The sequence below is a fragment of the Castor canadensis genome, chromosome 8 (genome assembly GCF_047511655.1).
Source record: "Castor canadensis chromosome 8, mCasCan1.hap1v2, whole genome shotgun sequence".
NCBI lineage: Eukaryota > Metazoa > Chordata > Mammalia > Rodentia > Castoridae > Castor > Castor canadensis.
Genome location: NC_133393.1, coordinates 10513210 through 10657388, shown reverse-complemented (window position 1 = coordinate 10657388; position 144179 = coordinate 10513210). Strand labels below are relative to the sequence as shown.

The window sequence follows — 144179 nt, the reverse complement described above, 5'->3', positions numbered from 1 at the left end:
TGATAATCTAATTACCTGCATTGAAAGTTTTGCAAATTGTCCTGAAACGCTGTAAATCTCAAGAAACTTCCTCGTTTGGGCCAGTTAATAATGGAGTTAAAGAGATTACCAAGGAAATATTAAGCAAATTTGCAGAAACGCCTAAATATTGTGTAAAAGAGCAATGAATTATTTTTGTTGCATTTTTGGGAACCACCAGTCCTTTTATTCAAAATGACCAGAGCAAGATGCTCTGAATGGACTATGGAAATTGTGACCTCAGTGCCTAGGAGAGGATTGTATATCTGTGAAATCAAACTTTGTAAGAAATGAAAATTTCTGTATCTTATAGTATTTCAGCCTAAGTTTTCAATCCTATTGTTTTACTTGGTATTTCTCATAACTGCATCTACACATCTCCTATCTTAATATTCATTGAACTCAGGCCTACAAATTAAAAGAGAAAAGGTTGGAATCTACTGAACAGCAAAGAGACTGGCAACACTCAGGATGTTGGTTGTTCTGTCAACATGGGTCCCATAAAAAACCTCGGTAGTTGCAACTCACTGAGAGTTTAGAGTTACTGGTTATTGAAAAATAAATCTAGAGCATAAGACCCAATTCTCTCTAGGAGCTCAATAAGTGTTTTATTTTGTCTTCTTGAAGAAGATGCCAGAATTAAAACATTCACAATCCTTTTTTCATGAAACAGCTTTAGTAGTAATCCATGCATGACTCTCTTTTATTTTATTTATTCCCTTGAATTCAATTATTTTACAATGAACATCTATAAGTCTATCACCCAGCTCACGAATGCAAACAATATTAATAACTTCATTTCCACAGGCTCTTCCTTTGCTCCTTCCTCCCGCATTGAAATAACCTTCACCTTGAATTTTCTTTTTCTCATTTCCTTGCTTTAAAAATCAATTTTATCATATATACTTATATATGATATATATTTATATATGATATATATTTATATATGCTATCATTTTATCATATATATAATTGATAGATATCAATAAATTGCTTATCCCAAAACATTTTATTGCTTGGACTTTTGAACTTTATAAAAACTATGTTATAAGGTCTATATTCTCTTGGAGCTTGCATTGTTTTTCACTCAATCTTATTTTAGTTTTGTTTTGTTTTTTGCATTGCTGGGGATCAAACCCAAGACCTCCTACATGAAGACAAGCATTTCCAGCCCCACTTAGTCTTACTCATCCATGTTATAATCCATAACAGTAATTCCTTCATTTTCTGTGCTACATAATATTGCACTGTGTGAAAAACCCAATATCCTATCCATTCTCCTACCAATGAATATTTGAGTTATCTGCAGCTTTTTGCTATTGTGATGTATGACGCTATAAATATTCTTGGACATGTCTGCTAGCATGCATCTCTAAGAATGAGAGAAATACAAATGAAGACACAAGTAGGTATCAATGGTAAAAACATATGAAAGGCCTGAAATTTAAAAGTTGGTCAAGGTCAGGCATTGGAATGATAAGCGCCAATGTGATCTTGGATATGTTACTGATAGAAGTATAAGAGCATAGTTGGGATTGAGAAGAACTGAGCCACCATACCGATCATATGGGCCACTGAGCCAGTCTTTCATTTTTATCTACACCAGGCAGATAAAAGTCAGCTTCCAAGGTCTGGGAGAAGATTGCGTTTTGAGAAATTTGGATACATTGTTAATAGGCTTCTTTAAAAAAGCTTCTCTCAAACACCACACACACACACACACACACACACACACACACACACACACTCACACACACTCACACACACTCACACACACCAAAGAGCAGTCTCACAAAAGCACCTGAGTCTTGATTTCCTCATTCAGGAGCTATGGCATGAACAGGTCTGGGTCAAAAAGAGGACAGAAAAGGTAAGTGGATAAGTAAGGAGAGTGGGAGATCAGAATCAGATGACAGAGGCTGGAGAGGGTTCATGAGATCAGAATCAGATAACAGAGGTTGAAGAGGGTTCACCCACTAGAACATGCATGTTTTACAATCATCAAATTTCAGAACTGAATGTGACCTTAGAACCTAATTTAACCAACTCCTTTTGCAGGTAGAAAAACACAAGTCACAGAGGTAAATGGACTTGTCCAAGGTCATAGAGCTGTCAGGCAGGTGGAAACTCCTTTCCATTCAAAAGCGTTCTACTTCATTTGTTGTAAGGGAGTGAAGAAAGAAATAATCAAAATGGCAAACAAAAAATAGTATCAAAAAAGTGTTTTCTTTGTTAAGGAATAAGAGTAATGTGGAAATACAACTTGATCATAATAAAATGAAATTAACCAAAAATTATATTTCCATTATAATTACATATTTTTATAATGATTAAAAAAATAAATGGCTTGCCCTTTGACCTAGTTAGTCTTGTTGGTCCCCACTGAATTTCCCAAAAGGAAACAATAAGATGGTGCAAAGTAATCATGGCAATCTGTACTTTTTAGCTGTGACCCATCTAGGGTTCTAACCATTAGGAAGTAAAGAGATGACTGCTGGGGGTTCTTGAAAAACTGTTTCCTCCTTGATAAGAGATGTGTGGAGAAAATCCTCTTTAGTATTGCCACTCTGTCTCTCCCTTCTTCCTTCCTGCTTTGAGAAGCTGTCATATGAGAATGTATTGCATACAGTTGTTGAAGCCACCTTGTGTCTAAGAGGAAATGATGGAAAAAATACTGCAGAGATGTCAAGCTCATATACCATTAAGGTATTGCATGCGCTTTGGAACCAACTTCTTTCAGACTTCTTGCTAAATGAGATAACTGTTCATTCGCGGTTATAGAAACTGCTACTTGGTATTTCTGTTATTTGCAGCCCAAAGCATTCCTGACCAATACCATTGGCTCAGATTATACTTTAATAAAAGTATATCTGGGTCCAAAATCTCTTTCTAATATAATATACTATCTTTCCTTTCTCCCTAAACAATAATCAATTTTCTTGAAAAATATTTACATTTTTGAAAGGAAGAACCCAAGTCTTGAGGAATACCACCTTATTTCTAAAAATTATTCAATTAGTCCTAATCAATGTAAATTTTACTCTAGTCTTCCTGAATATAAAGCACATTATCAGATTTAATTAATACCATCTCCATTTTTCTTTATTAATAATTATAGAAAGTAGAATTATCTACGAGTCAATCTCAAAGAAACACCATGTGAGCTTGAACTTCTGTTCTGCCCATCACTGCATTCTGAGCAATCTTTCCCCTTAACCTAGCCTTGTACCTGGCTAGCATTAATATCAGCTATTCTTACCACCACCCTGCTGAAGCTGGCCATGACTAGAGACTCTAAAATACTTTCTTTTTGTTTTACTCAGGCTAGAAACTCTTCCACTTGTTCTACTGTTTGTCTTGGTTTTTACAAACCATTTTTAATATCCCACACAATACATATCCTTCCTAAGTGAAGACTAAACTATTCAGGTAAGTGGTTGTAATGTTATCACTCAAGAAAATTAGGTTAGAGAAGGTGCTCCAAAATAGTATTTTCTTCCATATCAATAGATTACTTTGATCACAAACAACAGAAATTGAGCCTGATTAACTTACGCAAAAAAAAAAAAAAAGTGAAAGGAAGGAAAGAAAGACAAAAAAATAGTATTGAACATTGAGAAGGATGTGAAGGCAAGCAGTTCTAAGATCTTAGTCGCCAGAACTAATGGACAGGCACTTGGGGCACTACCATTGGGATGAAACAAAGCCATAATGACCACTGATCTTAAGCAGATTACATGGAATGTGGGAAGAGTGTTTCCCAAGAAAACTCTTTTTAAGACAAAGGGAGAAACACGCAGTGCATTAGTACTATGGGTGTGCCTGTGTGTGTGTGTCGCAAGTGGGGAGAAAGAAAATGTATTGCCTAAACCTGTTTATGTGTCAGGCCCTAAGGAATTACAAGAGCAGTAATTGCACCAAAATAAAGGCAGTAAGAAGATCAGAGGAAGGAGTTAGTTCCCAGGCTTTACCACCTATTGGTTTCCATCAAGCCTGTGAAGGACTGATTAAAAGTTGGACAGTATGATTTTGGAGTGTTGGACTTCCTGGAGAAGGGGAACAGGGTTACATAAAGTTGCAATATGCTTTGAATACTGACTACAATCAGCTCGAAATCATCTTCTAAGAAAGTTCAGATATTTAAGTACCTTCTAGGTCTGACACTTAGAAGCACAGTTTGGAAATGCACAGCCCTACAACTGTAAAACCAGGCTCAGAATCTACTCCAAGCTCCACTCTGATGACCCTCTCTGCCAAAATGCACCTACTCACTGCCTATTGCCTGGGGGAGATCAAATTCTCTCTGCAAGGGAGGATGGTCTGAACAGACTATTCACATTACTTAAGTTCTTAGTCAGATCTGGGGATAGAGGTTTGTATTACAAAGGGTAGTGAGACAGACTGAGAGCCTGGAATGGGCCAGTACTTTTTTTCACTGGGAAGCTTCTTTAACTTTGTGTAATTAGCACTTTCCATCTTAATTTCACATAGCTGTTTAAAGCAGAAATTGCAGTCCCTAGTTCCTGAGGTTAATGGGGGAGGCATGTGAAGGAGTTTCGGGGGACACTCTCTAGGTCTTTATGTGACAACAGCTTCCCACCCCATTCACCAAAATTTCTCCAAGAGATACAACTGTACCTGTTCATTCAAGATTGACTATATCATTTGTGGGGACTAGTATAACATGCAAACGTTACACTCCTTGTCCAAAACTTACAAGAGGCTCAGGACTGCCCTACAAGAGCATTAAACACAGTGGGAACCCAAATGAGTGCAGGGCACTGTGTGAATGCACAGGTTGCATCCCATGAAGTAGGTCCTGTGCCCTTTACCTCCATCCCTCTCATCACTAAATCACCAACATTTGAACTACTCGTGGAGTCCAAGAGTTACTACTTCCTCATTCCTGGTTGTTTCTAAAGCCGTCTCTATCCACAATTTTCACATGGAGGTCTCAAAGTGAAGAGAAGGTGGTAGAGAGAAGATGCTCTTTGTAGAGTACTTAGGCTTCTTCAGAGAAGCAGAACCAATATGTTGGATGGAGATTAGCTAGAAAGGTATAGATAGATAGATGATAGATAGATAGATGATAGCTAGATGAGAGAGAGAGAAATGGTCTCTTATAAGTAACTGGCTCACATGGTGAGGAAGGCTGAGAAGTCCTTTGAGCTGCAGTTAACAAGCTTCAAATCCAGGAGAGCTGATGGTATAAATTCCAATCCAACTCCAAGAACCAGGAAAGCCTATAAGTCCCAGTCTTACTTTGAAGGCAGAAGATTCATGTCCCAGCTCAAGACAGGCAGGGAAAAGAAATTTTCCTTTTCTTCTTTCGCTCTATTCAGTCTTCCAATGAAGAGGCCCACCTCCACCGGGGACCATAATCTGCTTTACTCAGTTTATCAATTCAAATATCACTTTCCCTCAGAATCACCCTCGTGAACATACCCAGAATAATGCCTCACGAAATAGCCCAGGCAAGTTGGCAAAAATTAACTATCACGATGCTCTTCTCTCCTCCCTCTACCCACCACTAGAATTCCCATGGCAGCTTTGCTCCCTCTAGTAGTAAGTGAGATGCAGGCTGGCTTTCCAAAATAACCATGATGCCTAGGAATAAAATCTGTTGCCACTCCCTGGCCTCTAGCCTGCCCTCCCTACTCAAGATCTGCCACATTAATCCACTCTCTGTACCCCACAGGAACCTTCCTCCACTGGGCATTAACCCTCTGACTTCAAGGTTAGGCTCTCTTCACTTTCCTTAAGCCTAACTACTTGTCCTATGTAGCCCAGCAGACCACTCTACATCTCTCCATTCTCAACGTGCAACTATTTCCATAGCAACTTTTGGCTAACAGAATTTTTTTTGTCATTTTATCTATTTGTGATACTGCAGATAGAGCTGACCTCTCAGACAGGATGAGCCATGATTGGTCACTGGAGTCATTTGGGAGCAAATGGAGTTTCAAGGAAGCTGGGCTTAATTTTCAGTTTTTCTTCCTATTCTTGATCAAAGAGCAAGGCTGCTTCCTCCATGTGGCCATTGGCTGCAACTGGTGGTGAAGAAAGAGGTGGGTTTGGGAGTGACATCTCCCTAACTTCATTGCTAACTTGCTTTGCAGCCTTGGACACATCTCTTAATGCCTCTTTCTGGACCTCACATTCCTCAATTGCAAAATGGGAAGGCCGATATCTACTCTATGAGGTTGATGTGAAGATCATAGATAAATGTGTGAAGTCTTGGCATGTAATAGAGGCTGGGAAACTGATTGCTCATAACCCACCTCCTTGGTTTGCAATTCAGCCCTTGCTGACTTACTTAGAAAAACATGAGAAAGAAGAGCACATGTCTTCAATGGAGGCCTGGGACAGATTAGGTGTGTACTTCATGCTCAAAGGAGAACCCTGGGGCTTGGTTAGCCTCCCTCCTTCCTTTCTCCAAATCACTTCCCTGTTGTCTTTTACACCTTATACCAACCTAGAGCAATCGTTGAAGGTTGCTGCCACCATCCCCACCCATCCCTCACTCCTCCTGAAGGAAACATGTCAGCACTTGGTGCTCAGAAATAGTTTTGGGGACATCTTCTGTCATAAACAATGGTCACCAAAGGAGCACTTGTCCTTGATCCATATTTGACAATTAGAAAGTACCTACATGTGTGCAGCCAAGATACGTAATTCAGACAAAAGAAATTCCCGTTCTTCCTATCCCTCTTAATTTGCTCTTTGAAGAGTTCCATTCATGGTTGCATAGACTCGTATCTTTTTTTCCCCAGACCTCCCTACATTCACTCATTAAACACTCAAGGTTCAGGGGCAATTAAGATTTATTTCCCCGACCTCATAGAAATTAAGAAGCCAAGGCCTCTATTGATAATTTTAATTTTAATTCACAGAGATATAATGTGTTATTTACATAATGCTTTAAATTATATTTTATTTACTTTCAATGATTTTAAATTTGTAGCTGTCAAATAAATCAAGTCTCTTAATTTTTACTTATCCACCTGATGTCTTCTGTGTTGAACATATTAAACATGCTTAAATTTATTCCATAACCAATAATCAAATATCTGAAGTGCTTGTCTGTCTATATGTGTCATCTGTTGTTTCTGCTAGTTCTTTCTCATGGTACCTTGTTTCCTTGAGTGTGTTGTGATTTCTCATTCAAAGGGATTTTATATGTTGGATTTGTTTTGTGTTGTTTCTGGGATGGGGGCTCACTATGTAGCCTAGGCTGGCCTAGAACTCACAGCCTCCTGCCTCAGCTTCCCAAGTGCTGGGATTCCAGGTGTGAAACACCACACTTAGCTTATATCTGGTAATTGTATGTTAACAGTGGTTTCTTCATGAGGATTTTGTTGTTGTTTCTGAATGAAGATCACTCACTGCTCTGGGCCACATTAAAACAAATTATCAGACAAGGTTTTCCAAATTACACTAGGAGTGCGAATTTGCTAGCTTGCATAAAGCTGATCTATGGTTACAAATCCCGAGACTTTTGCTCCTTTCACTCACACAGAGTCAGTGTTGACAGGCAAGTTTCCTTTTTGTTTTTTGGAGCAGGGCAGGGAATTTCAGAAATTCTTTGGGGAAAAGGTGATTTATAAGAGGGACTCTGATCTAATTCCCCGGTGTCCCTCAACTGTCCCCCATTGACTCTGCAGTTACTCAAACCACTCCTCTGGGTCACCTGAGGACAGACAGATGTGCCCAAGGAACCCTGCAGCTTAACTGCCCATTTATCTCTCTGCATTTACACTTCCCTATTTGTTTGTCTTACCTTTTTCTTCCCTGTCAACATCATGATGAATTTTAGAACATTTAAAAAATATTTTATTCAACAGTTTTCAGTATGTTAAAGAAGAAATGTTTTTAGGATACCCAGTTTACTATATCATCTCTGACATTTGTCTTAAAAGCTTTATTCTTCCCCCAGAGTATGAGCTGAAAGTTAGCCATTCTTGGAGCTCATCCACAATGGTTCACTTCTCCTGGTGTACATTCCTACATTGAGTTGAGGATGGTCAAAATAACCAATAAAATACTTGGCAGCAGACTCTCCAGCCCTAGACAAACTGCAGATGACACAGCCTTGGCCAAGGTGGTTCGCAGTTTCAAGTGACCCTGAGCCAGACCCAGCCAGTTGAGTGACTCCTGAAATCCTGACCCTTGGAAACTGTGTAAGATCATAAATGTTTGTTATTTAGAGTTGCTAAGTTTGGGGAGAATTTGCACAGCAAAAGATATCAAAGATTAACTGTTTCTGCTCTAACATAATTCCAAAAATCTTAGACATGTTTATGATACGATGTGCAGAAGTTTCTCACTAAATTGTATGTCTGTCATGTAGGTGGGTTAACTTAACCCACATTCTCGTACTGACTACCACCCTGCAGACAGCAGGCCTTGGGTGAATAAAGCATGGAAAAGGGACATCCTACCAATGAGTGTTGTAAGTCTGCAGCAGAGTCTCCTTGACATCACTGTTTCTTCCCTCACAATGCTACCTCATCTTCTCTGGTTGTCTACCCCAGCCCATTCATCACACAACTCAAATATCACCATTTCTGATTGATTAGTCACACCTCACTGGGAGCTCCCTGACCCTCACTATCTGTAGTTCCCAAGCAGCACTGAGCATCTCTGCCAGCTCTAATACCAGGTTAGAAATGTCTAGGCATCTATGGAGCCTGGTTTCTGGCGGTGCCCTTTGTATGTAGTAGGTGCCTAGACATCTGTGTACAATGAAGGTCAACTCTGGGAATGGTTTGCCTCCTGAGAGAAGTCTGTTACCATATTTAGGTCATTGTCTTAGATAAGATGATTTAGACTTCTAAGACTTAACTTCCTCATTGGTAAAAGGGGAATACACACACAATATGTAGTTAAGAAGCTCTCGGGGACTACCTTGTCCAGTTATAAAATGTTTACACTAGATAAAGGCACCATCTGGGGGGGAGGGGCTGAAACTAGGCTACCATTCTCTTCCCCCAACATTGTGTCAGCCTAGAGGAAGGGGCACAGTTTTGTAACTCATCTACCTAAGAGCACCTTTTGTAACATAGACAGAGATATTATCTGGGTTAGAAGGGCCCTGAATACTTCACAGAATAAGTGCGACAGTCTTGCACCTACAACCCACCCTAAAGTCTGAGCACATGTCTTCTGCTTGAATGATCTTGAGATCATTGAGGAGCTGTCAAAAAAATCCCAGGAGGGAACTGATTCCACTTCTCAATCATACAGGAAAGAAGTGTGCTATTTTCTGTCTTCCCAATGTAACCTTGATTGAGGTACATTTTCCCTGGCCAGGATTCCTGTAGGTTGCCACATTCCTCTCTCCCCAGTCCCATGTATTTTTTTAGTTTTTTGTGTGTTTAATGTTCATTGTTTCCTGGCTAAACCAGTTTTCAGTGTTGATATTTAATATATCAGTTAAAAAAAAAAAACCCTGGAGGGTATTTCCATTTGTACAAACAGAAGAAAGAGTCAAATAAATGAGCCTTTTATAACTTGGATGAGCTAATTATAATAGCATGGCACTTTTGTGCAGTTTACAGCACTGTGTGTCATGCCCATCTTCTTTCTAAAGACTTCCTGCAGGGCTGGTGAAGTGGCTCAAGTGGTAGAGCACTCGCCTAGCAAGCATGAGGCCCTGAGTTCTAAACACTTCCTGCATGATGTTGGGAGCTCTCATGACCAACAGAAAATACTCATGTTGTCTTAGATTTCCAGGGTATGATCTTAATATTTACACGCACATAAATCTAAAACCTATACGCTGTAACTAAATTTGGTTTTTTTGGGGGGAAGGGGTGTTTTTGAGGATCAAGCACTCTACAACTGAGCTACACCTTCCACCCTACAGCCAAATTACTAAACCATTCCAACTTGTAAAAAAAATGACATGCATTTTTGAAATTATCAAATTCCTTCTTACCTTGACTTTCCAAAAGAAAAATCTGACATTACAAAATCACAAGTTAGCCTCATAATTTCACGAAGATGTGTCCAAAATTCTGCTTTGTTTATAATCCTCTATCAAACAGTCAGTTGTTAATAATAATTCCAGCCACATGGTTTGATACAAGGTCTAAAAACCAACGATCAGACTTTCACATTTCCTCTGCAGCTCTGAACCTCTACAACCTGAGTATCAGTTATTCCTAAAGTGTCTAGGGACAGCCTGCTTCTACCTGCCATTCTTCACATGTCTTTTTCATTGCTGTTTTTCCACCTCAGACCTGGTTTTTCTATATCCCAGGTTGGCATTATGAAGGGGCAGTGTTGGAGGTTTCTAAAAGACTATACCAGAGAACCAGGGAAGTTTTCTTAAAATATTGACACTAACAAGTACTGCAGGCCTACAATTCTGTGTGAATGAGCCATCTTTCGGCTTAGCCGTTGCCTTTCCTGAAGGTCCCCTACTTTCTTTTGCCTACTGCCATTTTATGATAAAAGTTTTCAAGCACACAGAAATGTTGAAAAGGTGTACAGTGGATACTTTGAACCTCTAGATTCTATGATGAGCATTTTTGCTATATTTGCTCTGTTATATACCTAAGCATTTATTCACTCATCCATGTATATTTCCGAAGCATTTTAGAATGAGTTGCAGACATCAGTACACTTCACTTCCCCAAACTTCAGAGTGCATATTATTATCTAGAGTTTAATATTTGTCCATAGTTTCTTTTTAAAGAAAATGTATTGTTTGCATACAGTGACATGCACAGCTCTTGACTGTAACAATGAGTCTTACTTCAGATCCTCTTTTAAAATAAAAATACTGGCTGTGCCATCTTTTCCCTGGCCAGCCTGGCAGTTTGGGCTTGCCATTAAACCTTGCTCTATGGACGTGAGTTTTCTCGTGAGCTTTCTTTGAGAGCGGCGTTTTTCCTAACATTTGGTGCCGAAACCGGGATCGGGTTGAGTTCTGGGCACTGACCTTGCTCTCCCAGCTTTCCTCCGGGATCTGAGCTGCTTTACCGGGACCACCCCCCACCCCCATCCTAGAAAGCGCCACTCTCTCACTAGCTCACGGGGAAGTTCCTACACCTCCAACCGCCGTCCACCACCGGCCAATCTTCCCTCAAGGTCCGCTCTCCCTCGGTGAGTCCTCCTCGCACGCTGAGCTGTGGTCTCTCTCTCATTTCCTCAAAAACCCTGGCGCTAGGTCGCAGCTCGCTCTCCTCCCGGGAAAAACTGGGTTCCCCACTTGGGACTGTGGACCCCCTGGTAGTGAAGACGTTCCTTCTGGGGGTTGTTTTCCACATTTCTCTCTCTCTCTCCTGAGGACCTGATATTTCGGGGACACCCGCCATATCTCTCCTTAGGTCAGGCCTTCACCATGGGAGTTGGACCATCCCAAATTCCTTTAGACTCCCCAGTGGGATATCTCCTGGCCAACCTTGGGCCCCTCTGCCTAACGCCTGATCTTAAGCCATGAAAGCTCATTTTTCTCTGTAATCAGGCCTGGCCCCAATTGGACAATGGCAAAAAAAAAAAAAAAAAAAAAAGGCCATTTTTCTCCTAGACAGTGGAGCCCGTTTCTCTTTTTACCTTTTTCTCCTGCTCCCCAGTCCAATGACAAAAGTTATCGTTTGGGGCAAATCTGGCCAGACCCTAGAGCACTAGTTTACCTGGCCTCTGGCCTGCTCTTGGGGAGACCTGCTCTTCTGTCACTCTTTCCTCATAATACCTAAAACTCCAGTGTCCCTGCTGGGACAGGATTTACTATCTCAATTAAGAGCTCAAATTCTCCTCCCCCCAGGCAGCTATCTCTGCTTCCCCCTCCTTCAGGAACAAATAGATCCCACAGTGTGGACTGATGAGATGAGTGTAGGGTGAGCCAGGATGGCCCTCCCTATTCAAATAAAACTCAAATTCCTCACAGTTTCCACACCTAAAACGGTATCCCCTCAAGCCTGAGGGATGTTGAGGCCTTATGCCAATTCCTAAAAACACCAAGGGCTACTAATTAGTTGCTCCAGCCCCCATAATAAATTTAAAATTCTTATAGAAGTTAATTTTAAAACACAAGTTACAAAGTAAACAACTGGAAAGGATATAGACAGGTAATAAATGTATTTTTTGGGAAGTTAAAGAGAAAAGGAATGGTTTTTTGGATGAGAAAGGATTTTGTAAAAAAGGGTTTATCCTAAAGATTGTTTCAAATAGGAGGGATAAAAACAAGCCATCAAAGGTTTTATATGTTATATAAAGATCTAAGTAAGTTTTAAAGGTGCATAATAAGAAACTTCAGTGTGTGATAAAGTTAAAGTTAAATATAACCTAAGAGTTGCCTAAAAGATTTTTAGGGTCAAACTAAAATCAAATCCTCTATGTCTATGAAATAACAAGGTTATCTTAATATTGTTCTGCTCTGAGTAACATCTACAAAAAAACATTACAGAGAGGATTTTATCAAAGAAATTATTTGTGTTTTCTGCTGATCTTGTCAAGCTTTAAGTACTACTAAATCAGAGTTCATTTACGTATTTGCTTATGTGACTAAAATGACCACCTTGTAACAGTGTTATGTTATACTTTATCTAAATATGGTACAAATATTTAAAAGTTTCAAAGTGTCAATTTATATAAAATAATGAGCTAAAGCTCTCTTTTATCCAAGAGTGTTACATTTAAATCCTGACAGCCCCTGCCTCCCACAGGTCACCTACCTAGGTGTGGCCTTAAAGGGACAGACTCACTCCCTGAGTCTTAAATGCATCAACCCAATCTTCCATTTCCCAACCCCCATACCATAAGACAGTTTACAGCTTTCCTGGCAGTTACAGGATTTTGCAGAATTTAGATTCCTAGGTATATAGTCCCTGAGCAGACACCTTTTTATGCTCCTCGTAATATTCCTATTTGGGTCTTAGATAATGTATGGCCACCCATTTCTATCTCTGTAGTTGGAGAACTCTTAAAATTGTCTAGGGAAGAACACTTCACAGTAGTTCTCCTGGCCAATGCCCATCCTAATGCCTACGTTTCTTGCTGTCCTACTCTTAAGCTTCCTCCCTTGTATCATACTACATGTCTGCTCTTGCTAATCAAAAATTTAACCAGTTGTACCTCCGGGGACACCAACCTCTCCAAAACCGCCCTGAAAACTACTGTGCAGGCCCCATCCAGGACGCCACAGGAGCCTGAGGATCCCGCCCCATACAATGCCCCCTGCCAGCAGGAAGCAGTTAAAGAGATCGATGCTTCGCCCCAATTCCTGATCCTCAGCCCCTACCCTCATCATTATTAAAGAAAAAATGGGGGAATGATAGAACAATAATGTCGCCATTTTGTGAATCAGCCAAAATGGCAGCCCCACCCTTAAACAAATTCCCATGCTCTAAGACAGCCCCACCCCTACCAGAGACTACTGCACCCGTACTAACTTCCTTCCCCTCCCCCTTCTATAAAAGCCACTGCTCTCCCAGGCTCTGGGCTGCGCCATCTTTTCCCTGGCCAGCCTGGCAGTTTGGGCTTGCCATTAAACCTTGCTCTATGGAAAATAAATAAATAAATAAATAAATAAATAAATAATAAAATAAAATAAAAATACTACCCCCTGAAATAATTCCTGAAGTCATGCATGCTTAAGCACAAATTGAATTTATCTATTTGTTTCTTTCTCTATAAAGAGAAATCTAGAACCGGAGAAAATGCACAGGAAAAGGCAAGTGAATAAGCACCTACTTCATTGCTTTGCCTCACTGGAGAGGAACGATAATTATTTTTTGAGGTTAGTAGCTCTTAATTATAGAATATATTTCTATTTCCCAACAGTTTTATTGTAAAAATCAATGTTTCTAAGAAACATCACCATTTTCCTTAGTGCTGATGAGGTTCTTCTCTGTGTCAGGCACTGAACCAATTTCTTAATCTTCACACAATCATATGAAGTGTATATTATCATCTCTATTCCACAAGCATAGAAATTAAGTTTCAAAGAAGATAAGCAGCTTGCTCAAGGTCACACAGCTCACAGGAAGTATAGAAGAAACTCAGAACCAGGCAAGAGTGATTCCTAAACCCATTCAATAGTGAACATTTTACCACTATTTACTGAACACCTGCTAAATCCCCATCATAATTTTAGGCACTAGATACACAGTAGTAACCAAAACATGATGGCTAGAAGAGATTACAGCTTAGTACAAGAGACACATTAAACAAATAAGACACAATTTTGTGTATTATATAAAGTTTTATGGAAATCACAAATGATAGATGCTATATACATGATTGCAATGTAAAAACTAGATTTATAAAAATGAAATTGGTCAAACACTGCAGACCTTATAAGTATACCAATGGTGTAGAAGTAAAATCAATTTAAAATGTAGATCATTAATAGCACGTGACAGTTTTGTTGTTGTTGTTGTTGTAGGCGAGACTTTCTGAGGCAAAAGAAGATGGAAAAGTGAATATAATCAGCAAAATCCTTAGGATGAAATGGAAGCATTAATAGATAAGTTCAATAGATCACAGCCTCAGCTTGTACCCATCTTGGCCAGAAGAAAGAGGAAATAGGCTATGAGAGCCAGGCATGGTGGTGTACACCTGTCATCCCAGCAATCAGGAGGCTGAAACAAGTGTATTATAAGGGCTGTAGAAGTGGCTCAAGTGGTAAAAGCACCTGTCTAGCAAGCGTGAGGCCCTGAGTTCGCACCCCAGTACTAAAAAAAAAAAGAGTATTATGAGTTTGAGGACAACCTGGGCAACATGGTGACTTCCAGGCCAGCCCGAGCTACATTGAGAAATTCTATCTTAAAAAACGCAAACAACCAGACCCTGGTGGCTCATACTTGTACTCAGGACACAGAGATCAGCAGGATTGTGATTCAAAGCCAGCCTGAGCAAATAGTTCTCAAGACCCTATCTTGAAAATACCCAACACAAAAAAGGACTGGTGGAGTAGCTCAAGTAATAGTACCTGCCTAGCAAGTGTGAGGTCCCATGTTTAAACCCCAGTACTGCCAAAAGAAAAAATATATACCTTTGGGTGAAGACCAACTGAAAGAAGTCTCTAAAAATTATATAACTTGCAGCAAAAAGTTCCCAAAGAAAGCAATGGAAAATAAACTCGGGGTGAAGGGGAGGATCATCAAAAAATACAGTTCTAAGGAGTCTTTTCATATAGGAGAAGAGTGGGGTATAATGGCTTTCACTTTGGTACTTCTGACTGGTTGTATGCACACTCTCAGTTTCACAGATCACGTATAGCCCTAGGGTCACTGTATAGCAACTGAGAGAAATAATCTTGAATACAAATCATCATTGCAAAATTTTAGGACCCAAGTTCCATAAGTGGGAACAATGGGACATCAAATTGGACTATATTGGCCCTTTTGTTCTCTTAGCAAAGAGGATAAGGAAACAGTAACAGAAGTACAAATATAAAAATAATTAAATCAGACTCTCTGGGGATTGGGTCCAGCACTAGATAAGCTTCCTGGCTTGATTCCAATGTGCAGTCTGAGTGAAGACTACTAGTTTTGGAGAAAGAGCCTGGCAACTGGACTCAGAGAACTGGATTTGAATTACACCTAGAAGTCACCAGCTTTGAAGTGTTAAAGCAAGTTGTTAATCTCTCTCATTTTGGTTCCTCTTCTATAAAGATGGGTAAAAACATAGCAATACATCCATGTCAGATTTGAGTGATTTTACTGATGACCACCCCTAGCCACTGTACCTGGATCATTAGGAGATGCACAAAGGACCAGTTCTTCTCTCATTATGTAAACATATATATTTCCTCACACAAAATGGCAATATTATCCAAAGAAAGACGCAAATCATTTCCAGCTAGAGAACTAAGCACTCAGGACCACTGGAAAATAAGCGCAGAAAAGTAAATATAGCCAGGAAGGGCTGAACAAAGAACCACAATGATATCTCAAGTTGCTGGAGGAGGTAGGCTTAAAATGAGAGTCATAACTGACATCTTAGAAAGTCTGACAAGGACACTGGCCTGAGGAAAGGACATATAACTTGGCTTAGGAAACTAATTACAGTTGGAGTAAGTTATTAGGTAAGTGACCTTGAATCTCAGTGTCTTCCTTCCTAGAGCAAGATTAGTAATACCTCCTCACTAATTTGTTATGAAAATTAATGTAATTGAATGTGATGATATGTATGCAATGACACAGTTTGTCATGATATCCAATAAAGATCGGCTGAGTCTCACTTTGAGTCTAGTTTATAATTAAGTATTGTTGATTAGTATTGGTTTGGATTTGCAGTATCTATTATATGCAAACTAAAAGAGAAACCTTTCAAATCATAGCATGTTGAAATTCAGCTTATCTAGAATTCGGGTAATGAAGGGCCTTCTTTGTACTTCAGCGATAAGTCAGAAAAGAAGCTGATGTTTACTCAAAAGCCAACATTAAGCAAGGAGTCAAAGGAAAGTTCAAACCAGTTACAAGCTCCTCAGCTTTTTATAATAAAACTGAAATCCCCAGAGAAACTCCCTTTTTGATTCTGTCTCAGAAGATTTTATCTGATTAAACCACAGTCCATAGATTCCAGAATTGTTTCCACCCTTGTTTAAGATCAAGGCCCTGCTCCTGAGCACAAACTGGAAATGGACTCTAAGTGGCTCTCCAAATTCAATTCAATAAGTATCAAGTTACTGAAAGACCAAGATCAACTGCTATTGAAGTGGGTGACTTATTTACCCAGGAGTACTCAGTCAGAGCTTGGAAGCTTTAGCTGCACATGGGAAGGATAGCAACATTGATGTGAGACATCGTGTCTGCCTTTCCTTCATCCTCCAGAGCTAAGGAGTGTTTTTTCTTGAAACTTTTCAGGATGAGACTTGAAATACGAATCAGATCTTGCTGCTCTAATAAGTCAAAGCCAGAAAGGAAACAACATCTGAGAAGGCTAATCCATCACTTTGAATCTTATCTACAGATTGGGACATGCCTTCTGTTTATTGCATCGTCGCCCTTCAGGGCACTAGTCCTTCTCTTTGTCAAACTTCAGTTTGGTCAAATAAAGTAGATGAGTTTCCATGGCTAACTCAATAAAAGTGAGAATGGCTCTCAGGCCTACCTGGTCTCAAACTCCATGATTTTCTCTTGTTCTTTTTTGTTGGTGGTGGTTGGTTTGTTGGTTTTCATTTTTGAGGGTCTCCTTCTATATCGCCAACACTGACCTTGAACTCATGACCCTACCTCACCTTCCTGAGTGTTGAGGTTACAGGTGTGTACCACCATGCCAACTTTATTTTCCTGTATTTTTCTTAGTAGCACAATTGGACAGCCATGTGTTCACTCCTCTTCCTCTACCACCCCCAATCCTATCTTCCATTTAATATGCCTTTAAGACTTATAATGGCTCCTATTTCATTTATTTCCTATCTGACTCCTCGTTTGCATTTCTAATACTCTCATTTCTCTACCACTGAATGACTACAATTTCCTTCTATTATTTTTGATTCCAATCAATCTTTAATATTCTTCTTAGAGTCATCTTTCTTAAGACTCAAACCTGTACATATTACTGCCTATCAAATTCTTTACTGGCCCTTACATAACCAGTAATGACCATTTCATGATAGTTACCATGTACTAGACATCGTTGTAAGCATTTATATACAAAGAAAATGCATCACTGTTTGTATACCTCTGTTTTACAGATGGAGAAATTAAATGTAGAGAATTTATGTTCCTTGCCCAAGAATACCAGCTCATAAGTAGCAGAAGGAGGATTTAAATCCTGTAAATACAGCTCTAGAATCTGTGCTTTTAACCCTGTACTGTATGTATAGCTTTTAATATGGTATAATCTAAATTTACCAGCTCTGATCTTTCTTCTTGGCCTATGCTCAGACATTGGGATTTCAGGATGCACTGTATCCTCAAACTCAGTGTCTTCCAGTCCCTTACCTGCCCCCTTTGCCTAAATCATACTCACTGTGTGTATGTAGTTAATTCTGACTCATTCTCTGCTGAGTTCAAGTGTCACAAGTTCTGGTAGGACTTCCTTAGGACCACAGATGCTCTCTGAAGTCCATGCTAAAGACACTGTACAGAAGGTCAGGGTCAGTTTACCAGTCTGTCATTGCCTTCCAAAGCAGTGACACACAGCAAGTGCTTAACAAGCTTCCTCAAATAAAAAATGAAAGCAGACAAGTAGCAAGTTATACGGAAAACAAGATAGTAAGAGCTATTTAAAAACTTTGACAGAAAGAGGAGATCACAGTGGGCTGAAACATCAACAATGTCCTAAGAGAAAACTGAGACACAGAGAGGTTATGTAAATTCCCCAAGTAAATGGTAAAATTGAAGTATAGATCCAGTTGTCGGTTATTAGATCCTATTCTCTACCTGTTCAAACTTTTGTATTTTAACACCTATGCATTTAATCTATACCATGCAAAAACAAAGAGTAAAACCAGTAATTTCATAGGTATTGTTTAGAATGAACATATGAAAACAAGATCTTTTAAAAGAAAATAGAAGAAAGGGGGGATAGTGGAGTGGCTCAAGTGGTAGAGCACCTGCCTGGCAAGCGTGAGGCCCTGAATTCAAACCGTAGTACTGCTCCCCCTCCCAAAAAAAAACCAACCCAAAAAGAAAATAGTGGAAAGAGAGTGGTTCTCAAAATTAACAGATCAGGATAATGGGATGTTAATGACCAATTAATAATTAACTTTCTCATTAACTATGAGAAAGTTAACAAACCCATAATGTATGTATATGCAGCAGATACAGCTGATGGAAATTACTTTACTCAATGAAAATTCACTGAGGGGTTAAACCTTTCCACTGTACCAAAGAACTCTCATTACATTGACAATAAATTCCTTATGCTTTGGACCTTTGCTCTGAACACTTTCACCCTTTCCTCCCCCTTCTACTCCCTCCACTCCTGAAGAATCTAACTTTCTCCTTAACTGAGCTTTTTTAACTTTGGAGGGTTTTTTTATTAGTGTAATTAATTAGTGTACAAGAAAAAGGGTTTCATTGTGACATTTTCGTAAGTGCATAAATTGTACTTTGATCATATTCACCTTCTCTGATCTCTCCCCCATCCTATTCCTCTTCCCTAATATCCCCCCTTCTAATTTCATGACTCTTTTCCCCCACATTCCATAAATGAGAGAAAATATGCAATACTTGTCAGAGTATAGCTTATTTCTCTTAACATAATAATCTCCAGTTCCATCCACTTTCCTACAAATTACATTATTTTTTTCTTCAAGATCCAGTAAGTACATGAAAAATCACTCAATATCATTAGCCATCAGGGGAATGAAAATCAAAACTACAGTGAGATTCATCTCACTCTAGTCAGAATGGCTACAATCAAGAAAACAACAGTACATGCTGGCAAGGATGAGGTGAGGAACTCTTCCTTATCCACTGTTGGTGGAAATGTAAATTAGTTCAGCCACTATGGAAATTAGCATGGCGTCTCCTGAAAACAGAACTGCATATGACCCAGCTATACCACTCCTGGGTATATACCTGGAGGAATCAACGTCAGCATATAAGAGATTCTTGCTCGCCCATGTTTATCACTGCACTATTGATATTAATCAAGCTCTTAACCCTCTCAGATAGTTTCCTTCCTCTGTTTCTCCTCTGTCTTGGAGTAAAGAAGACGGATGCATTCTCATTATCTTCTACCCTCTGTTGTTTTTGGATCATCTTCGTATTACCTAAATTCAACAACCTCTCTTCCCTGAAAGTCCCTCTCATATCATTGCTTTTTCTCTAACTTTGCCATTTTCACATTACCTTTCTATATTCCAAAGACTCTACAGTATTTGAGTGCAACAATTTTTCTTCTACTTGAAAAATCTCTTCTTTAGGCTGTGGGTTCCTCCATCTAAAAGGTGAGATTTCCCTGAGGTCCTACACCGAGCTCTCAGCAATTTTCCCTTTTTTACTCTATCTTCACTCTTCAACCACTATTTCTTTCCAAATTGGTCTCAAATACACACTTCTGGCTCAGACCTTCTCCTGAGCTACTGGCTGAAACCCCAAATGTCTCTTCACATTATCTCCAAAATATCTGGCCAGTTCAAACTATATCAATGGTCTCTCTCTCTCTTCTAAACCTGGCTCTCCCTCTGCACCACTTCTCCCAGTGGATGGTAATGATGTAACAGAGAATACTCAGAATTACTTTCAGAATCTGCCTTTCCTTCATCATCCCCAGCATTCCCTTGGTTACCATGTTTTTCCAATTCATCACCATTTTTCTGTTCCTATGAGGCCTACCCTCATAAGTGTTCAACCAAACCATCCCATGTGCCTCACTTGGTGGGTCATACTACACCAGTTAACAAAACAGATCACTAGACTAAGACTATAGTATGTCAATCTCTAGCATAGACCCCTACAAAGTATCAAATTTTACCTATAGAATGGGCCTGAAACGTTTTAGCTGCAAGTCAAGGTTCTCTCTGTCCTATTTTTTTCCTTCATCTCCTCCCATATAAATCCTGTTTAACCAACCCTAGTTTCTTGATGTTGCCTTAATAAGCTACTCATTCAATCAATCAATCAAGAAGTATTTATTGGCTACTCTGCCCACGGTGTATCCAGCTGTGTTGCTTTTCACAGCTGTTCTTTCTATGGTGTAGCCTGTCCTACTTCTTTTCTATAATACAATTTCACTTTTCTTTCTCTTCCATAAAAAGACGTATTTATTAAGTACCTTATATTAACCCAATACTATTCTCAGTGCTGGGAATATGATGGCGAACATGGCGTCTGTGTTTAGAATTTGATAGTATAAGCAAAGACAATAAAATGTGGCGAGCACTAATGATAGCTGGGTTCAACCAGCATTCATTTAGAGACTCCTAACTAGATAGGGGCAGGATTTGGGAAGTAAGAAGATAGAGAAATATTCCTGGGGGAAGCCATAATGGAGCTGAGACCTAAAGATTAAATAAGAGTTATTCAGGTATAAGTCAGTTACAGTGGTATACTTCTATAATCCCAGCACTTGGGGGGATAGGGCAGGTAGATCATGAGTTCTAGGCCAGCCTGGGCTATAGCAAGAACTTTTCAGGTATAGAGCGGTAGAGAGTATTCTATTAAAACAGAGGAAAACTTGAGGCAAGAAAGGATTGACAGAGAAAAGGAAACTGAGGATAGAGATCAGAAAATGGAGGAAAAGTAAGGTGTTGCAGCAGCCAAGGATGAGACTGTAAGAAGGTGAGGTGGACCACAATGTCAATGGAGCCAAGGTAGCAAGGAAGATAAGGACTAAAGACTATCCTTTGGATTCATCAGTGGAGAAATCAATAATGACCACAGCCTCTGAGAAAGTGATGTAGACCAAGACTGGATCATAGTGGAGAGAGAAATGAATGGACCATGGGGCACCAAAGATTGGAATTGTTGACAAACCCTTACCCTTATGGAAATTTAAAACAGTACATCTTATGCTATCTTCTCAATCTGGACCAGTTTCCTCTTTCCTTGTTCTTTTCCCTACATTGCCTACATCTTCACTCCCAATTTCTCTTCCTATTAAAGCCCTATCCATTCTTCAAGACCAAATCAAATAGCATCATCTCTTGAGCTTCCCTGCATTCCTGGTTGTTAAAATGTATTGTTCAGTATTTACCACATAAACCTTTGCTGAATTAGCAAGTTCCCATTTCACTGATCACATGGCATTTCCTTTGCCATGTGAAGCACTTGTTTCTTGCTACCTTGTAGTCTGTTTAGCTTTGCACAACTGTCTCCCTGACTACACAATTTGATGTTGATGAACAAGCTAAGTCATCATTGAACTTCTCATAGTGCCCAGCAAAGGGCATTAGGCCCTGTTGTCATCTGAACTGAATTCTACTGACTGTTCTCTGCCTTGTGTTGATTTAAGAACATGACATGTGTGACATGATTTTTGCCCCTGAAGACCATGATTTTTAATAGTATCTATAATAGAAATGGAAGATCTTAGGGTTTGCCACAGTTATCTTTATTTTTTTTATTGTTTTATTATTCATATGTGCATACAAGGCTTGGGTCATTTCTCCCCCATGCCCCCACCCCCTCCCTTACCACCCACTCCGCCCCCTCCCTCTCCCCCCCACCCCCTCAATACCCGGCAGAAAGTATTTTGCCCTTATCTCTAATTTTGTTGAAGAGAGAGTATAAGCAATAATAGGGAGGAACAAGGGTTTTTGCTGGTTGAGATAAGGATAGCTATACAGGGAGTTGACTCACATTGATTTCCTGTGCGTGTGTGTTACCTTCTAGGTTAATTCTTTTTGATCTAACCTTTTCTCTAGTACCTGTTCCCCTTTTCCTATTGGCCTCAGTTGCTTTTAAGGTATCTGCTTTAGTTTCTCTGCATTAAGGGCAACAAATGCTAACTAATTTTTTAGGTGTCTTACCTATCCTCACCCCTCCCTTGTGTGCTCTCGCTTTTATCATGTGCTCAAAGTCCAATCCCCTTGTTGTGTTTACCCTTGATCTAATGTCCACATATGAGGGAGAATATACGATTTTTGGTCTTTTGGACCAGGCTAACCTCACTCAGAATGATGTTCTCCAATTCCATCCATTTACCAGTGAATGATAACATTTCATTCTTCTTCATGGCTACATAAAATTCCATGCCAGTTATCTTTAATTTCTCAAAGTGTTTCTGTAACTTTTCACATGCCTTACTTATTCTAAATTCTGTATTTATCATATTGTTTTCTTCCATATATGTGAATTTTCACTCTATATACCAACTTTCTGATTCAAATGAAACAACTCCCTCATTTTTGCAGACTCCTCAAGTAGCAACTCATTAATGAAGTTTTTCCTTTATTGTTGTGCTGGGTGGGGTTACATTGTGTAACATTTACATTTACATTTATAAGGTTCTTACTCATCAATGAAGTTGAGTTAACTATTCACACATCTCTCTCTTTCCACAGAACAACCTAGGAATTGTTGCACCAAGTCAAACTAGAATGTGACATTGAACATTTGGGTTTTTAAGGAATGAAACCGGGCTGGCAGAGTGGCTCAAATGGTTAGAGCACCTGCTTAGCAAGCATGAGGCCCTGAGTTCAAACCCCAGTGCAGCCAAAAAAAAACCAGAAAACAAAGGAATGAAACCAAAGGAATAAGTCATATCCATAAATTCTAAGTGCCTGATGATCACTGGCATATGGTTCATTTGAAGAGGGTGAGGACAATAGTTAAAATCATACTTGAATTTATTATGTTGTGGGTGGAAAGACTTCTAGAAACTTCCCAAAAATAGAGAAATTATGATCCATTTAAGCTTTGCTTAATTAGTATACTTGATAAGCTCCAGTTTCTAACTATTTCAGAATTTCTCTTAAGCATATTTCACAACTTCTTTGCAACCGAATTTGTCACTTGTCTCCTAGCCAAGTCACTACATTTTAAACACGAAGCACAGAGATAGCCAACTCATTCCAAGCTCATATAATAATAGAATTGGTATTAAAGTACAAAGCCCCATTTCTTTAAAAAAAATTCTGAAGTAGCTATGCCTAAATGTGACTTTCTGATGAAACCAGGTAGTGGGTACCCAGGCAATTGATATATTACTCTGTTCCTTTCTCTAGACATAAACTGTGCCTCTAAGATCAGAGGAAAATATCCATGCAAACCAACTTTATTAGACAGAATAATGACTGAAAGACTTTCTTGCTCTGACTCTTAGTTATCCAAGTTTTCTACTTGCTCCATGTATACATACAGAGTAGATAATTCTTCAGTTTCACAGGAAGAAAAAAGCAAAAATAATTAAGAAAAACCAAGTGATTACATTGTAAGGACAAATCTAAGCTCAAGTCAGAGTTAGAATTCCTGGGGTATCAAAAGAAAGGAGGCTACCTCAAAAACTAATATAAAAGATAAAAGATATTCAGGGTTTGAACATTAGCTTAGTGGTTGGGCACTTGTCTAGCATGTGCAAGGCCCTAGGCTCAATCCCCAACACTGAAAAAAAAGCATTTAAAAACTTTTAAAAGTGGGGTGCAGATTGCATGCCTATAATCTGAGCACTCAGATTACAGGTTAAGAAGGAGGATCAAAAATTCAAAGCCAGCTTGGGCTAAACTTTGAGACCCTTTCTCAAACTCTCCCCCTCAACACCCAAAAATGGCATTTGTTTATTACTTCATTGATTGATTGGGTACTTAAAAGGAGTGAAACTCAGCTCTTTGGGGAAAATGGTGTATGTCACTTTCTGCTTATGACTGAGCACAGCAGTGCTAACCCAAACTCAGGAGACCTTTGGGTGACTCTTTCAGTAGTGGTGATAGTTTAATGTGAAACTACTTACACTCATAAGTAAAGTGGCTGATCTAGGGTTATGGATACTGTTGAAAGCAAAGACTAAGAAGAACCACACAGCCTAAGGGCAAGAAGAAGCAAAATGGTCCCCAGAGAAGTTGACTTCAAAACTGCTCCTTCATTCTGCCAGCATTGCTGCTATAAGGTGACCAGGTGCTACTGATGAGTTGGAAGGAAAGTCTGCCAAACAAAAAATGAAGTACATGGTGTTTCCAGTATAGCTCTTTAATTAATTCTTCCCTCTCCTGCAATTTATTACCACAGGATTTATTAAATACTGCACTAATATACATAACCAAGCACTAATAGTAAGACACTATACCATCCCTTCTTTCCTGTGTTCCCTCTCTTTTACCATCTCTTTGTCTCTCTCTCTCTCTCTTTCACACACACACACGCACACTAGAAATTTCATTGCTAGAAGTTTGTTCTGCTCACAAAAACCCATGTTTAAAGTCCACAAGGCATCACTTTAAGCAACTATAGTGAGTAGACTTGTGATAAAGGAAGTAAAACCTCAACTCTAAGGACAGCAAACTGATTTCCTATTGATGATCATTTTCTCAAAGCTTTGTCTAGATTCCTTGGCAGTATTAACTTATAACCCACTCATAATAATTGACTGATTCTGTGAGAACCACAACAGTTGTGCAAACTCCCTGGCTCTTCCTTTCCAGATGCTGGCTGTTCCATATATGTCTCCTTCCTGCCTTCCAGCCTCATCTCGCATTCCCCAGGAAATGTTAGCTGAAACTCGCAAGTCCCATCTTGTCCTAGACCTCCTCTTTCTCTCATGCACATTAGCTCATGTTCCTTTGGGAAATCACCCGTGTACACTCCACTTGCCCCTGAAGACCCTGCAAGTCTGTCCCTTCACTGGGTAGTTACCATATTCATTTTCCTGTAGGGTTTGGCTACCTTTCTTTCCTAACCAGACTTAGATCACCCTTCAACCTATAATCCTGGCCTATGCTTACATCATGGGCACCCTGGATATCCATCTCCTACAGAGTATTGATATTTGGCTCAGACTAGCAGAGAAAAATTCAAGGAAATGAGGCAGAGCACGAGGACCAGGAGAGGATGTGACTTTGGGATCACAGGAGCACATTAACATGTAGAGTTTCCCTTACCTTTGTCTCCACCAAGGGCCTTGAAAGTGTAGTAGGATTTTAGTGACAGGGTATACTGACAATCATTGAGGAAAATGTAAATCAAATCTATCCTCTCTGGAGCAAGAGGGTCATAAAGAGTCACAGGAAGCACAGGGGCGTGCATACATAGGGGTGTGCTCTTGTGTGAGCCTGACTTTTGTTAGCAGGAGTGGTTCCTCCACAGTTATTTCTTTTATCTCTTTTCTCTGGGAAGCTACAGCCATGGTTAGACCCAAGATTTCACCAAGACCAATGCCCTGAGACAGGGAAGTTCTCAGGGAAGGCAGGGGCTTGAAAGGACTCAAGAGAGCAAGAAGCCATGTCACCATTGTGCACATGATAAGTGGAGTCTGGAGGTGGTACAGAGTTTGGGCCATGAGATGGCTGAGCAAGAACTGTAGTTCAGGTCTAGCCCCTGATTAACCTGGGGATGGGGCACAAACACCTGCCAGGAGCTTTCTTTATTACTTACAAAACACCACAAAAGAAAGAAAGTAGGAGTAATTAATTTGCCTCCCTGGATTTGACAAACACATGGTTTCTTTCCAAATTTTGCTCCTTAACCTGAAAACAGAACTCTTCCGTAGAGGTTCTACATGAAGGAGCCAGAGAGGAGAAGGAAAACGTTTATGTAAATAGGAAAAGGGCTACACAAGAGCAGAGGGTGAGCCAAACAGAAGTCAAGATCAACCATGACCATATGACCACAAAGGCCCCTGGCCAAATTGAGCAATGCATTTTCTTTCACTGCAGGGGAGGAAAGCCAGAGCAGGCAGGTTCTGGGAGTTACCCCTGAAAACCCCTGCTTGGACCAAAATTACCTGGAAATGTTAGGCAAGCAGACAGCATAGAAGCAAAGCCGTTGGCGGAGTAAGACACAGAGACAAGCTGTTGAGTTCTCTAGAAAACTCCAGTTCTCCCAAGCAGGCTGTCAAAACTGCAGCCTGGAACCTGAAGCCTCAGAATACTGTAATTTCTTAGGGACTGCTTATCAACCTTTGGTCTGAACCTGCCCAAGAGTAGGACATCTTATGCCTCATGCCAGCCTAATCCTTTTGAAATATGCTTTCATCTCACCCCTCCCTGGAGCAGATCACTCCCCTGGCTCCACACTGCCTCCTGCTTCAAGCCTAAACTTGGCTGCTGCATTGCAAGGCCTCACAGTTCAGTCCCGCCTCACTCCCTCTCTTATATTCCCCCTTTCCACCACACACTGGTTTTACCCAGACTGCATCCCCACTGTTCTCAGCCTTTTCTGTGCTCATTCTTAGCTCTCTATTCTCTCCTCTTCTATTCAGAAAATATTGTCTTCTTCCTCTGTCTAAAAATAAGCTGCTTCTCCATCAAAGTGTGGCTTACTTCTTCCATGAATCCTTCTTTTTCAATCCACATTGGTTTCTGTCTCAAAATGTTTTAACCGTCCAATGGCTACATCAACACCAAAACTAATGCTAGTACTAACTCATCATGAACTTTATTGGGTGCTACAATATGCTAGACTAAATTTTTGGTAAATTTGTGTGCTAACTCATTTAATTGGCTAACAATCCTATTAGGCAGGTACTCTGATCATTCCCATTTTACATCTCTGAAAATAAGAAAGAGAATATTGCATGATCATGGTAAAGAGTCCTCATAGTTGGTGGATATTTAATATATAAGAAGTCCTCAGTGGTATCTGATGAGAGGAGAAGCTATACCCCTTTCTCAGCTGCAGGGCCATTTATGACCCTCACCTTCTCCCCACAAAACAAATCATTCCTGAACTGAGTCAGAGACCAGGACAACCATGATTCAGGCTGAGGAGGAAGCAAGGAGCATGAGCACAGAGAGAGTTACATTTATCATGATAAATATCTTGTGCCCTGTGAAGTATCAACAAGCATTACATCTTGTTGAAGGCATGTGTTAATGTTTAACGACCTCCACTGGAGAAGAACTCATAGTTCCTGATGGGGATTTATTTTTGTATTTTTATTATGAATAATTTTAACCACACACAAAAGTAGAAGAGTTTAATAAACCCCAGTTTATTAAACCCAGATTCAACAATAATCAACTCATCCAGGCTTTTTAAATCTGTATCACACTCACTTCCCACCAAACCCAAATTGTTCTGAAGAAAATCCAAGACACTGCATCATTTCATGATGGGGATATTTCAAAGAGAAAGAAAAGAAACATACATTTTACATAAATTTTACTTTTCCTTAAAAGGGAATGGAGGATGGGGCCTAGGAAAAAGCAAGATACCTAGTTCCCCCAGAATGGATCAAAGAGTAACTCATTCTACCCCATTTTAATTATTTCTCCACTTCACATTTTCTCAGTTTATTCTTTATCATTGTGGTTGTATATATTGTCCTGTGATTCATAGCTTTAAAGGTCTCACTCGTGTTTGCCTTGCCAGCTCCAATTGAATTGGAGATATCTGGTTAGCAAAATCTGTTTTCCTCTTACTGGACTTAATATTGTGTTTTCTAGTGCTCCATGTGGCATCTGGCTTAATCTCTTCCTGCTATTTCTTTCTGCTGTCTTGCCTTCCTTCCTGGTTTCCCACTAATGTCCTAACTTACTTCTGCTAATCCCATAAACATTTAGTGGGCACAGCTCTTGGCATACAGTAGGTGTGATAAAAATGAGATGGGAGCACATAGCAACCAGGTGGAAACTGACAGGCGGGAAGGCATCTCAGAGAAGGTGATAGTGCTGTGAGAATTGCAGAGAAAGAATGCATGGGCCAACAGAGGAGGAGATAAGAAGCAACTAGTGGAGCAAGGAGCATTAGAGGCAGAGGAAACAACTCTGGCAAGAATCTGTGGGAGAAATCTGGGCCTATTCAGGGAACTACAGAATACCACATGGCAGGACCAATACATTTGAACAGGTAGTGGGGGAAAATAGTGAGGGTTGAAAATGTAGTATTAAGCACCCAGACAGACCTTGGATGGCAATACTGATTGATGTTGGGGGAGATGGTTGGAATAGAGCTGGAGGGTAAGAAGAGGGAATCCTGCTATGATAAGAAATCCAGTTATGATGAATTCCCCAATCACCTGGATTCACTGAAGCACTTTTTAAGTTTGGACTTCATCCTTTATGAGAATATATTCTCCTAAGACTAGCATATGTCTTTTATAATTAACTAGAGATTGGTGCCTCCCTCAAAGATTTGTCCTTGATCCATGGCATGTATATTTAGTTAGCAAACATTTGCTTTCCTAGAAAATGTTTTCAAAACAGAAACTTAACATCTTTATATATTTGTATCACTTGGTACAACCAAACAAATGCAAAACAATTATGACATGGGAAGATGGTGATACAAAAAATTAGTGCAGTGATTGTTTTCACTTGGTTGACTTTATCTATAGTGCAGCTGTGGAAATATATTTGAAAATATTCATTTCATAGCATGAGGGGTGAGACTCTGAGCTGGATCTGTAGAACTCAAGATGGATCTCAAGGTTGCCAATAGCCTGATGAGTTGGGATTGTGTAGATATTGCCAGTGATCTCTTCTGGCTCTATCTCTGCCTCCATTTGTTTGGCAGTGGAAAGTTACACACTTTGCTCTAGAGTTGTTGCACTTGACTGGTTCCACATTTCAAGGGCTAGACAGGTAAGGTTTTTAGTTCTAGGGGTCATGAATTTGAATTGCAGTAAAGATGTACCAGAGAGTTCTGGGGTAAGAAGTATGGTTAAATGACCTCTAATGTACCTTCCCTTTACATGACACTCTAGTCTTGAGGTCACAGATATCTGGAACTACTAAATTTCTATTTTTTTCTGACTGAGATGACTCAATGATGAGTTTGGATGGTGGAGAAGGTGTGTGACCATATTGGATCTAGTTTTATACTTTATAAGACTTAGATTCCCATTCTCGTCTGGATTCATGAGATAGATTTGGGGTCCACCAAGAATCTTGTTCCAGCACAGGACAGTGTCTATTTCCCTACATCCAGATGTAACTTCACTTCTGCACATTTGTTCCTACATTTGAGTGAAGGGTTCTTTCACTTTTCTTCATCTGTGGCCTGTGGTTTTCCAGGTTCTCATTATATTGTCTTGCTTGACTGCTGTTCGCCTGTCTTTCATTCTCATCTGGACTCAGTTATGCCCTTCACTCAGGGATAGGTCTGTTCTTAGAAAGAGCTGTTTGGGGGTACTTAGAATCCCTGTCTTTAATCTCCTCCCTGCAGACTGTCACTAGTGGAGTTTTTCACCCCTATTTTCAGACTTTTAGGGGTAGCTGCCTGACACTTGCTACTAACCTTCTGTATGTTATCTCCCTGCTCTCTGAGCCTTGGTTGATCTGCCTTCTGCTCGATCCCCCTCTAGATTTTAAACTGTGAGACCTTGCAATGGTGCATGCAGCCTACAAGTTTTAGATCCCTGAGACACATATCCCCTGGAAACTTCCACTACATATATATGTACCTCCACCTGGGCTCCCACATGGATCTTTAGACTCTGTCTACTCTACAGCTCAGCTGGGCTCCCAATCCTTGTCCATCCCTGGTCCATCCAACCCCTGCCAGGCCTGAAGTTCACCTGTGACTCTGAATTTGTTTTATGCCCAAAGAGAAAGTGATCTCTGCCCAAGCATTGCTTCAGTTACCAGCACCACATTCTCACTGTCTAATTGCTTTTCACTTGTATCAGTTTTCTTTCTTCTGTGTCCAGACTCTGGTTTCTGACCTGGAGCTTGACCTGACCATGGTAATAGTGTCTGTCTTATGACTTAGTTTCAGGCATAGTCCCTTACTCTGATATTTGGCTTTAATTTAAAGCTTTAACAAACAGCCACTGTAGCCCAAGACTTTTGACTCTAAATCCAGCATTGTCCCCAGGGTGCTCGTGTTATTTATCTCAGTGTCTTCTGGATTCTGCTGTAAATAAAATAGCTGTTCAACAATAAGCATTTGTGTAAAGCAAGCAAGCAAAGTAATTTTAAAGTGTAGAGCTAAGGCTATAGCTCAGTGGCAAAAGTGCTTGCCTAGTATGCATTAGGTCCTGGGTTCAATTCCCAGCACAGAAAAAAAAAAGTATGTATATTACATCATCATGTGAATTTGGTAAGTTCTGTGTTAGCAATGTTCAACAAGTTACTATATTAGAGGATTTTTCAGGTCCTTTCATATGCTACTAATGAGCATTATTGTATTGGTAATAGGATGGTGAAGAGAGACAGAGTATGCTGCTTTTTTCTGTATTGGTTGACAGAAGTATCCCGCCCCTTTCCCACAGAGCACTGAACATTTCCCCAGACATTCTCCCAAATGCCATGTGGGAAATATCAAGTGATCTAAGTTCCATCCTTCGGTACTGATGGATAACTACTTGAGAAAATGTCCCCCTGACAGAACCTAAATGCGGCAGACTAATCAGGATTTCACTTAATATTAGGAAGAACTAGAACTTGCCTAGCATGTGTAAGACCATGGGTCCAATCTCTAACACTGCCATGAGAGAGAAATAAATTAGTCTCTTATCTCAAATATCAACTCAAAATGATTTAAAGATTCAAACATAAGACCTGAAACTACAAACCCTAGAAGACAATACCAGGGAAAAGCCTCTCATGTTGTTTTTGGCAATGATCTCATGAGTATGACACCAAAGTACAGGCACCAAATAAAAATAGACAAGCAGGACTACATCAACCTAAAAAGCTTCTACACAGCAAAGAAAGCAATCAACAGAGAGAAAAGACAACTTAAGGAAAGGGAGAACATATTTGCAAGTCATTTATCCAATAAAGGTTAATTTTTAAAATATATAAGGAACTCCTATAACTTAATAGAAATACTAACAGTTAATATCCTGACTTCAGCCAGGTGCCAGTGGCTCACCCCTATAATCCTAGTTACACAGGAGGCAGAGATCAGGAGGATTGCGGTTTGAAGCCAGCCCGGGCAAATAGTTCGAGAGACCCTATCTCAAAAAAAAACATTGCAAGAAAGGGCTGGTGGAGTGGCTCAAGGTGTTGGCCCTGAGTTCAAACCCCAATACTGCAAAAAAAAAAAAATCCTGATTTTAAAATGTGCTAAATAGACATTTCTCTAAAGATATATATAAATGTCCACAAGTATATAAAACAATGCTCAATGTCACGAATCATCTGGAAATCGCAAATCAAAACCATAATGAAATACCACTTCACATCTGTCAGGACAGCTGTTATCAACACAATAAGAACCAAATGTTGGTAAAGATGTAGAGAAATTGGAACCCTTTTACATTATTGATAGAAATGTAAAATGGGCAGCCACTAAGAAAACAGTGTGGAGGTGTTTCCAAAATTAAAACCAGAGGTACCATATGATGCAGTAATTCCATGTCTGCATCATTACCCAAAAGAACTGAAACCAGAATCTCAAAGAGGTATCTGTGCTGCCATGTTCCTTGTAGCACTCTTCACAATAGCCACGATGTGGAAACAGTGTAAATGTCCCTCGACAGATAAAGAGAATTTAGACAGATACAATGGAAGAGATTTCAGCCATAAAAGTTAAGAATAAAATTCTGCAATATGTCACCACATAGTTGAACTTGACATTAAGCTAAGTGAAATAAATCAGTCACAGAAGACAAATACTGCATCATTCATCTTATACAAGCTACCAAAATTAGTCAAATTCATAGCATCAAAGAATGGAAAGAGGGCTGATAGGGTGGCTCCAATGTTAGAGCACCTGCCTAGCAAGTGTGAGGCCCTATGTTAAACTCCAGTGCTGCCAAAAAAATTTTTTTAATTTTAAAAAAAGAATGGAATGATAGTATCTAGCAACTAGAGGTAAAGAGAAATGGGGACTCACTGGTTAAGCAAGAGGAAAAAGTTTTAACGATCTGTTCTACATGGTACCCAAAGTCAATAATACACATTATACACTTAAAAATTTGTTAAGGGCTTGACCTCATGTTAGGTGTTCTTATCACAGTAAAATAAAACATCTTAAGGAAAAAAAAGGATGAGGTTATTGCAATTAAATAGAAGTGAGCCTCCAGGGGGTTTAAAATTTAAAATTCAATTTTAAATTCTTTCTTAGTTCCATGTCTCCATAACTTTATAAATATGTTTGTACCACTCTACACATCTATCAGAATGACAATAATAAAAGCACTGACAACAATAAGAACTCAAGCAACTGAATCTTTTATATAGCGCAGGAATATACAGTAATGCCACCATTGTGAAATAATTTGACATTCTATTATAAAAATGTTGGTGGTGGGTTTTCATTTTGTTTTGTTTGCAGTACTGGGGTTTGAACTCATGGCTTTATACTTGCAGGCAGGTGCTCTACCACTTAAGTCACTTTGCTAGTAGGGACAGTCTCTTTATTTTTTTAAATTTATTTATTATTATTATTGGCAGGACTGGGGTTTGAACTTAGAGTTTCATACTTGCTAGGCAGATGCGCTACCACTTGAGCCACTCTGCCAGCCCCCTTTCTGTAGTATTTTCATAACTTATGTCTCTTAAATTATTTCAGTTTTTTTTTTAAGTCAATAGCTGAGTGTAGTGGTACACACTTGTAATCCCAACACTTGGGAAGTTAAGGCAAAAGGATTACAAGTTCAAGGCCAGCTTGAGCTATGTGACGAGACTCGGACTCAAAAACATTTTTTAATTAGTAAGGAGACCCCTTCTTCCCTAATTTAATTTTGGTTGCATCTAGGTGAGAAGGCTCCAGAAGGCAGGAGTCAAACATGCCTTATTTGTCATTCGTTGCCAGCATTTGCCACCGTAGCAGGCTCAGTCAGCTGTACACTAGCCTTCCTGCGTCCACCCTGTACTGGCTGTGTGCTATTGGGGAAGTCCCTGTCTATATGTCAGTTTCCTCCTCAGTGCAATGGAAATAGTAACCATTTCTAAGTCATAAGATTCAGATTAAGACTGATCTGTGAATAATATCAAACACTTTGAATACTTTCTGGCAGGAGGAGTTCTATGAGGGGTCACATGCATTCTCTCCACTGAGTGCATGTGATATGTGCAATCAGCCACATGACTGGAGCCCAGCATCATGACAGCAGTTAGCAGTAAGCCTGGGAAAAGATGGGACAACCACGCATAAAAGATATGAAATTCTTGCTTATATAGTAATGTCCAAAATATACCTACATTTTCCTCTTGATTTTCTTCCCCTTTTATCATTACTCTCCAAAGCTTTGAAAATGGATGGAACTGCACTTGTCAGCTCATTGCTTTTGGCAGTTTTTTTAGAAATAAAGAGGAAGGCTTACTCTAGGAAAACTTGCAAGCCTTTATCTTGATTTATGTTTGGTTTCTGGCTCTTCTAACACCCTCTTCACATTACTCTCACTATACTTGGAAGCATTTGATTATGTCCATTTCTCTTTATTACGACTATATGTCTCTTAGCTTTTCTTACTAAATTGTGACTTTCCTGAAGTTAGGAGCTTTCATCCATTCATTTATTCAGCATGTAGTGACTGAGCACTTGCCATGCTCCAGGCATGGATCTAGGTGTTCAGGGTAAAGCAAAGAACAGACTTCCCTCCCCCTGTTAGATTCTTCCTTGTAGTTCTGGCCCTCAGCATAGGGCCTGGTAGGTGTTCAAATGTTCCATGGATGGATGACTGTAGTGTGAAATGAATGTTTCTGTGGATGGGTGCACTGTATTTAAACCAAAACATGATATGGAATTAGCTGCTCTACATTTCTGGAAACAATAAGAAACAATTGTCATAGGACTCTTGAAAATGAGCTTTCTGCTTCTTCTTCCTTCCCCATGACATTTCCTGTTTGGCTTTTTTTGAAAAAGTAGTAGGTGAATAAGACAATGGCGACGCAGAGCAGAAGCATGTCCTTGGTGAGATAAAGGGCTTCTGCAAAACCCTGAAGAATTTTGTGTGTGCATGTGGTATTGGGGCTTGAACTCAGGGCCTTGTGCTTACAAGGCAGGCACTCATTGCTTGATCCACTCTCCCAGCCCTGTTTTTCATTGGGTATTTTCAAGGTAGGGTCTGGAGAACTATTTGCCTGGGGCTGGCTTTGAACCATGATTTTCCTGATCTCTATCTCCTGAGGATTATAGGTGTGAAACACCAGTGCCCAGCTTTTGGCCTCTTTCCTCATGAAGACATTAAATATGAGAGATTCCTGTACTAAAAAGTATGAAAAGTTGTCTGAGCCCAAAAATCGCTGCTCTGCTCCACTTCTCTAAATTTCTAAATGTAAATTCTCTCCATTTGATCTGTGTATTAGTTTTGGGTTTGTTTGGGAGCAAGCCCAAGAAAGGATTAACAATGCTCAGAAAGAGGTTGGGAGGGCAAGGGGAAGGCCCTTACTTTTACAGAGCAAGGCAAGAGGCTTATTCCCCTTGCAGATTCCTAGCAAAACTATTGCTAACATTTAAGACTGGTTCACATACCTCTTACCTTGGTTTCACGGGTACATTTCTGGATGCTATATTATTCCAAAATTTTTTATTTATAATTTAAAGAAAATAATCAATTATAAATACAAATGGTTCAGAACCCAAAAGACTCAGAACAAACCAAGAAAAGAACATGTCTTTCTTTTCATTCTCCCATCTCCTGGCTAGCCCATTTCCCTTCCTACAGAAGTATATTTCATATACATGTTTCTTACACATCCTCACAAGATACTCTATGAACATTACATTTGAAACTCAAGATTTCAGCCTTCAAATAGATCACATACAGAGCTACTTCAAATCAAATAGGGTAAAAATCACCTAAAGACTCAATTCTTAAGTTGGGTGCTGGAGGCTCACGCCTGTGATCCTAACTACTCAGGAGGCAGAGATCAGGAGGACTGAGGTTTGAAGTCAGCCCTGGCAAATAGTTCATGAGATCTTATCTCAAAAAAACAAAAACAAAGCAAAACAAAAAAAAACGCTCCACAAAAAGGGCTGATGGAGTGGCTCAAGGTGTAGGCCCTGAGTTCAAACACCAGTGCTCCAGTGCTGCAAAAGCAAAAAAAAAAAAACAAAGACTCAATCCTTGCTCAAGTGAATAGAATCTATTCTCTGCTTGCTTCTAAGAAGAAGCAAAAAGAAAGCTTGGAATCCTGAAATAGTACTGGCTGGAGCTCAGGTGACCAGTTTCCTCTACTAACTAGCAGGTATGGGTCTAGTTCCCTACTAGGAAACCACAGGGCTCTCTGGATGACATACAGGGTTCCCTTTAAAGGCAAAGACTACATTTTTGCTTAACAAGAGATCACATTTTTCTCAAGCCAAATTCCAACATATGTGCTTCTTCCATCTGCAATATTGTGCAACGAGATTGGTGCTTCAAATGGCTCAGTTGTTACAAAAGCCAGAGTCCATGAGATATTCAATGCAGTATGGTTCATTTCTTACTGTACCTCTTCAAAAATGGATTAACCTTGTATCATGTGTACAGTAACATTAATCAGAATAACAGTATTTCCTATTCTTGACTGATCATATCTTATACATTGTGATCAAAACTATGAAGAATTGGTTAAATTTGAAGGTAAGTTATCAGTGCAATTAAGCATAAGGTGTCATTTGTCAGTACTTAATATTATCTCAATTCTCAGCACAGGCCATGTGTTGAAGTCTTGGTGCCTAGCTTGTGGTGCTATTGGGAGATCGTCAAATTGTTAGGAGGTGGGGCCTGGTGGAACAATGTTAGGTCATTGGGGGCTATGCCTTTGAAGAGGATATGGGATCCTGCCCCTTCCTATGTATTTTGCTTCTTGGCCTACCATGAAATGAACAGGCTTCCTCTGCCACCCAGTCCACCTTGATACTCTGTGCCACTACAAGCCCAAAGCAATAGGGACAAATGACCATGGACTGAAACTTCTGAAATCATAAGCCAAAATAAGTCCTTCTTCCTTATAAGTGGATTATTTCATCATAGTGACATAAAGCTATCACACAGTTACATAAAATCTCACTGTTGGGATATGAGTAAGTAAAGTATACTAAAGTAAGTCCACAGAGATAACAAAAGCGCTTATGAATTATAGATTCCTAAGTTTAACGCCCTGGAAGACTTAGTCACCGGCTCTTAGATGAGGCTTGAGAACTCTTCTCTTCCCAAGCTCTTAAATACGTGGTTCTCCAAGCTGACTACACATTGGGGTTTCCTGGGGAGCTTTAAAAAAATGCCACTGCCTGCATCCTATTCCCTGGGATTCTGCCATCATCATCAGTCTGGAGGATGGCCTATGCACTGTGTTTCTCAGAGCTCTCTTGCTGGTTAGCTTTTGACCTGAATGGCTTGTTCTGGAAATCTTTTTGAAACATTAGACTTTGTTTTCCTCCCTCACCTGGAATTGGTGTGACCTTCTCTATTAGTGCTACCCTTTCCATGATACCAAGGCATCATCTCAGGCTACCCTATGTCACAGAAAAAGCAGCAGTGCTCACATCACCCGAGAGCTTTTTAGAGGATCCAGCCTCTGACCCATTCCCCAGAACAACCTGCTTTTTAACATGACCCGCAGGTGTTCACTGGCACAGCAAAGTGGCCTGCCATGATGCATTTCTAACCAGCTCCCTATGTTACAGACGTTGCTGGTCCTAGGATCTCAGCGGCAAGGATCTAAACTCTCTAATGATAGTTTTCTAAGCATGGCCCAAAGACTCATATGGGAGGCTCATTCTGGATTTCACCTCAAACCTCCTGAATAGGACTCTGGAAATCAGTGAACAGCCTACTCATCCTCCCGTGATTATTAACATGAAAGTTTGAGAACCTCTGATGCGTGTCCAACTTTTTCCCTGAGTATAAGACTCACTGTCCTTGAAGAGCAGCCTCATCTAATTGAATTTAGCCTAAATCAGCCCAGAGGAAATTCTATTATTCTCTAAAGAAAAATTGTCTCTTCTTTAGCCCTTCAAATTACTGAAGCCAATCTTTCTCCTGCTTGCATGATCTTCACTGCCTGGCTTATATTTCCCAACAGTTGCTCCTGATTTTGTTTTATTCTTCTGGTTTTCCTCCCACTACCCGCCACACATGGGAAACTTTCCAGTTCAGCCGCATTCCTCAAAATAAGGCAGTCCAAACCAGAGAAGAGTTCCAAAATGCAATGAGACTGCCATCAGTTCTGACCAGAACTTTGTGTATTTCAGTTTTTATTATCATTATTGTTTTGGATCTTTTCAGACAGACTATCTTCAAATTGTGATCCTCCTGTCTCAGCCTTCCCAGTTCTGGGAATACAGGTGTGTGCTACTACACAGGGCTCTGTACATTTTAGTAATATACCTAGAGATTGCATTCTTTTCTAGAAAAGCTATGTGTCATGTTAGCTTTTTTTTTTTTTGTCCCCAGCACTGGAGATTGAACTCAGGGCCTTGCCCTAGATGTTAGCTCGATATTAAACTTCTGTTTCACTACAAGTCCTATGTTCTTTTTCCATGGGCAATCAACACATATCACCCCATCCCCATACTTCCTCAGTTACTTGTTGAACTTGCATGTGCTTTATTTGTAACCCAGATAAATTTCATCACTGCAATCTATGCCCACTGTTGGAGCCCACAAAGGATTTCTGGCTTCCAGTCTTAAGTGGAATGAACAGTCTTGGATTCAGGCAATTAGAAAACTTGGATGAGTCTTTATTATAACTTTATAACTTTGCTATGAGGCCTTAAGCAAGTGTCAATGTGTGGTTTGGATATGAGCCGAAAAGGCTCATGTTTTGAAGATTTGGTCCCGAGTTGGTGGTGCAGTTGCGAGGTGACTGGATCTTGAGGACACTAACCTCATCAATGGATCAATCCATTGGTGAGTTCTTGCCTGCATGGTCATTAGATGGTGGGGCTTAGTTGGAAGAAGCGGTCACAGGGGATGAGTCTTTGAGGGTATTGCATGTCCCTGCACCCTTTCTGTCTTATTCTCTGCTTCCTGGCCACCTCGAGGCAAGCAGTTTTCCTCTACCAACACTTTCCATCATGTTTTGCCACAGGACAAAAAGCAATGGAGCCAGCAGACCATGGATTGAAACCATGAGTCAAAATAAGCCTTTCTTCCCCTAAGTTGATTTTTTGTTTGTTTGGTTTTGGCAGAACTGGGGTTTGAACTCAGGGCCTCATGCTTGCTAGGCTTGCTAGCCAGGTACTCCACCACTTGAGCCTCTCCACCCAGCTCTATTTTTGTATTGGGTTTTTTGAGGTAGGATCTTGTGAACTATCGGCTTCAGGCTGGCTTTGAACTACAATCCTCCTGATCTCTGCCTCTTAAGTAGCTAGGATTACAGGTGTGAGCCACCAGCACCCAACTGTTGGGTACTTTCAAGATAGGATCTTGCAAGCTAGCTGCCTAGGCTGCCCTCAAACCTTTATCTACCTGACTTCTGCCTCTCCAGTAGCTAGGATTATAGGCCAGGCATGAACCACCAGTGTCCAACTCTTAAGTTGACTTTGGTGCAGGTATTTTGTCACAATGACAAAAAGCTGTCCAATATACTTAACTTTATAAGCCCCTTTTCATGTGTGAAATGGGCACAATAATACTACCTATTTTATAAGGCAGTTGTGAGGGTTCAATAAAATAAAAAGCATTAGGCAAAGTATAAACCTGTAAATGTAGGCTGGGAATAAAAGCACCCACAAACTACACATAATCTCCAAACTTAACCAAAAGGTTGACTCATTCATTATGATTTCCACTCCCACATAAAATAAGTGGCTGTCCTAAAATCCTGTGAAAAACAAAAAATCTGTTACCACTGCCATCTCTGACCTGGTCTAGTTTGGTTTCTTTGGTGACAGAGTCTTCTCTTCTACCAACAAAAGGAGGGGAAACCCAGTGTGAGAACCAGTAAAACCAAACACCAAGATGCTTCTCCAGAAAGCAACTACGTGGAAGTGGATAAAACCAGAACAACCCTTAACGTTGCTGACATGGCCATAGTTCACAGGCAGGGCATCACTTCCAGTTTCTCTCTGGAAGAGGAACTTGCAGTTGCTGAGGTTCTGAGCCAGGGCTCTCAAGCTTAGGAGGACATACACTGAATAATGATACTGTATATGCCACCAACATAAGACTTCTTCCTGCCTCTCTACCACAAAAGCCCTCTGCAGTTCAGGGACAATGAGGTTTCACTGTAAATATGTACAGACCCTGCCATGACTGGCAAATTTCTCAGAGGGAAATGAATAAGAATGAACTGCTAGACCTTGACACTCTTTGTACCTCTTCACATCTATACCTCCAAGTCCTCAATTCTTAAAATAAGGACAATCAAAAACAGGAACCTAAAGTTTAACTCAAAAGACCAGGAAGTAGTTGGTAATTTTCACTAGCATCCTTCTCTATAAATCTTTCCAGACAGAATCTTTGTTAATTTATATGATTTACAGATTGGAGAGGCTGAGGATTTTAAAATACACATTCTTTTCCAATCCCAGGGTTACAACCTAAGCACAGAGTATAAGGCAAGAGTGTTGAAGATTAAACACACTCAAACAACTCAGGTAACAAACACCTAATATTTATTAATAAATTAGTACACTTGAAGGCATTTTTCTGATCATCGGTCCCTCACTTCTATCCACAAATCCCACCCATACAAAGGTAGTCCACACCACCTTTGTATTAGAATCTGGTAACTGAGTATTAGAGGGCAGGTTTATAAATGGGAGCAGAGTTGCAAATATATCAGACAAGAATTCTTATAGCTGCAGCCATTTTTAATTAAAGTGATTGAATGATGAAAGAAACCCAGCAAGGCCTTTGAGGACAGACTGGACCTACTGACCATGTGTGTATAAAAACAAAGACATCTTTTAAAGCAAAGCTGGGCAAATCCTCTATGGAAAAGGTGCTACTGGCACACATGTTGACTTTCCAAAGTGCAGCAATGTGTTTTAGAACAGCTCAGTCCGTAAAAAGATGAAGTTTAAGTTCTTTGGCAGCCCAGTTGCCAAGCCACTGAATTAGCAAGTCCTGATGGCTTAAGGATTTCATTTCTCCAGTCCAGAGCATGTTAGCATTGAGAGTAGCACAAGTAGTCAAGCACTCTAAACAGTGTCCAGGTGAAAACCATACAATCGGCAATAGTGTGGTCAAGTTTCGGCCATGAATATGAACTATACAACAAGACGTGTTAAAAAAGATAACTCAAAGTCTAACTGCATTACAGTAACTCAACATGGTCTTAAATTTGCTTAATCTTGAAGAACATTTGTGAAGGACAAAAAATAATACAAACAGTAATAATTTTTTAAAAAACAGTTAGGCGTGGCTGTTGAAAGACATGAAGACTGTTTATAGAATTCCCAAGATGCCAGTACACTTTTAAGACGTTAAGACCTCTCTGTCCAGTGTGTAGGAAAAGCCACACTGCACAGGTAAGTTGTGAATTTAAAGTGCACAGAACAATCTTGAAAATACATAAGAAGGCAAAAAAAAGGAAAAAATATGGAACTTAAAAAACTTTAGTGGTGGGTATTTTGCAACAGTTATATCTTGAAAAGACAAGACTTATAAACTAACTTCCCAGAAGGGTTTTTTAAAAAAATGAAAGGAAAAAAAAAAAAAAGAACTCAAGCACTGGCTGTGTACTCTGTTAAACACATACACACACACACCAAAAAAAAAAAAAAAAAGAAAATAAAGTCAAAACCAAAATAAAACCACCCTGCCACTAAGCTGATTTCCAAAATGCAGTATCCCCATGTCACAACAGGTCAGGAAGATGGCTATAAACAGAGTCCAGGAGAGTCTGGCTGGCTTCTTGGCTCTTGACTCCAATAATCTCAAATAGCCGGTCCAGCTTGTCCTCAGCCTGGGGAATCTCTTCAATCACCCGCAGCTCCTCAGGATTCAGAATGTGCAGCATGTCATCAAAGATTGGCTGTAGGTCACAGGGGTCCAGGCGCACCTGCCGTAACACTGTGTCCTTCTTTTCTGCAAGGAAGAGAGGAAAGGGAAGGAGATTCAGGAAAGGGACTATGTTGGTGGGTGAGGGGTTTGCTTTGAGAGTGTTGTCTACCCTCTCACCAGCTTATCCAGCCCCTAAAGTGACTATGTGGTCCTCTGGAACATTTTAAACAACACAAAAGGTTTTACTTGCATTGTACATAAGAGAGCAAATAGGATTTGCTAAGATCAGACAAGGACCTTCTTGAATGAGTCTTTAATGTGACATTTGCCTGGCTTTAAATGACTTCTAAATTCTACTGAAACTCAGAAGAATGTTGAAATACTTAAAGAAAAAAATGTAACTTTTATTTACTTTTCTCACTGTAATGTGTTAACTAAACAAAGATATACAGTGACCCACCCCTTTTGAGAGAAAAAGTACATAAATGAGAAAATATTGCTTCTTGATCACACCTTACAATTGGTGTGAGGAACTGTAACTGTGATTAAAATTACAAAACACTTTCTCTAAAATACAAGTATTATGGTCCACATAAATATAAAATAGATTAAAATAAATACATTAAGTATATAATATGAGATAATTTAAAAATGAATAAATATGAGATATATTTTAAAAACCCTTTCACTAAAATATAAATGGAATTGCCTAAAAACCAACCAAGCCAAAACCTATCATCAATATAATGAGCATTCTAATTCCCTCCCCTGCAAGTAAAAATCAAAAGTAACCAATTATTTGCTCAAAGTACCAATCTGTTATCTTTAAAACATTTGCAGTCAAGCTTAGAGAGACTCTTAGGATCAACTTTACTCACTGAAACTGTACATCTGACTCTCAAGGTAGGTTATACTTTAAATCCTTAGATTTAGCAAGCTTGGTAAATAATTTTCAAAAAGCCTATCAGACTACCTTTTATCAGACTTTCCCCGAAACAGACATTCGATAGCATCATGAGGACAAAGGGTGACACACGTCTCCACTCAAGCCCTGCCAGGAAGTCCGAGCTGCAAGGATTTTCTAGGTGTGTCCATTTTGGCCAAGAACCTAGTCTCCCTGAGGCTGGTCTCACCTTAGAGTTTAGGACAAGTCTTCCTGGACAGGTCACTCAAATGACTCAGCTACTACTAGAATGTGGAACTGGCCAGGGTGAACCCCCAGGGGCTGTTCTGGGGCAAATACCCCACGGTGGTACCTTTGGTAATAAAGGACCCGGTCCTGCTCAGTGCTGAGGAGCCACTGGAGGTGGAGTCACAGCGGAGCAGGGGCTCAGACTCGTCCACGAAGAAGCCCTTGTTCTTGTCCAGCGGGGAAGGCTCCACTGTCAAGAGAGTGGAGTTCTCAAGTTTCATGTTAGGACTGGGGATGGGACTCGGACTGAGCGGGCTAGGGCTCACTGGGAGAGCCAGTTTGTCGGTTTCCAACTGTGGAAGAGCAAAAAAAAAAAATTATTGTACACATCAAACATTATACAGGAAGAAAAAGAGATTAAACCTCCTCCCTTCAGACACGTTCTGTTGCATTTCATAGTTTTTTAATTCTCCCATTTCAATTGTGCATATTTATATTATAGCTAGGTATACACAGCTTTTAATATATATATAGTTTAATGTTTATAAAGTAAGAAACAATAGAGTGAATATATTATTTGCTTGATTTGCATTGCTCCTGATTTTCCAGCATTAAAAAGTAATGCTCTATATGATTTTGTGTTATGACAACAAAATAAGTCAGAAGTAAAGGATTATCAGTTAAAATACGTCAGTCATTAAGTAACCTTTCCTTTTGTTATTTCAGACTTTTAAAGTTCTGTTTTTTTTTCAGCTGTACACACACACTTTTAAACCCTTCAAAAGTACAGGTGAGATGTATAAGTATTAAAAATTAGGAGACCCATGACATGATGCCTTTCTGTAATCCCAGCTACCCTGGAGACTGAAGCAGAAGGATTGTGAGTTCAAGGCCTGACTACACAGCTTAGCAGACTACTCTCAAAGAAAAAAAAAAATTAGGAAGCAATTGCACCAAGCTGTTACCTCAGGAGAGTGGAAGTGGACATGGGTGTGAGGAGAAAGACCCTCAATTTAAAATATAATTTTGTACAGCTGGGGGGATCTTGGATATCATTCATTACTTCTCCTCTGTCAGGAGCTAAACTGTGTCTCTTCTCCCCCCAATGCATATGTTGACATCCTAACCCCCCAGGACCTCAGACTGTGACTAAGGGAGATAGACAGTGACTCTAAAGAGGTTATTAAGAGAAAATTCAGCCATTAGGGTGGGCCCTAATCCAATATGACTGGTGTTTTCATAAAAAGGGATTAGGACACAGTCACACACAAAGAGAAAACTCTGCGAATGTGTCATCTACAAGCCAGAACAGAGGCTTCAGAAGTCACCAACTTTGCTCTCTGACTTTAAGGCTCCAGAATAGTAAGAAAATAAACAGCTGTTTTAACCACCCAGTTTGTGGGACTTTGTGACTGCAGCCCTGGCCAATCAGTACATCCTTCCACACAGGTAGGAAACAAAATTAGAGACATTAAGTGACTTCTTCAGTAAGGGCCACAGGAAAAAAGCAGAACTCACACTAGACCCTAGGTTTCAGACTAGCTCGGGAAAAAACTGCTAATGAGAATGAGAGCAAGAGAATACCAGAGGGAACAGAGCGGGGAGGAAACAGTGAGAATAACCAGGCAAGAGCTGATGTCTCAGCCCTAAGGATGTAACACAGACCCCAAAGCCTGCTTTCTGGACTGGAGGTCAGAGAGACAATAACAAATAAGCAAGCAAACAAGATGGGCCACAGCACTCCGAGGTGAGGAATGAATGTTAGTGAGGCTCTAAGAATCAAAGTGGGCAGACTGGTTAGGATGCTCTACAGTGGCCAGGTATAGTGGGATCCTGGCTTATCCCAGGGAAGTGTAGTGGAGATGGGGAAAGTAGCAGGTGCTAACCTGCTTTGTAAGTGAAATGACGATGGTCCAGAGAAAACACTGAGCTGAGAAAGCCAGGCTGAATAAGGTCTACCTGACATCACTGCTTGGTTCTTTCATGTGACAAGATTCTTTAGAACTCTTGCAGACATGTGGGGCATCTTCTAGTTTGTGGGCTTTGCCACCATCATCACCATTTTGGTGGTACAGGGGTTTGAGCTCAGGACCTTTCACTTGATAGGCAGGCGCTCTAGCACTTGAGCCATGCCTCCAGTCCCTGTGGGCTTTATCTTTTAATTGGGTTTCCTGGCATGGACGAAAATCTGAGAACCAGGTGGCCAGACACACAGGGCAGCGTTTAGGGAGTGTTGGGCACCCTCTCCAGAACTGTTAATGAGCATTCTTTGGAATGCTTAGCACTTCACTCAGATACTTCAAGTGAAATGTTTTCATGCTCTTTAACCAAGACATAGACTCTCGTTTCAAAGCATTACAATGAAGAGTTATGTAAGGCACAAAGCAAACACAACTCCCTCTTTTATGACTTCTTAGGCCTGACAAAGTCGTGCAACAGATTGCAGATTTTGAGGACCACAGAGTACTGCACACATGTAATATTGCAGCAGCCTCATTCCCGGGAACCACCACCCACACCCTGCTTCTGCTTCCATTGCAAGCTTCAGACTTGGATAACACACATTCCTAGAAGTCCCCTCTGACCCTCAGGCAAGTTTTATGTATGTGCTTTTAAATTTCTAATTCAATGGGCCTTGACCTATGTCCCTCTCACAGGGACATTACACACAGCCCTACACAAGTGCATTACACATAGGGAAATGCTCATTGGCCATTCACAGACACACTTTTTTATGTACTTAATAGATAAGGAGCACTTGTTTCCATCATGATTCTTAGAGGCATTACCCTGCTAGATTTGGCCCATCAGTATAGTGCACTGTTCTTGCTTAAAAAAGAAACTGCCACCCACAAACACATGCCAACAGACTAAGAAGTCCCCGCCCCCAAATTGTGCCAAAAGACTCCATCAGTGGATTTTAAGCACATGATTTCCAATGTAATTTGGAAAGACAGACTGCTGAGCTGATGCTCAGGTGAATACAAAAAAGTTCCTCTGGGTAATATTAGCACCACCACCACGATGAACTCAGCAAACAAGGCTAAAGCCAGAGACCACTCTTCCTAGAAATCCACTGAGCTACTAGGTACATGAATCTCTCACTTTGTGCAACCGTAGCCAGCTGCATTCCAAATCTTTCCAAAAGGTTTTTATCATGTTCCTCAGTGGGAAGAGAATTGTTTATAGAAACTTACTTCTTTTCTCCTTTGACATAATATTTATGATATTAGGTGCAAGCTATCTAAGCTAACTTATTAGGCACTGTATTACCATGATAGCTCTTTTTTTTTCTTTTTTTATTATATTCATATGTGCATACAATGTTTGGGTCATTTCTCCCCTGTTGCCCCTGCCCCCTCCCTTACCCCTCTGCTCCCTCCCTTACCCCCCCAACCCTCGATACCAGGCAGAAACTATTTTTCCCTTATCTCTGGTTTTGTTGAAGAGAGAGTATAAGCAATAATAGGAAGGAACAAGTGTTTTTGCTGGTTCAGATAAGGATAGCTATACAGGGAGTTGACTCACATTGATTTCCTGTGTGTGTGTGTTACCTTCTAGGTTAATTCTTTTTGATCTCACCTTTTCTCTAGTTCCTGGTCCCCTTCTCCTATTGGCCTCAGTTGCTTTTAAGGTGTCTGCTTTAGTTTCTCTGAGTTGAGGGCAACAAATGTTATCTAGTTTTTTGGGTGTTTTACCTATCCTCACCCCTCCCTTGTGTGCTCTCGCTTTATCATGTGCTCAAAGTTCAATCCCCTTGTTGTGTTTGCCCTTGATCTAATGTCTGCATATGAGGGAGAACATATGATTTTTGGTTTTTTGGGACCATGATAGCTCTTATCAGAAAACCAAGTCATCAGGGTCTGTGGAATAAATTAATTGTTTTATTAATTACAGAAGTTCGTGATTTGGTATTCTGAGTTTATGGCAATAGAGAGTATCTATAGTACAATATAGATACTTAAAGAAAAGACAAATAACTGAACAAGAAAACCAGATTTCTTTAGAAGAGGGTCTTATCTTCTTTAAAAAGCTTTGGGCACAAACTTACCAAAACAGAGTGACTTAATTTATTCTATAAGCATCTTTGAGCTTTCCAAATTCTCTGTGGGGATATATTAATTTTATAATTAGAAAAACAGTATGTGTTACTTTTAAAGGCATTTACCACTGATAAGTATATTTTCCTTCTGCTAATTTGGAAATGTTGTGGCAGCAGAAACTTGTATTTATACTGGTAGCCAAGAAACAGGATCACTGGGAGGGTATCTCCAAGGCTGAGCTGCTCTCTACACTTTAAATTTTCCTGGACACAAAAGTGTTAAGGCCAGGCATGGCAGTTCACACCTATAATTCCAGCTACACAGGAGGCACAGGTAGGACAACTGCTGTCTGAGGCCAGCCCTGGATAAAAACACAAGACCCTATCTAAAAAATAACTAAAGCAAAAAAGAGCTGGAGGTGTGGCTCTACTGGTAAAGCACCTGCATAGCAAGCTTGAGCCCCTGAGTTCAAACTCCAGTCCTGCCAAAAAAAAAAAAAGTATTCATATATCTCCCAACATATTGAGACTTGAAAGGTCTCAGGGAAAACATGCATCCACCAAATATTTGAAGAGCACTTGAAAACTATAGTTCTTTTTGCACTGAAGCCATGGAGTACTCATGCTAACTTGGAAAACTCACTTGAGAAATGAGGTAGAGGCAATGAGATAAACCAAAAGGGGAGGAAAAGAGTGAGGATAGTACAGAGAGAGCTTTCCAGGCAGTCAGCACTTCAAGAGCATGTAGTCTTCCTGATTAGTTTTCATACAGGTACACTTAGTCCTTTCAGATGCTCTTTAGTCCAAACTCAGAGGGGAAGGAAGATAAATGATTCCCCTTACCCAGCAGCTGAGTCATACCTATAGCTCCTTGGTGTCCTAGTTTCCTTGCTGAGTGTCATGAACACTGAGTACAAGAAATTATCCAAAATGGGTTAGGTAAACACAGGACTCCTTGAAATCTGGGGGTTGGAACATCTCTGGACTGTAGCAGTGCTTATGAGAACAACCATTTAACCTGTATTTCAGTTGTACTGGAATAAGCCATGGCCGCCATCTTCTTTTCCCATTTCTAGCTGTGTCTGTGCCTACCATTCCAACCCTAGCCAGAGTTCTCAAACTGAATCACAACTGGAAACTGAAGCTCAAAAACATTTCTGTGCTTCTAACATCAAATTGAAAAATCACTTCCCTGTTGATCGGCCTGATATAATACACTTGGCAGGGTGCAGTGTCTCCCAAGCTCCTGGGGGTGACAAAGCCATGACTAGTAGAAGAAAATTATTTCAACCCATATATGAAACAAGATTTTGAGGTGGCTACTTTTTTTCTCCTCTATGATTTGGCAGCATTCCTGAGCATATTCTGTGACAAGAATGGGCCAGGACTCCAGCCTCAGTAGGGATCTTTTCAGCATATGTTTCCTGTTCCTCACAATTAAATCCTAAAAAATTAAAGTCATGGAAATCCCAGAAAATCACTTCAAGGGAAGAAAGGAGACACACCATTTAGCTAGCTGTGTGATCTTCGAAAAAACCCACTTCCCTCATTAGACCTGCTTCCTCATTTCTAAACTAAAAAGGTTAGACTAGGTCATCTCTAAATTCCTTCCATTCAAATTATGTCTTACTGATTACTTGTCTTACTACAGCCATTTCATTCTGCTTAACCCTCCCTCCCTACCCAAATCCCTCTCTCGTTCCCAAGTTACCCCCAACTGGTTCACTCAACTAAGGTTTACCACTGAGTTATTTTCAATTATTTACCCAATTACAATGTCCCTGTGGTTGCACAATCTGTTTTCATATAACTAAATTAACAACTTTGATGCATCAGTGACCCCCTGAAATGAAGCATTAATTACCCAGCCTGGATGCTCCTTGCCAGCCTGCTAAATGGTTCAATTTAACCCCTTGGCTCCTGGCACTACCCAAATGGATACCACCCTATCCCATGTAGCCAAATTTGCCCAATAGTCTTCCAAAGAAAGCTCTAACGAAAATCAAAAGCCCCCCTTTCGACCTAACTTTCCCTCTAGATCTCACTTAAACTCAGAAGAAAGGAAACGTATTATATATCACACTTGGTAAAATCTCTGTCACTTTAATATGATTTTTAACAGCCTGTTTGCTAAATCCAATTGAAACTAATTGCTATTCCATATGAGTTGACCAGCTTGTTACTCAAATCCAGTAAACAAAAAGGAACTAAGAAATAAGCCATTACCAATACTGTGCTAGATGATTCAGCATAAAATATCTGTAATCTGTTTGCTGCTGAGATTTTATCTCCATTTATAGTTGAAGAAACTGAGGCTCTAGAAGGTTTAAGTAACTCGCCCAAGGTCACAGAGCCAGGATTCAAGACCAGCTCTGTCTAGTTTGAAAGCTATCCCCTTTGCTGAGCTATGTTACTTCCCCGTCTGGACTCCAAAGCATTTGGGAACGTTGGCAAACTCTGTAAACTCATTATAAGCAATCGTATGACCACCAGGAGTTGCCCTGGCTCTTTGACCAGAGGGAAGGAAGCGTCCAGAAGCAGAAACTGCAAGAGCTTGCTGGATGACAGCCCTGAGATAAATATGAAATACTCTGTAAATACCAGACACTTCAACTAAGGCCAATATTTTTGTTATTTCAAAATATTTCAGATCCTAACAGACCAGTGACCAGTTAAAAAAAACAAGCAAATTCAATTTCCACTAAAGGTTTATCTCGAAGGAATTATAATCACAAATAGACATAAAAACTATAACTATTTCAGGATTATGATATTATCTCAAGCTTGTTTCCCCTGCTGTCTCAGCTGTTCATGTAATCAAGATCAAATTAGATTTCAGACCATCCACAGGTCTATGCAGAAACTCCAGATTGGGCTCTGAAATAAAAGCATTATTCCCCTTGTCATATTATTTCTCTTTAAAAAGAAATTTAGAAGTATTGCTTAACATCTAAACCTATTGGTCCCTACGTTAGTGAAGAGAAACTCAGATCACAATAATGCTATGTTACAAATCTATGTGGTTCCAGGATATCAGATATAATTAAGGAATCAGATGGGGAGGGTTAGCAGCCTGATCACAAAAAAATTTATCTGAATCTATTCAATTCCTAAATTCAGAATACTTGCAACACATCTCTCTTAAAAACAATATAACAAATTGTCTTCACCAAAAAGAACGGTGGTGTGGGGGAAGGTATATTTCCCTAATATCCCACATGATCAGACAATGACTTCTAAATTATTCTTGAGTGTGAATTTTTGCTAGGCCCAAGAACAACACAAATTTACTCAGCAAAATCTTTTGCAAACAAAAAGAAAAATCTTAAGAGGGAATTGGGATTCCTAAACCTTTCAAAGAAGGATTACCGGTTATAAGAAATTTGGGAAAGTCTTAGAAAAGGGAATAAGGATTGGCAATATACACACACATAGGTAGAGCAATCATCAGAATGACACTACAGTAGGCTTATGAGGTCTTGTTGCACTGTGCTTTCAATTTTTCTTGGTTTTGTAAGTTCTGTTTCTAAAAGTTATGACAAAATTAAGTAGGGCAAAAAGTCAAAAAATGACAAAAAAATTCCCAAACTTTTCCTAAGCTTCTATTTGTTTAGCCAGTCTCATTTTCCTTTCCTTTATTTTGTTCTCTTGCCTAACCCAGACCTCAGGAGACAGATGCAAGGAGGTGCTTCCATTGCATAAGGAAGTGCTAACACAGAAATCTAAATTGCCAATTAACAGGTTGACTTTTCCCTGGTGTCACTGAAGGTCATGGATGGAAGCAGGAACAGGAACATACCAACTTGCTCTGCTCAGCTTCCCAGGAAACCCCAGCCAGACCACAGAAGAAGCACAGATGAGTAAACACTGAGCTGGAAAGTCAATGTAGTAAATGAACTCACCCACTATGAGGAGAATCTCAGCTTTAACCTGGCTGACAAATGCCAAAACCACTGGGGAATTATTTTAAACGACACCTCCCACCCAGCCTCGATCAGTTCAGGCACAGAATAATGAAAGGATTTTGTTCCAATGCAACCTTACTTAAGATTGTGCACTTAAAAGTTAGCCCAACATACCTGGCCATGGTGTTTCTACCTTAAACCCAAGTCAGCTATTTAACATTGTGAATACCTGTCAGCCATGAATTCTGAACATTTCTGAGTTAATTTCAAAACTGAACCCCAAAGGCTATGTATATTTTTAAGTCAAAGTATTGATAGTCATTCCTTGCTCTGAGCAAGAAAACTATTCTTTTCCTGGATGCACAGGGGAGAAGCTACAGGAAGCCACAAAGCTGCCCAAGCTGGTAAGAACCAGCTGACTCCAGAGGGATGGAAAAGGGAGTGCCAGGACCCCGCCCAGCTGCTGGCGTGTGTGTCTGCAAGCTGTCTAGGCCGTTGACATCAACCATAAGGCTATTGCAGCCCTGAGCTGACTCACTGACTAACTTTCGCAAAAAAAAAAAAAAAAAAAAAAGGAAGTGAGGGTAGTAAGTAGGCTTTCTTGGAGCTGGAGCCCACTCACTCATCTTAGAATATATTGCCAAGCTCAATTCCATGAAAATATCAGAAGCACATGCTCTGTTGGAAATTAGAGGTTTCCCTAAACTTCACTCAATAAGATCTATTTGGAAGTCTTTTCCCAAAAAAGAGCCTTTGGATAATTCTAACCATGAAAATAAGTAGCACAAACCTAATTAAACTTACCTGAAAACCTGGAGGAGAGAAAGTAATTTTATAGGAAGCAAGACCTTGAGGTAGAAGGCTCAATTTCATCTTTGTTACTCAGGTTTTTTTGACCTTGACAACTTTGATTAAATTAGTATTGTTTAATATGTCCATTAATTGGGTTTATGCTATTAGAGTTAGAATATTTATGGTACACAATTCCAAAGATATCTCTGCTTTATAGATCTCAGTCACTCAGGTCTCCTCCCTGGTGGTAACTGGTGTTACCAATTCCCTGTGTACACATCCAGAGATAGTCTATATTTATAGAGTACCAATAAATAAGAACATATTCTCTACCCTACCCCATCTCTACAAAACAACTCTTGAGGTCAGTAGATAAACAGCTGACTCATCCTTTTTGATAAGTGCATACTGTTCCACTGTACCGATGTTCTACACTTACGTGACCTATTGTCTAGTGTCTGTGTGGCTTCCACTCTTCTGCCAATACAAATAATACCATGAGGGACACTAGTGCTTGCATCACTGTGAATGTATATGAGATGTATGACATATTCTTAAAAGGGGAATCATAGGTCAGTAAGGGTACTTTTACAGATACTGATATTATACAGATGTCCCTGGAGAGCATCTGCTTAACTTAAATACCCATTAGCAAAGAAAACCTCTTTCCTTAGTCCTTCACAACACAAGAATGTTATACCTTTTCCTCTTTGACAGTTAGAAAGGTTAAAATCTGCGTATGTTTAAAAGTCTTTAGCATTTCCTTTTCTGGGAATTGTCCTGTTTACAACACTGCTCATTTTTCTCTTAATTACTTTATAAAAATTCTTTATCAGGCAGTTAACCCTATGTGCAAGCAATTTCCTCTGGCTACTGTTTGCTGCCTTGTAGATTTATTGTTTGGGGTTTTTTTGATGTTGTTACTGTGTTTTGTTTTACAGTGCTGGGGATCAAATCCAAGGCCTCACACATCCTAGGCAAGTTATCTCCACTAAGCTGCAGCCTCAGCCCTAGATTTATTCTTAAGTAGTTGAATCTGTTTTGTATGGCCTCTATGTTTTATATCATTCTCAGTCTTATCTACTGTTGTGATTATAAAAAAAACAAAACAAAACAAAAAAAACTCCACCATGCTTTTTGGTGATATGTTATTTTAATTGTTGGCCATTGTGACACTACAGAAATCAGGAGTGACATTTGTCTTTCCCTCAAAGAAACAGTGAGGAGTAAAGCCATTAAAAAGTTGAAATTAACTAGTATACAATAAAACCTACTGTTAACCTGTTGCAATCCTCTTCAGCAAGGTTACACACGACTGACACTGGGTTAAACTGATCAAGGGACAGCCTCACAACATAGGGGGAGAAGCGAGGCCAAGATGGAGGCTAAGAAGCTTATCTTGGTTTGGCTCTTAAAAAAAATGAAAATATGTTCTCCAGCCCTGGTAATTGATGAAGAAAACAAGCTTTTCTCACAGTATTGATCTGATTTCCTCCCAATGCACTCCTTGAGGAGCAAGTAAGGGTGTGGATTAAAGGGATAATAAGAAATCTCATCAGTTAATAGACATTTATGAATGTTGAGACACTGTCTCAAAAAAAAAAAAAAAGAAAGAGCCCACTTCAATCTCTTATAAGCCAGTTTTACAGACTATATTCTAAAATTTGGCTCACATATCTATCCCTCCTACAAAAATATCAGCATCTTGAGGGATGATCCTCTGTTTTAGTGTTTTGCTTCTTTCTGTTTAGTATGTCAGTGCCTGATACAGAGTTCAATATATAATAGGTGCTGTGTTCATGTTTGCTAATGAGGTTGCCTGTGTTAGATCACCTCATTGTTGTTGTTATTTAAAAAAAAGCAAAAAGATGTGTGTTAAGAAGCCAGGCACCAGAGGCTCACACGTGTAATCCTAGCTACTTGTGAAGTTGAGATCAGGAAAATCATGGCTCAAGGCCAGCCCAGGAGAATAGCTCACAAAACCCAATCTCCAAAATAACCAGAGCAAAACGGACTGAAGGCGTGGCTCAAGCAATAGACCACCTGTACAAGCATGAGGACTTGAGTTCAAATTACAGAGCAACTGCCACCAAAAAAAGATATGTGTTAGGAGAAAGACTACACTGATATTTTTTTTAAAAACCCAAGAATCTAATTGATTCCTAGACTTTTCTTATGACTTGTATACACATCAAATTCAATTTCTACATTTTGTTAGTTATATGGTACATATTTTTCACATTTTAACATCTCTGAAGTAGGGTTATATCTTGCAACTATTATTGGCAGTATTTTTATTTATTTTCTTAATAGTACACATAAGAAGGTTACATCCTATAAATGACATAGTAGCCAATGAAAAATAGTAACATATGGCTTGCTAGATAAGCACAGATGTAAAACACCCAAACAGGGGACCTAGGATGCAATAAATACTCAGCATCCCTTAATGTGCACTTCACTTTCTCCTTAATGTGCATTTACAAGTGCATTTGCTCCAACACAGAAAACAGTCACTATGATTTAATAAGCCCCCTACTCTATGTCAAGTGCAGGATTGGGTACTTATCCCCATTCTCTCTGATTCTCATGAGGTTCTTACAAGGCAGCTACAAAGAAATTGAGGCTTGGAGACATGATTGGACTTGTCCAAGGTCATACAGTTAAGTGGCAAAAGCAAGACGTAAACTCAATCCAGGAGGATGAAATCAAATTCTTTGCTTTCTCAGTCTTGTCTATTAGTTTCTGAAAATTCAATGTTTGAACTCCAGCACTTGACATGAAATGGGACTTTAAAGCCTCATTCCTATACTTTCAGTATTACAGAACACTTAAACATTTCTGAAAAGTTTGCTACTGAGCAGAGTGAAACAATGATGTAAGTAAAATAGACACTGCAAAGTCAAAGGTTTGAGAAGCCCTTAGTGTGAAAAGGCAGGTGAGTGAGGCTGCCCACATAGAAACAAATAGTTAATTCTCAGGGAAGGAGACCAAAACAGTCTTGAAAGAAACTGGTCTTGTCCTAAAAAATGACTTTCAAATGAAGCAATATGCATCTGCTCTGGTCTCTGTACTTTTTGGTGAGTCAAGTATGACCTTCTTCTGCTGCTCCCTTATCATTCCTCACACACACTTGTTGTAACAGTTCCTCATCCCACTGAATTTAGTTATTGGCACATGTGTCTCCATCTCTGCAAGTGAGTTGTTGAAAATCTGGGACCATCTTTCTCCTTTACCTAGCACCAAGTACATGACTGGTACATGGCAAGACATTGTTGACTAACTGAAGGAAACTTTGGAATATGGGAATAGGCAGAATAGGCAGAATAGCCTGAACTCCAAATCTACAGGCTATTCATAGACATCACTCTTTGTGCACAGTGACAACCTTAAACACAGTTTCATGAAATGTACCTAAGCCTGTGTGTGTATCAGAAATCCCTCTATATCATGTCCTCTTCTCATTATCCAGAAGCTCCCCAGAACACACAGTCATACCCCATGATTAATAACAAGTCCTTGAATGACCCTGTATGCTGCAGTGACACAGCAGAGAGCAAGGTACATTCAAGTTTAGCTAACATCTTAGGCCTTACATCTTTAAGTCTCAGAACAATAATCTCTATTTTCTAAGAGATGACCACCTGGAACATTAAAAACAAAGAGTCATCTGAATAGTCAAAAAAGCCAACAGTTAAATATACAGCTGGTATTTGCCTCAACTCACCCTTGCTACACTATATTTCTGAAAATAGCTGGGCTCAGTCAGACCCACAGATAAGGACAGCTGCATCCTGCAGCTGGTAAGCAAAAAATCAGGAACTGTTGTCCCCTCTGCAGCCGAAGCAGAGCACTGTTCTCACCAAAACAGAAGGCCCAGTACTTCTCTAGCTGTTGGGATTCCCCTGGTTGATAATACAGAGCAAAGTTATCCAGTCTCCAATACAAAGGCTACTATAGTAGAAAGAGGAGACAGAGAGAGAACACATATTCAAGTGCTCTGTTCCTGAGACATAGATCTCCTATGTGGTTCTGGAAAGGACTAAGATTCCTTAAGAACAAAGAATTATTCTACTACACACAAATCAACAACAACAAAAACATTAGCTGTGGGTCCACTAAGTTGCTAAATTATAGTATAGTTTTAATCTATCTAATCTGATGGAAAGAGGGCTAGCAAATACAGCATTGTGCTCAACTCCCCTGCCATTCAACTTGTGAATTTCTAGTCAAAGCAGACAACTCAAGTCACACTTGACATTTTTAAATTATAGTGGTTGTTTTTAATACTATCTTCTCTTCCCCACCCCCCACCCGCAGTACTGAAGATTGAACCCAGGGCCTCACACATACAAGGCAAGAGCTCTACCACTTTATCTAAGCCCCCAGCCATCGGTCTTTACTGAGACAGGGTCTTGCTGCTACTTTTGCCAGACTGGCCTCAACCTACCAATCCTCCTTCCTCTATCACACCCAGCCTCTTACTACTTTTTAAGTGTACAAAAATTCCTTTTTCATCCCCTTCCCAAAATGAAACAAAAGTGCCCTGGAATTCAAACCACAACTGCTTAGAAGTAGCCATGAAGCATCACTTTTTCAGCTCACTTTGTACATCCCACACTCTAAGGAGTCATTACCACAGTTAATTCTGATAACCATTCCACAGAGTGTGAAGGGCATGTCCTTAAATTCTCCTTTAAATGGAAAAATCTCAAAGAAATTGCTTGCTCAGGGTTTCCTATGGAGAAGAAACAAGACCTTTCCCCTTACGGCCAATCCAAGGAAAAGAGTTGGTAGAGTATGAAGACAAAAAGACTGCACTGGTTAATCCTATCTGCATTTGCAAATAAAATGGGGTAGGGAGAGAGGTGAATTCAGTTGGGCAATATTGTTTCCATTTTCTTGACAGCCACCTGGAAAGCAGAACATTATCTTCACACACATCTTTGTTTCCTTGCTGGAGAACACATTCCAGCCCGCCTAAGAACACTTGCTCAGGCAGGAAGGAATAAATATTTACAATTAGCTGGGGTTTCCGGTCCTGAGGCACTGAATCCAGGCAGCAACCGTCCACCTCACAGTCTGCTTCCAGCAGTCTTGGAACTGGGAGAACCTCCCCACCCCAAATTAAGTGACCCTCAGTGTTCGGGATTTAAAAGGTCCATTATGCGTGTGCTAGTTAGGAACATTCCTCCATCTCTCTTGCCTCTAGAGCCGGGCAATCATTGCAACTAATAATAAATATGGGGGAGAAGGGGCTGGCAAAGTGGCTCAAGTGGTAGAGCACCTGCCTAGCAAGCAGAAAGCCCTGAGTTCAAGCCCTAATATAGCCCAAAAGAGTCTGGGAGCACTGGGAGTGCTAACTGTGGGTCACAGGACCTTCATTCACAAAGCAAGACACAGCCCAAGCACTCATGTTGTTCCTGGTTTGTCATGAAGAAACTGAGGCAGAGAGGTCACGTGATTTACCCAGGCCTCCAAAGTGATTAGACCCTGGCACACATCTCCACACTCCTGTCCAACTGGAACCTTCATGGCTGGTTTGCTGGACAGCTGGTACATCCCTCCTCCCGACCTCCTGGATTTACCCCCTTAGATTACATAAATTGTGTACATTTCTTCTATTTAACTGTGAGCTTCCTCGATGGCACTGACTTTGTCTTGCTCACCTTTGTGCTACACAATGTGCCTGGCATAATACTATGCACATACTTTGTTACATAACATAGATTTAAAAATCTATCACATCACCTCCTTTGCTGTTCAGCAGGGGAAACTTAAACCCAAGCATTAAAAGACTGAGAGAAAATGAGTGGCAGGCTAAATTTCATGTCCTATTATCCTTCAAAATCTACAGTAAACTAATGCAATTTATTTGTTCAGTTAGTGGGCATTTTCCATACAAAGAGAAACAGAGTTTATTGTTGGACACCTACACTGACAAACATTCTTTAGGAAAAACAAAAGAAAGAAAAGATCCTAGGTAGAAGCTGAAGCTGCAGGTAGATATGAAAGACTACAGAAAAGATGATACGCAGATAAACCTGCATTAATGCTATCCGGGGAGACCACAGTAATCATGCCTTAGTGGGGGCAGGGGTGATAAATGGGTAGCATTAAACTCCCTACCCAACAAAAAAAGCAAAAAAAAAAGTGTCTTCTAATGCTGTTATATTATCTGAAATAATGGCAAAAAAACCCACATCATATTTTGGAACATAAGTAAGCATGGTATAACCACTAGGGCATTCATTAAAAGTAAAGTAAAAAATGTGTAACTAATGAGAAAACATGGAATAACAAACAGTACTTGGTTAATCAAAAAGAGACTTCATCCAAAAGAAAGTAGCAACAGAAAAAGAGAGATTAAAAACAGACAGGACAAGAAAAAACAAATTATAAGATGGTACTTTTAAACCCAAATATAATGACATTAAAATACAAACACACTGAAGTTCTCTAAGTGACAAAAACTGTCATATTTGCTCATTATGAGACAATCCTTAAAGACACACATGTACAAATCAAAGCAAAAGGGTGCAAAAAGAGAAAACATACATGTTTTTTAATAGCTTTGGCAAAATCCCAAAAACTTCTCAGTATCATCCCATTACTGTAATGCCTCTTCGAAATGCTTATGCCCTGGAAGAAAGGATAATGAGTCTGGAAGGCTGGGTTCAGTTTAAAAGTTGACCTTGAAAGAAGAGAGTGCCTGAAAAATACACCTCATTCCTCAGATGAAGAAAATGGAAGCCTTAGGATGCATTTAATTTTAAAAGGCCTCGTTGACCACCATGGCTAGTAATGGACCAGCTATTCTGGACAGAGTTTACCTAAAAGCCACACCAGGGTTAAATCCTTTGAATAGGAATATAACATAGGTGTTCTCAGACTTATGAACAGGGGGGGAAAAAAAATTAACCATTAAAAAAATTGCCATTTTTATACATTAAGAGTCCATTAACTCCTAAGAAAAGTCTCAAATCCCAGCACCACCACAATACAGAGTGATACCTGATATGCAGTGCAAGTCCACATAAGATGGGAATAGTAAGTCTTAATTATGCCCCCTGCCTTCTGAGTCCCTTGTTTGACTCGACAAATCTCAGATATAAACTATGGACAGACTATGACGTTCATAAGAACTAGCAACCACAAATCCATGCTTATTGGTTATTAAAGTAAGAACAGGATCCAGAAGGTTGCTAGACAATGATGTACATTATTAAAACACGGAACAAGAAGCTTAGCACTGCCTTCTTGTCATCCATCATTAACACACAGGCTACAGGGGAATCAAACAGAATGCTAAAAGATGCTTGGTTAAACACCACTGTTACTCAAAACCTGAATAACAAAAACTAGATGTGATAAGAATCTTTTTGCAGTATAGAGGAGATAAGAGGAAGAAGAGAATTAACACGCACAAGACTTTGGCATTTGGGAAGGTGTTTTGTTTTCTTATTCATTTCTTATGATTTTCATCTTATGAATCACTTTACCTGATACACATCTCCTACTCTTCTTCTTCCATGGGCCCACCCAGACTTGGGTCAACCAAATCCTCATACTGATATTGCATCAATCACGTTACCTTTCTTGTAGGCATAATCAAGAAGTTCTAGTGACTTATTTTCAAGTATCTAAGTCCTTCTTCAAGTCTGCTGCTGTCTTACCAGTCCTTCCCTTAAAGCCAGCACTCCAAGCTCAATAACGCTTAGCTTCTGGACTCCCATTCTTTGTTTTTTTGGCAGTGCTTGGGATTGAACCCAGGACCTTGCACATGCTAGGCAAGGGCTCTTTCACTGAGCCCTTTATTTAAATAGCAAGCATTTTATTTTACTGGAGGGTAAGTATCTCCCTTTTCCCCCCCAAATCCAGCTACTTAACGTCTAGCTTTAGTTGTGCATCATACTTATGGAAATTACTTATCAGAAAATCACAGGACACTGCTGTGTGGTTTTCAATGTTTATACTTGGTCTATGAATAAGTATTTTTTTCTCTGAAATTCCACATTTCAAAAAAGTTAAAAATATACCAGGTGCTTTAAAGACCACCTTCAAAAGTCAACTAGCTCCTATAAATTCTTATCCAAACAGTTACATGTGGATAAAAAAATCCACCTGCAGCAGTCTGTACTGTCAATGTAAACAGATAAAAACATCTGAACTTCTTACGTGTAGAAAATTGAGTCTCCTGATATTTGATGCAGAATGAAAGTGAATTAAGTTGATATGGTAAAAAAAAAATCTTCACATATTTCTTAAGTAATGAGTTTAGATCACTGGAATAATAACAAAGAGAATGGCTTTTTGAATTGCAAGAGGGTTTTATCCACTCTTAATGCCTATATTTTCTTTAGTTTGGGAATACATTCCAAAACTTTAATCAAAGTCTGTGGGAAGTATGATTCAATACCAAATTCAGTACTTAATTTATGGTCTTCCAGGGAAGTACATTATGACTAAAGAATGGTTAAGTAAAATTAGTTACAAGGTGATTATAACTGCCATTTATAGAACAACTTCAGGAAGCCAGGCATTGTATACACTGTATTCATCGTATTAACAAATCATATATTAAAAAAAAAAAACAGGCTTACAAATATGGTTGATATATGTTACCCTTGATCACCCAGCTAGCAAGTATTAGAGCCAGCCTTCAAGTTCAACGCTACCCAACTCTAAAGTTAGGGCTCACTGACATAAACAAATTACACACTTCTGGGTCCTCCCTCAGTTTCCATCTGATGTGTGGGGTTAAACAACCAAGGAGGAGGAACAGTCTTGTTACTAACTTCTGAGAGTACCACTTACATCCTCAGGAAATGAAAGTGAACCTTCCTAACTCAACCACCTCACTTTTAAAAAAAAAATTCTCTGGAAGAGAGAAGATCCTTTTTGGTTTTGTTCAGTGTGCAATGCAAAATGAGACTGCAAGTTGGGTAACAGAATAGATCCGGCTATGCAGCCTGATGCTAGAACCTACCCCAAGGACAATGATTCTCAGCTTCGCACACAGAATCACTTCAGAGCTTTAAAAAAAATACTGATTCAAACTCCTCCCCCTAGAGATTCTGAACTGCTGGCCTGCAGTGGGGTCCAAGCATCAGAACTGTTTAAAAGGTCCGGATAAGTCTAGTGGATAACCATGGAGAACCCACGCCCTACAAGGTGGTTGTGGGGCGTACACTCAAATTCCTTACATCAGCTATTTTTCCTTGTTACGTATACCTGATGAAATGTGAAGCGCAAAGTGGTCACCAGGACTACATTACCTGGGTGGTATCTTCCATTAGTCCACGAATTTTCTCCACGACATCATTGCGCCGGTGCTGGCGCAGGGCACTGATTAGCTGGGCGAGGCTGGCCTCAGGGCCTCGGATGGTCCAGTGCTGCAGGGCTGCATAGGCCCGCTCGTGGTCTGCTGTGTACCCATTGGAGAAAGCAGCCATCTCTCTCTCGCTGGCATTGCAAAGAAACTGATAGATATCTTTCCACTGGCTTCCCACTTGAGCTGCTACAAGCTTCAGGATGTCAATACCTACGCCAGAGACAAAGTAAAATAAAAACACCTTAAAGCAACTGAGGCCAATAGGAAAAGGGGACCAGGATCTAGAGAAAAGGTGAGATCAAAAAGAATTAACCTAGAAGGTAACACCCACGCACAGGAAATCAATGTGAGTCAATGCCCTGTATAGCTATCCTTATCTCAACCAGCCAAAACCCTTGTTCCTTCCTATTATGGCTTATACTCTCTCTACAACAAAATTAGAGATAAGGGCAAAATAGTTTCTGCTGGGTATTGAGGGGGTGGGGGGGAGAGGGAGGGGGTGGAGTGGGTGGTAAGGGAGGGGGTGGGGGCAGGGGGGAGAAATGAACCAAGCCTTGTATGCACATATGAATAATAAAAGAAAAATGAATAAATAAATAAATAAATAAATATAATATACATTTACAAAAAAAAAAAAAAACAAATACAAGCGTACTAGAAGAAGGGAGCTTCCCTGTTGCTCTGTCAAAGAGATGAATGGCCTTCTATTAGTAAGTAGTTGGCACACACAGCCCATCCTAGAGACATTTAGGTAACCCCATACAAACTTCACTTCCTGGGCTGGGGGTGGTGGGTCAGTGGTAGAGAACCTACCTAGCATTGTGCAAGGTCAATACCAAGGTCAACTGGGCTCAATACACAGTACCACAAAAATAAAATAAATAAAGCCAGCATGTTAATTTAAAAAATTAATTTCCTGAATGTGAAACCGGAAGGGTTGTTTTTGAAGCATAATAAATCACCCCCAAAAGATGCTTGAAAGCCAAGCCAGTCAAGGTAATCAGAGTGATTACAAAATACAACTGTAACTAAATAAATTAGAGATTCCCAGACTTTAAAAAAATAGTGGGATTTCATAAAATTTAGAAAAATAAAAAGCCAAACTAAGACTGAAGTGGACCTTATCCTGCCTTGGCTACATAGAGAATTTGCAGCTTCTAGGAATGGTGTCCTTTAAGTCAACTGACCACTGTACCCAAGTGTTCCACCCCAACAGAAGCACTTCTTAAGAATATGTACCTTCTCGACTCTCATTCTATGCTCAACACCAAGCAACTTTCTGGTCTATTATTCAGTCTCCTAATTTGGCTTGGTTATAATGATGACAACAGGCACAATGACAGTACAATAAGAAGCAGCTATTATCGTCTAGGTATTATGTTAAGGCATTAGCTCTTTGAACATTTTTATAAGGCATTAACATTCCAATTGCACAGGTCAAACAACAAAACAGTCAGCAAAGTTAAGCTACTGGCCCAGTATCACAAAGAGAGGTGACTTGGATATTGAACCTGTATCACCAGATAATTCAAACTCCCTCAAGTGTAACCACTATTAAATGTGTTAATACATGCTACGTTCCGAGAGACAAAATGCCTTTAAGCAAATGACCAAAGTAGGTCAATCTGCCAGGTATCTGCTGCTCCAATAACTTAACATCCATTAGTCCTCCTTATCCACAGGATACAATCCAAGACCCTCTGTGGATGCTAGAAACCAGATAGTAGCTAACTCTACAATTTAATACCTCTTCCGTCTTCACTGAACCCTTATCACGCACACTGGCTGTATCTCTTCCAGGTGCAGGTGTGACAACAAAACTCGCAAGATTTCTTTTTCCTTCTCCACAATTTCAACAGACAGAAGATTCATTCTTACCATAGATCTTAGCAATCTCAGTATATAATTTTTCTTTCTTTTTTACAGTGAGAACTTTCACCTTTCTCCTTAAAGGAAGCGTTTTGTGGCTTCTCTTTGGTATGTGTGAATTGCCAACATTATTACTTGTGCACTCTGGGACCATTAAGTAAAATGAAGGCATCTTGAACACAAGCACTACAATACTGTGGCACCCAATGTGATAACCAAGGCAGCTACGAAGTGACTAACAGGCAGGTACTATATACTGCATGGATACACTGTATGAAGGATGCGCAGGACTGGATGGAACAAGACAACAGACTTCGTCATGTTGCTCAGAATGGCTTGTAATTTAAAACTTACAAATTACTTACTTCTTGATTTTGCATTTAATATTTTTGGACCTTAGCTTACCACAGGTAACTGAAACCATGAAAAATGAAACTGTGGATAAGTGGGGGACTACTATATATACTCCAATCATTCTGGCTCGTGAGTAACATAAACTTTGTGGATGTGTGTCTGTGGTCCTACATCTGATGAACACTAAGATGAAATACCAAAATCCAATTTCAAGGTCAACAAACTCAGATGAGCACTTGGCATGAGCCTTTGCCAAGGGAGGCGCTGCTAGAGCACCCCTCTTTATTGTCTTGGGCTTTGTAATAACTTCTCTGCAACTACAAAACACTGCCTGAATTTATACTTGTGTTGCATATATAACCCTCATGGAAGGGCTCTGGTATTTTATATCAGTAGGTGAGTGAGTGAATTCTCTGAAATCTGAATGAGGCTATACTTACCTTCCCTGATAGCAGAGCTGTTATTAACAACATTTTTAATGTCTTAAAAATATTTACTATTTAATTTTTAAAACTAAGACAAGTTCCCAAATGAAGTTAAGGGGAAATCAGTATTGACGAAGACATTTATAAAATGAGCTAGCAATTTTTGCTTAAGGAAAAATGATAATAATTACAGAAGTTTCTTTGAAAATGGAGGCACTTGGTGGTCCCTTGACATAAATCCTTACTATGTCAATGCAATTCTAAATCTATCTCTCTTTCCTTCTCTCTCTCTCTCTCCCCCTCTCTTGCTCTCTATATATAGATAGATAGATAGATCTTCTAAATCAATGCCCTAAAAATTTTGTCAAACCTAAGCTCCTAGAAGAATCCTTTCTCATCAAATGTAAAACTAGAATGCCACAAAAAATAAAAATTAAAAAAAAAAAAAAGCCACAAATTGAGACATTACTGTATCTCCCATACTTTTTTCCCTGGCAAAATGAGGTGTAATTGAACCAGTTCCTATTCAGTTTTCATAGCAATGTTTAGTCAGAGCTTTTGATTTCAAGCAAAGAGACTCCTCAAAAAACCCAAGTCCTATTTAAAACTCCACAGGTAACTTTCAGAAACAAGCCAGCTCTTTATGGTTAATGTGGTAGACCTTCCAAACACCGAAAGGCTTGTTAGTCTCTGAGTCTTAATTTAGGTCACTTTGAGTAAGAACCACAGTGTCGTACATGAAAACATGAGTGTCTTTGCTTATAAGCAGGATCATTTCTTGTATCTTCATAGTGCCCATGACAGTGTGGCTTTGAGCAAACCACTAACTGTCATGTCTACTTCCTCATCACATGATGGACACACTCACTATGGTCCCTGTGGATGAACTGATTAACATTTTTCTGTAGAGTTAATTTAGTTTTGGAAGTACCCCTACACTGAGCACTAAAACTTAAGCCTCAGTGCATTTTGCATGCAAATCCACAGTCTCTATAGAGTAATTATAGAGTTTAAAAGGCTTTAAAACAGCTCCTTCTTCCAAAACCTAGTATTTATACTTTTCTTTAAGTCACAAAATAAAGAAAACCAAAAGAATAGATACAATGAGACACCCCTTCAACTCAAATAACTGGGAACTAAATTTAAAGCCTACAAACCAGGATTCATCTCATCCTCTTACTCAACAAGATGTCCCCACTATGAAAGCTTGGAGTCAACTATGAACTGGCTTCACCACTGCCTTCTCCCATTCTGGGGTTGATAAATCAAAGATGGAGCAGACAACAGCTCCTTCAACAGACAGCAGCTTTTCAACACATTATCAGACCCCAGTGAGGTTAAAAGTCAGAAGTAGCCCCTGAGTTGGCTGTTCCTTGTCCTCACCCCACCACCACCACCAAAGGTAGAAGAAAAATTTGAGGTATATTTATTTCAACAGTATTTTTTGAGCAGCCAGTATTTATTATACAGTTACCCTCTGTATCCACAGGCTCCACATTTATAGATTCAGTAACCGCAGATTGAAAATATTTTTTAAGTGCATCTGAACATGTACAAACTTTTTTTAGTCATTATTCTCTAAACAATATAGTATAACAACAATTTACAAAACACTTGGACTATATGGAACATTTTAAGTAATGTAGAAGTGACTCATAATATATGGGAGGATGTGTGTGTAGGTTATATGACAGCACTATGACATTTTATACAAGGGACTTGAGCAGCCTTGGATTTTGGCAGCTCTAAGAGGGTCCTAGGACCAATCTCCCATGGATACTGAGGACACGTATGTATATGCATGTGCTTTATGAACACACCTTTCAAGTGTTTCATTTTATCTGCAGGGAATTTCACCAGTACAAGGCCACCCAGCCAGTTAGGGGTGCCTGTATTGCCACTGGTTGAGAAAGAAATAGAGGTGCATTATTATTCACAGGAATTATGTGGGCTCTCCCAAGACAGCTGACACCTGATCCATACCAAGAGAGTACAAGAATATAGGCATGAAGTGATCATCTGTTATGACAGAAGAAATGGCACTTTCCAGTGCATGCTAAAACCTCAAATTAGATACCATCTGGGTGACAACCCTACTTTGGGCCCCACTTTCAACTGCTCAATATCAGCTACAGTATGCAAAAAAGAGCTCCTTCTCTTTTTTACAAAAACCTGAACTGGTTTTATAATCAGAGAAGATGCTAAAGCTCTTTGCCTTTTGGAGATAAACATCTGAAGTGAGTGTCATTAGGAAGAACCCAGATGAAAGCCTTCCTTGTGACAGGTTTAAGGACAGTCAGGGGAAACAAAGGCTGTCTCTAATCACACAGTATAGTACTCTGGGGATCATGCTACACAACCAGGCTTCCCACAGAATGGGTGCAACCAAGACATGAATATGGTTATAAACATTTTATGGTATCAAACTCATCATTTAAAAGATTCAAGGCCAAGAGCAGTAGTAGCTCTAGCCTGTAATCCTAGCTGCTCAGGAGATGGAGATCTGGAAGATCACAGTTCAAGGCTAGCCTGGGGCAAAAAAGTTCATGAGACCCCATCTCAACTGACGGCTGGGCATTGTGGGGTGCACTGCCATCCCAGCTACATGGCAAAACACAAATAGGAAGACCACGGTCCACACTAACCTGGACATAAAGTGAGACCCTATCTTAAAAATAAGCAAATAACCAATACAAAAGGGCTGGCAGAGTGGCTCAGTGGTAGCATGCCTGCTTAGCAACTGTGAGACCCTCAGTTCAAGCCCCAGTATCAAAAAAAAAAAAAGATGCAAGCTTTCTCATTGTCTCATTGCATCTCTCTCATGCTCATTAAATGTGATGCCACCTCTCATTATTCTTCTAGAAAGAGAGGTAAAAGGCATATAATGAGAAGATTCCCATGGATGCAATTAATGCACCTCCTCCCAGGACAGAAGACTCCACTGTTATCCCTGTGCTGGTTTTGCAGCAAACACACAACAGTCTCCTGAGAAGTACACATAGAAAACAGGAGCCATGAGCCCAAGACAACTTCCCTTCTAACACCCCTATGATCCTCCCCCAAAAGACATGCTTGTAATAAATACATACTGTGTATGTGCAAATTGCATATGCAGAGGTAAGAATGGACACACCACCACACACACAATGTATGTCAGATCAATATATAAGTTAAGAGACTTGAGTGCTGTAGCATTTCTGGAATCGTTGTCATACCCTATATAACTGTCAATGTCCTCAGAGATGCCTTCTCTAACCACTTTCTCTCCAGCTCCCATATCTGCATTGAATATCATTATCCCCAGCACCCACCAGAGCCTAGCACGTATTAGGAATGCATACTTCTGAAGGAAAGAATGGATGAATGAATGAGAGTCTTCTGTTGCTCCTCTCCACCACCTTCCTACCATTTGTCATCTCATTTGCACTGTAACTTAAGCCACTGAGAGTCTCAATGGCCATAGGCCATTCACACGCTCTTGCCAGGTGTCCCTGCTGGATTTCCAGTTTCTATGATAATGTGAAGAAAGTCCCAGTCCCCTGGTGCTCACCAGTTGGTAGAATCTGGGTTTTCTGGAACATGGTTTTTAGGCAAGAACCTCTCCCTCGGCCAGTGGCCTCTTCCCATTGAGCATGATCCACCACACCCACTTCAAAGGTCCAAGTTCATAAATAGGAAAGGCCACTGAGCCTCTCCCACTGCAGCAGAATTCTTCTGCTGAGATTAGCTGTCTAAGCCATGTCTGCCTTAGTAACAGAGTAAGTGACCCTAAAAGAGACAAACCTGTGTGTACAGTGTTTTGTAGAAACCAGTACATCAGAAGATGGTTACAACTGGTCATATCAACATGGACAACTCCCAGTGTGCTTATCACACAGAACACTGGTCTATCAGCAATGCCCCAGGTTAAAAATACTCCCTCCCAAGCTAAGTACCATAGTTTTAGTTTCATTTTAAACTCCAAAAATGATTTCTGAAGCGGAATTAATCACTATCTTGTTGAAGGTCCAATAGACGATAACTATAAGATCAGATGAATCTCAGGATCTGCTACAACAAAAACACCACGCAGTGATCTCGTGAAGTTATTGGATAGAATGCTTTTCAATGACAAATGATCAAAGTTAGATAATTTTCCAAATAGAAGGAAAAGATAACCTGATGCTACAAGGAAAAGAAATAATCTTTTATTTCATCTCACAGAGAAGAAAAGGAAAACCACCAAAATGCCTTCTTCTTTTGTTAGTCTTTTTGAAGTTATCCCAAAAATCTAAAGCTATTAACTTACTCATCCAACAAAAGTTTATTGAGTATCTACTTTGTACCAGACACTAATCTAGGCACTGGAGAGATGGCAGTGAACAATTGAAAAGCGAAACAAAATCCCTTTCCTGACAAACCCTATGTTTTATTGGGAGGATGTGGGAAGAATAAGCAAATAATACAATATAAAGTGTGTCAGTGAGGAATGATAAGGAGGAAAATAAAACAGGGGAAGGGGCCAGGGTGGTGGGCAAGAGGTGACCTTACTGAGGGAGTATTTGAGTCAAGACCTAAAGCGAGCAAGCTGTATAGACATCTGGGGGAGGGAGTTCCAGGCAGTGGGAACAGCAGGTGCAAAGGAAGGAAAAGTGTTGGTATGTTGGCTGTGGCTGGAGCCAATGCATGAGGGTGAGAGAAAACTGGAGAGGACAGCAAGTCACATCACATCTTTAGAGTCTGCATCTAATCAAGTCACTGGAAATTTAGGAGAGTAATGAAACAATGCAACTTAACACTTGAACAGTATAATTCTGGCTCTTGTGTCAAAAACAAACCAAAGAGGGTGCAGACAGAAATGTAGCAACTAGTTAGAACTCACAGCAATAATCTGGGAAAAGGTGAGACTGATTTGGGCCAAGTGGTGGCTACAGAGATGGTAGGAATGGTCAAACTCATTTTCAAGGTACAAATGACCAAATTTGCTAATGGACCAAATATGAGGCGAGAAAGGTGAGAAAGAAGTGAAGGAGTCAAGGATGACTCCAAGGTTTTGACCTGAGCAGCTGTAAAACTGGAGGACCACTTCCTATGATGGCTAGTGGGTTGTGGAGGTGTGGCTTGGGATTTGGGGACATACAGCTCGAGCATGAGATGCCTGTTAGACACTGGATCTGTCAATCAGCAGAAAGATATTTCCATCTTCAGCTCAGTAAGAGGTCCAGGCTGGATATATACACCTGGGAATTACGAGCAGATAGGTGGTATTTAAAGTCACGGATTACTAAGGAAAAGAGAGTGTATGGGTAGAAAACAAATGCAAGTATGAAGACCTGGGGATGCCCACTGTTTAGAGATTAGGGAGATGGGGAGGAACAAGCCAATGAGACAGGGAAGGAATAGCCAGAGGCATAGGAGGAGAGCTGGCAGGTATGGTATCCTGAAAGACCAGGAAAGAGAGTATCAAGGAGAAGGGTGACAAATGTCAAATGCTACGATAGGCCAAATAGAGGAAAATTGAGATTTGAAGAGTGGAATTATAATTGTGTCGTCAGACTATGTGGAAAAGAAGTGAGATTGTGCATACAATATTGCCCTTTTTCACTGATTCTAAGACATCTGAAAGCTTGGTGGCAGTGCTTTGTTTTGGTTTGTTTTCCTTACTGGATATAAAATAATGATATGTACCACAATCAACTATGTTTTATACTTGATAAAATACACACAGTTATTTTCTTACCTTACAAACTTGAGCCCACCTGTGTATTAAAATTCAATATACCATTCACATACCCAATACATTAAATTCATATCCACTGCAGTGTTAAGGACCAATGACTGTGAAGAACCATCAACACAATTCTGGAAATTCTTCTTCCTCTGCAACATCTGCTTACATAGCATCTGACCAGGTTGATTCAAGGACACACATTTTTAGAGATTTTTTTTCCTATTTGTATTTGAGCGCTACGTAGGGGAAAATGCTGCTGTTTTTCACTGTCTCAAAGAGCTTAAATTCATATCTGTTAGCTAAACTTTAGAACAAAATATATCTTCTAAAAGTAAATACCTTTCCCCTAAAGCCTAGAGGACTAAAGGACAGCAACTTCTGACTCCCCAGGGCAAAGGCCATGTCTCTGGCCACTTTGTGTGCAAGACAATGCTATTTTTTGTGGGGCTGGAGAGCAAACCAAGAGCCTGGTGCATGACAGGGAAATAGTCTGCCACTAAACTACATTCCCGGCCCTACGAGATAATTCTTGTGAGGCTGTAAGTGACAGTTCTGTGTGCTCTATAATCCCCAAATGCCCTAAGATGTTAAAAAGAAGAAACTGGGGATGTGGCTCAGTGGTGGAGCACTTTGCCTAGCAAGCACAAAGCCGAGTTCCATCCCCAGCACTACAAAAAGAAAAAGAAAGAAAAAGAACCCAAGAGGTTAAACAGGAAGGTGTTGCTTGATGTAAATGGCATTACTGGAAGCAAAGGTGGAAAGGCTGTGAGCTGGGGGATCTGGAGTGGAGACCAGTTCAACCATCCCACCCTGTTCAGTAACCACGGCTGCCAGCAGCCCTGCGGCAGGAATGCCAGCACACAGCAGCCTCTTAAATGGAATAATCCAGTCCCTTCAGCCAGGCTTCCTGGTGTTTATACTTGAGTCTACTTCCCATAGGAAATTTGGGCTGACAGACAGGATGACTGTCTGGAATTTTTAGTCAAGGAGTCTCTGACAAGTGAGAGACCAGCTGCTGCTGTCCAGCTCAGAGGCAATGCAGATGTGGGATTCCAATCAGTGTAACTCCATCATCTCTGACTTATTGGAAATAGTCTTTACTTTTAAAAACAGCCTCTCAGACCTTGCAAATATTGAGTATGTGATTTTAGAATTCTTCCATTCCAAGTAATTCATCAGTGAGCAGGAAACCAAAGTGACTTTTACAGAGTAAAAGGTATTGTTAATGACAATTTCTAGGTGTTTTCTTTCAGAACAAGCTAGGTTTTGCTAAGGGAAATATGTCTTGATGGACGTAATTTCTTTTAAAAAAGAAATTAACCCCAGGAGGTGGGGCGGGGGGCGGGGAGGTAGCTCAGTAATAGAGCACTTGCCTAGCATGGACTGAGTCTTGGGTTTCATCCCCAGAGCTGAAAAAAGACAAAAAGTAGACAATGAAACTTAATGGTAGCAGAAACCCCAAATCACCTCTTGATCCTCCCTATGTGGGTAGTGGCAAATATCCCCTAACCTCACTTTAAACAAAACTGAAGCAGGGAAGGACTAATTTAGTATCCAATTCCTAACGCTTATTTGTTCTTCATTTCTGAACACTGCATATAGTGGCTTTACTAATTCAGATGAAACATTTTCTTAAGTCATTCCCGAAACCTGGTTCAAAAGTTTAGTGAAATTGTTCCAACATATCCAGAGAACAAATTCCAGTTGCTTTTTACCTGTCACCTAACCACAGCAACCTCTGGGAAATATTTATACAAGAAACACAGCATGATTCCACTCCCACAATTGTACTACATGGCAAATCAACTGTACAATTAGACCGGCTTACTCCAGAAGGAGAAAGAAGCCTACAGAGTTGTACATCTGGGAGATGCATTTCCGCCCCCATCACTCCTAAGGGCCAGTTTTCCTACCATACACCAACCTGAAAAAAGGACCCACACTTGGGAAAGAAAGGAAACTTTGTATAAGTCTGTCAATGGGATTCATTAAGGATTCATTCACCAGAACTAAGAATGAGACTATGATTGAGAAAAACTATTTTTGTTTGCTTGTTTGGTAAGTGGAATAATGTTATATTTTGCTTTGCTTTAGCAGTGAGTTGTGGTAGGGGACAGAATGGAAGAAATAAAAAAATTAAAAATGTTTTTTCCAAAAACTCCAGGTTTAATATACAGCTTAGTTCAAAATCAATATCTGATCTCTTTTAAGTAAGTACACCAAGCAAATGAGAACTGGTTCTTAAGCAGCATTGTTCTATTAAGGACAGTTTCAAATATTGATTGAGGCATGAAAGTCATGTAAACAAGAGGCTCAACCAACCAACCAGCTGGTTTGTACTTTAACTTGGTCTTTGAATATCAAGCCAAACATTTGGAAGGAGTTTGGTTGTGGGTGGTTTTTTAACTTCACTTTTCACATTTTGCATCACTGAAGGCTAGGATTTTAAGATGGATGGAGATGTTAAAGATACCTGAACCCAAGACCTTCATGACACAGGTAAGCAAAACCAAGTCCCATAAAATCGTCCCTTTGCTTCCCTCTGTGAGCCAATACTACCCCACTCCATACTTCTCCTACTGGATGGTTTCCATTTTTACCTGTGCATGGAGTGGTTCCTTCTGTACCTCCCCAGGCTGCATATGTCACCCCAGCAGTGCTCCTCCCAATACAAGAGCAGGCAGGGTGAAAAAAGTTGTTCCCTCCACCTTCTAGACAGATTAGAATGCCCCAGCAGTACTCTGATTTTCATTTCTACTTCCTTTTATCAGGACAATCAGACTTTACAACATTTTATATACTAGGCACTATAGTTCCTAGTGCTGATTTTTCTCTACAGTCATTTTCTCCTGGCCTTTGTGAGTCATAAAATTTGAACCTTAACACATTTCTACCTGGGTTAAAATCTTGGGTCTGCCCTGACCTCAGCTCTCCATGGATGCTCATGCCTGGACCTTGACCTTGTTGTTGGGAAAGAGACAGGGAAGCCAAGCTAGTAGATTTATCAAAGTTACCTATGATCTCATTCAATATGAGTGAGCAACTCCACGAGAGAGGAATCATGTCCACATTACAGATGACGTATCTGAGGAGAAGTTCAGGAGTTTGGCACAGATATTCAACGCCCAGGTCAATCTGTCTCACTGTACCACACTGCTTCCCAATCCCACCTTTCTGAATCTTACATGTTTCTTTGAATTTAAATATTTTCAGCATGTCTCCCTGCCAGTTCCCATTCCTCACCATGAGGTCATAGAAAGGGAGACATGTAGAAAAAGAGGAAGAATATGTTGCAATAGTACATGTGTGGTGCTTAGGTTCAAACTGTCTGTCTGCATCCCAACCCTCCTTCTACAAGGAATGGAGGAACAGGAGGGAGAAGCAGTGTAGCACACTAGCTACTAACTCAAGTTCAAGGCCAAATGCCTGAGTGCTAGTCCAGAGTCACCACTGACTTGTGGTGTAATCTCCGTCAAGTTGCTCAGTCATTCTGTGCCTCTGTTCCTGGTGTATAAAACAGGCATGTTCCTCACATCATGAAGTTGAGAACCAAATGGGAAAATACAAGTTCTGTAGAGTAGCACCTAGCACACAGTAAGATTCAATAAATGTGAACTACTGTTTCTCTCCCTTCCTCCAAATTAATGCATCAATAACTATCATTCTGCACAAGGGCATTTTCAAGGAAAGTTTTGTTAAAGTCAGAGACTGTCAAGAGCAGTCAGAAAGTAGTCCTCACACCTTATAAGGCATATGGAAGGGAGAAATGGAAGGGAATGCCTTTGCCTCTTCAAGGCAAAGGTGGGAAGATTTTGTGTATATTCCAAGGGTTTAATAATTTTAAGTTATTTTCTCCTAGAGCCAAGATCTCCTAATTAATCATACATTTCCTGTTCTTTTACTCCTCAGAGCCTGAAATCACTCAGTTAAGATGCTGAGTAAAAGTAGACGCATATCAACCTCACTTTGACTTAATTATTATCTATGGACCATCACCATTCTCATCAAGCCAAACCAAGGAAAGGTCAAAGGATGCTCCTCCTCTGAGACACACCTTCCAGCCCTCTCTACCACAGGTACCTCATGACCCCTATTAATAGCCAAAGGGTCTTTCAATCACCTAAACTCAGTCTCCTACAGTATCCTCATAGGCAAATGACTACTCCGTTTTCTCATTCAAGAAACTTGAGCAATTGTTTTCAAACCACACTGTCCTCTGCACTGTAATGAACTCTACAGTCCTTTCACCAGAAAAGAAATATGTAAAATATAAAGAACACAGTCCTAGAAGTCAGGAGACCCAGCCCGTGGCTCTCCTCTGACCTTGCTAGCCATGTGACCTTGTGAAAGACCCTCTTCTTTGCACCTCAGCTTTGTCTTCTGTAAAATGTGAAAACTGGATTAAATGAGTATCTTCCAACCCTTACTTGCACACACACACAATTCTCCATGATCTCCACTGCCTTTCCACTTGCTAATTTTCCAAAAATAAAACAAAAGCAAGCACTCTTCATATTACTAGTAAGTAACTGAGACTAGTAAACCCTAGTCCTAAAACAGTGTCTTGAGGTTGGTGTTCAAATGCATACAATTAAACGAAACATCACAAGTTAAGCAGTTTAATAATTAATCTTTTTTTCCCCAGTCTTTCCTTCACCTTATGATTCTTTAAAGGTGAATCTGGTAGCAAATTTATCTCAAACTTTGCCCGTTTATTTTGGAATAGGATAGTACAATGTAGATGGAAATGTTTTCTTCAAATATATTAGATTTCTCTGTGTTACCCAAAGAACAATTAATCCACACTCAAGCAGGTTGACCATTTAGTTTCTCTTTAGGAAAACCAACATACAGATAGCAATAATTCTCAAGCATGAGGTAATACAGAAAAAAACAGAACAAAGAAGGAAATATGTATAACTAAGACAGAGAAGACTCACCCTCTAACCTAATATCTTTCATATCACTTTTCGTGGTTGTCATGGCTAAAGATAGATTCTGTGTACAGAGCCTTGCCTGGGTGCCTGGAAAGCCACCCTCTTCCCAGCAGGGCGCTTAGTTTGTAACCCACAGGCAAAACCAGACTTGGATATTGTCTTTCTGGAAGTAAAGTAAATTGTTTCTATAACACCAGCTATCCACCTTTATATGAGTATAGTTTTCCCTACTGCCAAGGATCACTTTTAGATAATCATGTAGAATTTAAATTTATAGCCTCAATGAGTTACAAAGATACACTTGTCCATAGTAAACATGTAATTTTACTGGGAGACTTATTTTCCCCCTAATGGACCATGGTAAGAATTTATAAAATTTAAAAAGGTTTCAGTCTAACCCAAGCCTAAACTTACTTACTCATACTTAGCAGGACTGGTAGGGGTTTATTCACAGGACACAAGCATCCCTAAACCCAGCTGCTCTTTACAGGCAGATATGAGATGCTGGCCTCTCCTCCATCTATATGGAAGCTGAGCAACTTCTTAGAAGCAGGAAAAGCTCTTACGAGGTGCACCTCCCTTGTGACCAATACAGAGCTGTTCTAGGAGGTGTTTGTGACTGAGACTTCCTGGTGCATATGAGACTAAGGTCTCCCTCAGTACTGAAAATCAGAGATGGGTGAGACCCTTGTACAGACAGATCTTCCCAATTGCTTTGAAAATGAGGTTCATTTTGGACTACTATAATTTTGGGTGACACACTTGAAAAGACTGTGAGATCTAAAATATTAGTTCTGTAATAACTGTTCAAACTGTACCAGTACCAAAATGTCTCACAAAATGTGAGATATCACATGCCTCCTGCACATTGTCTTGTTCCTTCCCCACACATTTGTCCTGATTTGAGTACTGATGCTTACTATCTTGTCCTTGTTGAGATGAATCCAGGTCTCTTACCTCTGACTTAGTAGCACACTGCCCTTCACTCAACAGCTCACAATGTCACGTTGATTCCACCACCTGGGATGGGTTCAGGTCTCCTCATTTTACGAGAACACTGAGCTCCAAAGAAGGAATGTGCCTTGTCTAGGATCATCCAGATTCCTGCTGCCCACAGCTGCTCCTCTGTGGCAAACCAACCTTTGAGACATAAGCCCATCCCCCCACTCAACCATCTCCTATATTTCCAAAGAACTGCAATGCAGATTTCCTTTTCCTGGGACATTCTGCTTCCCTTCCTTCTTCCTAGTTCTCAAGTAGAACTATGGGTACTTTACTAAGACACTTGTGACTCAAGCTATCCTTTCCATTTCTCTTTAAGGCACACCGGGTAGAGATGGAGTTCAAAGCTCTGTGCATCTGCCTACTCCTCCTTTTGCACCACTCTCCACTCAAAGTGTATCAGTTCCCTGAGCAAACAGGTAGGAGGCCACGACTGGAACACAAACCATCCTCTCCTCCTCTGTGGCTCTGGTTTGGCAAAGAGATGAGTGAAGCACGTCCACAGACCTATAGGTCAGGCATCAGGGACACACAGTAAGACACAGCATCTGTCCTCTAAGAATAGATAGGCTATGTAGAAAGATAAAACACACAGCCACAAGCAGTTTCAGTGGTAGGTGTTAAGAGCTAAAGAATTAACAAACAGCATCTTAGAATCTAGTTCCACAGAATGAGACTCTGTCCTTTTGCTGCTGTGGTACAACAGTCCTCTTGAGGGAGAACTACCACCATCCCAATGGCTGTCAGAATTCCTTCTGCTATCCACTTAAGGAAGACACTGTCTCCATATGTCATGTGCCTACATGGAAGGAATCACCATCCCTATCAAATACTTACTACCTCCCTAAGGCAGGGCACTGAAGAATGGACTAGTCATGAACTAAGTGAAGCTTAAACTAGATAAATCCAGTTCCTTTGTCTCTAACTCTGTTCTTCTCACTTTTTCCCAAAGCCTAAAGTCTGAAAGATAAAAGAAATATGAGCGGGGTGCCAGAGGCTTACGCTTGTAATCCTAGATACTTAGAAGGCAGAGATGGGAGAAGGAGAGTTAGAAGCCAGCCTGGGCAAATGGTTCTCGAGACCTTATCTCAAAAAAGTCCATCATACAAAAAAAGGTCTGCTGGAGTGACTCAAGTGGTAGAGCACCTGCCTGATAAGCATGAAGCCTTGTGTTCAGTTGCCAATGCCACAAAAAAAAAAAAAAAAAAAAAAAAGAATGAAAGAAAAGAAAAAAAAAAAGAAGTACGATCCAAGACAGAAACCTGAGGAGGTGTTTGTTTCTTACTTTATCCCTTTTGAGAGGTTCCTCCACAAGTACTTTCAAAGGAATTTCCATTCCTCATCTGATTTTCAAACTTCCCTTAGGAATTTTTAGGGCAACCCAAGTTCACACTTTCTACAAATAGTTAGAGGGAGGGAGTAGAGAAGAAAGATGTGGGGAAGGGAAAGAGAAAAAGAAAATGGAAGGAAGGAAAGGGACTAGTAATGGCACTGTTAGAAGAAACCATGAAAGAAAAGTAATTGGTTCTTGTTCTCAGCCGCCCCACTGTCAACTGGGACTGGACCACAGTTTTGTGCCTTTTATAGTTATAAGGAAGTAAACATAGGGAATGTTTTCAAATCATTTGAGACTTTCTCAGAGCAATGTATGGACATTTTTGAGGAGCCTAAGTTTTACTATATATACTTTTATGGGGGTTTTTTGGTGACAAAATAGAGAAAATGAAAAATAGCTTTCTGTATAACCTCTCAATTAATGTAAATCCACATCAATCTTAACTTTAAATTAAGTGGAACATTTTGGACCCCCACCCACATTAACCCCATTTTGTTGGGGTTATACATACTATAAAAAGAAATATGCTCCCAAACAATGACAAAAGCCTGAAAATTTCAGCATTAACAATACACTTAGATCCTGATGACATCTGGACCTAATAATAAACTCTTAAATAGATTTCTGTATACAAAAATTCTGAAGGAACTTCCAATTCTGATTGCTGGAAGATATATTGCAAAAAAAACCACAGTTCAGTCCCAATCTACCAAACAAAGTTGATCTGACTTCAGAAAGAAAAGAAGTATACAAGATATCACAGAACCCTTTCTTCCAGCCAGATGAGGCTTAATCTTGTTTCCAACATCAGGCCCCCATAACAGTGGGACTACAGTTTTGTGAACTCCAACTTTAAAACTGTAACTCTGTGGCACACAGAGAGGAATGACTAAAGCTGACTAATAAAAGAGGTCTTTGTTGGTGAGAAAGACGGGAACCGATGGCCTAACTTCAGGGTTCTAAGAGTCTGCAAAGCAACCAGGAGCACTGGGGTAAATAAAGGCTTACAAGACCTCTGACAGAAAATGACCCAGGGCTCAGCAATTTAATCCCAGCCTTCAGCTTCATGAGCAATTCAGTGTGAAACGAACAAGAACCAGGAAGAGATCTTATTATCCTGGATTATCTGCTGACCAGAACACAATGCAATCAGATCAACAAGGCATTGTTTCCAGAGAACTCTGAGCACCTGAAATGGCTTTTACTAAACAGAACCTCTCTTTGTCATAGGATTTAACCTGGTTGTACCTTTAAAAATAACAACTTGGAAAGGCAAGACCTTCCTTAGAAAAACACCTTAAACATACACATGGCAATGCAAAAACTTGGGGAAGGGGAAACTATCAGAACAGATAGTTACACCTGAATGAGACCACTGTGATTCAGTGTGAAGGGCATATTGCTGATGCACTGCTTTCACAGAGGGGTATGATTGACTTTTGTTTGATTTGGCACTTCCATTCTTTTAAACAAAATTGGAATATTGTTTTAAGGACATAGGCATAGTAATTTACAAGATATAGCCGTAAGAGTGTTTAAGGTCACAGTATTCATGCTTTCTGCTATTGGACCAGCTTTTACTTCAACAACTGACTGTGTTGTCAAGTGTTTTGAACTGCAAGAGAGAGTTTATAAAAGCAGCTGACCATATCTGCATCTATAAAAGCAATCAATAAAGAAATGGAGTTGCTTCTCTAATAGAATGAATAATGAGAGAACAGTTCTAAATTTGCATAATCTAGCAGGATGTTCATGTTGTTTTCTACTAATGACATAAGTCAGGAGCAGAATAAGCATTGTGACTACTTGCAGTGCAAATTAAAGCAGTCTCTGCTCCTAGACTGGATCCTATACTCAAAAAAGGATGCTTTCTATTAAGGGACTTACTGGGACAGCATAACAACTTTGAAATATAGACAGCAAAGAATTGCACCCATGTTAAAATGATTGAGGTTGAAAACTACAATATGTTTTTTCAAGATATTAGGAAGTACATACTGAAGTACTGACAGCCAAAGGGCCATGAAATGAATCCAAAAATTTATTTTGTGTATGTATGTACATGTATATACATACAATATGTATTATATATTATACCAATATGTATTCTACAATACGTATTTTATTATGAAAAAATCCATCTATGGTTTTAGAGAGAGTAAATAATAAAGAGCAAAATGTTACTAGGCTAATCTTGGCACAGGTATTCTTTGTACTATTCTTGCAACTTTTCCTGAGTCTGGAATTATGTGTAAATAAAGAGGGTGGGTTTTTTTCAACTTGTTTTGTTCTTTCTTTTCTTTTTCTGTACTGGGGTTTAAACTCAGGGCCTCATGCTTTGTAGGCAGGCACTCTACCACTTGAGCCATCCTGCCAGCAAAATTTGTTTTGTTTTATTAAAAAGTGTGAGGGGATTGAAGCCTTCTACAGCCAGGTTTGCAGTTGAGATTGCCTTATTTGGTCTTTATAGGCTCTATATCAAGTAGATATTCACCTCAGTCTTACTTGCACTTGACTTCTGGCCTTTTGCACAGGTAGCAAGGGAAGCAAAATGAGTTGTGCTTTTTTTGTTTTTTAACTTCCTCTAAATTTTTTTATTATAAAAGTAGTATGTGTGTATCATATGAAACTTGGGGAAAGTACAGAAAACTAAGAAAGAAGGAAAAATACCCATACCTAAATCTCACTACACTGAAAAAAACTGTCATTTTAGCCTATTTCCTTTCAGTCTTTATTCTAAAGTTTCATGCTATGTTATGTATAAACTGTGTAGCTTTGGTTTGTTTTTTGGTTTTTTTCCTTAATCTAATATAAAGATTTTCCTTTGAAATAATCAAAAACAAAAACTTTGTAAAATCTTCAATATATACATGATATTCGGATAGGCCATATTTTAGTTATTGTTCCAAAAGTGGCCCTTTGGTTATTTTCAAAACTTATTATATACAATGCTGAGGCAAGGTGCCTTTCCCATGGGATGACTATCAGACAGAGTCATCCCAGTCTTCTGCTACTTTCAAACAAATATGTCCTGCTGCTTGCCGGCCACAGTGAATTATCATTCAGGAGGGAAACTTTAAGACTTTCCTTTTTAGAAAACAATCCTAAAAGCTTTGACACTTGCTACAACAAAGATGAACCCTGAAGGCATTCTGCTAAGTGAAATAAACCCGTCACAAAAGGACTGCTACTGTATGAGTCCATTTATATGAGCTTCCTAGAAATAAACCCACAGGGACAAAGCAGAATGGTGGCTGCAGGAGCTGAGGGGATGGGGGACCGGGGGATTAGTGTCTAATGGGCACAAAATTTCAGCTGGGGAAGATGGGAAAGTTCTAGAGATGGTGGTGGCAATAGTTCAACAATGTGAGTGTACTTAAGATCACAGAATGGCGTAATTAAAAATGGTACATTTTATGTTATGTAGACTTGACTACATTAAAAAGAAACAAAAATCAAAAAAAAAAAAGTTTAAGCTCTTTTACAGTAGTTTACAGTATTTCTATTTACACCATTGTGATAGGTTCACAAAAATAGAACTGCTAGGCAAAATGGAATAGGACTTTTCAGACTCAATCGAAAAGGCCGAACGACACGTATTTAAAAATGTACGCACACACCTTTATATTTAAGGGAAAGGAAACACCTGAATGGGATTACCAAAACAAGACTGGAATTTCATTTAGGAGTTAAAGGAACTACCACAGGTGGAAAACAACAGTCTTCAGGTCAAACTTAGGTCTAAGGCAAATAAGTTCTGTAAGCTATTTTTTGCCTCTTAAAAGAGGAAAAACCAAAATATTCTGGCCTGCATTAATTAAGTAAGAGATGAAGGACTCAGCCTCTGATGGCCAGCACATTATGTGTGGGTATCTATCATCCACAAGGCCTTCCTACCCTCCTGACAGAAAAGGCATCCTAAAAATCAAAGTAGAAAATAATGTATACATGAGGAAAGTGACAGGAATTGAAAAGCAACGATCAGATTCAAACTTTACAATGAGTAAACTTACCAGTTGCACTTGTCTTAGGGAGCCAGTGCCATACAAAAGGGAAGGACCCCAGCAGTCGGGAGATACGGAATCTGATCCCATCTGCCCTAAACAAACAACTAACGTCTTGTTTGGGTCAAACCTCTCTGAACTCAATTTCCTTATTTAAGTAACATAAGTCAAAGTCCCTAAGGGGAACTCTCAGGTCTCTGATTCTGCAACAGTCTCCTGTTTTAAAGGTGATAGGGAAAAATGAGAGAAGTTCTCTCTGAATGCACTGGTTCTAGTGAGATGGTCAGAATCATTCTCCATAACATGACAGATCAAGTAGTACCTGGAAAACAAGAGAGAGTCCACTAACTGTGCATTTCCCAGCCCTTCTGAAGGTAGGGACTGGAGAAAAGGGCAAGGTGGTCTGTAAGAAAGAGGAAAAGAGAAAAGGCTCACCATGGCCATTGCAATAGTAGATCCACTTCTCCCGGTTCTGGGTTGGGGTCATGGTTTTCTTTAGCCCTGCCTTTTCCACAATGGTGCTGGGATCCTGCCGGGGCCCCTTTTTCAGAGTCCTGGAGCTTTTCCGAATACTGCACACTACTATCACCACAAGCACCAGCAGCAGGAAAAGCACAATCATCCAGGGCAAATGCTCATTGATGTCAAAATGCTTGTGGAGGTTCTGTCTGGGAGGCCCCCTCTTGGGGCCCTTGATGGGCGTGCTGGACTTCTCACCCCCGGTGGCCTCCATGGACGGCAGCAGCTTCAGGATGTGTCTGTGGTAGGGGCCTTGCTGGTGGGGACTTGGGAGGGTCTTGTTCACGCCTTCCTCCCCCCCTGGTGAGCTTGTGTTGTCAGGGAGTGCCCCTTCCTGGGTTCCACTTGGTACCTTTGGTCTAACAGAGGCAGAAGAGTTGGATTCTGTTGAATTCATGCCTAGAAAAAAAGAGTAAGGAGGGGGAAGAGCTTTTCCATATCTGGGGATCTATGTATTCCTTCCTCTCCCTGGTCATCTCCAAACTATCGAAATAATCAAGGAAGAGTGGACAGCTGGAGCATAAGTGTAAATTATATTGAGCATTTTCATGAAGGCCCTAGCAGCATGTAGAAGATAAAGAAGGTAAAATCTGAATAGCTAAACTCACTTTCTTACATTAAAAACAAGGGCATCCTCAGGGATCTGAGCTTTGTAGCAGCTTCTCCTGTACTTCAAGCACTGAGTAGACAATGGGAATTTTCAGCACTCTAGTCAACTCTTACCTGTTTTGATTATTCAGAAAACTAGTCCAAATGTAATTCCTCTGTTCCTCTTCCTCTCTCACCTTTATACTATTTCATGATGCAATGGTAAAACTGAGCATATGACTAAGATAAAGAGCTAGTGGAATGGCTCAAGTGGTAAAGTAGGCCTGCCTAGCAAGTGTCAAGGCCTGGGGTTCAAATCCCAGTAATGCTAAAAAAGAAAAAAGAAAAGAACTACATACAAATCCAAGTTCAATAAGTGAAAGATTTAGTGCAACAGGACAGTGAATAAAATAAGGCAAAACTTTCTCAATAGCTGTTATCCATAGATTAAGCAAGACTGGGGCTGATAGCTTAGTGGACTTCAGAAGTTTTCACAAATAGTCTTTGGGTCCCAGAGATAGAACCCCGCCTCTTGAGAAAATCTGGAGTGACCATTTGGGCTCTTTGAGCCTATTTCTTCATTTCAAAATGGTATCATGAAAATCAAATATCATCACGCATGAGCATATGGTAGGCAGCACAACTCAAGCCAGCTAGCTCATGAAAATTAAATTCAATCAAAAAAGATTCAAAAGGCTAAATTTTACATTTGCCTGAGATTCAAATGGAAACTCAGGAAAACTCAGACACTTAATAAAGGATGTGAAGTTAAGATCATTATAAAAATATGGGAATATTCTTTTCCAGATATGAGGGCTAATTACCTTCACTGTGATATAAATTTGCTTATTTCCTGAAATTTCTAACTTTCTTTCCCATTCTTTATTCCATTTTGGCTTCAATATTCATCCTTCCTTTCTAGGTATAATGGCACTTTCTCCTGTCCTTTTTCCCTTCTGGCTGTGTCCCTCCATGATTAACTCTTGTTGGAAAATCTTTTAATCTGGAAGGAACCTTAAACATTTAAATCACTCACTCACTTGGCAAGTTTGAAAATGATACCTGAGGAAACTTACATAAGGTCATACACTGTGCCTACTTCTCTCAGTTCTTATTTTCTAGCTTGATGTAACCTAGTTTTTAGATATTTGATCTCTCCTAATTAAAAAAAAAAAAAACAAAACCTTCTGAGTGTAAGTGTTTCTAATAAGTCCAAAAGCCAGATTTAATTAGCCACAAAAGAAGGTCCCTTCTCCAAGGGATGACTTTGGGATACACAAACATCCTTTGTTATAGATCACTCTTGGTACCTCACTGGACTCAAAGCCTCTGCAAATAAATAATTCATGAGGTTAAGTTACCTTTGGGAACATAGGTGGAGGAAGGGACTTCATGGGATTCCATGTGCTCAGGGCGTGAAAAGATGGCTGTGCCAGAGGAAGGTGGGGTCGTGCTGGAGAGGGACAGGTGTGTGCCACAGACGCTGTCTGCCTCCTTGGTCCCTGGCTTGATCACCACCAGGTTCTGACTCAGACAGTCTGTGTGTGCTTTGCATTTCATCACACTGGAAGGCACATCAGAAAAAGTACCCCGAGCACACTGCTTACACCGCACGTCCTCATTCTCTGTCCCTTTTTTTCGCACACCCCAACCCACAGGACACGCTGTATGGGGGGCGCAGGTACCATTAGACTGGAACATGCCAGGTGGGCAAGTGCATTCTCGGTCAGTCAAGGCAGCACAAGGTAATTTCTCAATCATTGGCCGTGGACATGGCTGACTACAGTCATGGCACTTCTCTATGCCATTCTCATGCCTGGTAAAGGTCCCTGCAGGGCAACTGCTGCAAACACGCAGGCTTGTGTTGGTACAATGCTCGGAGACATAGGTTCCTGCTGGACACTTATCACAGGTAAGCACCTGGCCAGTGGCACGGTCAACATGGCGGTATGTGCCAATGAGATTTGGGACCTTCGGTTGTGGCTGAGCTGTGGTGGTGCTGAGGAATCCAAGCTGAAAGAAAGAAAAGGGGAGGGGGGAACAAAACCCAAGAGATGTTACATAGGAAGAGAGAAGGAAGGACCAACAATCACAACCACCACCACCACCATCATCATTCCTATTAAAGATCTGGTCAGTATCACATGCACTTGACACTACTGTTGCCACACAGTAGGAGAGAAACCGAGGCATGGATTCCACCTTAGCACCTTACCTACTGCCTGTGAGGCTGTTTGAGTTGCCTCACGCTTGCCTCAGCTTCTTGTTTTCTTTCTGTAAAATGAACCTGACACTACCTCGCAAATTGAGTATAATAATCAGTCAAGAATATGGATAGGAAAGCACTTTGTAGCTCGTACTAAAAATGCCTAGCTGGTGTGGTGACACACACTTATAATCCTAACACTCAAGAGGTGGAGGCAGGAAGACCATGAGTTCCAGGCCAGCCTGGACTACACACCAAGTTCTAGGATTTCCTCGCTTTACGATGAGACTCTGTCCCAAAACAAAACAGGCAAATGCTATGCAGGAGTTGGGCTATAGCTCAATGGCCAAGTGCTTCCCAGCATGCACAAGGTCCTGGATTTGATTTTCTGCACCATGAAAATAAACAAAAATAAAAATGCTATATAGAAGTCAAAGTCCTAATGTAAGAAGGTAATAACTAGCTGACAGTTGTCTTTCCTTCCCCAGCCCAACTATAAAGGTGCCATTTCTTGATACTAAAACAAAGCAAGTGAGAACACAAAAAGCACATTTTTCAAGCTATTACTTGAATAGCACTGAATTGTCTGGCTGGGATTAACCTATAGATGTGGCATGATTTTTTTTTTCAAAGCTTTCTTCTACATGATGCTACACCTTTGTTTTTTTCTCAACAAAGGCAGCTCTTGGCATTCTTGCTAATGTGCTTTAAACAACAGAGTGGATGCTTTTAGGTTTGCAAGCCTCTGATGGCTGCACCTGCTAGAGTGCCACCATGTAGCTACTGAGGAAACCATGCACAAAGCTGGCCCCAACCAGAGGGACTCAAGAGACTTTCAATTTCATTCACAGAATAAAAGCTTCACCCCACACACCAGAATTTTACACTAGCTTCCAGAATGAAAGCTTGGGGAAGAGCAAAGCTTTTTGCAATAATGAACATTGAGAATTCCAACAGTTTTCACTGTCCTCTGTAGAACAGAGAAAGTTTATAAGAAAATAATGGCTCCCGCAAACTACCAGCTACCTGACAGGGCAGATTCCCTCTAAGTTTGGGGCTGAACCAGTATCTATGAGAATAAAGCAAGAAGCTTTTTCTCTTTTTTTTTAATTGTTTTATTATTCATATGTGCATACAATGCTTGGGTCATTTCTCCCCCCTGCCCCACCCCCTCCCTTACCACCCACTCTGTCCTCCCTCTCCTCCCCACCCCCTCAATACCCAGCAGAAACTATTTTGCCCTTATTTCTAATTTTGTTGTAGAGAGAGTATAAGCAATAATAGGAAGGAACAAGAGTTTTTGCTAGTTGAGATAAGGATAGCTATACAGGGTATTGACTCACATTGATTTCCTGTGCGTGGGTGTTACCTTCTAGGTTAATTCTTTTTGATCTAACCTTTTCTCTAGTTCCTGGTCCCCTTTTCCTATTGGCCTCAGTTGCTTTTAAGGTATCTGCTTTAGATTCTCTGCGTTAAGGGCAACAAATGCTAGCTAATTTTTTAGGTGTCTTAGCTATCCTCCCACCTTCCTTGTGTGCTCTCGCTTTTACCATGTGCTCAAAGTCCAGTCCCCTTGTTGTGTTTGCCCTTGATCTAATGTCCACATATGAAGGAGAACATACGATTTTTGGTCTTTTGGGCCAGGCTAACCTTACTCAGAATGATGTTCTCCAATTCCATCCATTTACCAGCGAATGATAATATTTCATTCTTCTTCATGGCTGCATAAAATTCCATTGTGTATAGATACCACATTTTCTTGATCCATTCGTCAGTAGTGGGGCATCTTGACTGCTTTCATAACTTGGCTATTGTGAATAGTGCTGCAATAAACATGGGTGTGCAGGTGCCTCTGGAGTGACCTGTGTCACAGTCTTTTGGGTATATCCCCAAGAGTGGTATTGCTGGATCAAATGGTAGATCAATGTTTGGCTTTTTAAGTAGCCTCCAAATTTTTTTCCAGAGTGGTTGTACTAGTTTACATTTCCACCAGCAGTGTAAGAGGGAAAGCAAGAAGCTTTTTCAAAGTGATCAGAGTTCCTATTTACTTAGTATCTTGAAACTAACCCATGATTCATTTACTACCCAGCCCTAAAACTGAACTATCTGAACCAAAAACATTTCCTGGGAAGTCTCTTACCCAGTCCCAGAGCTGCCTCCAGTTAAAAAGACAATAATAATTTTTCATTCATTTTCAGTTTATAATACATTCAGTTTTTCTTTAATCTAAGACTAAAAGGAATGTTTTTAAATGGGTAGTGATTGATTTTCTTATTAAGAAGCTTAATTTCATCTGGGAGCCCAAAGAAAAAGCACCCCATGCTAAGTGATGATAAATTCTCTGATGTCTTCTCTTCTCAATCCTGACTTTACCTTTACCTTTTGTTTCCTTACTGCTTCTGTTTGCAAAATCAGCCCCAGAAACCCTCTTCCAAGCGTGGGAGATGCACTAGAAGAGGAACTGCCCTGTGGAGCCCAAGTTCCACTTGGCAAATATCAAGGACAAGATTACCTCCAATCTTCCCAACACTAAAGACATGACCCAAAAAGTTACAAAGAGCTTTGTCTATATTTCTTGGAGTTCTTCATTATCTAATGTCTACAAACAAAGTAGTTTTAGGTAGCTGCAGCATTTTGGACATTTGAAAAATGTATAAGTAACCCATATGGCAGGCTACTACAATTATTAAATGAACGCAGTGGATCAAACTCAAGATCTGACCCGGGAGTGGTGGTCAGGGTTGAACATAAATCTGATATTATGTTAACTATATCTGCCTCCCTGCCTGTGCAGAGGCTAGACAATCAGCCACATGCATCCCCAGGAGGTATCTATCGATTAAGCACAGGGAGTCACAAATGGCCCTGTGTATATGTGTGGTGGGGGAAGCTAAGCTTCCTACCGCTTCATGTGTCTCCCCAGAGTATGAACTCCAAAATCTAAGATATGGAGTAGGTAGGTGCTACGTCAGCCCCTGAGAATCACTGACTTAACAGAGCAGTATACAAAAGCCACCTCCAAATACCAATGCATCTATACTCTTCCCATGTTTTCAGTGGATTTGTCACCTTTTTTTTAGTCAGAGTGTCAGTATGTAGCCCAGGCTGGCCCCGAACTCCCTATCCTCCCGCCTCCGTCTCCCAAGTGCTGGGATTACAGACTTGCACCACCATGCCCAGCTGATTCATTTTCAAATCGGTCACAAAAGAGCACTGAACAGAAAGGACACAGCGGCAGGGCTGCCTCTTGGGCCAAGAAGGAGTGGGAGGTAGACTCTCAGTCCCCCATTCTGCCTTAAACATAGCAGCTCTGTTTTACCAAGCCTAATTAGGCTTCCAAGTAAAAGTTCATTTGAAAGAACTCTTGTTTTATGAGTGAAACAAGTCTGACCATCACTGGCTAGAGGGATCGTTAAGATCTCTTCCAAGTCAATGGTTCCAAACCACCTGTGCTACAAAGCTAGAGGAACTGCTCCACTGGGCTCCTTTTCCTCTCTGGAACAATGCTGGAGGAAGAGTGGCAACACTCCTTTCTCTTTAAAGACAAATGGTACCTGAGAACAGTTATTTTCCTGAGACCTTCTAATCAACTGCAGTCATGATCTAAGCTAGAGCTTTTCCCACTAGCTTGGTGGCAATCTTTAGTTTTTAAGAAAATTAAAACATTGTAAAAACCATTCCCAAAAATGATTCTGGAAGTGAAGTCGTGGGTAGTGGGGATGAGAGGGATCAAATCAAAGACAATTATTTAAGGATGCTCTCTATAAAATATAAAGACGAGATGGGCCAGGCACAGTTGGCTCACGCCTACACTCCTAGCTACTCAGGAGGCAGAGATCAGGAGGATCGTGATTTGCCCAGGCAAATGTCCACGAGACCCTGTCTTGAAAAAACCCATCACAAAAAAAAGGGCTGGTGGAGTAGCTCAAGGTGTAGGCCCTGAGTTCAAAAAAAAAAAGACAAGCTAGTATATGGAGAAAACACCTGACTGTGCCAAACACCTGAAGCTGGGTCTTACAAATCAAGATTCTTAATTCTCCCATTTGTACAGAGGTGGATAAATTGATATCACAAGTTCACCAAAGCCTCAGGTCACAGACACAAGCATCAAAATTGCCTAGGAAGATTTTACAAAAACTTCATATCCCCAGTCTCATCCTCTGAGGCCATTGTGACTCTGCAATCAGGTCAGGAATGTGTTTTGTTTTAGCTCTGTGGTTTGTTTTGCTTTTAAGCTCTCCAAGTGATTCTGATGCCTAACTAAATTTTGGACCCCCTGAACTAAGCTCAAACCCCTCTGGATCTAATCTCTGATTTTGAGAACACATTGTGGACACAACCCAATCCCACTGCCACAGTCACTCCCCTCCGTCTCTTACCCAGCCCTGTACTTTCAATTGTCCTAAAACTCTTTATTAGCCTTTTTTAACAAAAATAAACATTCTAGTAATAATTTTAATAAATCAGAAACATAGAGTAAAAACACTTAAATCTCTGCTCAAATCCACTCATCCCAGAGACTCACTGTTAATTTTGGTACACTTCTTTCCAGGCCCTTTTCTGAGTATTTGCGTGCTCATACTTTGAGTTAGCTGTTTCTGTTGCTGTGGAATTTACATATCTAAAGGGGACAGGCCATATGTACTGTTCTATAATTTGTTTTTGTTCAACTTCTTTCTTTTTTTCTTTTCTTTTCTTTCTTGGTGCTGGGGATTGAACTCAGGGTTTCACACATGCAAGGCAAATGCTCCACCACTGAGCTACAGCCCCAGTCTTCTTTTGTTTTACTTCTAACATTGATCGTTGAGATCCTTCCATATTAGAACATAGTTCATACTATGAACTTCATACTATGTTCTTCATCAGTATGGATTATGTCTTCACTTAGAGATTCTTCCTTATCTTTATGTCAATGAACACATTTTTCTATCTTCTATAATTCTTTCCTTCCCTTCCCATCCCCTAATCAGTTTCTCTTCTTTCCCTCCCCCTCCAAATACCAGATACAACCATACTGCTCTTAGTCTTTCAAGAATTACATTCTTCTAGATCAAAAAAAGGCTCAACACAAACCAATAACTTGAAAACACTCACTCCATCCTCTCTTCCTCATTAAAATATGCACCTACTATGTATGTATTTCAAGCCCATGGGTGGACAAAATCAAGAGTTGAAAGAATATCTGGGCAAAGATTTTGAGAAAAGAACATTTACATTCTTGCCTAAACATTGTCTTAATATCAACACGACCTCATTTTACTCCCTCATAAAATTAGCAGGTGGTGTTAGTGAGGTTGTATTCAACTGAACCTTCTAAGTGTTGTGATTACTTATGTCAAGCTCTACCTTTTTTATGAACCCTTTAAAACAATTCCTAGACACCCAGATTCCAAGCAGATGAGCAAATTCCTCATCACATTTCCTGTTTCTGTTCATCATATCAGAGCCTAATTACATATTGCCGTGTAATGCTGGCTAATGGCCCCATAAGTGTATATACTTATCTTCCCATAATGATTATAAGCAGCTCAAGGCCAGGGACAACCACGTAGACTGCACTTCCTCACTTGCTCAACTACCTCAATAATAAAGATTATGGAAATAATAAGCAAAGCATCCTCTGAGCCTGGGGCTAGCAAATGGAATACAACATACCAATTGTTCCTATAAACAAGTTTATTGGAATCCATGGCTGCTTCCATGCTACAGTGGAAGAGCTGGGTAGTTGTAACAGAGACCACATGGCCCACAAATTTCAAAGATTCAGTATCTGCAGAAAAAACGTCTCTCAAAACCTGTACTGAGCAATCAAAAGAAATATCAAAAATATAGACCAGTGCTCACAGAAACCCTCAGGCCTCCTCTGAGGGCTATACCTCCTCTGAGGGTTATAGCTTACACACCAAATGCAATCCTCTCATCTCTAGCCTAAATTTCCAGTCACTTCCCACCTGACTTAAGAAGAAATGCAAAACTGTTAATAGAGACAGGATCTCCTCTGAAACACTTCCCTAGCCTCCCTTCCCCAACAGAGAATGGTTTTTACAACCTCCCCCCATTCCCATTTTCCCTGTATGGATTCCACAGTTTTCTACTTACACATTTATCTATGAAGTGTGCCTCCCCCTCTGGACCACAAGCTCCATGATTACAAGGATCAATCAAGCTGATTTTATACACAGATACTACCCAAATCCCGAAGGACCTAATTCATGCTGACTAAAGGAGTGAATTTACACACCATAAACAGTTAGGAGCAGCAAATTAAAGGGTTGGTAGAGGAAGCTGCTGAAGATGGATAAAAGCAAGCTTGAGAAAACCCAATGTAGTCCCAAGAACTCAAGAGCTAAAGCAGTCTAGCACCCTTCCGTATAAAGGCAAATAGTTCATTTCACTTCCAAACACCCCAAAGACATCACTCTGTTTTAAAAGAACCACAACTGATTTACAAGAATTATCCTGTGCACAGAGCTTAAGAAGAAATTGCTTATAAGAGTTAAAACATTCCCCTCTCCTTTTTTTAAAGAAAAGAGTACACTAACTTGGTGCCTAGAATTATCAGTATAATAAGATTATTCTTCAAAGTTATCTATGTTCTTTCCTAGTTTAAACTTCAGTTATTAGGAAATTTTCGTTTATCCGGGAACTTATTCTGCCAACAGTGGGTAAATGAGGCAAATATCAAGTGCACCATCCCAAATGGTACATGGTATAGAAACACCATGAATCTGGGGGGTGGAGATAGGACTGGTGTTTGAACTCAGGACTTGGCTCTTGAAGTTACTCTCAAAGTAGGTGCTCTACTTCTTGAGTCACACCTCCAGTCCTTTTTGCCGTAGTTATTTTTAAGATGAGGGGATCTCACTAACAATTTTCCGTGGCTGCCTTTGAACCAAAATCCTCCCATTCTCAGCCCCTCAAGTAGCTAGTATTACAGACATGAGCCACCAGCACCTGGCTTGTGAATACTTATTGAATGACTAAAAAAACTAAGAACAAAACAAATTTCAAAAGAGGGAAGACGTAGCTCACGTAAATGAGTACTGTAAAGGCTGGTCTCCAAGGTCTCAGGACTCACCTTGCTTCACACCTGTGCTGTCACTTCTACTCTAGGGTACCGAGATGGGCCTGAGTGAAGACAAGAAGCACCTGAACATGCAAACACACATCAGAATGTTGGTGTCCACTTATTCTTCAAGAATTCTCATTCCATGGTCTTACTCTTCAAGCAAGCAAACAAAATTCCTCGCAACTTACGATTACAACATATTTATGCCATTCTTATTCCCTTATCAAATTCTAATCGTATTGTAATTGGAAATGAATGAACTCAAGGCAGTGATATCCTTTTATTATTTGTAATGGTCAAGCAGGAAAATTGCCTGGGAGTTTGGTGAAGAATGTTTTCAAATACTGTATAAAGATAGTATTTTGGAGAGGAAGTTCAGTTATTGTGAAGATTATAAGGCAACCAAGTTATTCCTGTGAGGATGACTAAAGCATGCTAACAGATGACCAAAAGGCAAAAGTCAGGCAGAGCTAGATGGATGCCCTCAGTTTCTGGCCATTTCATCTTGAGCATCATTGTTAAATTTGCAATATCCAGACATTGGCTGCCTAGAATTCTCCAGATTTGAAAGGAAAAAAGAAATGCATGAAAACGAGCATCTCAAGGGTAAAGCTTCCACAAATCACGGGCAGAACACTTCCAGTTATGTTATATAAACCTGGTGAGTTCTCTCATTTCCTATCATCCTTTCTGGTTGAAAAAAAAAAAAAAAAGTCTTCTGTTGCCAGGCCAAAAGCAGGGAGTGTTTTTAAAGCTGGTGGCTATCAAGAATGCCAAGGCTAGAATGTGCTGACTGTAGGACCAGGAGGAGGCAAGCTCAAGAGACAACAAGAAAGGAGAAAAAAAATAACAGGCAAAACTTCACCAGATGCCACTTCCCCTGGAGCCTGCAGGGCAGGAGGGCATGTGCAAGAGGCACTCAGCCCCTGGGCCACAGAACCTCACCTCCCTCCATCACAGTGGCTATTACATAAGACCTCCACCTACCTAAAGATGCCAAGAGCTGGCTGTCCACTTACCTAGTCACTAATCTGTAACTGATTTGGCTTCACATGCAAGACAATAGGAGAACTTGGGGGGATACTACTCTGTGCTCAATAAGAATTTAAAGAACATATTAACCTAGGCAAAACCAACTTTTCTAGGCAGTGTGGCAACTCCAGCATGGAAGTCTAAGGAAAACTTATTTGGACATCGAGGGTGCCAAGCAGACCCAGTTCTACCAGGTACTAGCTGGGTGTGATACTGTGACAATAAGAAATATATATTTCTACATATTATTATTTCTCTACCCCAGGTTTCTGGCACATCGCTCTCTAGAGTGATATCAGTGTCTTTTGTATGTGAATGAAATGATTGGAGCTGATGACTCTTAAATAGCATCAGGGTTTGGATTGGTCACCAGAAAGACCAAGGCATGATTATCAAGTTGTGATTTTTGCCCCAACCCTCAACCTCTGAGAAGGAGAGAGGATGAAGGATGAGTTAATCACCAATGGCTAGAGATGTAATCAGTCATGCCAACATTATGAAGCCTCCATAAAATCCCAAAGGACAAGGTTCAGAGAGCTTCCAGACAACTGAGCACATGCAAGTGCCCAGAGGGTATGTGCCCAATGGAGGTTCTGCACCCCTCTCTATGCCTTGCCTCTTCTATATAATTGCTCGTCTGTAATACCCTTTATTAATAAGTTGGTAAAGTGTTTCCCTAAGATTTGTGAGCCCTGCACTAGCAAGTTAATTGAACCCAAGGAGGGGGTCATGGGAACCCAGATTTATAGCTGGTTAATCAGAAGCACAGATCACAACCTATCTTAAGGGGGAGGGGGAAGTCTTGTGGAACCGAGTCTTTAACCTGTGGCATCTGAAGCATATCTCCAGGTAGACAGCGTCAGAATTGAATTACAAAACTCCCAACTGTATCAGCTGGAGAATCAGGTGTCTGGTATGAGAGTAGGAAAAACATTTTGGGTTTTTTTCTATCCTTACTACTGAGTGGCTCAAATTCCATGTCTCTACTGCCTCCCTAGTATAATGGAGATAACAGTAATACCTACACTCAAGAGATGCTTTGATCATTGTTAAAATAGGTAAGGCATTGAAAAGTTCCTGGCACATAGTAAGTACTTCACAAATACTAGTTTCTTAACCGTCACTCCCATCAACTTACTATTTTACTATATTTTAGTTTTATTCCCTTGAGATTAGACAATCTTTTTTTGGTGATGGGGGGGCAGTACTGGGGTTTGAACTCAGGAACTTGAACATACTGGGGAGGCCCTGTACCACTTGGACCATGACCCAAACTTTTTTTGCTTCAGGTGTTTTTCATATAGGGTCTCCCTTTATGCCTGGATAGCCTGATTGGTGATCCTCCTATTTATGCTTGCCACATAGCTGGGATGATGGGCACATGCCCCATGCCAAGTTTTTATTGGCTGAGATGGGGTTTCAAGAACTTTTTGCCCAGGCTGGCCTCGAACCATGATCTCTCAAACTTTGCTAGGGTTATAGGCTTAAGCCACCACTATTGGCCAAGACAATCTTTTAAAGAATCTCAATTAAGATTCAAATATGATTCCTGAGAAGTATATCGAAAATTCCAGATTATATTTTATTTACATATTTACTTATTTATTGCAGTGCTGGAGATCAAACCCAGCCCCATTCACATGCCAGGTAAGTGCTCCACCATAGAGCTATGTGGCAAATGCATCCCCAAAATTCCAGATTTTAAAAAGCTCTAATCATGAAACATATCCTCCTAGACAAAGAGCATACTATACAACCCGAACTACAAACTTCATGTAAAGAGTTTAAAAAGAAAAAAGGGCCAATTTTCAAAATAGATGTATAAGAAAAAGTTGGTATGTGCATAGCAAATAAGAAAGGAGAAAGGATTTAATATGAATAAGTACAGTTTAAATAAATGGAGCAACATTTATTAAGTATTTTCCAGAGTGCATTTCTCCTGATCTAATCCCATAAAATGGGAACGATTTTATGGTCCAAAGAAACAAAAATGAGTAAGCTCTAGTACCTGCCTATTATGGTACAGCTCAGAAGCTACAAAGTTTTCACATTTTGAATACTTGAAAAAAATCAAAAGGACATTTAGTAACATATGAAAATCATACAAAAATTCAAATTTCAGTATCCACAAATCCAGTTGTATTGGAGCCCATGCTGTGAGGTACTGTGTGAGACTGCTGTTTCCATATGAAGACAGAATGGGGCAGTTACTACAGAGATCTTATGTCCCACAAAGCCAAAAACACCATCTTACACTTTACAGATAAAGTTTACCTGGCCTGAAATTTAAGAAATGTTCCTCATTATAAGCTTCTCTTGGGAAGGCACAATTAATATCATCTCCCCGTTGGCTCCAGGAGACCCTGGAGAAGAGCTCCCCAACCGGGGAACTGAATGAACCCAACTCTTCCTGAATGAATTTACTCATCCAATCCTTTACTCACACCTGTGTCTTAACATGCTGCAGAATATGCTGAGGTAACTCTCACCACAAATATGACACTAAAGTCTAGAAAGGTCAACAAATCCAATATTGAAAAGATAAAACTATAAAATGCAAACTTATCAGAATAGTTTATCCCATCTGCTAAGGGATTGATTTTGACTATTAAAACAAAATGAACTGCAACAAAAAGAAAATATTCTCAGACACAAAAATGAAAATGGGTTAAATAACAAAAACTTAAAATTCCATGTTATTAAATATAGTGATATCAAAAGAATGTAAATATATATGCCACATACAGCTAGTGAAAACCTACAACCAAAAAGATGTAGAGAATTAATGTAAAAGAAGTTAGCATAACTTCTGCTCAATGGTAGAGACAGAGGACTACCTGAGTATTTACAAAAGTAACCATCATGTGGATAAATTTATGATGTCTCTAGCAACTACTGAAATGCAAATTTGTACAACCAAAGACCCTTATAACCGAATTAAAAGAGCATAAATAAATTAAAGTGATAAACCCCAGTGCTGGCAGGTTTGTGGGGTAGAAAGCGTATTTATAGATGGCTGATGACACTCTAAATTAATTGTCTTCCTGAAGAAAACCTTATATGCAACAAAAGCCATAAAACTGTTCTTTTGTTTCCTTTGACCTGGCAGTTCCACTTTGGGGAATGCACCTGGGAAAATAATGCAAAACCAAAAAGAATTACTGGTCTGCATAAAACCATCTTCATTAATGCCACATTCAGTGGAAGAACAACTGTAATCCATGTACCCAACAACCACGAGAAAGATGGCTCCACACATTGCTAACTGGCAGGGATGCAGCTATTTCAAATGGCAGGCATGAAGACTGAACTAATGGGAATCAAATCTCTTCAGACTGCCCTTCCCACCATAGCCGGAGTCAGCCATGATCACTGTTTTCCTTCAACACCACGTCCTCTCCTATCTCACCATCAGTAAACTCTCTCCAAAATCTCTGTCTAGTAATGCTCATCTTCACTGCCACCATCCCAGCACCCATTGTCTCTACCCTGAACTGTTGTCAAAGATTCCAACTGGCTCTTGCTTCCATGCTTCCTCCATTCTAACTCATACCAATGATGCTGCTAGAGTGTTCTATTTTAAAAATTTAGGGTTGTAGAAGGCTTGCCTAGCATGTACAAGGCCCTAGGTTCAATCTCCAGAACTTCAAAACAGAACAAATTAAAAATTGTTTAAAAGATTAAATTCAAGTCATATTGTTACTCTCCTTCTCACTGCATTGAGTGATTTCCCCATGTCTTCACATCTTCAAGAGTCCCATGTGATTTAACCCCTGCTTGCCTCTTCAACCTCAACCCTAGCTCCCATAGCTCTCATTCACTGAGCACCAACCACAGTGGCCTACCTTTTATTTCCTGCATTGGTAGGATCTTCCCTACATATGGGCTGTTCTATCTGCTATTCCCTCCCAATGGTATCCTCTTCCTTCTTCTCTTTGAATGTCTGGTTCTTATTCAACATCACCCCTTCTATGAACATATATCTATATGTTTCCACATACCTATAGTCATATCTGACATTTAATAGATGCTCCATAATTTTTATTAAATGAATGAAAAATACAAATATGTCTCTAAGAGAACAGAAAACAGCTACACAAAGAAAAGCAGAACATAGACAATACAGACACATGAGTTAAACTATTCTAGGTGCCAGTCACCATTTGCCTTTGAATTTCTTTCCCTTCTCCCGACCTTCCTGCCTGTCCCACTCCTGATTGAGTAGAGCTGGCCATATCTAGGGTGAAATTAGAGAATGTTTTTTCTCCCAAAGTTCCTCTGGGAGACCAGAATTCTAAACCCTTTCTGGGACCAATGATTAAACAATTTCCTCTCACCCTTTGTCTTTCTCTGGTCTACTTAATTCCTATAATCTACAGAGATATATGTTTAAAAGCTTACTTAAGAGGGTGTTACCAGTGAGTATGATAAACTACACACTGCAACACACACACACACACACACACACACACACACACACAAAATCTATGGGACCTCTCAAATCATGGAGTTAAACCAGTTTCTAAGAGACCTGAGATGAAAAGTGAACAAAGGAAATACGACTAACAGATGGTATAAGCCCATGCACTTATTCTATACAAATAATTAGGTTGGCAGCAAAGAAAACTCTAAAAGGTTCTCAGGTTCTCAGGATAAGTGAGCTGAAACTACATTGCTAAGCAGAACTCATGTCACGCAGTTACTCACTAAGCAAATATTTTTCAAAATGACCCAAGTTGCAGGAAAGCAAAGCACCCATCCCCTATTTTTAACACTTCAACTTGGAGGATCTTTCATCTTGAGCATGGCACCACGGCCTGTCAGAGTCACACCACAGGAAAATGCACGCCCTCCCCTTTCAATCCACACACAGTTTGCTCTGACTAGTAGTTTTGGCTAAATTTTCAAACACCATCATGGAGCAGAAGTGTTCACCAGATGAAAAGAGCAGGCTGAACTCTTGGGTAAAGTCTTTCCCTTTACAGGAAACAAAATTCTGACAAATTAAAGTAAACCATCCCTACCTACAACTTGGCAGAAAGAGCAGTGTATGAAGCCACACTGACCTAGATTTGAATACGCTCTACCAGCACTTGCCAATGGCACGACTTTCAACTCTCTCAAATCTCATTCCCTTATCTGTAGAATGGGGCTAACGTATCTACCTCAGGGACTTGTAAGATTTCCTGAGATGGTTTGTAAAAGTTATAGAATAACATCAATATGTACTTGATAAACATGGGCTAGTGATAGCAATACCAATGACTAACACTAATAGCCATTTTCTTATCACTCCTCTTGGAGCCTCAGTGCAGAAGCTCAACTCAACCTAATGTGCTGATCTCATCTGATTCCAGGACTCATCACCTCTCTCCTAAATCCATGAAGCCTATGTTCCTTCTCCCCAAACACACAGATCTGCAAATGGTGCCAAGCAACAGAGCCGCCACGAGGTTCTGGTGGCAGAGGAGCGAATGGAAAATTATACAAATATTAGATAATTAGCCTAGATATGCCTTGGCTTGCTAAACCCCTCCTTCTTTTATGTTTACTTTACAACAGTCTTGGGTGTAATTTTCAAGTATTCTGAAGGTAAAACTACATAATATAGCACTCTGACAACCCACCCACATCCTGCCCATCCCACACCTGCCTGAGATCCTCTGAGCACACCCTTCCCACCACTGCAAACATCTGTCATCTCCAAAGCCAGCACACTGACATGAGAATCTTCCTGGTGGCCTTTGGCACCCCTCAAGAACACTGAGAATGTTCCTGCCGTGAATCAACAACATGAATATCAGAGATCATCCTCTTTCTAGACATAAGTTCTGACCATATGACATCTACCAGATTCCTCCCATGTTATACAACCTCTGTCGGAGCTCCACGTCTCTTGGCTTCAGGCTAGAAATGGGAGGTGGTAGGAAAGCCAGGTGACAAGACAATTTCTGTTGACTTTTGTGTATTTGACAAATAAAAACACTGGAGAAAGGCCAGTATTTATCCATGTGCTCGCCCCTATTCCTAAAGAATCAGAACTCAGCAGCTGCTACTGAAACAGCAACAAAGCCCAGCCCCCTGCTAAGGCTCAATGGGGATTCAACTTTGGGACCAAGCTAACTCCTATTATGGCTTTGGTTGTCATTCTGTCCAACAGGCATATCTATCTGCATCTAATGCTCTAGACTAAGTCTGCTCCAAAGGATCACTGAACTCATGCCCAAAGCTCTTAGGTAATCTAGGCTCCACTTGGCACAGAACAGAAGCACCTGAGTTTGCCAAGAAGTTGCTGGTGACCTGGTATCACCACAGTTTGCCAGGCTTGCTTCGGGGGAAGAGGGCCAGCGAAGTGTTAGTGCTTACTGGCAAATGGGCACTGCTGTTTACGCAAGGCAAAGTCACTCAGCTCATGCTCGTCCCTGAATAGTCTGATGATGCATCTGGTCATTTCCTGTCACCAAAAGAAAAACAATTAATAAACTTTATTTAAGCCAATTACAGTTTACATGCATTACAAGGGGCTAGTTGAACAAACACAAAACCAGTTTGCAACTTGCCTGTGGAACCTCTAAAGAGGCTCTACTTCTCATCCTCAAGGACGGAGTCAAGTGCAAAGTTAAAGTGTGATGTTTATGCATTCTGAGCTTCAACATACAAAGTACACAGACTTCTCACAAGAGCACACCCAGAAGCCTACACTTACTTCCTCCTATCCAGTGAGGCTACACATGGAGAAAGCAACTATCTGTAAACTACCCAAGAAAATACAGCATTGACCATGCTTCGTATATATTAGTTGACAGACTTTGCTCAAAATTAGCTTACACTAATTATATAATGAAGGCAGATGGTGGATCTATACTCATATATTCTCAGTTTTTTCTATCAAAGTTGGATACATCTTACTACAAGAAATTGTGTGCGTTGTATGTGCTTATTTGGTTTGCTTTTGTAGTTTAGTTACCCTGGAGGCTTGTTTGTCCATTTCAGATCAGACCTGAGGCAGATTCAAACAAATGCCTTTATGGCTGGCAGAGCAGTTCAAGTGGTAGAGTGCCTATCTAGCAAGCGTGAGGCCCTGAGTTCAAACCCCAGTACTGCTAGAAGGAAAAAAAAAAAAAAAAAAGTTTTATCTCCCATCTTAGTTTTGGGCTGGTGGAGCGACTCAAATGGCAATAGTGCCTGCTTAGAAAGCATGAGGCATTCAGTTCAAACTTCAGTACCACCAAAACAAGCAGCAAAGAAACAAAAACATGAACCCATTCTAGACATTTTGACTGGGGATAACAGATGTGGTAAGTCAGGAATCCTTCATTCCAGTTCAAGTTCTGAGTTGACCATTCCTCCCCATTCCTGACTTCCCATAAGTCACTCTCCCTCCTGAGGCTGAGGTACATTATTCTGAGATTAGAGGTGTTTTCTTTCTCTTTCAAACTAACAGCCAAAGTTACTTCAGGCATTTTATAAAGATTTTAACATCAATCCCCTTTTGCATTTTATTCTGGGCCAAGTACATTCACCCACTGATTCCACATGAGCAAGTGAAATCCAACCAGCAGTACTGACAGCCACCTTCATGGTGACATCCGAACCCCAACTCATCTCTGGGTTTGCACCAGCCAGGACAGCGCCTCACTAGAAAAGGGTGATCAAGGTAGGGTTTGTCAACATGAAAAAAAGTCATTTCCTCAATGTAGACTGCTTTTTCCCTCAACTAAGAAATATAGGGCATAGGCTCCCTTCCAGCTTTCATATTCTAGGATTGCAGAATTCAAGTGCATAGAAATTTAATTCGAAGTTCTACTTGAACTTGTTCCTTAGCCATGGCATGATTCAGAACTTCAGCCCCCACCAGACCACCCCACAACCTGCTTAGTCCAATAGCCAAAGTGAAGGTCAGAAGGCAGCTCTAACCTAGATGTCTGGTCTCAGTAACAGTGTCAAACACTAATACTTGGTACTTTCCAGGCAGACACAGCTGGACAGGCTATTACAACAAATGGTACTCTGTCTGGAATTCATATTATAGGTACAATAGTAGTTTCCAAAACTTCAGATCCAATGTCCATACCAAACTCCTTTCTCTCCTGCCTACCTGCCAATGTTCTACCTGTACAGCCAAAGCAAGCTCCCTGAGGGAAAAGGGCATCTCTGACTGGATATTGTCACCTTGGGTAAGCCATTCTAGGGCGTTCATTAAACTGGCACAAACCTACAGGTCTCATTTACCCTCCCTCCAGACTTTGGGCCTGGAACACGTATCTTGTCTTTCAGTTTGTACATTACTGCCTAATATCACATAGATGCCCCAACTCATCAGAAACAGAACTGCAACCAGCAAGAACAGTTCCTTCCAAAGACACTCACGGAAGCTCTACAACAAACCAAGCTGTCATCTCAACTTTCCCCCAGTAACCTTTCTCTGTTGTTGCATTTTATTATCAAGCAATTTGAAGTTGTGAAACAGGCACTATAGCACAGGGGAGAGGGAAAACAGTGCTGAAGAGTTTCAACCCAGGGCCATCATACACAAGCTGTGTGGCTTAGAACAGACTTGTGAAATTCTTAAAGCTTTATTTTCTCACCTGTAAAATGGAGGCACTATCACGGAGATTTTGGAAGTAGATGACATATTGATGTAAAGTATCCTGCACCTAAGTAATTGCTGTCCACCCCCCCCCCGTCCCACGCTCTCTCTCTCTCTCTCTCTCTCTCTCTCTCTCTAATTGCTCTCTATATATATCATAGTATATATTTTATAGTGTATGTGTATATATAGATAGCCTATCATGCCAAAGTTTCACAAAGATAACTAAGACTTTCACACAAAAAGGGAGATAAGTTGAAGGAACAGGGTTAATTTTAAGTCATAATGAATGAGACATTCCAGTGGCACTATTGTTTTTTAATCTAACTTCAGGTCCTCCAGTGGTGTTCTGAGTACCCCACCATGTTTACCTGAGCTCTGATAGACATTTTGATATGGCTGAGAATTCCAGTGGGACAAATGTCCCTGGGGACAATGTGAAGAGATCACTGCTTTACACATAAGCCTGCAGAGTGGGAATGGGAAAGATAGGCCTTTCTTCCCCACCTTGACTGAGTGCTAGAACATAGTGCCTGATGACCTCTGGCACACCCCCTTGGTCATCCTTCAGGATTCCTGGAATTTAAGTGAAACTTTTTTTATGTTTGACTTGTTTTGGGTTTAAACTCAGGGCCCTGCAGCTTGCACGGCAGTTGCTTTGATCACTTGAGCAATATCTCCAGCCCTTTTTGTTTTAGGTTGTTTTTCAGGGCCTCATGCTTTTGCCTGGGGCTGGCCTCAAGGATAATCCTCCTGCCTATGCTTTCTGCATAGCTAGGGTTACAGATATGCACCACCATACCTAGCTTATCTGTTGAGAAGGGGTCTCATTAACTTTTTGCCCAAGTTGGCCTCAAACAGCCCTCCTTCCGATCACCTCCTGAGTAGCTAGGATTACAGGCATGAGCCACTATGCCTGACTAAGTGAAGCCTTTTCATTATAGTTAACTAAAGAATAAGAACTTCTATATTGGTTATCACCTTGATATTGCCTCTAAAACCCCATTATAAATTCCATTTTTTAACAGCCAACCTTACATTCTAGATCTTCATTTGTAAACACAGTCCACGATTTTGGGGTAAGCTGAGTTTGATGATTTAAGAAAAGGAGATGGGCCCTTTCTTGATTATTGAAGCCTACCCTTTGATTGTATTGATTAAGTAGCTATCTCATGGTAAATAGATGAAATATTGCACAATGACTTAAGATTTACTCTGTAAGTGAATTCTACGAGAAGTTTTACAATCGAATGTACTGGGGCACCCAACAAACATGTAGTGGAATTAAAGCAGTGGGTGTAAGGCCATGAAGAAGGAAACCCAGTGACAGACCTAACTCCACTGATATTGGGATCACTGTCCCCAAGGGCACAGAATGGGCTTCTCTATAGACTAAGACAGTCAATCTAGATTCTTGCCCTAAGAAACTTCCAATGCTTTCCACCTGCCAACACTTGTTTCAAGGATACAAACCTGGACTTAGCCATTATTATAAAAGGCAGAAAAGAGTCTCTGGAACTTGCTTCATTATAAATGCTAACAGCAAAAAACTTCTCTTTACTCTTGGTTTCTTCTCTCTTTTCCTCTTAAAATACACACAGAAGGAACCAGAGTGTCTGTAGGATGAATTCCCAGGCCTGAGCAACAAGCAGATCTTGGCTGGCCGGGCAGTGGGCCCTTGGGGGCAGGAGACAGCAAGCCTGCCTTTCCCTTACACAGCCTTGCCATGAAAACAGGCTCTTTTTGTTTGGTTTGGTTTTTAGCTAACAGTCTCCATCCTCCCTGCAGGGATAAGAGGCATGCAAAGTTTATGATGTTGAAGGGCTTGATCTCAAATTTTATTCCACCTAATTCCTGGCTCATCCCAATACTGGAAATAAGGGGGAGGGATGTGGGGGAAGTTGAGGGTGAGTTTTGGGTCAGGGATGAGTTCACGTTTTGGCCACATATGTGATGGAGGACTGGGCATAGGGAGTGCCCCAGATGTGGATGCAGCCTGGATACTGAAGGGACCTGCACCATCCTGCAGGGTCACCTGCCTAACCACAGGTAGCAAAGACTGGAGAAAATCTTTTAAGCAGAGCTCATTTCCCCTCCCCCCTACCGGAGAGCCAGTGCGCTTGCTGGCTCAGAGCCGGTGCTTGGAGGCGCCTGAGTGGTCTACGGGTTCCTTTCTTTTTTTTTTTTTTTGGCATGCAGAAACTGGGACCCACCGCAGCCAAGAAGGAAGGAAGGATGGAGGAGATGGTGGAGGGGCGAAGGAGGGGACGGCCTGCGCCCTGCTCGGGAATGCACCGCGGAAGCACCCAGCGGTCGCCGGTGGCCGGCGCGCACGGGTACCACTGTCTCCCACTGCGGTAGCATCCGGACATGACATTGCGGTTGCAACAAAGCGGCGGCGCCCGGCGCTGCAGCTCGGGCCCCACACCACGCGGAGGGGCCAGCGCTCCCGGGTGTGGGGGTGAGGGTAAGTGTGGGTATGCGAGGTAGGCCGAGTGGGGGGAAAAGCCCTGAAATGCGCAGGAAGCCGGGCAGCCACCTCTTGCGCCATCTCCAACGCAATCAGACTACGCTGCTAAGAAAACAATTCGCCTTCATTGCCGAGTCCCAGCTGAGCCTGCGATTCCCCCAAATGACCTAGCAGGAGCCCTCCGGTGTGTTGCTTCCCGCAAGCAACCCTTAGCAACCCAGCCGGCCCGGGGACCCGCCCCGCTCCCAGAAAAGAGCTCCTGCGGCTCGGGCGCAGCCGCCACCCTCGGTCCCCACGAGCGCTCACCAGGAGGAGGGAGCCCGCGATCATCGTGGCTGCGACTCGGCCGGCGATGCGGCTGCAGGAGGCGAGGGCGCTGCTGCTGCTCGTGGAGGTCCCCGTGGCTGAGCCGGGGACTCGCAGGAGCGCCCGGGGCGCGCGGCCCCACGGCAGCTGGCACCGGCGGCTGCTTCTGCCCATCGCCGCATCCACCGCCGCCTCCCGGGCGTGGAGCCCATCTACCTCCAGCAGCCCATGTGCACTGCGGCAGCGGGGCGGCCGGGCAGGTGAGGGAGGCGACAGGGGAGGCTCTGAGGCGCTCAGCACCTGCCCAGGGGCGCGGGCGCCCGGGCGGGGAGGAGTAGCCGCGGATGCCGCCCGCGCCTCGCTGTGCTCGCCTCCGACAGCGGCTGCGGAGAAGCAGGGAGCAGGGCTGGCGGCGAGACAGCAAAGGAACAACTTCCCATAGCGAAGCTCCAGGCACTACCAAGCCGCCCTCCTCCGCTGCCCGGACCGGCTGGCGAGGGACTGAGTCGGGTGGCCGCCGAGCGCCGGGACACACGTGGTGGCGCCGAGGGGGCGGGGGAGCGGCCCTTTGTGATGTCACCCGCGAGGAGGCCGGGCTCTTTGTGCGCCCGGGAACGCGAAGACGTTCCGGGTACAGCGGGGAGGGACAGGATGCCCCCTGGCGTTCTGTGAAGAAATTGCACTTGCTGGTCCAGTTGGGGAAGTGCTGGAGAGCCAGGCACACCTCTGGTCTCAATCTTTTTTTTTTTTTTTCTAAGATAGTTATAAATAAATTATTTCTGCAGTACAGATCTGTTGTTTCTGACACAATGATTAAGAACAGCCAACAATTTGGGCGTAGTGGCGCACTTAATCCTAGCACTCAGGTGTCTAAGTCTGGAGGATCATGAAGGTGAGGCCAGTGCGGGCTGCATAGAGTGACCCTTTCTTAAACAAACAAAAACAAAAATACAGCCAACAACCACAGAGTACTTAAATCGACTGGGTGACAAAAGACTTGTGTGTTTACTGCACTTTGAAGTCTCCTGGAGAGTTTAAAATATGTATATTGATTCCTAGGTCCCCTCCAGAAATTTAGATGTCATTGAAACAGGAAGTAGCCTGGCTTGGGCAATAGGAATTTTTTTAAGTCCCCAGGTAATTTTAATATCAGGTAAAGTTTGAGGCCTTCCGAGCTAATGACTGCAGTTAAGAAAATCCGGACTAAGGATTCCAAATCTGGAATGGCCGGTGTTGGTCCATGAATAGCCTTCAAAGCCCTTCAAACTCATTGAAATTTGTAGACAGATACATTTTCCTAATTAAAGAATACAGAGTTTTGAAATCAGATTATCACAGCGATAAGAAACATCCTCCCCTTGACCCTCTCCCTCCCCAACATGCTGGAAGTTTTTGGGCTGAGTTCCAAATGCCTTGGTGGAACATAGGTGGATAGGAGGAAGGTGGCTTGCTGGTTCAGCAAGGAACAAACTAGTGTTTTCTTGGATGTTGGCGTCTCCCACACTTCTGAATATAAGGAAGGAACTACCATCCCTTTCTTTGTTTACCTGGGTGAAGACAGAGTCTCCTTACTGTGGCTACCATTTCCAGCATGGTGTTAGCATCTGCGCACTGAAAGCACCTGGATGCTAAACACCAATGACACACGGTTAAAATTACCTCTGCAGCCATCTGATCCACACCACTCAATTGTGAGCTTCATGATGGTGGGTTTCATCTAACCTTTCCTTGGTCCCTTGCTTCAGGACCCAATGCAGAATGACTCTGAAGATAATCTGCTAAGACAGGGTACCAACTATTTGTTTTCTTATTAGTTAATATGTTGTCCTTTAGGATTTTTTGTTCCGTGCATGCTCTGGAAGAAGCTAAAAATGAATATGAGGATTAATTCCAATCTCTTCTTTCAAACATCCACCAGTAAAGAAAAGGATTGTCTGTAAACACTGGAAGTAAAAAGCTACAATATAAAGGCTCTGGTGAAATTAAAAGAAATTCTAGAAAATGTTACCACTAAATATGGCATTTGGGGGAGAGGCGATGTTTGTACTTGAAGTTCCTTAGCTTTCTTCAAAAGTTCAAAGAATGAGGGATGAATGTTATGTCCAAGGAAAAAGAAGATTGGTGCTGATAAATTACAATTTTAACTAAGATGGAAAGGCCTAAATGGGTAAGACTAACCTTATCTTTGCTATAAAATCATTCTGTCTCCAACCTCCATCCTAATTTTGGACTTTTTCTACTTTTGGAGATGCTGTACAATTCCTCTAAGTTTCTAGCTTCAAACCTATTGTTCATACTTCCCTTTTCCTTAACATATTTCCAGTCAATATACTTTTTTTATCCTTCTATTTTTTTCCATTTCTCACATCTTTATAGTTAAAATTTTAGGACTGTATATCTGGACACTGGAGAGAGCACCAGTGCTACCATTTTCCCTTGTGTTTGCCTTATTTTTTAGTCTATCCTGCACACCTTTGGAAGATTTAGTAAGTTTAATTAATAATTAGGCACAGAAAAACATTAATAACTACTACTAATAAAATAATTATAATAAGACACTTAATAAAACTATATGAACTTTGTCACTCAAAAAAATCTCATTGTACTATACTCACCCTTTTTTTCTTACAGTAATGTGAGATGATCCAGTGCCTACCTGATGGGATGAAATGATGGAAATGACGGTGGCATTGTGATATACTGTTAGGTGACTATTGGTCGCTACATCCAGCATTCAGTATACATTTTGAGAGATGAAAAAATGACCTTGATTATGTTTACTACTACATGTCCTTATATGGGTCAGAAGGAAGCTCATCAAGCCATTGAGCCATGACATTCCTGGCTGATGACAGGGAACTGAAACTGTAGAAAGTGAAACTGCCTGTAAGGAAGTGTTACTGTATACATTTTTTATAATAAAAATAACATTTGTCCACATTCTGAGAAGTGACTGCTGTATGGCCTGAGCTGACCTAGGAAGGAATGGTAGGGGTTGGACAGGAATAAGTGTGAGCATGCAAAAGGTACAAGAGTCATCTGATGCCAAGTTCAAAAGCAGGAAGAACATGAAATATGTCTAAGTAACTGTAAGATTGTTTCATTTCAACATGTGCTCTGTATTTATGTGTCTACCTCTGCCAGGGGACTGCTGGAAACTACAGATACAATAAGAACCACTGTTGCCTTTGAAGAGCTCACAGTTTCCTTTCAGCAGAAGGGTAAAAATAAAGCCAGACACAGATGGCTCATGCTTATCATCCCAGCTATACTGGTGGCTGAGATGGGGAGGTGTGCTTTTCCACTCTATCTTAGGGGAAAAAAAAAAGTTCACAAGACCCCATCTCAAACAACAGCTTGATGTGGTGGCATGCGCCTGTCACTCCAGCCACAGCTAGAAGCATAAAATAGGAGGACTGTAGTCCAGGCTGGCTCAGGCAAAAAAGCAAGATCCTATCTCAAAAATAACCAGAGCAAAAAATGGCTAAGGGCATGACTTAAGTAGTACAGTGTCTGCTTAGCATGCACAAAACCCTGAGTTCTAACTCTCATACCACCAAAAAAACAAAAGTATTAGTGCAGTTTAGAACCTGGAGATGTTCCTCAGTGGTAGAGTGCCCAGGGTTCAAATCCCCACTTTTGCAAAAGAAAAAAAAATATGGTGAAGTAAAATAGTGCAGCTATAATACAGGTATAGGTAATAGAAATTGCCACTGCCCCCCTTGATAAGCACACACCTTCAGCCAATCATGTGAGTCCCCAGAATAAAGAATGCATTTCCCAGCTTGCAGTGCTGCTAATTACTGACAAGTGACTAAAATTCTGGCCAAGTAGAATTATCTTGTGTGCCTCCTGGGAAGTCTTCCATTGGGTGGGACTGAGTTTCCCATAATGCCTCTCATAGAATGTGTCAGGAAGACCTGCTAATTCTGTCTCAATTCCAATTTATTTCTATCTCTATCAATAATATCCCTGCCTGTCCTATGTATCCCTTCTGTTCCAATCGAGGCCTCTTGACTAGGTGATTAGAGTCCCTGTAATTTTGCCTTGAGCCTCTCACTCCTGCAACAAGTGTTTTCTTCCTATATTAAGAAAAATGGGATCTTAGAAACCAAATCTGAGCATATCCTTCCCTCACCAGAAGCCCAGCAAAGCCTCCTCACTATTCTCAATTTAAGTTCAATGTCCTAATAAAATCCACTCATATTCTGATCACTGTTTATGATTCAGCCCTCCCTTTGCTACAAAATTGAGTAAATATGCCAAAATATGGCCAAGAGAATCTGTTTCCTATATTATTTATTTTTGCATCCCTACAAATTCCTACCCCAGATTCAACACACTAATCTCATTAGAGCATTGTTTAACAACTTTGTTTCTGTCATATTTCCAAACCTTTGTTGGATGTTAGTAGTTATTTTCATTTCCCCTTTTCTTCTTACTGAATTCCTGTGAATTAAACCTTTGAAAGCAAATGCAAATGGCACATCCTCTGCAAAGCCTTCCTGAATGTGCTCTGTTCACTTTCTCTATTCCTTTTGGGAAATGGTTGTTCTTTTCTCTGGTTTTTCTCCACATGACTCAGTCATAGTCTGTATGATATCACGCTCTACTTAGTTTACTTCTCTAAATCCTTGGCCAGACCTTGAGGTGTTCTAGGGCAAAGTCAATGTCATGATCATCTTCATTTCTCCATAGTCAAGACTCAAGTTAGTTACCTAGCTCAATAAATACTTGTTGAGTGAGACAAACCGGGGAAGTTTGACAATCAATGGAATAATCAGCACATCTGATGTGCTTTTTCCTTTTCCAAGTCTAATTCAAACGTCCTGAGATATGTTATACAAACAGTAGCAGGTTTAATCTTGTGTATTTCTAAAGTGCTGTGTCCCAGACTTGAATTAAACAATTTCTCCACAGCTCCTGTTTCCTTAAAAGAATTCATTTAAGAGCCTTCTGTTCTCCATCCTGAGAAAGGAATATCAGCTATTCTGCAACAGATTGCAAGATGAAGTGCACGAGCATGAGTTTGATCAAGTCTCCGTGGTGACATGCTACAAAGACAGCACCCTTGGCTCAGATCAAATGAGGATAGAATTGCAAAGCAGGCATTGTTCCAGAGGCTTCCTTCTGTCTTGGATGATAAGGAAGGGATGAGTTGAAAAATAAAAGGGCTAGTCCATATCAGAACGAATAACACCTCTCTCTCTCTCCCAAGAACAGTGGAGTGATTAAACTATTCCCCTTTTCTGAAGGAAAAAACAAGCAAAAGGTATAGCACTGTGAAAAAGGAACTCATCTGGAATTGCACATCAGCACGTTCTTAGGAGTCCCACCTATAACTTTTCATTTTATGGTAGGCCTTTCCCAAGCACAGTCCTAAATCATTTCTCCATTAAGAGGAGAGTTTGAGAGAAACTAGATCTCATTGCTCACCCTTTCTCACCCCTGATAAAAGCTAGAAGATTTTGATACTTTAATCAAAAGAGCTTAGGCAGCCACAAGATACTATATCACATCTCCATTTTGATATTTATTAACTGGGTAGATTTGAGCAAGTATCTTAATCTCTGAGTTTCTTCACATGAGAGACAGTTAAAAATGATTCCGTAGTAATGATAGAAGAAATAAATCAGATAAAATTCTCAGCACAGGTTTGTCCCTTAGTATGTGCTCAATAAATCACTTTCCCATCTGTAATTCTTTTTGGGGAGAATAATCTTTTATAAACCACTCTGAATAGAGGATAGACATTAGGTTGGAAGGCTTTATATTTCTTCTGATACATTAGAATCTAGGAAAAATTTCTTACTCAGCTATGATGTAATTGGTGTCATGAAAAGTGTAATAGCCAAGAGATCTGGCTACTGGTCTTGGCTCTGGCATTAACCAGCGGTGTGTGTCTTTGGACAATCCCTTTACTGTCCTGTATTTGTTTGTATTTTAAGTTTCCTTGGGTGCAAAATGATAAATATAGACTATTTTCTTTTGTTGGTATTGGAGATCAAACCCAGGGCCTCATGCATGCCAGGCAAACACTCTACTACCGCTCTACTCCTCCAACCCCCTAAGTCATTCTTTATTATGCTTTCTGCCATTGAAGTTCTAAGATGCTAATTGGCTTGTATGTATCAGACATATACTATGTACCATGCAACATGTAATTCCTTCATTTATTTTATTGTCTTTGATCCACACAACAAACTTTTGGAGTACCTGTTATTGGTTATAATCATCCACAGTTTACAGGTGGGCAATGTAAAGCATAGAGAGATTTTTGTACCTCGCCTACGTTCACACACCTAGCCACTGGTGGAGAAAAGATTTGAATTCAAGTCTTGTGGCTTCTTAGCCCACCTCTTTAGCCAACCCCCGTGAAAGATTGTTAGGTGTTAGTGGTTGTAAGGTAAATAACTAGTCCAGCCCCTCTCTTGAACAATGTTTTTCAGCTTCTGAAAATAGAGAAACGTTTAAAGCCTCTGACAAAGGACAGCATCATTTAAGCAATGAAAGTTTAAGTCAATGTAATTACCTACTCCCCAGCTTTCCACCCCACACATGCGCCTTGTCTCACCTCTTCAAGAGTCTTTAGAGGCACCGTCTATATCATCTGATCAGAGAGAAGGGTTTTCTTTCTTGAGAGGGAATTTTTCTTCTAATTAAATCTTTTTCACTTTTATCCCTGCAACAATTACTATACATGGTGTTTTATGTAAGGGGTCCCAGAGGTCTCAGTGCAATTTTAAAATTCAATACCTTCAAAAGTATGCATATTAAAAACAAAAAATCATTTGAAAACTTAACTTGTTAAACTTTTTTGTGACGTGTAGGGGAGAAACAGAAATATTGCACATGTCAAGGTTTACAAGTATAACACCTATAATAAAAGATTAGTAAGAGAAAAGCAAACAAATTCACTTAGCCATAAATTTTATATGATGTGGAAATCTTCAGAAATGGAGACCCCAAGAAACAGGAAAACCGTGCATGTTCATGCCCTGGCTTGATGAAGAGTGGAGAGTTGTGCAGAAATCTGACTGGACTGAGGGGTATGACCTAATGGTGATGAACCAGGAGAATTTAGCAAGGCCTGTTTGTTTCAGACTCTGAAGTGTCATTGTTTCTTCTGAGATAAGGACATTCCCTTCCTTTTGGCTTAGGGTAGATACCTCTGGAATGAGGATTTTAGAAACTTTTTAAAAGGAAGCAAGAGAATCTTTTATGGCCAGCTTCAGAGGAGAATGTAGGAGGTCAGGAATACTTTTCTGATTCTGTTGTTTCTTAAATGCCAAGGTGCTCTATGTTAAGGTAACATGTTCTGAATCCCAACAATAGTTACTACATTTTGTGATTTTTTTTGAATAATATATATTTAATTTTTATCTCTCTGATTGATTTTCATCTCTCTGATTGAAAATGTCAAACATTGACCAAGACAAAAAAATGTCACTCAAAACTCATCAAGAGGCTAGGTACAGTGACTCACACCTGTAATCCTAGCTATCTGTGATGCAGAGATGGGAAGGATTGCCATTTGAGGCCACCAGCAGGCAAAAAGTTATCATGACCCCATCTTGATAGCTGTGCATGGTGTCATGCCTGTAATCCCAGTTACACAAGAAGCATAAATAGGAAAATTGTGGTCCAGGCTGGCCCAGGAAAACACATGAGACCCTATCTAGAAAATAACTAAAGCAACCAGGGTTGGGGGCATAGCTCAGATGGTAGAATGCCTGCCAAGTGAGTACAAGACCCTGAGTTAAAATCCTAGCACCACACACACATACACACACACACAAACTCACCAAAATACATAAAAAGTAGGGAAATTAAAATAATACTTTCAAAGGACTTTGTTGCCAGGAGTGACGGTGCATGCCTATAATGCCAGCACTCAGGAGGATCATGAGTTCCAGGCCAATCTGGGCTACGTAGCAAGACTTTGTCTCAAAACAATGACAAACAAAACAGAACTTTGTTGTATTATAGCACATACACTTTTTGAAGCAATAAAAACTGAAGACTAAAAATTAATGAAAACTGAAGACTGCACTAAGATTTGGGGGCATACTGTACATACAGTTATCCCTTAGGCTGAGTCAATTATGCCTGGAGAAACTTCTCAAGCATCATGAATGAATACCCAAACCTTGCCTGAAATTAATCATTTTACTGAAATAGTTTGAAACATTGAATTTAACCAATAATGAGGTTGTCACTTTGTAAGATTTTCAACTGTCTCTCTTCCCAGCACTAAAAATAATGCTACTTAAAGATTTCATAATGATGAGTACAGTCGCTATCTGTACCTTAAAGCTGCCTTCCTAGTATTGATTTATAAATAGCATTGGTGGAAAACTGACCGTACTTACTTGACTACTCCATAGTTTAGATAAACTCTGCCTGTATTATAGAGACACTTGCTATTGTAAAAGATAAAACACAACATTCCACCAGACCCCATCTCAACAGAAAAAAGCTGGCATGGTGGCACCACCTGTCATTCTAGCTGTGGCAGGAAGCATAAACTGTGAGGGTTCAGGATGGTCTGGGCAAAAAAGTGAGACCTTATGTGCTATTGCAAAAAGCAAGATCCTAAACCACAGCAAAAAGAGCTGGAGGTATGACACACGTCCACAGATGAGCACCTGACTAGCAATGCAAAGCCTATGAGTTCAAACCCTAATACCACACATGCACACACACATGCACAGAAAGTATCAACAGCAGGATTGATGAAAAAGAAAGAATATGTTAACTCAAGGACACATTTGAAAATATACAATTGTAGGAGAAAGGGAGTAAAAAAGCTTATGGGATTTATGGGGCAGCATAAAAAAAGTAAATGTTTGAATTACTGGAGTTCGAGAGAGAGAAAAGGATAAAAAGCTGTCAAAAATTAAAAGGGTGAGGCCAGGCACTGGTGGCTCGTGCCTATAATAATAGCTACTCAGGAGGCAGAGATCAGGAGGATCACTGTTTGAAGCCAGCCCAGCCAAATAGTTCGCAAGATCCTATCTCAAAAATATTTATCACAAAACAGGACTGGTGGGAGTGGCTCAAGGTGTCGGCCCTGAGTTCAAACCCCAGTACCACAAAAAAAAAAAAAAAGGGTGAGAAGTAAAGTAAAAGTATAGAGATTTATTTCCTGCAATCAAAGTTAAGTTGTTATCAGCTTAAAATATCCTGTTCTACTTTTGGTAGTTTAGCCATTTTTACTTGTTGGTTCTGCCAATCCATGAGCATGGGAGATCTTTCTATATTCTGTAATCATCTTCCATTTCTTTTTTCAATGGTTTATAGATCTTCTTGTACAGGTCATTTACATCTTGCATTAAGTTTATTCCTAGGTATTTGATTTTTTTGAGGCTATTGTAAATGTATTGTTTTCCTATATTCTTTCTCAATCTGCTAATTGTTGGTGTATAAAAAGGCTACTGATTTTGTAAGTTAATTTTGTATCCTGCTACTTTGCTGAAGCTGTTTACGGTGTCTAGGAGTTTTTTGGTTCTTTGAGGTATAAGATCACGTCATCTATAAATAGGGATAATTTGACATCTTCTTTACCTATTTGTATTCCTTTTATTTCTTCTTTTCTGCCTTATTGCTCTGGCTAGGAATTTCAATACTATGTTGAATAGGAGTGGGGATAGTGGGCACCCTTGTCTCATTCCTGATTTTAGGGGAATGGTTTCAGTTTTTCTCCATTAAGTATGATGTTGGCTACAGGTTTGTTATCTACAGCCTTTATAATGTTGAGGTACATTCCTTCTATTCTTAGTTTTCTTAGAGCTTTTATCATGAAATTGTGTTGAATTTTATTGAAGGCTTTTTCTGCATCTATTGAGATGATCAAGTGGTTTCTGTCTTTGCTTCTGTTAATGTGCTATATTGCATTTAATGATTTGACTATGTTGAACCATCCCTGCATCCCTGGGATGAGGCCCGCTTGGTCATGGTGAATATCTTTCTGATATGTTGTTAGATTCAGTTTGCCACTATTTTATTGAGGATTTTTGTGTGAATATTCTTTAAGGATATTGACCTATAGTTCTTTTTGGATGTGTCCTTGTCCAGTTTGGGGATGAATGTAACGCTGGCTTCATAGAATGAGTTAGGCAATGTTCCATCTCTTTCTATTTCATGGAAAGGTTTAAGGAGTTAGGTCTTTAAATGTTTGGTAGAATTCAGCAGAAAATCTGTCAGGTCCTGGACTTTTTTGGAGGGAGGGGGGAGACTCTTTATTGCTGCTTCAATTTCATTGTGTGTTATAGATCTGCTTAGGTGACTAATATCCTCTTGGTTCAGTTTTGGATGGTCATATGTATCTAGAAAATTGTTCATTTCTTCTAGATTTTCCAATTTATTTGAGTATAGGTTCTCAAAGTAGTCCTTGATGATTCCCTGAATTTCCATGGCGCTTGTTGTTATCTCCTCTTTTTCATTTCTAGTTTTATTAATTAGGGTCTTTTCCCTCATCATCTTAGTCAGATTTGCCAGGGGTTTGTCGATCTTGTTTATTTTTTCAAAGAACAGCTTTTTGTTTCATTGATTCTTTGTTCCCATCAAAACTATAATTACATTCATTGCAGAGATTGAAAAATCAATCCTAAAGTTCATTTGGAAGTGCAAAACTGCAAATAGCCAATGCAATAGTGAGCAAAAAGAGCAACACTGGAGATATCACAATACCCGACTTCAAACTATACTGCAGAGCCACAGCAATAAAAACAGCATGGTACTGGCACAAAAACAGACACAAAGACCAGAGGAACAGAATAGAGGACCTGGATATGAATCCATGCAGCTATGCCTATCTAATTTTTGACAAAGGTGCCAAAAACACATGATGAAGAAAAGATAGCCTCTTCAACAAATGTTGCTGGGAAAACTAGTTATCTGCCTACAGAAAACTGAAACTAGATCCATGTTTGTCACCCTATACAAGTACCAACTCAAAGTGGATCAAGGATCTTAGTATCAGACCTGAAACCTTGAAACTAATACAGGAAATAGCAGGGAATACATTGGAAGCAAAAGGCATAGGCAAATACTTCTTTAGTAGAACAAGAGCGGCTCAGCAATAAAGAGAAAGGATCCACAAATGGGAATATATGAAATTAAAAAGCTTCTGCACAATGAAAGAAATGGTCTCTAAATTGAAGAGGCCACCCACAGAATAGGAGAAAATCTTTGCTAGCTATAATCAGACTTGGGACTAATAACCAGAATACACAAAGATCTCAAAAAACTAAACTCCCCCAAAATCAATGACACAATAAAGAAATGGGCAACTAAACTGAACAGAACATTTTCAAAGGAAGAAATCCAAATGGCTAAAAAAACACATGAAAAAATGCTCACCATCTCTGGCCATGAAGGAGATGATCTCACTCCTGTTAGAATAGCTACCATCAAGAATACCACCAACAACAAATGTTGGTGAAGAGGCAAGGGAAAAGGAACCTTCATACACTGCTGGTGGGAATGTAAGCTAGTGCAACCACTGTGGAAAACAGTATGGAGGCTTCTTTAAAAACTAGAAATAGATCTGCTATATGATCCAGCAATATCACTCCTGGGGATATACCCGAAGGAATGTGAGTCAGTTTATTACAAAGGCACCTGCACAACCATGTTTATTGCAGTACTTCTCACAATAGCCAAGCTATGGAAATAGCCAAGATGCCCCACTACTGAGGAATGGATTAAGAAAATGTGGTATTTACACATAATGGAATTTTACTCAGCCACAAAGAAGAATGAAATGTCATTCACAGGTAAATGGATGGAATCAGAGAATATCATCTTAATTGAAGTTAGCCAGGATCAGAAGACCAAAAGTTACATGTTCTCCCTCATATGCAGATTATAGGCCTAAAACAAATGCTGCAATAATATGGGACATGGGTCACACTAAGGGGAGGCTGTGCAAGGGAGGGATAGGGCAAGGGAAGGAAACCAAAAATGTGAATGAGGTTGATGTGCTCTCTGTACAGGAATGAATACAGAAATTTTAAACTGTCTGGGGCTACCATGGGAAGCAGACTAAGGAGGAGTGATGAGGACTGGAAGAGGTGAATCAATTGGAGCTGTAATACACATATGCATGGGAAAACACAAGGACACTCCCCATGTAGCTATCTTTATCTCAAAACATCATGCCTCTTGTTTTATCTTTTTTTTCTTCTACAAAATGCGGAACAGGAGGGTGGAACAGGTTCTCCGGAGGCGGGGGGGGGGGAGCGGTTGGCACAGGTGTGGGGGGGTGACAGGGAACGGGGTAGGAGGATGAATACAGTACCAACAATGTGTATATATATGTAAATACAAAAATGATACCTGTTGAAACTGTTCCAGGAATCAGGGCAGGGATGGGGGAGCGAAGTGGAGGGGGGGTAATGATATATTTGATACATTGTAAGAACCTTTGTAAATGCTACAATGTACTCACATCCAGCACAACAATAAAAAAAAAAAAAAAAGCTGTTCTAAGTGTATGGTGCTTTTGTAAGCCTTGTGGTAGCAGCAAAGGAAAACACACAAAAACAAGGAATCAACACACACTAGAGAAAATCACTTAGCCACAAAGGAAGATAGCAAGCAAGAATTTACAAAATAGTTAGAAAACAATTAACAAGAGTCAGTAGTAAATCTTTACCTATCAATAACAATCTTGAATATAAATTGATTAAATTATCCTACCAAAAGACAGTGGAAAATAATACCAAGCTATGCATACTGCCTACAAGAGGCTCCACCTGTGAGAATACACAGAGACTGAAAGTGAAGGGCAGTAAAAAGATTCTCTATGCAAATGGAAACCAAAAGAGAACAGATGTAGATATACTGATATTAGATAAAAATGGACTTTAAGCAAAATCTGTAAAAAGAGACCAAGAAGACCATTATATAATGATAAAGGAGTCAACCCAAGAGTCAAGAGAATAAAACAATTATAAATATATATATGTACCCAACATTGTAGCAACTAAATTTATAAGACAGATAATAAATCAGAAGGGAAAAATAGACGGTGACATAAAAGTCATACAGGATTTCAACAGATGACCCAGACAGAAAACCAATAAAGAAACATTAGACTTACTACACTCTAGATCAAATGGACCTAACAGACATATACAGACCAATGCAGCAAACAGCTAGAGTGTATACATTCTCCTCAACTGTACATTCTTCCCCATGATAAATCATATGTTAGGCCGTCAAACAAGATTTAACAAATTTAAGTTGACTGACATCATTATCAAATATCTTTTCTGACCCGCAGTAGTATAAAACAAGATCTTTGGAAAACTCACAGACCTGGAAATTAAATAGAATGTACTTGAACAACCAATAAGTTAATGAAGAAAATAAAAAGGAAATTTAATAATTATCTTAAAACAAGTCAGGTTCCAATGGCTCACACCTGTAATCCCAGCTACTTGAGAGACTGAGATTGGGATGATCCTGGTTCAAGGCCAGCCCAGGCCAAAAGTTAGGGAGACCCCATCTCAACCAATAGCTGAGTGCAGTGGTGTGTGTCCATCATGCCACACTACATGGCAGACTGAGATCAGGAGGGTCAAAGTTCCTGGCCAGCCCAGACAAAAAAATTTTCAAGACCCCATCTCAATGGAAAAAAGCTAGGTGTGGTAATATGTGCCTGTCATCCCAATGACAGTGGGAAGCATAGATAGGAGGATGGCTGTCAGGCTGGCCTGGCCAAAAAGCAAGCTCTATCTTCAAAATAACCAGAGCAAAAAGAGTTGAAGGTATGTCTCAAGTGGGAGAGAGCCTGCTTCACAATTATGAGGTCTTGAGCTCAAACTTCAGTGCCACCACTGGAGTTTTTGGTTTTTGTCTCATTGTCATGAGACAAATGAAAATGAAACACAACATAGTGAATCTATGAAATACCCTGAGAGCACTTCCAAGAGGCAAGTTTACATCAATAAATACCTCCATCGAAAAAGAAGAAAGATGTCCTCAAGAAACCAGAAAGACAGGATCAAACTAAACCCATTGGTAAAAGGAAGGAAATAATAAAGATCAAAGAAAAATAAACAAAATAGTCTGAAAAACAATAGAAAAGGTCAATGAGGTTGGTGTGGCGGTGTGTGTATAATCTCAGCTACGTGAAATGGCAAGACTATTGCTTCAAGGCCACCCTGCACAAAAAAGTTAGCAAGACCCTCTCAAAAAATAAATTGGGTCAGACATGGTAGGTCAAGCCTGTAATCTTCATTACTCAGAAAGCAGAGATCAGGAAGAGCACAGTTTGAGACCAGCCAAAGCAAAAATTGCATGAGATTCCCCTATCTCCACCAATAAAAGCTGGGTGTGGTGGTACATGCTTGTCATCCCAGGAATGTGGAAAGCATAAATAGGAGAATCATGGTCCAGACTGGCCTGACATAAAAGGAGACAGTATATGAAAAATATCTAAAGCATAAAAGGGCTGGGGGCATGACTCAAGTTGTAGAATATGGTGGTGCCTGCCTATAATCCTAGCTATATGGGAAGCAGATGTAGGAGGACAGTCCCAGCTTAGTCCCAGGCAAAAACATGAGACCCTACCTGGAAAATAAACTTAAGCAAAAAGGGTTAGGGACATGGTTTAAGTGATAGAGTACTTGCCTAGCAAGCATAATGTACTTAGTTAAAACCCCAGTATGGTCAGAAAAAAAAAAAAAAGAAAAAATGGTCAATAAAACCAAGACTTGATTTTTTTAAAGTTATACAAAACTGACAATCCATTAGATATACTATGAAAAAAAGAAGGAAGACTCAAATAAAATCAGAAATGTAAGAGGAGACATTACAACTGAAGAAACAGAATACAAAGAATCAAAAAAGACATAATGATACGCCAAAAGTTGTATAACCTAGAAGAAATGGATAAATTCTTTGATGCATATAAGCTACCAAAACTAAGCTATGAAGAAATACAAAATCTTAATGGAACAATAATGAGTAAGGCAATTGAATAGAAGTCTCCCATCAAAGAAAACCTCAGGACCTGATGGCTTCATTGACCAACTCCATCAAACACTTGAAGAACTAACATCAAATCTTTTCAAACTCTTCCCAAAAACTGAAGATGAGTGACTACCTCAAAACTCATTGTATAAGGGCAGCAGCACTCATACTCAAAGACAGACAAAGATATTAACTCCCCCCATCCCCCCAAAAAAGAAAACTCCAGGTCAACGTCCTTGGTGATTATAGGCACATATGTTCAACATGATATTAACAAATAGAACACAATAGCACGTTTAAAAGGTTCTTCACCATGAACTAGGGGGATCCAACCCAAGAACACGAGGATGGTTCAACATACATAAACTGATAAATATATGGCTCACATTAACAGACTGAAGGACAAAGATTGTATGATAATTTTAATATCTGTAGAAAAGTATTTGACAAAATTTGACCTCTTTCTGTAATAAAAGCTCTCAACAAATTAAGGGATTTATCTCAATACAATAGAGGTCATTTATGTTAAACCCAGTCTAACATCATATACCATGGGGAAAAGTTGAAAATTTTTGCTCCAGAATAAGATAAGTAAGCTCACTCTGGCATTTTCTATTCAACATAACACTGATGGTCCCAGTCAAAGCAATTAAGTGACATAAAAAGTAAAAAGGTGTCCAAATTGGAAAGAAAGAAGTTAAATTGTCCCTATTTACTAGTGGAATGATCTCATATACAGAAAATCTTAAATACTCCACCAAAAATTAATTAAAACTAATAGATTCTATAAATTTATAGTGTAAAAAAATCAACATAAAAAAATCAGTAGCATTTCTATGTACACTAGCAGTGGACTACCTGAAAAGGAAAAAAGGAAACAATCCTATAAACAAAATAAAATATTTATTTTTTTTTTCATTTTTCTTTTATTATTCATATGTGCATACAAGGCTTGGTTCATTTCTCCCCCCTGCCCCCACCCCCTCCCTTACCACCCACTCTGCCCCTTCCCGCTCCCCCCCTTCAATACCCAGCAGAAACTATTTTGCCCTTATCTCTAATTTTGTTGAAGAGAGAGTATAAGCAATAATAGGAAGGAACAAGGGGTTTTGCTGGTTGAGATAAGGATAGCTATACAAGGCATTGACTCACATTGATTTCCTGTGCGTGGGTGTTACCTTCTATGTTAATTCTTTTTGATCTCACCTTTTCTCTAGTTCCTGTTCCCCTTTTCCTATTGGCCTCAGTTGCTTTAAGGTATCTGCTTTAGTTTCTCTGCGTTAAGGGCAACAAATGCTAGCTAGTTTTTTAGGTGTCTTACCTATCCTCACCCCTCCCTTGTGTGCTCTCGCTTTTATCATGTGCTCAAAGTCCAATCCCCTTGTTGTGTTTGCCCTTGATCTAATGTCCACATATGAGGGAGAACATACGATTTTTGGTTTTTTGAGCCAGGCTAACCTCACTCAGAATGATGTTCTCCAATTCCATCCATTTACCAGCGAATGATAACATTTCGTTCTTCTTCATGGCTGCATAAAATTCCATTGTGTATAGATACCACATTTTCTTAATCCATTCGTCAGTGCTGGGGCATCTTGGCTGTTTCCATAACTTGGCTATTGTGAATAGTGCCGCAATAAACATGGATGCGCAGGTGCCTCTGGAGTAACAGTCTTTTGGGTATATCCCCAAGAGTGGTATTGCTGGATCAAATGGTAGATCGATGTCCAGCTTTTTAAGTAGCCTCCAAATTTTTTTCCAGAGTGGTTGTACTAGTCTACATTCCCACCAACAGTGTAAGAGGGTTCCTTTTTCCCCGCATCCTCACCAACACCTGTTGTTGGTGGTGTTGCTGATAATGGCTATTCTAACAGGGGTGAGGTGGAATCTTAGTGTGGTTTTAATTTGCATTTCCTTTATTGCTAGAGATGGTGAGCATTTTTTCATGTGTTTTCTGGCCATTTGAATTTCTTCTTTTGAGAAAGTTCTGTTTAGTTCACTTGCCCATTTCTTTATTGGTTCATTAGTTTTGGGAGAATTTAGTTTTTTAAGTTCCCTATATATTCTGGTTAGCAGTCCTTTGTCTGATGTATAATTGGCAAATATTTTCTCCCACTCTGTGGGTGTTCTCTTCAGTTTAGAGACCATTTCTTTTGATGAACAGAAGCTTTTTAGTTTTATGAGGTCCCATTTATCTATGCTATCTCTTAGTTGCTGTGCTGCTGGGGTTTCATTGAGAAAGTTCTTACCTATACCTACTAACTCCAGAGTATTTCCTACTCTTTCTTGTATCAACTTAAGAGTTTGGGGTCTGATATTAAGATCCTTGATCCATTTTGAGTTAATCTTGGTATAGGGTGATATACATGGATCTAGTTTCAGTTTTTTGCAGACTGCTAACCAGTTTTCCCAGCAGTTTTTGTTGAAGAGGCTGCTATTTCTCCATCGTATATTTTTAGCTCCTTTGTCAAAGATAAGTTGCTCATAGTTGTGTGGCTTCATATCTGGATCCTCTATTCTGTTCCACTGGTCTTCATGTCTGTTTTTGTGCCAGTACCATGCTGTTTTTATTGTTATTGCTTTGTAATATAGTTTGAAGTCAGGTATTGTGATACCTCCTGCATTGTTCTTTTGACTGAGTATTGCCTTGGCTATTCGTGGCCTCTTGTGTTTCCATATAAATTTCACAGTAGATTTTTCAATCTCTTTAATGAATGTCATTGGAATTTTGATGGGAATTGCATTAAACATGTAGATTACTTTGGGGAGTATCGACATTTTTACTATGTTGATTCTACCAATCCATGAGCATGGGAGATCTCTCCACTTTCTGTAGTCTTCCTCAATCTCTTTCTTCAGAAGTGTATAGTTTTCCTTGCAGAGGTCTTTCACATCTTTTGTTGGGTTTACACCTAGGTATTTGATTTTGTTTGAGGCTATTGTAAATGGAATTGTTTTCATACATTCTTTTTCCGTTTGCTCATTGTTAGTGTATAGAAATGCTAATGATTTTTCTATGTTGATTTTATATCCTGCTACCTTGCTATAGCTATTGATGATGTCTAGAAGCTTCTGAGTAGAGTTTTTTGGGTCTTTAAGGTATAGGATCATGTCGTCTGCAAATAGGGATATTTTGACAGTTTCTTTACCTATTTGTATTCCTTTTATTCCTTCTTCTTGCCTAATTGCTCTGGCTAGGAATTCCAGTACTATGTTGAATAGGAGTGGAGATAGTGGGCATCCTTGTCTGGTTCCTGATTTTAGAGGGAATGGTTTTAATTTTTCTCCATTAAGTATAATGCTGGCTGTTGGTTTGTCATATATAGCTTTTATAATGTTGAGGAACTTTCCTTCTATTCCTAGTTTTCTTAGAGCTTTTATCATGAAATGATGTTGGATCTTATCAAAGGCTTTTTCTGCATCTATTGAGATGATCAAGTGGTTTTTGTCTTTGCTTCTGTTAATGTGGTTTATTACGTTTATTGATTTTCGTATGTTGAACCACCCCTGCATCCCTGGGATGAAGCCTACCTGGTCGTGGTGAATAATCTTTTTGATGTGTTGCTGAATTCGGTTTGCCATTATTTTCTTGAGGATTTTTGCATCAATGTTCATTAAGGAGATTGGCCTATAGTTCTCCTTTTTGGAGGTGTCTTTGCCTGGTTTTGGGATAAGTGTAATACTGGCTTCATAAAATGTGTTTGGCAGTTTTCCTTCCTTTTCTATTTCATGGAACAGTTTAAGGAGGGTTGGTATCAGTTCTTCTTTAAAGGTCTGATAGAATTCAGCAGAGAATCCATCAGGTCCTGGACTTTTCTTTTTGGGGAGACTCTTGATTGCTGCTTCAATTTCATTTTGTGTTATAGGTCTATTCAGGTGATTAATTTCCTCTTAGTTCAGTTTTGGATGATCATATGTATCTAGAAATCTGTCCATTTCTTTTAGATTTTCAAATTTATTTGAATATAGGTTGTCAAAGTAGTCTCTGATGATTTCCTGGACTTCCATGGTGTTTGTTGTTATCTCCCCTTTTGCATTCCTAATTCTACTAATTTGGGTTTTTTCTCTCCTCACTTTAGTCAGGTTTGCCAGGGGTCTATCGATCTTGTTTATTTTTTCAAAGAACCAACTTTTTGTTTCATTAATTCTTTGTATGGTTTTTTTGGTTTCTATTTCGTTGATTTCAGCTCTTATTTTTATTATTTCTCTCCTTCTATTTGTTTTGGGATTTGCTTGTTCTTGTTTTTCTAGGAGTTTGAGATGTATCATTAGGTCATTGATTTGGGATCTTTCAATCTTTTTAATATATGCACTCATGGCTATAAACTTTCCTCTCAAGACTGCCTTAGCTGTGTCCCATAGGTTCCGGTAGGTTGTGTTTTCATTTTCATTGACTTCCAGGAACTTTTTAATTTCCTCTTTTATTGCATCGATGATCCATTCTTCATTAAGTAATGAGTTATTTAGTTTCCAGCTGTTTGCATGTTTTTTGTCTTTACTTTTGTTGTTGAGTTCTACTTTTACTGCATTGTGGTCAGATAGTATGCACGGTATTATTTCTATTTTCTTATATTTGCTGAGGCTTGCTTTGTGCCCTAGGATATGATCTATTTTGGAGAAGGTTCCATGGGCTGCTGAGAAGAATGTATATTGTGTAGAGGTTGGATGAAATGTTCTGTAGACATCTACTAGGTCCACTTGATCTATTGCATATTTTAGATCTTGGATTTCTTTATTGAGTTTTTGTTTGGATGACCTATCTATTGATGATAATGGAGTGTTAAAGTCTCCCACAACCACTGTGTTGGCGTTTATATATGCTTTTAGGTCTTTCAGGGTATGTTTGATGAAATTGGGTGCGTTGACATTGGATGCGTACAGATTGATGATTATTATTTCCTTTTGGTCTATTTCCCCTTTTATTAGTATGGAATGTCCTTCTTTATCTCATTTGATCAATGTAGGTTTGAAGTCTACTTTGTCAGAGATAAGTATTGCTACTCCTGCTTGTTTTCAGGGGCCATTGGCTTGGTAAATCTTCTTCCAGCCTTTCATCCTAAGCATATGCTTATTTCTGTCGGTGAGATGAGTCTCCTGTAAGCAACAAATTGTTGGATCTTCTTTTTTAATCCATTTTGTCAAACGGTGTCTTTTGATGGGTGAATTAAGTCCATTAGCATTAAGCGTTAGTACTGATAGGTATGTGGTGATTCCTGCCATTTAGTTATCTTAGTTGTTTGAAGGTTTGATTGTGTGTACCTAACTTGATGTTACTCTCTACTGTCTTGCTTTTTCTTATCCTGTGGTTTGGTGCTGCCTGCCTTTTCATGGTTAAGTTGGGTGTCACTTTCTGTGTGCAGGATCCCTTGCAGAATCTTTTGTAATGGTGGCTTTGTGGTCACATATTGTTTTAGTTTCTGCTTATCATGGAAGACTTTTATTGCTCCATCTATTTTGAATGATAGCTTTGCTGGGTAGAGTATCCTGGGGTTGAAGTTATTTTCATTCAGTGCCTGGAAGATCTCACCCCACGCTCTTCTTGCTTTTAATGTTTCTGTTGAGAAGTCTGCTGTGATTTTGATGGGTTTACCTTTGTATGTTACTTGTTTTTTCTCTCTTACAGCCTTCAATATTCTTTCCCTAGTTTCTGAACTTGTTGTTTTAATGATGATATGTCGTGGAGTAGTTCTATTTTGATCTGGTCTGTTTGGTGTCCTGGAGGCCTCTTGCATTTGTATGGGAATATCTTTCTCTAGATTTGGGAAATTTTCCGTTATTATTTTGTTGAATATATTACGCATTCCCTTCGCTTGCACCTCTTCTCCTTCTTCAATGCCCATGATTCTCAAGTTTGGTCTTTTGATGGAGTCAGTGAGTTCTTGCATTTTCTTTTCACAGGTCTTGAGTTGTTTAATTAATAGTTCTTCGGTTTTTCCTTTAATTACCATTTCATCTTCAAGTTCTGAGATTCTGTCTTCTGTTTGTTCTATTCTGCTGGATTGGCCTTCCGTTTTGTTTTGCAGTTCTGTTTCGTTCTTTTTTCTGAGGTTTTCCATATCCTGGCAGTTTTCTTCTTTATTGTTGTCTATTTTTGTCCTGAGTTCATTTATCCATTTATTCATTGTGTTCTCTCTTTCACTTTGGTGTTTATACAGTGCTTCTATGGTTTCCTTTATTTCTTCTTTTGCTTTTTCAAATTCTCTATTTTTATTGTCTTGGAATTTCTTGAGTGTCTCCTGTACATTTTGGTTGACCCTATCCAGTATCATCTCTATAAAATTCTCATTGAGTACTTGTAGTATGTCTTCTTTTAAATTATTCTTGTGGGCTTCATTGGGTCCTTTGGCATAGTTTATCTTCATTTTGTTGGAGTCTGGATCTGAGTTTCTGTTCTCTTCATTCCCCTCTGGTTCCTGTACTAATTTTTTGCTGTGGGGAAACTGGTTTCCCTGTTTTTTCTGTCTTCCCGTCATTGTCCTTGGTGTTGTTACTGTCCCTGTACTGTGTGTAATTAAGTATTTTCTAGCTTGTAATAATAACAATGGTAATATTGAGAATGGAAGAGTGAGCTGAGATGGAAAGCAAGAAGTTAAAGAAAAGGGGAAAACAAATATACAGACAAGAGGGAGAAAGCAGAACAAGGTATCAGACAAGAGAGTTTCAAAGGTATAAACAGGGAGTGTTAGTGTACTAATCGACAGTAAGCTGAACAGACAATAGAGAGACAGAGAGAGGATTGAAAATCAAAGATAAAAAAATAAAAAATAAGTAAATGAAAGTAATATCTATATATAAAAATGAATTAAAATAAAATGGAAAATAGAAAATTAAAAAAAAAAAAAACCAAAAAACTTCCAAGTTTATATGCAATGCAGTTTCAGTCTTAATAATTTGGATGTCCGTCTCAATCTCCAGTCCTGGAGTTGGTGCCTCAGATGTTGTTCTGTAGTTGTCTCATCAAAGGGGATGCATAAAGTAGAACAAAACTGCACACTCACACACACACACAAGAAAAAAAAAAAAAAAGCCCCACCAAGTGTCCCCAGTTCAAATGCAATACAGTTTCAGTAAGTTTTTCGGCTTGCAGGTGTAATTCGGTTGTTCTCTCATCAAAGGTAGGGAGAAAAAGAAAAAAAAGCGTCTGGAGGCAGTTCTGAGAGTGGTATCTGCAACTGTGGCTTGCCTGCCTGCTACTCTCAGCCTGTAGCTGGCGGCGTTATTTATGCAGATCTCTGGGGTGAGCTAGCACTCACCTGGTCCCACAGGCTTTGTTTGCTCAGAGTTCTCCTGTGCGGGAGCCTCTGATGCAGGCTTTCCCCTTTCCAAGCACTGGGAAAGGTGACACTGCCCGCATTGTCAGGCCTGCGTGTTTATTTACAGTTCATGTGGGAGGTGGGTCTTCCCCCCTCTCCTCTGAAGTTTTCCTCCCACTGCCACTTTCAGAAGCTTTCCTGCTCCTGCTTACTGGGCGGTGCTGCTGCTCCTGCCGGTCACCATGTTTGTTTACAGTTCACGTGGGAAGTGGGTCTTCCCTCCTCTCCTGTGGAGTTTTCCTCCCTCCTCCACTCTCACAAGCGTCCCCGCTCCTGGTTGCTGGGCACGCGCCCTGCTCCTGCCAGAGCCTCTCTGGCCAGCCTGGCTTGTTTATTTACAGTCCCGGGAAGGATTCCCTTCCCCCAATCTTCAGCGCTCAGGGCGCCCCACCCTCTTTCCAGCGTGTCTTAACTGTTCTTATTGCTTATTACTCAGTTTCTCTTTTTTTTTTTTTTTCCCCAGGTGGAGGTCAGTCTGTCCAGGGGGCTATGCTGCTCTGGCCCAGGCTTGTCCGTGGGGCTACCGCAGTACCGCGAAGCTCACCTGGTCCGCGTCTTCCCAAGCCGTATGGGCGCCGGCCACTGGCGGCCCGGGGGCCCTCCTCGTTTCTCCGTTTAACGTGAAGTGGAGATTCTCTGCGCCGGCTGGAGATGTGGAGGGGTCAAAGTTATGCCTTTTCTCGGTGATTATGCCTGCAAAGTGTGTCTCCAGCGTCTCTCCAAGATTTCACTATAGGAGGCTTGCTTTCTGCTTCCTACCTCTAGCCGCCATCTTGGAATCAAAATAAAATATTTAGAAGCAAAGCTAATCAAGGAGGTAAAACTGAAAACTATAAAATACTGATGAAACAATTAATGAAGACACAAAGATACCTGTGTTCATAGATTGGAAGAATTAATATTGTTAAAATGTCCATATCACCCAAAACATTCTACAGAGTCAATACAATCCCTCTCAGGACTGCCTATCTGAAGTATTTGTGCTCTATTTTAAATTTTACCAGAACAATGAGACTTGTCAAAAGAATGCTATTTTGTCTGTTATTATAACTTTTGGCAATATTAAGTTTTACCTTTTCAGTCCTTAATTTTGGCCAGTATAATGGCTTGATTTAAAACCTGGTACCAATTTTGCATCCTTCATGTCCTTAAAGATGAGCCTCCAACCTCTGGCATTTCAGCTGCAGCAATCAGACTGGCTTCTCCACACTGACTGGGATACCCTGGCCCTTGGAGCAAACATGGCCAGCAATAGTCCAAGAGCTGATCTCCCATGGGGGTCAGATAGCTCCTACTTTGCTCCATTTTACTTCTTTGCCCTTTTTTGGTTTATATGCTCTTAACTTCATCCAGGCTCCTCCATCTTCTCTCACCCCCCCTCAACCCCTGTGCTTAGAGCCTCTCTTTATCCAAAATACCAAGATGTAAATTATTTGAATTATTAGGAAGGCAAAAATATGAGATGTAAACAAAACCAGACAATGAAGAAGGAAATAAAGTTTCTTTTTAAAATATAAGAGGAAAAAGCAAATCCTCCAAAAGAAACTGTTATGTATGAACTCAGATATATTTGGACTTGGGATGGGATGTGTTATTTCAACTCTCACAGGTAAGTGTGTCCAATGCAGAGGCTGAGATCTTGAGAAGGGGTAACTTGCCCAGTGTGAGTACTCTGTGATATCATGATATAATAAGATATATGTATTTGGTCTCAGCCAAATATATATTGGTCCAGGTTCCTGAAATAGTGTCTAAAACCCTTATAGGCAGTGATGCTAGGAGAATCTCTCATTCCAATATTTGACCTTTGAAGTGCCAGTTCTTGATACAGAGCTCTTGAGAACTTTATAACATCTTTAGTGATAGGAGTGTCTGACACAGAGCTCCTAAATTGCTTTCTTGAGTGACAGAAGCAATTTTTTTTGTTCTAATGAAGTGACTCTTGGCAGATTGCTGAATAGTCTCAGGATGGGAGCTGATTGCCACAGGAAGCAACTATGTGATTCAAAGGTTGGAATTTTCATCCTCCACCCACCCCACCTCTGGGGACAGAAAGGGGGTAAAGGTTGAGCTGACCAGAAAATAGTCATTGATATAATTGATCATGCCTATGTAATGAAGCCTCCATAAAAACCCAGGGCCAGGTTCGGAGAACTTCCAGATTGATGAACACCTTGAAGTGCCTGGAGAGTATCATACCTAGAAAGGACAAAGGAAACAACTATGAAACTAAATGAACCAACCAGTTCCTCTTCTTAGGAGTCTAAGGCTAGACAGAAGGGAAGATGGCAGTGGGCATAAGATGACTGGATCACAATGAGACCAGTAAGCAGAGACCATAATCAGGAAACCAAGCCAACAAAGCCATCGAAAAGACAGAAGAGGTTTTTTATTTTTTTTTCAACTTATTAACCTGTGGTCTCAGGAGTAACAAGTAGTGGTAGAAGCAGTACTGGAGATAGAGAAATGGCCCTTGAGTGGGGAGTAAGAGTTCTCTGCTGCTGCGGAAAAATAGACAGACAGCCTGCTGTATCAACTGCAGGACACAAAGAGTGTTCAAGTATCCATAAAGCCTGGATGGATGGCTGTGGGATTGTGTCTTCCCTTTTTCACTTGCTGTGTAACCCAGGAGCAACCAGCACACCCTCTTCTCCAGTGCTCCTCCACACACATAGACTCACAATCACACACTCTTGCATACCCCTCACAGAGTAAGGGACTGGAATGTGCCTCTGCTGCTTTCAACTCCAGAGCCTTTTTAACTTTACTTTTCTTTTACTTTAGCCTGTTTCTCTGAGACTACATTTTTTTAAAATGAAGGTGTTGGATTTTGTAAGACAGTGTCTGAGGTATCTTGACTTTAGAATTCCATGAATCTAATAAAGATGTGAAGAGATCGGAATTGGATCATGTCTCATAGTGCAGTAACTTCCCCCACATTAGCAAAGATAGGTTCTAAGAATGCACACTTTCCCCATTGTGGAAATCCAGTGAATGTTATAACTTGCCATAACAAGAAACAACAGGAGAAAGACTACAGATGGACAAACTGTGCATGAACACATGCATGTGTGGCTCAGTGTAGGGAGCAAGGAGCAACCATGAACTAAGGTGACAAGAGGAGCAGCAGAGTGAGCTGAAGTGGTCAGGATTTGATTAGGAGGGCTGAGGACATCTGCTTTCAAACTTGTCCTAATCATGTTATTCAAGAGTACGTAATGAGCCTGGTGCCTTTTTCCAAATGATGTTGATATATGTTTTCTCACATAAATGAATGCTGCCATCTCCAGACTCACTTGGTGGAAATGACCAGCACCTATGCAAACCAGAGTAGAAGGAGAACGCACAGCAGCAGAGCAAAGGGAGAATTGGAGGAGTACGTTTTGGTGCTCTGTAGCACAGAACGACTACTTTACAACGGCTTTTATACTTTTTGTAAAGAAGTGAAAGAGAGGCAGTTCAATGGCTCCCAACACAAACAAATGATAAATGGTTAAGAAGTTGTAACTGCCGACTACCCTGATTTGATCATTACACACTGTGCACATGTACCAAATTATCACACGGGGCCCCCCTAATATGTGCAATTGTCAGGCCAATTAAAGATTAACTTTTTAAATTTAAACATGGTGTGACTAAAAATGCTGTCAGGATAACCAGGGAAATATTAATATAAACTGTAATTAGATATATTTTTAAAGGGAAAGCAGAGAACTTGCATGACTTATCAAACCTTTCCCTGGCCATAGAGACCAAAACTCCCAGCTATGTGCATGATTGGCCCTGCCTCATCTCCTCCGTGCTTACCTTCTTGCTGTACATCGAACAAGTTAATTATGTGAAATTTCTTGGTAGTTTAGTTTTATTTCATGTTATTTCCAGATTTTGTACCTTTGTGCAATCTCCCCCCTTTTTTTTGGTGGTACTAGGGATTGAACCCAGGGCTTTGTTCTTGCTAGGCAAACACTCTACCACTTGATTGAGGCCCCTTGCTCTTTGGGGTTTTTTAATTTTTTGTTTTGGAGATAGCATCTCTCTAACTTTGAACCAAACTCTTGCCCTCTGCCACTCCAGTAGCTGGGCTAACAGGCATGCACCACAACACCTGGCTTCCTTTTCTGTCATTACTCCCATGCCTACACTGTGGACTCCTATTCTTCCTTAGAGACATGAACAAACTTCATAGCCCCAATTAGAATACAAACCCGGGTAGAGCAGAACCTTTGCTGTCTTGTTCATGACCACATCCCCAATGGTTAGAGCAGTATCTGGCACTGGGTCAGAGCCCAGTTGGTGTTTGTTGGCTGAATAGATGAATGGTGTTATAGAAAAAAATTCATATGACATTTGTTAACTTTATTCAAGTGGGACTATTGTGATGGACATTTAGTGGCATCTCACAGTGCAGGGGAGAAATCAGGCTCAACTCTGAACACAAGGAAAAATGGGAATTTATAGCCAAGGAGAATGATAGCGGTAAATGATGGAAAATTACTAAGAGGAAGCATCAGGGGTATGGGAGAATTCAGGCTAAACCAACCTAAAAAGATTGTTGCCGAAGTCAACAAACATTACCTAGGGTAAAGCAGAGGAGAGGAGCTGATTAGATGTTGAGGATGGTCAGACATTGAGGGTGGGGAGTGCTGGTTAAACTGACTTGTCAGGATTCTAACTAAAATTGAAAAATGCAAGGATAAACACAGAAGCCTTTGGAGTACAAGTCTCCTCTTCCCTGATGTCCTTTCAGTGCTCTGCACTTATCTTTAGTAGACTTTATCCTCAAGAGACTAAAAACTCCTAAAGGCAAGATAGCATGTGCAGTAATAATGGAGGCAAGAGGATTATGGGGAAAGAGAAGAAATGGGGGATCTGCTATTTATTGATATCCCCAAATTACCATCTAAGAAAGCTGGATTCTGTTCAATGAAGAGCCTCTACACTTTAGTTGAGCTCTTAAATCATTTCGATATGCAAATAGATCTAAGCATATATAGGCTGTTGGGAACTGCATACCTTCCCAGAAAGCAAAGAGGAGAAATTAAGAAACTTAATGGAGGAGGAGAGACACAAGGAAGGAAGAGAGAAGAACAGATGACTAGGGATATGTTCAGGGTGGGAGAATATGACAATAGGAAGTTCCTGTGAATGGTAAGGTCAGACGATTTTTTTTTTTCATTTTTCTTTTATTATTCATATGTGCATACAAGGCTTGGGTCATTTCTCCCCCCTGCCCCCACCCCCTCCCTTACCACCCACTCTGCCCCCTCCCTTTTCCCCCCACCCCCTCAATACCCAGCAGAAACTATTTTGCCCTTATCTCTAATTTTGTTGTAGAGAGAGTATAAGCAATAATAGGGAGGAACAAGGGTTTTTGCTGGTTGAGATAAGGATAGCTATACAGGGAGTTGACTCACATTGATTTCCTGTGCGTGGGTGTTACCTTCTAGGTTAATTCTTTTTGATCTCACCTTTTCTCTAGTTCCTGATCTAGTTCCAAATTTTTTAGATTTGGAAATACTTGTCCTACTGCAGTGCAAACCATCCTTCTGCCTTCTTAGTGCTTAGTGAGTCATATGTCACATGCTTGGAGTGAAAAGAACTGAACCCCCTGTGAAGCTGGAATAAGGGATGACACTAAGAATTTTACCAGGTGATCAATCAACCCACAAGTAGGAAAGGAGTTTGGATCACAACACGCGGTGAGCCTCCTGGAAATCCAGTCATCTTAGGGAGAGCTTTGGACTCCCACGGAGCACAGAATGAGGTTTCATGACAATCTAGAAATTCAGGACCAGGAAATGCCCAACTGAAGTATAACTCATAGAAGACTCTAAACAGATTTATTGAAGAAGAATAGGGGAGAGAGAAAGATGAAGATAGAGGAAAAAGAAAGATGTAAATGCTTATACTTTCTTTTTAGAACTGAGTATGATTACTTAATGCAAACAAGAAAAGGGAAAGAGTACACTTCTACTAATAAAAGGTGCCCAAAGCTGGAATCTTCTACTTACAAACTGTCAACTAAACCCTTAGCAAAATTAAAAAATTTCAGAAAATTTGTCTTGACCTCTCATTCGTTGCCTCACAGACATTAGATACTATCCCAAAAGAATTAGCATTGCCAAAGGCAGCTTTCTAACCCTAAAAGACCTCTAAGTGAAGGAACTGTATGCATATAGGAGAGAAGTTTTGCACACGGGAGGTCAACCCACTGGATCAGGAAGAAAATTGCAAAGATTCACACTTACCCTCATGCCCTTTCCCTCTACAAACCCTCCTGCCAGCGAGACAACATAGAGCAGGGCCCAGTAATTGCACATTCAATGTGCACAATATTCTCCACTGCTCCCTTCTCTCCCTGCCTTCCCATGTCTACACTTGCAGCCAGAATTTAGGACTCTCAGTGTCTCTCCCACCTAATTTACCAGCTATCAGTAGAGCTTCCTGACTAGACTGACAGTTTATCTCCTCTCAATCAGCTTCCCACCCTACCATCAGCTAACCTTAAAACGCTGGTTTGGTTTGCACTCACCTGTGCACTAGAGCTGACTGTCTCTGCTCTATGTCATCTCTAATTCTCTGTTCCCTGGAGTAGAACTTAGTCTCCCGTGTTCTCTAGACAAAGTGCTTGTTATACTCTCCTACTGTTAAAATAAATTACCTATATGTGTATATCCACACAAGACTGTGATCCCCTCCACAACACAATCATGATTTAGGATTTTTTTTTTTTGGCAGTACTGGGATTTAATCTCAGGCTTCATGCTTGCAAAGCAGGCACTGTACCACTTGAGCCATACCTCTACCCCACAGAAGTTACTCTTAAAGTCATTATGAAGCTACAGCATTCAGAGCTCCCCAAGATAAGATAAGAAGATAAGCTAGGTGTGGTGGTGCATACCTGTAATCCCAACACTCAGGAAGTTGAGGCCAGAGATTCACAAGTTCCAGGCCAGTGTGAGACGCATAGTGAGACCCTATCTCAAAATTTAAAAATTTTTTTTAAAGATAAAGATTTTTGAAATAAACAAACTAAGCTTTCCATCCAATCCCTGTAACAGAATAGCTACGTTAGAAAAATTCATACTCTCTCTGAGCTTCAGATGCTTCAGTTCATTTGTCATAAGGATGAGATGCAATCCAGTTCAATTGCAATTCTCAGAGCAATGCACACTAAGAGACTGCCCATAGTTCTCAAAGAGAATAGAAGGCTAATGTTGCTAGTTCCATCCCAGTTGGGCTTTCCAGAATTTCCTCCCAAGGTTTACTTTTGCCATGTGGCATTTGGATTAAGAGGGGTATGTCTTGACCTTCATTAGGGCATGATCTTATATACAAGTTACATTATCCTTTCATACTTCGGTATCTTTATCCATAAATGAGAAAAAATAGTACCTACCTCACAAAGTTGTTTTGGAAGACTAAGTAACATGAATATTTGACATGGTTAGGAGAGTGCCTGTCCCTGTAAGTGTGAAATAGACACTTCATCTTATACCCTCTCACCTTGGTTCATGCTAGTCCCTCCTTCACCAGTGCTGTCTTCCTTGCTGTTTCTATCAAAATTGTACACTTTTCTCTAATCTTCCAAACCAAATTTTTTAGCTAGTTTATTCTTTATTTAATATGTATTCAGTATTTATGAGAAGCACTGTAACAATCACTTCCAAACTTGGCTGACCATGGAAATCATCTGTAGTGTTTGTGAAAAATATAGATCCATGATCCTCTCCCAGAATTTCTGAATATGGAGATGTGCATTTCTAACAATGTACCAGGTGGTCCTTATAATAAGGAAGTTTAACAGATATTGTCATAGAGCAGACTTCTCAAATACACTAACTTTCAAGTTGGATAAGTTCACTTCCAAATCCCCCTCTTAGGAAACTCGATGGCTTAAGTAAGTCATTTAACTTACCAAAACCTCAGTTTCCTCATCTGTAACATGGGCATAACAGTTTTACCCATTTAACAAGACTGCTATTGCCCGGCCCAAAAAACCAAAAATCGTATGTTCTCCCTCATATGTGGACATTAGATCAAGGGCAAACACAACAATGGAATTGGACTTTGAGCACATGATAAAAGCAAGAGCATACAAGGGAGGAGTGAGGATAGGTAAGACACCTAAAAAATTAGCTAGCATTTGTTGCCCTTAACGCAGAGAAACTAAAACAAATACCTTAAAAGCAACTGAGGCCAATAGGAAAAGGGGACCAGGAACTAGAGAAAAAGTTAGATCAAAAAGAATTAACCTAGAAGGTAACACCCATGCACTGGAAATCAATGTGAGTCAACTCCCTGTATAGCTATCCTTATCTCAACTAGTAAAAAACCTTGTTCCTTCCTATTATTGCTTATACTCTCTCTTCAACAAAATTAGAGATAAGGGCAAAATAGTTTCTGCCGGGTATGGAAGGGGTAGGAGGGAGAGGGAGGGGGTGGAGTGGGTGGTAAGGGAGGGGGTGGGGGCAGGGGGGAGAAATGACCCAAGCATTGTATGCACATATGAATAAAAATAAATAAATAAATAAAATGCCATAAGTTGAATTAAAAAAAAAAGACCACTATGAGGATGAAATGGAGTATTAGGTAATGCATTTACTACAATACCTGGTACAGAGTAAACACCTAGTCAATGTAAGGCCACATCAAGTCCCTACTGTGTGCTAAATGTGGCACATGGCATCTCCCCCTAACAAGGGTATAGCAAGATAGATATCATTATCTTCATTTTACAGATAACATTGACCTGGCATGTACTGAATGGTTACTATGAGAAAACAGACTCATCAAGTTTGGCTAAAATCATAAAACCAGCCAATGATAGAACTTTTGTTCTAAATCTTTGTTGCTACAAAGCTCAACATCTTGCCACTTTACTATACTGATATATATAAAATCTCCCCTCCTCTACCTACCTCTTCCTTCTTTAAATTACTGCAGTGTTTTTGTAGTTCTCATAGTATTAGTTTTTTGCCAAGTTTTTAACTTTTTGTAATCAAGTCTTACAGCCTCTGTACATCAATGGTCTCAACTGGGAACAACTGGAGGTGTACCCAAACAGCATTTGGCAATGTCTAGAAATGGTTTTGCTGGTTACAGTTTAGGGCAACAGGAAAGGATTACTGTCATCCAGTGGAAAGAGACCATGGATGCCGCTAAACATCCTACAATGCACAGGACAGTCCTGCACAGGAAAGAATTATGCAGCCCAGAATGTTGGATTATCCAATGCCAATGTTTAAGAATCCTGCTTATAGACAACAGTTTCCCTACGGACAGGAGCTAGGAACCACTCATGCCTGCACCCTTGATAGCAGTCCTCCTCACTACATGCTGCATTCATAAACACCGGGGAAGCTGCTTGATTCCCTCTCAAGAATTCAGATAATCAGTTTGGTGTGAAGCCCATGCATTGGTATTTCCCAGATTCCCAGGCTGATGAAAATGCTCTAAAATTGGATTCTAATGATATTTGTATAATTCAGTAAATTTACTAAAAATTATGGAATTGTACACTTTGAATGGGTAGATTAAATGTTATGTAAATTAATCCTCAACAAAGCTGTTAAAAAGGAAAAAAAAAAGCTTCCCAGGTCTCCTGTTTCTCCACCATTAAAGTGACTGTTCATCAAGGTTTGTCAGGGTGCTTTGTTCATAGTAGCTGCTCAGCAGACACTAACTGCATAAATTGAAATGTAACTGGATTGATTCTAATATGTGGAATAAATGCCTTCTCCATAATAGCTAGAATATAATTACGCCCCTTTGAAGACTGTGAACCCTTCATAGAAATGTGTATTGTACTTGGCTGTCCTGGAGCTGGTTCAGTGATTGGATTCGTGGAGATGATTATGATGTGGAAGCTGAAAGGCACTCAGTGTGCATTCCCACCCAGCAGGGTACTTGGCTGGGCTCCCTGCCCTGGAAAAAAATAGAAGCCTTTCTTTTCCCAGTGAACCTTGGAGGAGACTGGCAGGTTATATATCCATGAAATCATCCACGTGGCTTAAGGATTTGATATTAAATTTAGCTATCATTGATCCCTGTCAGTTAAACTGTACGTTTTCCAGATTGGGAGCAAGAGGGTGAAACTGCCTTCTGTGATTTGGTTATCATTATAGCCTTACATGAAATTAAGAGTTAAAATCAACAAGAAAGAGAGAATCCCTCTGCAGTGAGTGCAGCTGTGCTGTCTGAACAAAATAAAGATTACCTATCTTTTTCTGATAATTAAACATTTTATTTATTTATGTTGGTGTCAGTAATAGCCAGTGGGGTATTATAAGGGAAATGCCAGGCTCCCTCCATCCTTACCAATTCATGGTACTTTGAGAACACACAGTCAAGTTAGGCTACTGTTCTAATGAGTGTTTTGGATTTGCTCTCTGAGAATATATGCAGACTGGACTCATAGTAAGTCCTCCTCTGTCCTTCCTTCTGATTAGGAGGACTTTTATTAATACCTTTTATTATGTGATCTTTCCTGTTAGCTTGGAAGAAACCAGATCACCTAGTTATGAAGTTTTCTGAACCTTATGGAAAGGCTCAAGATTTCCAGACTCATAGCAACAAAAACAGCATGGTACTGGCACAAAAAGAGAAGAAGAATAGAATAGGATAGATAGAATGGAATAGGATAGATAGAATAGAATACCCTGAAATAAAACCACACAGCTATAGCCACCTATCTTTGACAAAGGAGATAAAACATACAGTAGAGAAAAGACCACCTCTTCAGCAAATGGTGCTGGAAAAACTGGTTATCTACATGCATAGATAAAAATGAAAGACCCCTATCTCTCATTATTTTTCAGATGAGGACTCCAATTATTTAACAACAGAAACAATTACTAGAATCAAGAGACAACCCACAGGGGAGAAAATCTTCTTCAGCTATTCAGTAGCTAAAGTATTCACAAAAAGCCCAAAAAATTAAGCACCAAGAGAAGAAATAATTAATTAATAAATGGGAAAATTTCTTTTGTCTTCAGAAGAAAAATTACAAATGGCTAAAAAATACATGAAGAAATGTTCAGCATGCTTAGACATAAAGATAATGCAAGCAGGGCACCAACGGCTCAACGCCTGTAATTCTAGCTACTCAGGGAGCAGAGGTCAGGAGGATCATGGTTCAAAGCCAGCCCAGGAAAATAGTTCACAAAACCCTATCTTGAAAATACCCAACACAAAAAAAAGAGCTGGTGGAGTGGCTCAAGGAAAAAGGAAAAAAGAAAAATGCAAATAAAAACTACACTAAATTTCCATCTCACCCTAGTCAGACTGGTAATCATTAAGAAAACAAATAACAACAAATGCTGGCAACAATGCAGGGAAAAAGGAGTCTTCATCCACTGTTGGTAGAAACGTGAGCTAGTACAACCACTAAGGAATCAGTATGGGGGATCCTCAAAAAAACTAAAAATAGACCTGCCTTATGACCATACTCTTGGACATATAGCCAAAGGAGTGTAAATGAATATACAAGAGAAACACCTGCTTGCCCTTGTTTATTGCAGCTCTTTTCACAATAGCCAAGCTGTGAAATCAGCCTAGGTACACAATAACGAATGGATAAAGAAAATAATGCACACACACACACATATATATGTATGTATATGTATATATGTAGATAGAGGGATGGATAGATGGATGGATAGATGGATGGATGGATAGATAGATAGATAGATAGATAGATAGATAGATAGATAGATAGATAGATAGACAGATAGATAGATTGATGAGTGGCTCATGCAGTAGAGTGCCTGCCTAGCAAGTGTGGGCCCCTAAGTTCAAACCCCAGTGCCAGAAAAGAAAGGAGGAAGAAGAGGAAAATAGGAATATAATGAAGGAGATGAACTTATTCACACTGTTTGTATGTAAGGAATTATCACAATCAAACCCCCTCATATTATTAATGTGTGATAAAAATAAAAATAGATTCATAAAAATAAATTAAAAGATTTCTGGGCTCCTCCTGACTGCATAAGGCTAGGAGCAACCTGGAGAGGTATTGTCCTGGCTGAAGCCTAATTGGATCGAATCCTCTTTGGGGATCAGATGGAAAGCAAGCCTCCTATGTTACCCACTTACTTACGGGGAAATCTGAGGGAACTTTAAGGCAAGATTCCTATATACTAAGATTTGTGGGTCAGGGGGAGAGAGGCTTCTTTTCCTCACACCTTATTTAACTATGGGTTGGTAGTAGTAAAGCTTTTTATTAGGCAACATATACACATTATCCAAGTTCTCTGTGCCTCAGTTTCCTTATTTGTAAAGTTGGGACAATAATAGTACATACCTCATAGGCTTAAACATAAGTGGTCAATAGATGGAATTATTTTGTTTGCAATATAGAAACAGAAGCTTTATCAGCTACATGAGGCAATCAAATTATTCTCTGAGCAGGATTCTCTATTGACGAAAAATGTTTGTGACCCAGAAGCTCCCCTCAGAAGAACCTGAAGGACTTAGAGCCTTTTCTAGCTACAACCAGGGAATAATTTCTAGATGGAGCCACTACAATTGCCAGAAAATGCCTGTCCACATGCACAAAAAAGAAAAAGTTGGGGAAGATTGTTAGGGGAGGAAAATAGAAGGTCATGTTGGAGAAGGCTTCCAGTTGCCTGTCTGAGGTTAACACTGTAAAGACAAAGTGATGACTCTGGAACCAGAGGAGTATTTGACATCATCTTTCATACAGTCATACTGTGTCCAAATGCAATATTTTGCTTTACTTTCTGGTGATTAATTTTTCCTGCACAGTTGTCCAGACATTTTGCACTTGGCTGAGATGTCTCTCTGGAGGCTGCTAGCAAGAATGAGAGCCCTCTAGGTGAGATGTCTATAAGGAATGTTAAGCACCTTTCTAGGCAAATGGAGGAAGGAAATGGGGAGAAGAGGCAGAAAGTGAGTTCAGAAGAAAAAAAAGAACATTCTTGTGCAGCACTTCCTGTTGAGTAAGACTTATGCTGTGAAATGAGATTACAATAAAGACTGTAAGTTACTGCACTGCACCTACATATGGTGTGGAAGTTCTATGAAGAGGGACATTTGTGTGGAATATATTTTTCTCTCCTTTCACTTTAAGTCTGTGTTTACTTTTGTCAGTGATGTAAATTTCTTATAGGTCACTAATGGCTAGGTCTTGTTGGTTTTATTTTAATGCAATCCATAGTCTGTGCCTTTTTATTTGAGAATTGAGACCATTAACATTCAGAATTATTATTGAAAGGCATATAATAATTTCTGTCATGTTATTGTTTTCGTAGTGTTTGATTCCTCCCTAGTCCTCATTTGCTTGTCTGCTCATCTAGTGAGATTTTATTCTTTCATGGTTGTGCTAATTTTCCCTTTCTGTGTGTAGGATTCCTTTAAGTATACTCTTTAGTACTGGCAGAATATACTTAGTTTTTGTTATCATGAAACATTTTTATTTCTCCTTCAATTATGAAGGATAGCGTTGCTGACTATAATAATCTAGGTTGACAATTATTTTCTTTTGGGACTTGAAATACATAGTTCCATGGCCTCCTTGCTCTTTGAGTTTCTATTGAGAAATTTGCTGTTACTCTGATGATTTGTTTTTATACGTGGCTTGGCACATTTGGCTTATAGCTTTCAAAATTCTTTCCTTGTTCTTTATGCTCAGTGTTATAACTATAACATGGTATGTGGGTAGGTTATTTTCTTATCTGTTTGGTATCCTAAAATCCTCCTGTACCTGGATGACCACCTCTTTCTCAAGGTTCAGGAAGCTCTGCTATTTTATTGAATATAATTTCTATTCATTTAACTTGCACCTCTTCTTCTTCTATGACCACACTTCATAGGTTTGGTTTTTTAATGGTGTTTCAGAGGTCCACCATTTTCTGTTCATGCTTTTTTTTTTTTCCTTTGTCTTTACCTGAATGTTTTAATTCATCTACCTTATCTTTAATCCCTGACATTCTGTCTTCAACTTGATCCAGTCCATTGGTGAGGTTTTCAGCTGTGGTTTTTGTTTGTTTATTTGGTTAGCTGGTTGATTGGTTTTGTTTTTGTTCTTGACTTATTTAGCTTTTCACTTCCAGAATTTTTATTTTGTTTTTTTCAGAATTTCTATATTTTTATCAAATTCTTCTTTCATATCTCTCATTGTCTTCATTATTTCATATAGATGTTTATTTGTATTCTCTTGGAATTTACTCAGGCATTTATTCATGTCCTCTTCAATTACATTGACCATTCTTATACTCATTCTTTTGAATTCTTTGGGATTTAAACCACTTTACTGTCATTACTGCTCATTATTATGGAATTGTTCACTTTTGAGGAGTCATATTGCAGAATTTTTTTCTATCTTGTGATTCTGCACTGGGATTTGTATATATGAGGACAAGTAATTAGTTGGAAATTTTAATCACCTCTGGTCTTTCAGTTGAAGTATTCTCAATGTTTAGGCAGGACTATATAGTAGTAGTTTGAAGTAATATTTCTCACCACTGGAGTGGGAGTATAGCTCAGTAGTCAAACATTCACCCATGTGCTCAGGACACCAGCCTGATTCCAGCACCACTAAGGTAGAGGAAAACTAGTTGGAGTGTTTTACAGTTCCTAGTGTACAAGTTGGTGCTATTTGTGGGCAGAGGGTGGGACTGGTCAAGGGTCAGTTTTCTACTTCTGTGCTGCTTTCACTTTAGAAGCTTCCTTCTTTGTGCACCAGGAGTCCCTGCTGGCTATAAGGAGCTTTCCAACCCATGGACCAGACAGATTCCCACTTGTCCCACAAGCCTCCCAGTTTGTGTCCCCAGGAGTATCAAGTGTTCATGATTACAGATAGCCCCTGAATGCTTTGGAGAGTGGGAGAAGCAAACACAGCAGTGAGTTGGACACTGTTGTGGGAAAACTGAGGGACTCGGGAACTTTGCCTGCCAGTTTTAGTGCTTTCAGATCTTGTTCAGACCACCACCCTGTGAGATGGAGGAAGCAGGAAGAAATCATGTGATCCATGGGTACTTGTCTCAGAGCTCTCAGTCTTGGCTGGTAGTAAACTCACATAGGCAGAAGACAGCTCCTGGAGGCTCTGCTGTCTGAAGGCTCAAACTTGGTGCTCTGTTTCTACAACGATCATCAGGCAGTGAGTCTTACTCCTTGCCAAGGAGCACAGGGACAGCAACTACCATGCCCTTTACTGTCTGAGCTCTGTGCTGCTTAAAGTTCTCAGCAGATTCACATCCAGCCCTCTGCCTCTTCATGACCATCTGTCAAGGCTGTATATTATCCAGATTCTATGCCAGGGTGTCCAAGGCTTTCTGAGCCATGATTCTTCCTTGGTTTTCAAGTCCCCAGAGTAGCTAAGTCTCAAACAGTAGGCCCTCAAGATGGTACCTTGCTATAGCTCTCTGAGATAAGGACAGTGAGAAAATGTCTTTCTTCTCTAAAGCTAGCCTGTCATGCACCAAATCCCCACACTGGATTTAAGGCTTTTAGGATGTGTAGGTTTATCCTGTGGCAAGAATTTCTAGCCTGTTTTCAGGACTGCCTGGTTTACTTTGTGGTTGTGTCTTTAGCTTCCCTTCCTCCTTGGAAAGCCAGAGTTGGAACTGTGGGCTGTTTTCTAGTTTTCTTTGTCACAGCTCTGTTTCTCTGTGTTTTTCAGCTGTCTTTTCACCTCTTTTGTGATTCTGATGCTCTTCCTCTCTTTGTCTCTTCAGAATAGTGTCTTCATTGTTATCCTGACTCTTATACTTCACAGATTTATACAGAGGATGCTTCCAATCCACCATCTTGCTCCACCCTTTCTAATAAACTTTTGAGGTAGGTACTCATCATCACCATTTTACAGTTGTGGAAAATAAGACTTAGGTTAGATAACATTCTCAAACTTACCTGGTAATGTATAGGCTAAACTAATGGCTACCCCTTCCTCCTTTGCCTTTTCTTTTCAACTCTTGCCCTGTGTATTTGGTTCTCCATCCCTGGCCTTGGTAAAAGTCGTATTTTTACCTGGAATTAGATTCTATGCTATCTTTCTTGCTGCAAATGCAGAGTCACACCAGCTTGGCTTATCAAAGAAGAGCTTCATTTCCTACCTAGAAAACTTTTGTGTTCTTCTGGCTTCTACAGAACAAAAACCTGGTGGATGGTGGGGTGAGAAACAATCAGGTGGAGGGACAAATCCAAGTGTTTGTGGAGTCACTCTGGGTTGAGGATGTCCCTCTGCCTGCTGGCCCCATGGTCAGTATCTGTGTGGGCATGAGATGTGTGGTATGGCATCATCAGCAGGTGCCTGGGAGGGAGGGGAAGCTAATCAGCATGGCACAAATTTGTATTTCATTTTTAATTCATTTCCAGCAATCTTACCTACAGTCAAGTGGGAGTTTATAAGGAAGATGCTTCATGAGAAAAGCAAAATTAAATAAAATAACAGGGTAACAGGAGGCAAAGAATATTTCTGAAGCAAAATTCCATTTTCAAAATCTGTTATTCAGTTTATTAGATATGATTTCTTTTAGCATCAATAAGAGTTATTGAGTTTGTTCTTTTTTCCCTAGAGTGTCAAAAATAATAACTTATACCAATTATTGAGTGGCATAATGAGGCATATGGTTTGCATAGAAGTCTCAAATTCTTACAACAACCCTAAAAAGTTTGTATTATTGTCCCTATTTTAATCTTTGAAACAAGGCTCAGGTATTTATGTAATTTGCAAAAAGACCCTCAGCTGATAATTGGTAAAACTGGGATATGAATCTGAGAGTGTGTGACCTTCAAACACAGTGTCTCTAACACACTTTCTGGAACAGAGCAATACACTCTGCTTGCTCAGCAGCCTCTCTTGGAATCCTCATCTGCCTTTTATTTCTACTGTTCAATGTTTCCTCGTTTGATTGGTCTGTTGATGCCAATCTCAGTGTGAACACTGGGCAAGTGGCAACTGGCATGTAGGCAGACAGATAATTAAAACACTTTCCACCTCCTGCTCTCTTTGGTTAAACAAACAGCACCTATTGAAACTTGTTGATGTCAAAGTTACCATCCTGTGGGAAGGTGTGGTGCTCACATACCCATTTCACAGATCAGCTGGGCAAACAGAGGACTACAGACCAGACCTACTCAAAACAAATAGGAATAAGAGCCTAACACTTTGCCCTATTGTCTCATCACAAGTACCTCTTCACCTAGATTACTCTGAGATAATGTTAATATTCTACAGCTTTACAGAGAGAGGTGCATTTTGGTATTTTTCTGTAAGGACAAATTATCTATAAAGATAAATTATCTTTTCCCCAGTCCAGATTTTCAAGACCTAGCTAATATAATTCAGTGCTCCCTTTCATTCTTTATCATGTTAATGCATTCTTCACCATGAAAGAATTTTGACTATGACTTTCTTGCAAAGAAATACAGTGGCATTGGAGAACATATAAAAGTAGATGAGGAATACTTCCTAGTGAGAAAAAAATATTCACAGAACACCCATGGATCCATGACAACACACAGTAAAGTTTCAAATATGGAGATTTAATGCAGTCTGTGACATAAAATATGGTGTGGAAGCCAGACACCAGTGGCTTACACCTATATCCTAGCTACCCAGGAGGCAGATATCAGGAGGATCATGGTTTGAAGCCAGTCCTAGCAAATAGTTCGTGAGACCCTATCTCAAAAAAACTCATCACAAAAAAGGGCTGGTGGAGTGTCTCAAGATGTAGGCCCTGAGTTCAAACCCCAATACCAAAAGAAAAAGTATATATATGGTGTGAAGTCAGGGTATGGGCTGTTTTCTGACATCTATGTCAAGGGCATCTCTGAACTTCTGGGTCAAGGACGTCAAAGATGTATGTTTTCACCCATCTGTGCTGACTCTGAGTCCTTTTGAGTTCTACCTCTTTAAAAATATGAGCTAATGAGTGTGCCATTTATTCACTGATTGAAAAGTGCTTATTGCGCCTCCATAAGGTATAGCATTCTCCACTTCAATCTGAGGATTCCGCCAACAGTTGGACAGACAATATCCATCATAGTGGAGCTTATTGTCCAAGTGTGAAGAAAGTTATCATTCAAGTAATCACAGAAGTACTGAGTTTCCTAGAGATAACCACACATGAGTTTTTTTGGGGAGAGATAAGTGCAATCATTTTAGACATAGAAAACCAAGATTTTACAAGACTACAGTCACTAATCTAAAAAATCTAATTGATCTGATCTTAACTCAGATCTTTAGAATCCTGCATCCAATACTGTATCCAAATGTGGGGAAATCCTATTCAATTTGTATCATCTTAATTGATGGGCCAGATCAGGAAAGTAAACTACAACATAAATGCACAGCTACACTATTCATTTGTCATGTTGGGTCAGGACGCTGTGGGCCTGCTCAGAGTGACACAGCACAGCTGACACGAGTAGGTGGAGGGAATGATGCATACCACTTAGCCTGACTGCAGATGGAAACCATGTTTTTGTCCCTCTTATTTCCTATCTGGAGAGATAATTACATGGTGCCTATCTGCCACCCTCTAGGCATTCCAAAAGGGATGGCAAACAGAGAAAATGAAGAATGGTAACTCCACCCAGAACTGTTTCCTATGGTTTCAATTCATCCTCATAACCAAAGCCCCAAGTGCGCCTCCTAGGCTTAGCTGCAGCTTAACTGAGTGAGGCACTGCGTGACAACAGAACAACTATAAGTGGCAAGGAAAGAGGCTCAGATCATAACCTATCTTGTTCTGGAATGCCCTCTTCAATGCCCTTTCTTCTTAATGCTGTGACAGGGCCTGAGCCATTCTGACAATAATAGAAATGGCAAAGAAATGCATGCACATAAGAAATTATTACCTGCTTTACTTCCCAGCATTCCTTTTATCCCCTCTCCACCAGTAGCACTCCTTTCATTCAGTGATTCACTCAAAACATTTCCTGAATGCCACCTATGTACCAGGCACTATTCTAAGTCCTGAAAATGCAGAGCTAAGCA

At 40.2% G+C, this 144179-nt stretch overlaps 1 protein-coding gene and 1 long non-coding RNA gene across 3 annotated transcripts; one reads left to right on the top strand and one right to left on the bottom strand.

Annotated features, from left to right (window-relative positions):
- Window positions 1-39945: 39945 nt before the first annotated feature.
- Tnfrsf21 (TNF receptor superfamily member 21) lies at window positions 39946-103223 on the bottom strand. Its single transcript, XM_020172393.2, has 6 exons — window positions 102918-103223; window positions 82606-83257; window positions 80573-81055; window positions 60445-60710; window positions 42552-42780; window positions 39946-41379 (listed from the first exon to the last, which is right to left on the bottom strand). Exons 1-6 carry the CDS (start codon window positions 103089-103091, stop codon window positions 41150-41152), a joined length of 2034 nt encoding a protein of 677 aa, XP_020027982.2. The 5' UTR covers window positions 103092-103223; the 3' UTR covers window positions 39946-41149.
- On the top strand, window positions 71280-76039 carry LOC141425618 (uncharacterized). Of its 2 annotated transcripts, XR_012450621.1 has the most exons (3): window positions 71280-71357; window positions 72768-72934; window positions 75117-76039. It is a non-coding gene; the product is annotated as an uncharacterized lncRNA (long non-coding RNA). The 2 variants fall into 2 exon arrangements; XR_012450620.1 differs by having other exon boundaries at window positions 72768-76039.
- Window positions 103224-144179: the final 40956 nt, after the last annotated feature.

Bases quoted from the DNA above. Each gene is read 5' to 3' on its own strand.
- Tnfrsf21 (XM_020172393.2), bottom strand. From the start codon at position 103,091: ATGGGCAGAAGCAGCCGCCGGTGCCAGCTGCCGTGGGGCCGCGCGCCC. The intron at 81,056-82,605 runs GTAACTTAACCT...CTTTTTTTCTAG, and splicing joins CTCCACCTATGTTCCCAAAG to GCATGAATTCAACAGAATCC. The intron at 41,380-42,551 runs GTACCACCGTGG...TCTTCCTTGCAG, and splicing joins CGGGTCCTTTATTACCAAAG to AAAAGAAGGACACAGTGTTA.